The 144,179-nt window shown below is 39.0% G+C and overlaps 10 protein-coding genes across 19 annotated transcripts in view; 6 read left to right on the forward strand and 4 right to left on the reverse strand.

The window, feature by feature from the left end:
* The first annotated feature begins 2,307 nt into the window (after positions 1–2,307).
* Positions 2,308–29,828, forward strand: LOC122995196 (neuronal migration protein doublecortin-like). Its single transcript, XM_044370231.1, has 7 exons — positions 2,308–2,508; positions 6,376–6,801; positions 9,803–10,143; positions 19,527–19,629; positions 23,750–23,839; positions 26,657–26,754; positions 26,876–29,828. The coding sequence occupies exons 2-7, from the start codon at positions 6,438–6,440 to the stop codon at positions 26,930–26,932; spliced, it is 1,053 nt and encodes a 350-aa protein (XP_044226166.1). The 5' UTR covers positions 2,308–2,508; positions 6,376–6,437; the 3' UTR covers positions 26,933–29,828.
* A 3,021-nt stretch (positions 29,829–32,849) lies between these two features.
* Positions 32,850–45,790, forward strand: LOC122995045 (calpain-5-like). The gene is made up of 13 exons (XM_044369985.1): positions 32,850–33,119; positions 35,781–35,969; positions 36,357–36,488; positions 37,455–37,663; positions 38,086–38,278; positions 38,369–38,559; positions 39,193–39,270; positions 39,365–39,560; positions 39,657–39,779; positions 42,067–42,269; positions 43,197–43,318; positions 43,416–43,552; positions 44,170–45,790. The coding sequence occupies exons 2-13, from the start codon at positions 35,805–35,807 to the stop codon at positions 44,350–44,352; spliced, it is 1,932 nt and encodes a 643-aa protein (XP_044225920.1). The 5' UTR covers positions 32,850–33,119; positions 35,781–35,804; the 3' UTR covers positions 44,353–45,790.
* Positions 45,791–48,402: 2,612 nt separating this feature from the next.
* Positions 48,403–92,592, reverse strand: LOC122995046 (serine/threonine-protein kinase PAK 3). 4 transcript variants are annotated; one of them, XM_044369987.1, is made up of 18 exons: positions 92,522–92,592; positions 90,486–90,545; positions 90,268–90,358; positions 63,997–64,190; positions 63,768–63,868; positions 61,605–61,758; positions 61,422–61,459; positions 57,990–58,052; positions 56,478–56,633; positions 56,219–56,393; positions 55,269–55,332; positions 53,860–53,908; positions 53,612–53,724; positions 50,115–50,232; positions 49,800–49,899; positions 49,359–49,555; positions 49,145–49,282; positions 48,403–48,588 (listed from the first exon to the last, which is right to left on the reverse strand). In XM_044369987.1, exons 4-18 carry the CDS (start codon positions 64,166–64,168, stop codon positions 48,499–48,501), a joined length of 1,728 nt encoding a protein of 575 aa, XP_044225922.1. In that variant the 5' UTR covers positions 64,169–64,190; positions 90,268–90,358; positions 90,486–90,545; positions 92,522–92,592; the 3' UTR covers positions 48,403–48,498. The 4 variants fall into 4 exon arrangements, with proteins under 4 accessions (XP_044225922.1, XP_044225923.1, XP_044225921.1 ...); XM_044369988.1 differs by lacking the exon at positions 92,522–92,592 and adding an exon at positions 92,075–92,154; XM_044369986.1 differs by lacking the exons at positions 90,268–90,358; positions 90,486–90,545; positions 92,522–92,592 and adding an exon at positions 77,860–78,065.
* mepcea (methylphosphate capping enzyme a) lies at positions 91,838–101,491 on the forward strand. Of its 3 annotated transcripts, none has more exons than XM_044369982.1 (5): positions 91,838–92,427; positions 93,178–95,051; positions 97,643–97,861; positions 97,953–98,076; positions 98,173–101,491. In XM_044369982.1, the coding sequence occupies exons 2-5, from the start codon at positions 93,225–93,227 to the stop codon at positions 98,205–98,207; spliced, it is 2,205 nt and encodes a 734-aa protein (XP_044225917.1). In that variant the 5' UTR covers positions 91,838–92,427; positions 93,178–93,224; the 3' UTR covers positions 98,208–101,491. The 3 variants fall into 3 exon arrangements, with proteins under 3 accessions (XP_044225917.1, XP_044225916.1, XP_044225919.1); XM_044369981.1 differs by lacking the exon at positions 91,838–92,427 and adding an exon at positions 92,434–92,556; XM_044369984.1 differs by lacking the exon at positions 91,838–92,427 and adding an exon at positions 92,629–92,716.
* A 3,411-nt stretch (positions 101,492–104,902) lies between these two features.
* defbl2 (defensin, beta-like 2) lies at positions 104,903–105,908 on the reverse strand. Its single transcript, XM_044370858.1, is given in 4 exon segments — positions 104,903–105,299; positions 105,443–105,554; positions 105,798–105,876; positions 105,879–105,908. Coding segments are annotated over 4 exon segments (243 nt in total). The 3' UTR covers positions 104,903–105,277.
* A 2,832-nt stretch (positions 105,909–108,740) lies between these two features.
* spag7 (sperm associated antigen 7) lies at positions 108,741–113,120 on the forward strand. The gene is made up of 7 exons (XM_044371609.1): positions 108,741–108,878; positions 110,252–110,319; positions 110,438–110,526; positions 110,628–110,712; positions 110,830–110,919; positions 111,625–111,781; positions 111,883–113,120. Exons 1-7 carry the CDS (start codon positions 108,794–108,796, stop codon positions 111,996–111,998), a joined length of 690 nt encoding a protein of 229 aa, XP_044227544.1. The 5' UTR covers positions 108,741–108,793; the 3' UTR covers positions 111,999–113,120.
* Positions 113,121–113,636: 516 nt separating this feature from the next.
* Positions 113,637–119,726, forward strand: chrdl2 (chordin-like 2). The gene is made up of 11 exons (XM_044371739.1): positions 113,637–113,789; positions 114,236–114,348; positions 114,509–114,602; positions 114,702–114,847; positions 116,454–116,547; positions 116,942–117,003; positions 117,173–117,341; positions 117,464–117,652; positions 117,754–117,927; positions 118,433–118,525; positions 118,710–119,726. Exons 1-11 carry the CDS (start codon positions 113,723–113,725, stop codon positions 118,841–118,843), a joined length of 1,335 nt encoding a protein of 444 aa, XP_044227674.1. The 5' UTR covers positions 113,637–113,722; the 3' UTR covers positions 118,844–119,726.
* An 8,054-nt stretch (positions 119,727–127,780) lies between these two features.
* On the reverse strand, positions 127,781–135,002 carry xrra1 (X-ray radiation resistance associated 1). Of its 3 annotated transcripts, none has more exons than XM_044371018.1 (17): positions 134,744–135,002; positions 133,688–133,836; positions 133,530–133,601; positions 133,358–133,430; positions 133,147–133,244; positions 132,567–132,715; positions 131,498–131,602; positions 131,261–131,379; positions 131,086–131,138; positions 130,848–130,925; positions 129,631–129,724; positions 129,424–129,542; positions 128,926–129,099; positions 128,585–128,744; positions 128,357–128,472; positions 128,149–128,254; positions 127,781–128,060 (listed from the first exon to the last, which is right to left on the reverse strand). In XM_044371018.1, the coding sequence occupies exons 1-17, from the start codon at positions 135,000–135,002 to the stop codon at positions 127,843–127,845; spliced, it is 2,142 nt and encodes a 713-aa protein (XP_044226953.1). In that variant the 3' UTR covers positions 127,781–127,842. The 3 variants fall into 3 exon arrangements, with proteins under 3 accessions (XP_044226953.1, XP_044226952.1, XP_044226954.1); XM_044371017.1 differs by having other exon boundaries at positions 130,848–130,937; XM_044371019.1 differs by lacking the exon at positions 131,498–131,602 and having other exon boundaries at positions 130,848–130,937.
* Positions 135,003–135,259: 257 nt separating this feature from the next.
* Positions 135,260–138,323, forward strand: LOC122995686 (sialidase-3-like). Its single transcript, XM_044371020.1, has 4 exons — positions 135,260–135,351; positions 135,483–135,669; positions 135,839–136,091; positions 136,192–138,323. The coding sequence occupies exons 3-4, from the start codon at positions 135,867–135,869 to the stop codon at positions 137,194–137,196; spliced, it is 1,230 nt and encodes a 409-aa protein (XP_044226955.1). The 5' UTR covers positions 135,260–135,351; positions 135,483–135,669; positions 135,839–135,866; the 3' UTR covers positions 137,197–138,323.
* Positions 138,324–139,640: 1,317 nt separating this feature from the next.
* LOC122995041 (voltage-gated potassium channel subunit beta-3-like) overlaps positions 139,641–144,179 on the reverse strand; it is a 24,628-nt gene continuing 20,089 nt past the window's right edge. For all 3 annotated transcript variants that reach the window (XM_044369977.1, XM_044369976.1, XM_044369978.1), the window contains exons 13-14: positions 143,890–143,978; positions 139,641–143,716 (exon numbers count right to left, since the gene is read on the reverse strand). In XM_044369977.1, coding sequence (XP_044225912.1) covers positions 143,627–143,716; positions 143,890–143,978 — 179 coding nt within the window. In that variant the 3' untranslated portion in view covers positions 139,641–143,626. The remainder of the gene's footprint in view (positions 143,717–143,889; positions 143,979–144,179) is intronic.

Here is a 144,179-nt window from a genome sequence, read left to right on the forward strand (position 1 = left end):
ACTAATAAACCACCTCCTGCACTGACACTTTCTTCCCTCTCGCCTCTTTCAGACTTCAGGCAGTGGACAGCAGCTCACCGAGGGAGGTGTGGAGCAGCCAGTGATCAGAGTGAATTAGAGTTATGCGTGACATGCAAAGGAGAGGCTCCAGAATGTGACAACAGCTGAGTTTAAAAGTGAAGCTTTTCCGCCTGAGGGGAGAGGAATAGACGACAAAGGGAGCGCAGCCTGCTGTGAAAGGAGTCAACTCCTTTTGTTGGCTCTTTAAAAACAGAAACCTGTTATCCATTGGTCTTCTCATTTAAAGCAGCGGACTACTCAGTGATGTCTTTGGTGTCAAAGTAGAACAATTAATTAATGAACATGTTTGCCACAGCATAAATCATCTTTGCTGTCCTTAATCCCAAGCCTTATTAATATCCTCTTACCTCCGGCAGTTGAAATCCCATGTGAAATCATGTAGATAATGGATAGAAAAGAAACCCATGTGCTGTTGAGTTTTATAGTTTTGTCATGTTATTTTGATATTTAATTTGAGCAATCCATCAAGTTAAATTCCTTGCACAAACTTATACTGTGCTTGCCCAATAAATGTGATTTTAATTACCGTATAACCCTTATTGCCTCACTGGGAGCTCTATCAAATTAATCTGAATTCTCTTAATCAACAAGATCTTAATGGGCTGTAAGGAGAAAATAACCTGAGATTTAAGAGCCAAAATTCGCAGAAAAGACTACAAACAAATCAACTTTCAGGACGAGAAAACCTGTGCTTCCTAAACTATAATTTTGTGCAATGACAGAACAAAAAGAATAAATAAACACTCTTCCTACGGTATGGTTAGTAGTGGCCACTAGTATATTGCGTATAAATCAATTTTCTGTCAAGCTTGTTAATGTGCATGTACATTTAAATAAAATAGACCCAAAGATAGTTAGTTAGTTTGGTTGGAAAAACACACAGTTTCATATTTCATCTTCTTTGCCCTAAAGTCAGTGCTGTTAAAGCACCAAAGATGAACTTTATGGAACCTTATACATTTTTATTGTGGCCGAGGCCCAGAAGTCATTCCTTGTCAAGGAATTTCACTACAAAGCACTTCATTTGTTACAAGATGTTTGGCCTGATGTTACATTTGTGTTTGTCTTGACACATTTTAGCCTGCCTGGAAGTATCATGTGACACCTCTGAAGCCCTACATCTCACCTTTCCCTCATGTATTACACCACTGATGGAGCCTCCACTAGCCCTGACAGAGCTTTCAGTGAAATTGATACTTCACTACAACAACACACAGGCTTTTTATTAAAAGAGGTTATATAGCCATGAGGTTGAGAAAGATTTGCACACATCTTGTAATTTAATACAAACCAGTGTCCGGTGTAGGCTTTATAGTAATGAGGTGTCTTGGTTTCTTCAGTGTGACAGTTCCTCCTTGTGTACTATCTCTAAAATAAACCTGACAGCCTTATCCATATGGTGACATGTCACTTTGGTGTCTCTATCATGTAAACTGTCTCATAATTTCAAGCAAAATCAACCACAAACATTTGTTGTCTGTGCATCTTTGTTGTTGGCTGTCAATCCCCGCATCAGTCATTTTATTATTCCTCTTATCATGAAGTGCAAACCTGTAAAAAATACTTCTTGAAAAGTATAATTCAAGATAGAATACAGACAGGCTGTTTGAAAAACTGTTGCAGACTACAGTGCAGGTGTTGGGTCAACAGCAGAAGGAAGAAAGGGGGGCTGAATGTGTATCACACTTATGAACGTACATCTTGATCTTGAGCTATTGTTGACCTCCTACTGCCTACATATATATGGCTTTCAGGATTGAAACACTAAATGTAATGTTCCCTGACAATGAAATATATACTTTAACGAAACCAGAAGGGGATGTCAAACTCAAGCACTGAACTATTCAAGCTTTTATCTCATGTCAACAAAGAGCTCCACCAGACCGAAAGCATCAAACTGTGTGGTTTGTCTCAAAGGGACACACTTGTGATGAGTTTGCTTCAGCTGATTACACGGATACACAAAGACAGCCAGAGCATTGTTGGGTAAGAACATTAAATCAGGAGCAGAAATCAGGAATTCTTAGAGAAATTAAAGAAAAGGAAGTTCATTTCACCTCTTGACAAAACGTAGAAGTGACTCAAACCCACATATGAAATCTCTAGGATTCTCTTTATGCATGACTGTAAATAATAACCTCCTTTAATTAATGCAAGCTTTTTTCTATGCATGCACCTTTGGTGATAGACTGGGCTCCACCCCAGCACACATTTACCTTCAGTGTTTCTTCAGTGGGCGGGTCCAGTACTCGTTGGCTTTAGGACCCAGTGGCTCATCCAGCGAGGCAGGCAGCGGCTGGGCTCGCAGACTGACTGAGGCAGACAAAGGCGAGGGGAGAGACGGCGTGCCGCTATCCTGCAGCATCGACACACACACTCACACACTCCCCCACACAGACTCCCTTCACTCCGCAAGCAGCGACGCAGGTGAGTCCGCTACTGGATGGTATTATCCACAGACTTTACTGATTGAAAGAAAAATGAAATGGAGATGCTTTTGACTCGGAGTGCGCAGATTGAGATGTCATTATAGTTATCTGAGGGTGGAAGGAATGATTTTAGGTTTTCAAGACGTGCGTTTGAGCAGGTGGATTGTGAGTAGGTGTGCGCACACCCAACCCCCTTTTTTTTCTTTAAAAAAAAAAAAAAAGAGAGAGAGAAAAACTTGCCTTTTCAGCCGCAGCTCTGCCATGTGGCATCATGAGAATGAGAGTAGTAACATGAAACTTTTTTTTCTCTTTATCTTTGTGATGTGATTTTTAAAACTGTCGCTCTGTGTGGTGATGTTACCAAGACAGATATTGCATGTTGATCAGCTTTGATGAAGATGACTGGAGAGTCATCATTTGGTGCTGGTTAGTCAGGAGTGTGTAGTCACCGGGGTGTTGTGTGGGTGGCTCAGTCAGGAACACAGAACCAGCCAAAAATATCAATGATACCTCACAATGTTGCTGCAGTGCTGCTTAATCCTCAGGAGGGGATTTAATTAGGGGGAATGGATGCATTTTGCTCTAGTGGTGATTTTTTTTCAGCTATTGATAAAATTCTGCAGAGTATCAATTAACCATAAAGAGAGATAATCCTGATGAGAACCATGTCATGCCATGTAGTTTAATACTGAGAAGCTTTGATTGATATTCTAGCTGGAAGACGGACTTTCTGGACTTGTGCTGGAGATTGAGCCGGCTGCTCCTCCAAAAAACAGCAGCAGGAGCAGCAGCAGTGATGGTGATGTCACTCTGAAGGCAGGCACCCTGTTTGAGACAATGGACTGTCCTAGATATTGCTCCACTGGGGAAGGGTCACTGTTAGCTCTGCCCATTAGTGCAGCAGATGGGCTTGAAACCTGGCCTTTGTCAGCTGAGGAGCACCCATTCCACACATGTCCCACCCCTGCCTGTCATAAAACCCCAGTCAGCAGCACAGCCAGGGGTTAGCAGGGGATTGGAGGGCCCCGCCACATGTATGGGTGGCGGCAGCATGTTTCCTTCTATTCCGTTTTAATGGCCTCTGTATGTCATTGTGGTCATCTGTACAGTGCTGGATATTTGTATGTATTAGAGGGCAATAAACCACGGAGGGCAATGAAGAATTGTGTGCAAATGAGCTTTAATAGACATTGTTTCATTCATTGATTGGCATGCAAGGAATGAAAAGGCTGAAAGAGGCTCTGCAGAGGTTTGTGAGAGAAATTTTTGTGTGAAATAATGTTAAATGTTGGTTTTATGAAACACTAGGGGTGGGACTAGGTGATATGTTTGAAATCAGTATCACAATATAATAATAGTCGTCACAAAGACAAAAGTCTTTTCACATGGGAGGAGCAAGAACTGAGAAAACTCAGTTTTGGTTCAAGGATTTTGAAAAACAGCAACACAATGTCGATAAACGATAATATTGAAAAAAATTTCCCAGCTCTAAGTAGAAGCCTTCTCACAGACAGTTTGGTAGAACGCAATGAAACAATCGAAACAAAATGGTGCCACGTTCAAAAATAATTTCAGTGACAGAAGATGACAAACTGTGTTATCAGCTCTTGAACCTCATCTAGGAAGAAAGTGTGTGTTGTTAGTGAGTCACACAGAGCTGAGTTGTGTTCAAAGACCAGTCAAAAATGGTCAAGTCCAGTAAGCTTATCGTGACCTTTAGGAGAAACACGTGACATGCGTGTCATCTTACTTTGCCTGAATTTGTGTAGATCATTCTTGCTGAAGGTGTTTTAAAGAACACATGTGAATAAAGAGATTGTCAGTGGAGCGGGGCTTTAAACTGCGTAGAGATAACTTCCTCTTTTGTGTGGGTGGGAGTGGGCATTTTATGGGTGTGTGTCAGTGTTCAGTTTTAAAAGCTATGGTTCAGTGAGTTGTTGTGGCTACTGAGAAGTGAGTTGTGACCATCAGGTGGAACGTTAAGAGGAAGAGACCAGGCTTGAAATAGAAAAGCTGCTCTAGTCTTTGGACAGTCCGTCTCACAGTATAAGTGGTTTATTGTTTATTGGCTGAACAGATGCATCATTTGCATAATTTCTATGAAGCAGGAAGGACTGCATCTCCTGTAACATTTACATCTCCTGTATTTAGGGGGAAACAAGGGTTCACTTTCTATGGAAGCTTCAGATTCAGTCCTAATGTGGTGAAACTTGACGACAAAAACTTGGAAATGCAAAAACAAAGTTTACCATTCATGATCATACAGTGAGATACTCACACCCAGGCCCTTGGTCTTGATTGGATGACGATGAGTAACTATTACCATGTGCTTTTAGAAATATTACAATTTTAATTTTGTCCGCATCGCCCACCCCTAGTATAGGTTGTGCAGCTACCTGAATTCTTCAACACCTTTACAACATTTTGTGCCACATATGCTTCACTAAATGCATTTTCATCACAGTTGACAAAATGGCAGCATATTAACAGCCGGACACAATGAACGACAGCAATTTTGGGGTTAAATTGATTTCAGATGTCTAAAACAACAATCAACAAGTTGCTTTATGTTCCTTCAAAGGATAATTCTACAAATGTACCCTTAAACTGTATAAATTGGCCGTGTGCCAGTTACTGATTCATCTGGGCAACTGCTCACAGGTGTATGTGGGTTGAATGCAGGAGAAGAGACAGAGACATATAGTGTGTGCAACATGCACCGTGATGCAGTTTAGCCAAAGTAGATGAGATACTGGATTCTGTTCTTAATCTAAGCATGAAAATGCCACTTAATGCTACCAATTCATGAACTGGGCATTTTGTGCCACGGCAGTGTGTGCCCAGTGTGGGATCTAACACACCATTTTTAAAGAGTAATACATTATAGCCATACATTGTTTTATGATATTTGTTAATCATCACATCTTTACCCATGGGAAACCTAATTAATGTGTGCCAATCAGTCAGCCATCTTAATCTCATCCCTGTGTATAATCCTATTTTCATACCTGCCTAAATCTACATAATTAAAATCCCAGGTTGAATCAAAAATGATTATTTAAACATGACATTAAAATATTTATCTTATTTGACATCACAACACCTTGATAAACATTTGCCACTCCCCGGTTCCACAGGGTGTCAAATCTGCAGAAGGCCCACTGGATTGTTTGTATGAATGAATTTTAAGCTATTTTCATAAATAAATGATTGAGGCACCATGCAGTACTATTCATCACAATAGCTGCTCAAGGACTAACCTGTACTTTTGATCTGATAGTAGTAGAGATTTCAAAAGCTAAACCCGCATTTGTGCACACAAAATGTTCTTTGAAGTGGTCAGAACGTGTCACGTTTTGAGGAAAGATCATTAATCACTGCCTTAAAACAAGGACACATTTGGCTGGAGCCCAAAGACCAGTGCATTCAAAAGCAGTGCTTTAGTCTCACCACAAATGATTTGTGGTTTCGTTCATTCTCTACCTGTATGCAGATGAAACCATGAGCATTGTGGCAGATTAATAGAATTCACTTGAAGCCCAAAGGGTGTCTCGTCTGCTTTGAAAATGAAAGGAAAATTAATGTCTCTGTGTTTGTACTAAAAACTCATAGTGATTCATAGTAGTATAAGTTAGTACAAAATTCAGATTTAATTTTCTGCTGCAAAAAAGAGGGTATTGAGTTTAGCTTACCTTATATTGAAGTGAAGTGACAGCAAAAATGATCATAAAAAATTAATTTGGGTATTATAGTTGTTAATAAATGGTTACTTTACCAGGAGCTGATGCAGGTTTTTAATGGTTGTCTGGCTCATTGTTTTGCAATCAACCAACTTTGTGATACATTGTTTTTCCCCTTTGGCTAGACTCTCCGGAGCTGGTCACCACCGCCACACATCTGTCACAACCATCACAACTTTCAGTCATCATGGAGCTTGACTTTGGACATTTTGACGAGCGAGACAAGGCCTCCCGTACCCCGCGGGGCGGGCGCATGAATGGACTTCCCAGCCCTACCCACAGCGCCCACTGCAGCTTCTACCGCACGCGCACTCTGCAGGCCCTCACCAATGAGAAGAAAGCCAAAAAGGTGCGCTTCTACCGCAACGGAGACCGCTATTTCAAGGGCATCGTGTACGCTGTGGCCAACGATCGATTTCGCACCTTCGACGCTCTCCTGGCTGACCTCACACGCTCGCTCTCCGACCACATCAACTTGCCACAGGGTGTCCGCTTCATCTTCACTGTTGATGGCTTACGCAAGATCTCAACATTGGATGAGCTCGAGGAAGGTGAGCACATTTTAGAAGGATCTGCAAATCACTTAATATATCTGATTTCATGGAGGGCTGAACAATTCATCGAAATTTCATCACAATTGCAATATGGCCTACTGCAATTTTCAAATCGCAGCAGGCGCAATATTTCTAAAAGGTGAAATGTGTGTTAAAATATCATTTTAAATTAAATATTGTGCACCAAATCACACCATAATCATTTTAAAATGTTTTTCATTGAGAATGATGTAAAAATGATCATTCCCTCTAATATCGCAGATCATATCGCAGTTGCAGTATCAGTCAAAATAATCGCAATAAGATATTTTTTCAAATTGTTCAGCCCTAATTTCATGCATCTCTTTCATGAGATGTAAGATCTCTTACATCCTCAGTTTCTTTTTTCTCCTGTAGAGCTGCAGTAGTCAAATCAAACTGAGACGATATAGACAAAGATGATCTGCAGTTTCAAGTCAGTTTGTGTGCTGAGGAGATTTAGAAGCATAACATTTCCAGTTTTCAGAGATTAGAAGTTTTATCTGTCCAGCCTAGACTCCTGTAATCTCTTCATATGATGTATTCACATGTAATCTGAAGGGGCGGTTGAGTGACATGGTCCAGTCTTCTCTTGGCTATTAAGTTATTTCAAAATAAAACTGTTTCTTTTTTTGTCTGACTTTAATACAAAGTGTTATTTTCTCTACAATACAAAACAAATGTGAGGAAATGTACATGAAAATTTTTATAAAAACTCTGATCTGTTTTACATTTTCACCCCCTTTGCTTTGTTTGAACTAAACGGCCTCATTCGAAGAAAAAAACAAAACGTGTTGTTCTCTCCCTTCTTCATTGGTTTTAATGGGTCTCAGTTTTAGGGTGATTAACTTAGACTCTCAGAAATGTTCACACTGAGCTGTAAAGTCCTCTCTCTACAGCTCAGCATGGGATAAATGGTTCATTAACAGATGACATTTGCATCTAATTCTTCATCTCCGGTCACAATCTGGGTGTCAGTTTTGAGTTTTTATAAGTTTTTACTGCCAAACATCTCCATCAGCATCCATTGTAACAACGGATGGAAATCTTAATCAGCAGTTAAGGTATTTTACATCACAACATATTTAATACTCTTACTGCTCTGGAAGCTTATCAGTTTGTGCTTCTGTCTGATAAAACTAGATAGACAGCTTTATGAGCAGCTGCCATCGTGGCTGTTGGTGTCTAAATTTGGCATCCACAGACTCATCAGAACAAGAACTGATTTATATGCCCACAGATGAGTGTCATGAAAGTCACCAAAGATGATTTGGAATCTTTTTGGAAACTGAATGAAGGCTTTGCTAGACACCCGACAGGATGATCCATATATTAGCCTGCCTGAGGGAAGTCCTATTTCTGTTGAACCTTTGCCCAGATGCAGCAACATAAAGCTTTTATTGGAGAAGTAGGTGGGGATGTTAATGAGGATAAAATAAGACAGTTTTATAACTCAAGTTTTTTAAGGCAGACTCCCACAGAAGTGGGACGAGGTGGATAGGGTGAGCCTGGGGGAAAGCCAGAAGAACTGCATCTTAATTTGTTCAAAATGAGATGATCATCTCTGCTGCTTGAGCTGCTTAGGGAAGATAGTAATGCGTGTGTATGCATCTGTGTGTGTGTGTGTGTGTGTATGTGTGTGTGTGGTGGGTGCAGTAAAGAAGGGGCAGCACAGTAAGCACTGTGTGTGGGGGGCATTTCATTGTGCTTCCTCTTGTGGGATATAATTAATTGCTCAATCTCCTCTGCACTGTGTAATCCTGTTTTGTGCCTTTGTCTTTGCCGTAATTTCTCCACATTTGGCCTAATTGTTGCCTTCTGGATTCCCGTTTTGCCAAAATTTCTCTTTCTCTCCTTTTCTCTTCCTCTGCTGTCTTGTGTTTCTACTTTAGCTCCTCTCCCTGTTTGAGCAAGAACAGCACAATCTGCAGGAAAGACTGGAATTCGATTAATGGAGATGAAAATGGAAGATTATATAGAGAATTGGAGGATGGATGGGCCATTTTAGGAAAAGTAGATTTACTATATGGCTGTAGGATATTTAAACTGCTTAAAAGACTTTCAGACACCACCTGAATTTGTCCTTTATAACTGAAGTCCTATGATGTCCAACTAACAAGGCAGTCTGTCAGTCTTCATCTAGATTGATGGTTGTCATAATGCAAGTTTGACCAAGCCAAGGGACACGTGCTTTAAACTCAAAACACAAAGAATCTTTTAAGTGTGAAGATGTGTCTCTACTTTATTTTTATTACTGTCAGTCTGTGCTGTAAAGCAGGTATTGTTGGACTGATCTAGGTTGTGGTCTCATGGGAGATACATGATGTTAAAACTCCTCTTTTCAAAGACATGCAAGTGCAAGCGACATCATAATTCATAAATACACAATAACATGGTGTCTTTTCCACTATCTCCCATGTAATTCATTCATCCTGGAACTGCTCTCATATTCTGTACCCTAAAATAGTTCTTAACATTAGCATGGAGCTATTTGTTTCATCCACAAAAGGGATAGATTTAACCTACCAATATTTTTTCCCAATCATAAAAACAAACACATTTCCATTTATCCCAGTGGCATTTAACCAATGAGATATCCAATCCTGAGACTCCTGCTGTTACCGCAGTGCAATGGAGATGAATGGAATTTAGTTTGTGGTCCTCAAAGGATCAAAAATTACATTTGGAAAGACTCAATAGCAGCTTTCCAGAAACAACTTGGTTACTCAAAACCTGGCTGTTAACAGTTTTCATTCTGAAAACATCAGCAATAAAAACTGCAGTATGTGTTATATTCTTAAACAAAGTAAAACGATTTTTAGATGTGGCACTAACTAGATGTGAGATGAGATAGATGTGAAAGGCTTCAGTTCCTCTTGTTCAAATGTTTCTGAGTGGACGCCTCTGGGACTATTCAGGTGTCAAAGTTGAATAGCACAGTGTTACGACACACTAACCCAGTTCTTCTCTGTCGTCTCAGGGGAAAGCTATGTTTGTGCATCGGAGAACTTCTACAAGAAGGTCGACTACACAAAGAACGTCAACCCCAACTGGTCTGTGAATGTAAAGGCTTCAGCCAGCCAGAAGAACATGCAGTCCTTAGCTGCCAAGGCTGCCGGCGAGTCCAGGGAGACCAAGGACTTTATTCGACCCAAGCTTGTAACAGTGATGCGCAGTGGTGTGAAACCACGCAAGGCTGTGCGTGTCCTGCTCAATAAGAAAACGGCGCACTCCTTCGAGCAGGTGCTCACTGACATCACAGAGGCCATCAAACTTGAAAGTGGCGTGGTCAAAAGGATCTACACACTTGATGGCAAGCAGGTATGTCTCTCCTTCATCAACGCGCCCAGATCAGGTGAAAGACACAAGATCACATGTACTTCTGCAAACCTTCATTGGGTTTACAATATGCATATGAAAAACACTAACCTTCTAAAATTCAAATGTACTAAGCTGGTACTGTTTTGTTTTTCTTTTTTAGCATGCATCATGCAAAATTTGTTTAATATGGGATAAGGCTCTATGTTCTAGTTGTAACTGGAATAAAGATGGTACAGTACAGTATGTAAGTAAAGCTACACAATAGGAAAATTTGTGGTCAAGGTTGAGGACAGTCCGTCATTCATACATTCATCCACACCAGGCAGGTATCATCACGATCAAAGGACAGCAGGAAACAAAATTATTTGCTTGGAGATGCAAAAAAGACCAAACAGTCACATTGCATCTTCAGTGGTTTCATTTAATTGCATTCAAAATGGACACAGTAGATGGAGGACAAAATCTCATTGTCTGTTCCTACCCTCAGTCAACAATGACACTGCAGGTCCATGAGAACGAGCATCATGAGAACAACCTGTGTATACAATGACCTGCATTTTCTAAAGTCTTTTATGAGTTTCAATCTGAGGCAACATATTAATCTATCTTGTGGTTCAGATCATTAGCCTCCTGTCCGCCAGCCTTTGTTATGGAGTTACTTTTTAGGCCACTGGTATTTCTGACTCCATCTGTCATTGAAAAGCTCAAAAGTCCTGGGATGTTCAGTCTTCCACCCACTATGGTGGTGTACAAAGGGCCAAGCCCTGTATTGTTGTGTTTGATCATTTTGCCCCCTATTGTTATTGTATTTGGGTTGGTGCACAATACTACTTGAGTAAAACTGTGAGAATATTGTTGTAGAAAAACCTTTAACATACACAACAAAACCAATGTCAACCAGGACACTGAAGCTTGTAAACTACAATAGCAACTCGTAATCCTTGCACTTTGCTCAGTACAGCTCAGTATCTTTAATGTTACTTTCCTTGTGCACATGAAGATATTTTGTGGGACATAATCTGAGGCTGAGACACATCTGAGGTTGGGGGTAAAACATCAGACAGTCCCAGAGACAATCAATCTCTCGAAGACACTGGCACATCTGGATTCTTTGCTTGAGTTTCCAAATTGAGATAATGCTTTTGTCGCGTGTTGAGGTTGGAAAATACACACATGTCTTGTTTCATGTAACAGAAGCGACAGAATAAAGGGCAAAGTGTCCGGAGCAACCTTCACTATTCTCTGGTGTTCAGCTACAGGACCCTTTGGCTGTTGTAGCCAAACAGAATTCAGGGCACAGGGAATCCCATGAGGAGACCCTGCAGAGAAACATTTCCACTGGCTAGCGGTGGGCAGTGAAGACACATAAAACAGACACACCTGTATTACTGTATGTACACTTAAGTATGAGATTAAAGGTAATCCAGTGTCTCCTAAATAGAAAAAATCTAGATAGTAGGGCTAGAACTAACAATAATTTTTTCATTATTGGTCAATCTGCTGATTATTTTTTCCACTAATCCATTAATTAAGTCTATGAAATATTTAAAAAAAAAAAAAAAAAACAGAGCCCAAGATGTCCTCAATTAGATTAGTTTCTCTGACCAGCAGCCCAAACCCTAATGATATTCAATTTACAATGATATGACAAAGAAAAGCTGCTACGTCGGAATTGATTAATTGACAAATCATTTCAGGTTTCAAGACTCGAAAAGGTGGAAGGTAATCAAGTGATCCATATGAGGCACACACCATGCTTTAACTTTACAAACAAAAGTCACTCCTAAAAGTTAGACTATTGTTTTCTCCACACTCAGACTAAGCTTAAAAGGACATAATGTTTTATTCATGTTCATGGTTTTTTGGATTAGTCTGAAGGGACAACCACTGCCACCGTGCAGCGTCGTCCACCTGGAAGGCTGTGGAAAGGTCTGTGAGACAGACTGTCTACATTATCCTTATCAGAAGTGTATGCTACTTTATAAAGTGCTAAATAAAATGTGAGTGGTTTAATAAGGATAATTGGTTATGTATAGTAGTACAGTGTCATAATTGGGTCTTAAATATTTTTCCATACAATACATACATTAGGCAGTGACCTTTTGACTACAAGGACATATCTTTCGTTATGGTTATTTTTGCTTTTTGTCATCCAGAGAATTAGCATGGAATTAATGCAGTATTTCGTATCAGTCCCCTGCTCCAGATGCAGCCACGCCTCATCACACCTGTATTTCACCGCACAGATCAAATACCTGTGCTTTCCAGACTGTTGTTCCTCTAACAGAGGCAGCAAATGTGAAAGCATGTGTGGAGATGAACAAGGACATCTGTTCCTCGGTCCTTTCTTTGATATGGTTATATGTTTGCTAACCCTCATGTAGGAACCTTTTCCTGTATAATTCATTACAGATGGACTGGGGATCGTGTCCTGCTGAGCCCCTTTAGTTGTTGTACTTCTGTTTTTTTCCTCTGTATTAATAAAAGGCCCCAATCACAGCGACGGAGGAGGGGAGGTGCTCTGAAATGATAGATGGGGGAATTTGATTTTAATGCTCTCTCTCAAGGGTGCAGTCTGCCTGCCTCACTGTTTTTTCTACAGAAACACTTGTTAAGATGTTTGGATATCGTAATCACAGAATGGAATATGGCTGTTGCTATTTTATTTTCATGTATTTGGTTTCATAGTTGAGCTGTAGTTAGGTTTGGTTCCTCTTTTTTTGCCTCTTTTTATTGCCATGCCATGCATTTTTAATAATGTGTTTCAACAAAATTAATTTAACAGCCACCATATGGTGGCTATCCCAATCTGAGAATATTGATTGTATTGTTATCACTGTAGATATAGATTAATTATTTCATAATTAGTTTTACATCGATCTCTGCCAGGGACTCCCAGTTTCATTGCGATGCACAGAAATCTAAGAAATGCTGCACATATTATTGCAGTCTCTTTGTGTGCAGAGGCACACTGCAGCTGCTCTGTGGTGGAGGTGATATGGTAGAAGCAATATTGATGCAGTGCCCGCCCCTCCCTGACTCTGCGCCGATCCTCCTCTTCCCATTCCATTGCGATAGCTGCTAGGACCGGTTGCTAGGAGACCACATCCCAGGCACAAAGAGAGCCCAGCTGGTGTGGACTGGTCTGTCAGATACCACATCCTGTAGTGGGTGTGAGAGTTTACTATCGATGCAAGCCTTTGCTTTAAAAATCACAGGTCATGATTATTTTTTTTACCTGTATACATTCCATCATTGGGTGTGAACTGTAGCGTGGATATGTATAGTTTTAAAGGATGAGATTGTGACTGAGATAAAAGGTGATTCGGGTTGTGTTTTGTATCATTTTTGAAATGGCTATTTGATTTTTGTTGTTCCTCAGTGCAGTGCAGACTCTAAAGACAGCCTGCCCTCCTCTCTTCGTCAGTAATGGGAACAAAATCACTCCCATTTTCCCCTCAAATGCTGGTGCTTTTCACTTCAATCGGGAAGGGTGGGGCCAGTGGATTCAGGAGTCATTCATTTTACATTCTTAGAGCAAATTAGGATCATTTTATTTTGCTGATGGGGAGTTATTATTCCCCTGCCTGGAGAAAAAGGAAAAAGCACATTTCTTGAAGCCCTTACTGCTTCTTTTAAATCAGAGAGTGTTTATCTAATTGCTGGCAGCCATTTTGTATTCACTCCCTTTTTTGATAGACGTTTCTGCATAGAAAAATAGTTCTAATTTGCTTCTACAGTCGTTCATCACAATTGCACATTGGGAAGGTTTTTGTCTAATAGATGCCAAATTCAAATGTTATTTGTGAGACATGTTGAAGGTGCATTGTGTTACTGTGCAATTTGTCCTCATGAATTATCTCGACGAGTCCGCAGCACTGCAGAGTGCTGCGGACCCTTTGAGTGCCCATTACTGAGACCCCGGTTTGGAATTTAAGTCTTTTTTTTTTTTTTTTTTTTTGTTAAATTGATTTGTCAACAAAGAGCCGCAGAAGAAAAAGATGCTTCAGGGATGCTTCAGGCACAAGGTCACACTGTTATTGTCAGAGAACAAAAGATTCCAATTCGCTTTAAAACTTAATAACTCACAGTAAAAAATTATTCACTGAGTAGGAGATGGATACAGGCATGGGTTCAGGGCTTCTTAACGACTAAAATACATCGGGTAATAGGGAAGCCTGCTTTTCCTTGGTTATCACTGCTCTTGCAGTCTGCCTGCTCTTTGCCATGCTGCAGAAGCAGTTGTCATGGCAATAAGCTCTGCCGTGATGGATTCAGTTTGTGACAATGGCTGTAATACGCTGAGTGTGCTCTTTACATTGGGTCTTACCTGTCTGCTCTCTGTTCCTCAACCATCAACACAGCCACATTTCACTCTCTCGCGCCCCCCCACCCCCACCCCACACACAGACACATGCACACACACACACACACACACACATTGTGAAGCAGTGGCAAACAGACTGACAGAGGGGCGTGGTCCTTGTGATGAAGCATCTCAAGCAGGCATTGAAGCCCATGTGCATCTTCTTTGCCTGAATCCCCTCACAGCCCCCGTTCCTGCATGAACACCACATCAACAAGTGAGCATGACCCGGGGGGAAGAAGAGGAAGCACAATTTAATAATGCTAAGACCACATCAGTCAACCAAATGGAAAGCCTGCTTCCTTGGGGTTGGGGAGGGGTGGGGTTAAGACAACATCAGGCACCAGCTGGTCCCCATGACTGTGCAGATATTGCCGCCTAAATGACTCATCTGTGTTCCAAATGCATCCGGTGCACCTACAGTAACATACAGATGCTGTACCAGTGCACCAAGGTCACAGACAGGTCAAAGAGACAACTGGTAATGAAATCATTGTTAGAGATGAACAAATCTTGATTTGATTTACTGGATTCAACAGGAATTTTATTTGCTTACTGGGCTGTTATAAAACCAGACAACTTGACATGATTTTTAGTGTTTTTGAAGCTGTGATTGTTTTTTTTTTAATATTTTGCACTGCCTGTGAAGCACTCAACCATGGATAAAATAGATAAAATAGAGACTGTGTGTGTGTGTGTGTGTGTGTGTGTGTATTTTGGTGGAATATTCCACTCAGTGCAGAGGCGTTGATATTGATCAGGTCTGTGTGCCTACAGTGAAGGAAATGGTGTGGGAGTTTCCCCATGGGTTGCAAAGCAATGGCTACTGGCTCTTTTTCAGCCCTTTTTCAGCTTTTTTTATACTTTCGTTTTCTCTCACATAGTTCAGTAATGCTGAGACTATACAATGTTACATTTAATGAAAACTAATTTATGCACAATGAGATCGTTTTCTTTTTTTTTTTTTTAAACTACCATCCTATTTTACCTCGAGCTATAGTTAAATGCTCTGTCCTCAAGCACACATCTTCTCCAGAGTCATATCCTCTGCTAATATAATGAAAACACAAAATAGAAAATGCTGCAGTGTACACGCTTACAAACCTGCTGTTTTAATTATTTTTATTTTACAGACTACAGTTGTATTTCTAACTCTAACTCTCTGGTTAATATGGAAGCAGAAGGAAACCTTCCTAAACTGGTCTGAGATCACTCTGCCACAGTCATTCAGAGCAAAGACGATTAGTGTAATCAGTTATATTTGATTCTCCTGATCGTCCATTTGCTGACTCTTTAACGCCGGTGGTAAGCCTTTTACAGTTCGTCAGATAAGTACTGATTAGATGAGCCACCCAGATCATGACAGAGAGTCAAAATGGTATCATGCAATATTGAATAGCTTTACTTCTGCAGTGAGATCAATTAACATGGCTGTGTGGAGTCAGAGATGAGACAGATACTGGACCTCAGTCACTCATTCATCTCTGCTGTGACTGTGCTGCTGAAAAGATGAGCTGAAGTCAAGACAAGCAGCTGCCTGTCGAAGACAAAAGGATTTATGAGCTTTGTTTGGAGGAGATGGTTCCTGCTGCTTCACACAAAAACACCAAGAAACTGCTCTTTGTCCCTGAAATATAAAAAATTGTTTTGCAGAACAAATTGTTGAATAGGTTGGCAGTGGTTGGTCTGAACAGAATGTAGTTTAATTCACACCTGAAATGATTATTTTAACAATAATATATATGTAATCAGGCCATGTATTACACAAAATTTTTTGAGGCCAGCTGGCTTTGCTTAGCCCAGTTTATAATTGGTTGTATTTGGAGTTGTTCTATATTTTAAATAATTCTGCATCATACATAGCATTTAGTATGTTAATGTTCATACAGGTGATACTGTACTGTATGTTGTGGCTTATTTTACTTGTCTCTAATAGCTTTTCTTGTGGTTTGATGAATGAATTCTGAAACACCACATCTGAAGTCAGAAGTCCTCTGTTTTGCAGAACAGATATTGAAATGAAAAACTGATTATTGAGCACCACAGAGAGTGTATAGAGTATAGAGATTACAACAACTTGAGGCCCACCAGAGAAACAGAGCACTTAATTTCTTAACTCACAACTTGACTACCATCACCTAATGAACGTTTGTGGCCTGTGGACGACTGGTCAGCGTTGGGCTCAAGGAACTCTGAATAATTCAGTTGTTGTAGTTGGTGGATCCCTGCGTGGCTGCTGGTGGTGTTCGTGGTTTTCAGGGGGTCATGTGGTCCTGACAGCTGGTGAGGCAGAGATTAGGGATGGGCTTGGGGGGACAGAGGGTTGGGGGGGCACCTAGAGTCTGGAAGGAGCCAGTTTTAAGGAAAACCCCACCCATGCTCCTCCAATAAAAACACAAATGGACATCTATACACTAACCCTAACCCTTGAATTGCATGTGAAATATCTAAAGATGCAATATGACTATCAAAACAGTCCTGGGAGACTTCTGATAATCTTAAAGTTGAGCGGCATCATGTCGTGTCATATTGTCCTTCTCCTAGATACTGTTGCCAGGTGGGTCTGGTTGATGCAGTTGACTGACCTTTTCAAACTGAGAGAAGATGCTTCTTAACCTATATCCAATTGTTCCCACGCTGTTCTGCCCTTTCCTCACGGCAGCCATGTTTCAAAGGGACTCTTGACATTTTACATTTGATGTGATCGCATGCAAAGCCGAGTGTTTTCTACAACATTTCTATCAACTATAGACAGATGTCAGATGACAAATTTCACTAAGGTAACTATTAACCCATGATGGGCATCCCATTTATGAGAGAAAACAATGTTTGATGATGATGATGATGTTATTAATCAGAATGCACTTGCGCAACCAAAAAACATGTAAGCCAAATTTGGGTGATTGATGGAGTGTCTGCAGGACATTTGACACATACTGTATATGAATTATTAGTGGACTTGATGGAAAGAGGACTGGTCAAAGATCTGAACTGTAGCTGTACAGATAATGTGAATCTTAAGTGATCCCTGTTGGGAGTAGGATTACAAGGATTCAGTGTTTTTGCTATGAGGTCATAAGGAGGGAGGATGCTTTCTTACAAATGAGGATGAACCCAAGTTTTCTCATGCTGCTTTTTTACTGAGTCACCTTTCCTCTAAATGTTTCCGAGTTGTTGCATTACGAAAGTGTGTAGTTTTTGGATTTGTTTAGCAATTGAGTTCTTGGTTCGAGTGCAGTGCTATTGTAGTGTTTGTGTTTTACGTTTAAACCCATGCAAAGTCTTTATTTTAAGGTTTTTTAAATTGAATCCCCTTTTAGGTCAGTGAGTGGACAGATTGACTGTCAAGAAGACACTGGTCCTGCCTGTTAGGCAACCAGAGGCCTGCAGAGAGGACAGAATCTTTATTTTGAATGGAGAGATTAAGGTAGCAGTCTTTTGGATAAGCACTTTATCCCTTTAATCAGCTCTGTTCTTAAAGCTATTAAAACACTGACTACCCTTTATACCCTCCCATCCATTTCAGCCCATTTTCATCTCCTCTCCTCTACCTACTGCAAGGGTTTTGCCTTGGGGGGGAAACAGCTCTTCCTAATGCGTCCATCTTATGATTAACTGTCAGGTGCCCCTGTTGCCACGCAGCAGTTTAACCTAATGAAAGTAACATGTATCTAATCTCTTGATAATTATCACAATAAACACACTATATGGAGCCTGAAAAGTAGCCCTGGCTGGAAAAACCAATTAGATTTTGATCCCTGGAGTCAAACCACCATCTCTGTACCTCAGCGAGGATCTAGCAGGCCTGTATCCGGGGAATCTTGTAGGACACAGAGAGGCTACAGCTGTTGGATGCCACGCCAGCGAGTCACCACCGCACACATTTAGCTTGTCTAGCAGGGCTGAGAACCAACATGGCAGCTGCTGGGGTGCGGTGTTCCCAAATTATCTGCTGCTCATAGTTTGGATGTGTATCATAAAGGACGAAATGATGCATCTTGACTTTCCTGGCGAACGTCCCAACATAATCTGTCAGGCCATGGACATCTCAGAGAAACCACAAGAGAATCTTGAATCAGTGTTTTTAGTAAATTAGCTCTAAAGCCCCAAAAGAGAGTGCCAGTCTGTAGTTCACTTTATTCCTATGTTTTGATAAAATCATTCAATGAGAGAGAACAAATTTCAACAGGTGATGAAAGGCAAACTGGAGATGAGACTGTAATGCTTTGTAACAAATCTTATCTGTACCGGGGGGAAGAAACAATCAGGGGGAAACACAGCTTTTATCTTGAATGGTTTGAATAGGCCTGCCTGAGCTGGTTACAGGGTCTTTATAATGGAGAGCAGAGGAGAAGGTGTGGCCCAGAGACATCTGTCCACTAAGTAGGCCATATTGTGTCAACAGCTGCTATAGAGTGAAAAAGTCCCTGGGGATGGAAGTTGAATCATTTAAACATTACAGCAAAGGTGTAACATTATACTCTGTGTTTGGGCTTTTTTGTGCCTTTGTGTGCGTGTGTTTTGTTACATGCTCCTACTGTAGCTAAAGGCATGTTAACATGACAAGTAAAACACAAAGGCAGCTGACTAAATCCTTTGTAAAAATGCAGCCTCATGTGGGTGAATTTACTGAGAGATAGTTAGGTCCTCCTTGTCTGCCAACCAGAGTTCATCTGTTTTTTTGTTTTAATTTAATCAGAATTTAACGTTTTAATTTCTGTCATCAAATCTGTGGCCACATCAGCCACGGTGCTTCGTCCGCACTGCTATTAGCAACGCTTCATCATGCTGTATGGATGACATTTTTAAATTAGTGCTGAATCACCATTTCAAATTCACTTTATTCAACTATGACAACATGAGTATGATCTGACGAATTTGAACAGATACTACTCTCCTGGCAATTGCACAGTCTTAGTTTCTTTAACTCTCTGTGAGTGCAGTAAAGAGATTTTGTCTTTTACAGTTGATACCAGATCATTAGGAATCTAATTTATTCTGGCTTCTGGCTTCACAGGTTACTTGCCTTCAAGATTTCTTTGGTGATGACGATGTCTTCATTGCATGTGGACCAGAGAAATTCCGCTATGCCCAGGACGACTTCTCTCTGGATGAGAATGGTGAGTATGACACCGTTTATACAGTATATACAGGTCTAGGCCAGTTATTGTACTGTATATAGACATGAAATACAGTATAGTATTAAGTTAGACATGAACTGTGCATCACCGTTTGTGTGATGATATTGTAAAACCATGGTAAACATAGTATGAGCTTGATAATGAATCATGCTGCTGTATCAACCTAAAGACAATAAAAATGTGAAGCCATGAAAAGATTAATGAAACGTACAGCAGCAAATAACACCCACAAACCTGTTCACATACATTAAGACACACTTGACAGGGCATTTGCACTGTTAATGTCTACATCTTGATTTAAGGAAGTCCATTATTTCAAACAGTAGACTGTATTTTATGAAAAATGATGTGATGGAGTCGGTCTGCCCACACTTGGCTGTCAACAGGAGTAAACTGACACTTTTGTCTTTGTTTGAAGTTGATGTTATTGGGGATTTTTATGACAGCAGTTCTGTGTGGGAGGGCATCCAAGTTAGTTTGTTACATTTCCTATTTTATGAATTTGACACACACCTTTTATTTAGTCAATAAACATTCAAACTGTACAGTACAGCAAGAACAATTTATATAAGTTATGGTTCTATGTGTCACAAGATTTATTTGTGAAGTCACATCAATAATTCCTAACTCTCAATCCTTTCCTTTCTGTTCAGCAGCCATAACACAATGAGATAGACGTGATTTAGACATTTAGGTAAAAGATTTGAGAAAAATAATTAAGGATGGAAAATTTAGCAAAATCCTATCATAGATCTTTATACTCAATCTAAGATAACACATTTCTGGTATACTGCTCCTGGTGTCTAACATTGCATTTAAGCACCTAAAATAAATCACTTACTGTATGTATATAAAATGAAAATATCCACATAGAGTGAGCAATAAGTAGTTCCTGGGATGTTATTTAATTAAACAATGTCCCTTTAGAGACTCTTTTGACTTGTTCTTTTTCTGAAACAGATGTTATGTTAACAGATAGTATGAAGAGAAGAAAAATTATGTGTGAGAGGGAGGCCAACAAAGAGGCAGAGAGAGTAAGGGGGAGTCTGTTATCTGCAGTCAGCAGCAGGGATAGGAAAATGTGGAGAAGAAAAAGAGTCATTAATCTGTCTGGTGACAGGTTTAGGCCAGGTGATCTGCTGTTGCTGATACTGCTGAGAAGTCAAGGAGAGAAAATGTGAAACCAATCCTCTCACTGAGTCTCTCTGCTCCCCACAGACATGAAAACCCTATTTTTAACAACCTACTTCCACTGAATGTACCTCTACGAAAGATTCAACATCTTATAAATGACTTTTAACCTTACAGGACCAGTGTGTAGGATTTAGTGGCATCTAGCGGTGCAATCTGCAACCTCACCTTCTCCTTCCAAGCGGTTGGTGCTGGATTGGATGGGCAGGAGGGATGATTTATGAAACTCTTGCGAGATTTGTACCCTAACCTTAACCTAATCCTAACTGCACTCGCGAGAGTTCGTCCCTCCGGCTCATCCAGTGTAGCATTTACCTTGCAAGTGTGTAGGAGAATCTACGGTGGCCGTGTAACTCAAGAAAAACGTGAAAGGCCCTCTCTAGAGCCAGTGTTTGGTTTGTGCGTTCTTGGCTACTGTAGAAACATGGCGGTGCAACATGGCAGGCTAAAGAGGACCCGTTCTCTATGTAGATATAAAGGGTTCATTCTAAGGTAACGAAAACACAACAATTCTTACTTGCAGGTGATTATGCACTAATTAAAACATACTTATGAATATTATATTCCATTTCTGCCAACTCCGTTCTGCTAGATGCCACTAAATTCTACACACTGCACCTTTAACACAGCAACGATACAAGGCTGATTTGTCATTACACTCCCTTCATCCTTTCTTTTCCACTCAGTTCCTTTTTCATGTCTTGGTAGGATGGAGATTCCAGTTCCTTTATAATGATCTGGGTGCTTTCATTTCAGCACACTCCCCACATCGAACCAAAGCTAAATTGTTTCATTCAGTGTATAATAACCTTGGGGCAATGCTAAATAAAATGTCTTGAGCATCCAGACATTGCTGAGTTAGAGAGAGAGAGAGAGAGAGAGAGAGAGAGAGAGAGGGAGAGAGAGACAGACAGAGACACAGAGACAGAGAGAGAGAGAGAGAGATTTTGATTTTGATTTTTGGCTGATTTATGGTCAACTCTTGACAATTTGGATGGCAATTCTCCTCATAAAGATGAATGACAATAGTTACCTTTGATGTGACTTTAAGGAGTTAAGATTCTATATCTCCAAAAATGATGCACATGCCACAGAGTGTTTATGCTAGCTAGGCTTTTGTCTGGGTTGGAGATGAACTTTGAATGTATTTTTTTCCTCTTTTACTTCGACTCACATGGTTGCTGTTTTTAAGCTTGGTTTGGCAGAATTACCAAAATAGATTTAAATCTCTTGTGGATATTTTTCGCACTCCTTATGTTAAATACAAGACAAGGCAGATGGACTTGCAGACAGACAGGAGCACATGTGTACCTGCAGCTTTGTTTATGCAGCGACAACATCAGTTGAAACTGAGCAAGAACCTGTGTAGATAGACTCAGGGCTATTTTGAGGCTACTGAGTAGACGAGACAAGCTGCCAGTCTGAAGTATTGTCAAAGGCATGGTGGCACACCTTGCGAACAATAACGCTTGAATGTACGTCTGTATCCAGTAGTGTGTGAAGGTTAGGAGAGAGAAGACAGACATGGTAGGATCCCAGGAGACAGAGGGAGGACAGATAGTATAATTAGCATCAATAGTGGAAAAGAGGAGGTAGGGGGAGGAAATGACTAGAGGGAGAAAGAAAGAGAGAGCCTTACAGTGCAAACAGAGGGGAAAATGCAGAGGGAGGAGTAGCGATGTCTGGAGTCTGTCTACCCTGATTAATACAGTGACCCAGAATATACTACATACATTTCTATCTGATTTATACAAGCGCTCATCATTATGCATTTATAGGAATTCACAAGCAACTGATATGGCTCTTGAATCATAGCCAGTAAACCCTGGATAGCAGTCAAATTATGTACAAATAGGGCAGGGAATTCAAGATGCTTTTATACCGTTGCCAATGCACTACCTGAGTTTCCACACTACAAAACCACATACTAAAATGATGGATAGATTCAAGGATAATAAACATATTTTCCTTTCCACCCCTTTTTTAAATTTGAACAAAAGAAGCCAATATTCTTACATGCTAAATACAAGCGGCCATTCAAGGACTTTACCTAAATAAAGTATGATTTAAATCAGGAACTAAAATACTACAAGACTATGAATCTGACCAAACATTCAATACCATCTTTTGGTACTTGACACATTTGGTCAGTCACAATAATCATATAACATTAAAGTCTAGAGCCCTTCGGCTCTAACCAAGCTGCTAATTGTCTTCCCTCTGCAGATTTAATACATCCATGTTGATGTACTTCATTCAGCCTTTTTGTTTCCTTATTGTGCTTGTATCTGTATCTGCAGTATGTGGGGTAAACGCTTGCTTTCGTCATGAGGGTTGGATGAGAAGATTCATACCGCACTCATATCTCTGAATTGAAGCCACAAACAGCAGCTGGTTAGCTTAGCTCAGCTTAGCTTCCTGCTAGATAACCAACAAAGACACACCAGGAAATCACCGCACCTGGCCAAGAAATAGTCCTGCACATAACTCCCTGTAAAATCCCAAATTGTCATTTTTAAGATGGATTAAACAAATGAGACCTAACTTGTTAGATGAAGATCGATGCCACTCATGTGTCTGACTAACTCATGATAAGAAAGTGAATAAACTTGTTTCTCAAAAATTACTTTAATACTGAAGGATATAGAAGTTGTTACCAAGGCCTAATTGGTTGCTTAACTCTGTCAGTCTTGTACGTTAATTTTCTGTCACCAATCTAGTCAACATGCAAGCAACAGTTAATCCACGGTTCTAGATGAATTAAATTGTTTAGCTTTTTTACTTTCCAACATTTACAGGTTACATTCATTTTTACACTCATATTTGGACAACTAACTAACTAACCCTAACTCACTCTGTCAGTCTGGGTGAAAAGTGATGATGTCTTTTTGTGTGTTTCTCATTGCAGAATGCAGGGTGATGAAGGGACCCAAAGCTCAGCGCGGTTCAGCAAAGAGTCCTGGTCCAATCAGGCGCTGCAAGTCTCCTGCTGAATCGAGTGAGCCCATTATTATCTGTAACTCATCCTTAGCCATCCTAGGCCAATATAAGATATGACAGAAAAGTGATGTAGTGATTAGCTCCTGGAGTCTTGTAGGAAGACGCTAAACACCAGTGTCAGTGGTGCTGCTCCGTAGCAGACCTTGATCTTACTCTGAAGGGGGTCGAGAGAAAAAATTGATTTCTCTGTTAGGAGCAATACAAGATCAATAGATTACAAGATGGGTAAAAATACAAATGCATCGTCAAAAAAGAAAAAAAAAAAAGGGATGCTAAAAAGGGAAAGATTTTTCTCTTTTTTTTTTTTTAATTTTTTTTTAGCCTTTGTTCGTTGAGGGTGATCTGATGAGATTTAATACAATGTTGCCAATGCAGATTTTTAAAAAAAAAACATGAATAATACATGAAAAGTAAACACAGATAGTGTAAACAGCTCTCAGCTGTTTGTTTGACAATCAGGGATTTTAACATTTAATAATATCCAGGAGGCAGTAGACCATAATAGAGACAGTGGTGCCTGCTCATGCTTAAATCTTTTATGTTAACAACAGCTTTTAACTCTGGAGAACACTGCTGTACCTCCCTGTTTTGAATCATGCTACGCAGCATATCGAGAGTTTGCATAGTTACACCATTAGCTGGCTGAACAGTTGGCTCTATGAAACCTGATCGGGTGCAGGCATGAAAAAAAGCAGTTTCCGTTGACAGCTTTCACATAAACTACGAACACTCAGGAAGGTGTTACTTACTCATTTTGTAAAATGGTATTAATCCTCTCACTGGTTATTGCTATACACCATGATGACACACACACACGCACACACACACAGAGGTTTTGCTGCATATTCTTAAAGCCTGTTAAAGTATGAGCAAGTGACAGTGTCTCTCCACCGGAGAAAAGACGGAGCAGATGAGCATTTAAATCCCCTGTAGGGTAAATGCAGGGCTGACGCGCAGCACTGAGAGTGACTGAGAGTGAGACGCTCTGAGCCGGCAGTGTGGTAGCAGCAGGTAGTCGTCAGTTCATGTTTCATGCCACTTTACACGATAGGTGGTGGTGGTGGGGGGGGGGGTTGTGGTCTCCAGCTCTGCGGGTGTCTTCAGTCCTTCAGCGGTCTTGAATATTTTATTGATCACTGATTGGGGAGGGGGATGCCTGGCCTTTAAGACAGCAGATGGTTGGCCACCATGCTGGGGAGGCAGTAAAGTGTTGAGTGTTAACACTTCTGTCGTACCTGCGAGGTCAGCAGGTTGATGACAGGGTTGCAGCGGAGGGCTAGCCTATGTTAACAGGGATTACTACTCATAAATAATAATGAGAGTTTACTCATACTCATAAAGTATTTACCAAATTTCAGTTTTAACACCCGAACTGTACCTTGAGTACCAAAAGAAGAGGGAGTATCTTTTAGTATGTATGTAATGCTTTTTATGCCCAGTGCTGTGGGTCACTGTAAGGCTATTCTTGTAACGAACAACAGATTCACTGATCTGACAGAAACATCATTAGCTTAAAAAATCTGTACTTGATGTTTTGAAATTTGTATCTGAAACTATCTGAAGCACCTAAGTGTGAAATTATAATTGGACATGAGAATATATAAAATACTGTACATTTCCATCTGTCTCTGAATGCTTCTCTGGCTTCTGTTAACAGCTGGTATGAAAGCAACAATAGGTGTGCGTGCACCCCAGACTCGCGCTCCCCAGCATACTATAGCACTAACATTTATGGAAGAGCTAAATTACTGAATCAAAATCCAATGTAATTAAATGCTGCAGCCTCACATACATAGCAGCTGGCTTGTTCACCAGCACATTCTTCAGTCTCCGGCCTCTAAGGGGGGGGGGGGGGGGGGGGGAACAAAAAAAACACCTAGTGTCTTACAAGGGTGCACTGGGTTTATTGAGTTGAATGCTTTCAAAGTGTGTTTGCATGGCCTTGGGATGAACGCCCATAAATGGTTGGAGAACAGACACCACAATGAAACACAGTGCTTCAATTAAACATCAGCATGCTGGATTAGATTTTCCACAGAGGATGAATAAATCTTCCGTGTACATAAATGCAGAGAGAAAACCCTGACAGCACAGGCAACTTTTCTGATATGTAGAGAAAATGTTACTCCGCTCCTGCTGAAGCTGAATGTTTTGTCTTTAAATGAGACAGCTGCAGTCTCTGTTTAGTACATGTGTTAGTTTGTCATGTTTAGATGTGCAGACTTTAAGATTACAAGATAATAGGGTTTGTGATTTCAGTGCTTTTGGTATTTAGGTCTACATTTGGAAGACTGTGTATCTGACCGAGTGTTTTAAATGAAGCCAGTGGCATTAAGTTGGTGAACAATGAAGCTTTATCCATGTTGTGTTTTCAACACTCATTGGCTCAAATGTACACTGGCCATCTGGCTTATAGTCCTCAGAATTCTTTTCATCTCTTATAGACAAAAACTCTTTTAAACCACTTAACACACACAGCTACATCACATTGTGCCACTCTCAGATATAAACACAATGTTCCAGACTGAGGGAAGCCTAGCAACGTGGCAGGACGCAGAGTGAGTGAATAAAATGTCATCTAGCAGAGAGAGAAACAAACGGAGAGCTTGTCAGCCACCTAGACCTGGACCGACTGCGTCGCTCTGCACTGTAGCCAAGTGAGGCCATGGTTCAAGTTTGACTTTTCTCTCCAGAGCCAAGGAGAGCTACAGGCCCCCTTTTACACACTTTCTTTCTAATCCACACTACTCTGTTTACCTCTTTTTCTCCTATTTCCCTCCTCCTCCTTTATCCCTCCCTCTGTGGGCTCTCTCAGCCAACGGGACGGGCTCCAGCAGCCAGCTCTCCACCCCGATTTCCAAGCATTCCCCCACCTCCACCCCTACCAGTCCAGGCCTCAACAACAAGCAGAAGGTACCTGGACCTCACTCCCTGTCCTTACCTGTCATCATGTTGCCCTTTTGTCTCCAAATCCATCATTTTATGCTCTTAATTGTACATTTTTTAACACATTTTGCTCCCCCTGTGTTTGCAGGACCTCTACCTGCCCTTATCTCTGGATGACGATGATTCTCTCGGTGAATCGATGTAGACTCTCCTCCTGCAGCCTGCCTCCTTTTGGCCTGAAACACAGAAGTTTTTATACCTCTGCTGCTTTCCACCTTCACTCACAGTGCCACCTGTTGTCTAGGAGAACCACTCTTTGTCTCTTTGTAAGGCCTTAGCCACCACGGCTATGACACCATTTGCTGCTTGAGAATTGCACAAAACACAAACCTTTTTTTTTTTTTTTTAAATCAGTTTCCACCATGGGGGTAACAAACAGCTCACTATTGTTCAGACATGTTTCTCTGAGGGGGATTAGACACTGTTTCTCAAAAAGGGCACACAGTTCACTGACCAGCAGATTTCACGGTGTAAAAACAAACAAACGTTTAGTTAAAGGATTCACTCTTGATATTTCAGTCACAGAATTCCAAGCAGCAAATGGATATTTTTAGGGGTGTTAGCCAGAACTGACTCAACTTTTGTATCACTTGTATTCGTGATGTTTCTCCATGTCCTCCTGTCCTTCTGCCCTATGGTTAAAGGTGTTAAAGGTAAAGGTTCCTTGTCAGAGGACGTCTGCTAAGCCAGATGGAGTCTTTCTAACCCGCTGTAAATACTGTGTATAGCTATCATAACATCTCTGCCCAATGTCCATTGCTGTGCTTCCATAACGTCACATCCGTCTAACATTTGCTTAACATGATACAGGGTATGGTCAAAGTAAAAGAAAAACCAAAATGAAGTCCCACCACAGAGGGTGAGGATGTGTGGGATGCAGCTCCTGACTGAGGAGGATTATTGGCCAGAAGCCGTCTCTGGGCTGAGAATACATGTTCAACTGAATACATATATATTAAGAAATTATAAAACCATGTGTGAAATGACACTTTACAGCCACCATAATCATGGAGGCCTCAAAATCCTCAAAATGTTGGCAATAATTTGGCATTCTTGTCCAATCAGAGACGACCACACTATAAAAAAGCATCCCACACAGCCCTCAGGGAAATCTTTATATTGGTGTTTCCTCTATTTTGACCCTATACATAGACAGTAGGCTATACATGGTATATACCCTCTGTGTTTTAGATTTTCACAAACTGCAGTGCATGATATTGATGAATGGATATAAGACTTTGGGCATGTAAAAACCCGATTTTAAGGACCTAATGGTGCATAAGAACAACCAAAGTAAAAACAATTAGGCCAATCAGTATACAGTAGTGCTCTAGTGACCATGTTGAAATCGTTTCCTTTTAGGCCACTTTATCACTGGTGATATTTTATAGTTCAGTGAGTGAAATTCAAAGATAAATAAATAAAGGTCTCAAAGCCAAAGTATGTTTTCAGGCCAAGAATTATAGAAAAGGGGGAAAATATGTAACTTTATTAGTTGTAAAATTAAATACTCTGGAGGAAGCACATCCGGGAGATTTATGCATGTTAACTTTTAACGCATCAAAATAATGAATCATGCTCATCTGACGCAGTTACAGTTTCATCAGGTTGCTAAACAGTAGTGGGATTTCTCATATTTTGCATGGCTCAGCATAGTTCTCAGATACAGGGGAGATGAAAAGTTAACGGTTGTCTAAATCTATGTGTGGGTTTTAAATCTTTATAAAGTTTATTAATTTATATCAAGGGTACTTGTCTAGGGTTTTTTTTCCTAGTTTTAACTTGCTCACGAGCTATAAACATTAGTACTTTTTTCAAGCCTCTGTGTGCAGCTATCTATCGCCATATTTTTATTTTCTATTGTCACGACTTGCATCGTGTGTCTTATAAATCTACTGAAAAGAGTTTTCTCAGATTTTGCAGGGAATCAAGCCTGAGAATCTCTAAATTGGACGACACTGAAGCACAAAGCAGGGAGCTACTATTCACTACAGCAACAGACACTTTACTGTCTACTTGCCAGCATTACAATGCGTGACCACAATTAATCTCTCAATACACTGAAAAAATAAAAGTGATGCTGGTGTTACATCCTTTGAATTAACATCTATGCATTTGGATTAAAGAGTAGTTAAAAAAAAAAATCAGTTTTTCTTTTTTTCCTGTAGAGAATGGCCTTTCATACCCAGTAGCGTAATAAGAAATGAAACAGAGATTTTCCATGCAGTTATTCCATTGTGATGATGTGACAGTCTGAAAGTTGTATGTCTTAGGAGTGATCCGGTGCCCGCCCTCTGGATAAGTTTTGAATAGCTGTTTTCTTTAGCCACTTAATGCTCAAGACAAACCATCACCGTACTATCTGGTGCTGTGAACTACATCTTTCTCCTGCAGGGAGCGCTGTCACACCAGCACAACAGCTAATAATATCAGCTCATCCAAACAGCAGGGACACCTCACCGTATCCACCATTTTGTACAAAAGCCCCATTTGTTGTCATTTTTCTGAAACTATCAGTTCTATATAATCCTACATGCTAATAATGTTCTTGTTTCCTTGATTTTTCTACGGCTTACTTCAGCGCTGCAGCATAGAAAACATTAACAGAAAAATGTTGGTTGTCTTGTGTAAACCGGCTGCCACCATGTAAGATGGATGGTGTGAATTCATCACCTACAGTGGTGCCTTTTTTTTTAGATTACTGTCTTTTGATAAAAAAAAACTGAAATGGGACATCTAAGGCTTGTTCTTAACAGCTGTTTGTAACATTTTTAAACGTCTTGAATGAGGAGGGCTCCCAACACACTTTGTTTTGTAGAGTTACAGGACACTTTATTGTGGTGTAAATACGCTCCCTTCCTGTTCTCTTTCATATGTATGCCTTTCTGATAGAATGAATGACTTTTTTTTTCTTTTTTTTTTTCCTTGGAAATTTACAATGTCCTTTTTAGTGGTATTTTGCAATGTCACAGTGGCTTGTTTCAGTGCTTCATTCAATGTATTAACTGGTATCCTTTTGCAATTAAAACAGTTGTATTTCACCTCTCTGGTTTTGACTTTATTACAACAACAACCACTTAAAGATTGTTTCCTTTTCTGATCTACACACTGCAACCTCTCTTTGCTTATCACACACATTTTCTATTCACTAATCCACTAATCAATAGTATACTGAGAAAAAAGGCAGAAAGGAATACTGTGTGTATGCATATTGTATGTGTGCAACAGTAATGACCAATGCTCAATATGTGCTAGAAATCTATTAAGAGACGTATAAATAGATAAAAGATTTGTATGTGAGGTAAAAATAGTATTTTGTTCATGGTGGAGATGACTAAAAGACTCTTCATCACCATGGGAACAGGAAATCTGTCTCTCACATTATCAACAGTGGCCAAATGCGTGAAAATACTGAATCAGAATGCTAAATAGCAATTAGCAAGCTAGTTCAAATCATGACTTACAGTATATACAGTATTTATAAGCTGCATGTAGAGCCAAATACTTGTGTGGCCCACGTTTTAATAATTGATAAAATATTGTGTATTGATGCATACATGTGGTCCAGTTCCACATTTGTGTTCATTCCTCCCTCAGCTGCCTAATAATCCCTGCATGTATTTTGTCTAAAATCACATGTTCACATATGTAACATGTAACAGTACAGATGATAAGAGGGTCTCAGTTCAGAACAAAATCCATGTATTCATTAATGATGACCACCTATAACCATTTATTTAGTGATACTCTGCTTAACAGACAGATCTGAGCTCATTCCTGTTATTTTAACACTATTAGATATATTGAATAGGTAACATCTTTGCAGATTTCCTTCTTTGTGGAGCATAACTTCAAATTTTATTGTTGTGCTGAGCTGGAGAAAGCCCCCTCCTCCCTTTACTATAAAATGAAGCTGGATCTGACATGCTGAAGTTTGAATAAGACTTGAATACGCCGTAGCTCTGATCCTCTACTGCAGAGCTCAAACAGGGACATACAGATGCTGTTTTCAGCAACACACACACACAAAGACACTGGCTACTTTTATGAATGTCCTGCCATCTGCTGGCTATAATATGTGCATATGTGTAGTTAAAAAACATTTGAGCTGGTCTGAAAGTGACTTTTGTATTGGCAATCTGCCCCAAGCAGGCAATGGGGAAATGCTGTCATGAGTCACTATCTCATTCTTGAAAAGACTGTAAATATGTAACAACAGAATTATTTCATGTTTCACAACTATTGGCTGCAGCCTTAAAGGAATAGATATTACACTTTGACCCTCCCTGTTCAGGTCACATTCAAACAGCGTTCATTATATATCAGGAAAGTGTGTCTCTGGGGTGAGGTTTTTTTTTTTCTTTTTTTAAAAAGATGACAAGGGAATAATCTAATTATGATGTGTACCACGTGGGACAGATCTCTGCTAGTGCACAAGTAGAAACCTATTTTCTGTTGCTTTGTAACAACACAATGAAAAGTCTAAATCTCAGCTAATGGCCCCAAGAGACTGTAATGTTCCTCACAATACTGCACAGTAATTGTGCTTTTTGTGGAGCCTCAGCAGCAGTGGGATTGAAAATGTGAAGTTTGTCCTCAGGGTGGCACTAGAGGAAGGGAGAAGAGGTTGTTCAAATCTCTGTGGAAGCATAATTGTACTATGGAAATTGTATTATTAGTTTATGATAAAGTATGTGCATCAAAATCGAAAAGCTTCATCCTCTGGGGAACATGAATATGCTCAGTAAATATCATAAATCTGCCCGCAACATTTTGATGTATCTTGTGGGTAAATAGAGTTCAGCAAAAATATTAGGGTTCACTTTCAGGGGGTCGTGAATGTCCACGGCGTTTTTTTGTTGAAGTCTGGCCAATAGATACCAAACTATTTTGCTGTGGACTAAATTGTTGGCAGGACAGATAAATGACTGATTATTTTCAGGCGCTTCAGAGTCGGCCAATAAACTTTATCTGCTTTGTCGTAAAATATGAGGGAAAGAATTTACATTATATCACTCTGATCATTTAAATCTTTAAATCATTTTTGTTTGTGGAAATTCTGATTACCTCCACTTTTTTACTATTATTGGGGCATTTTTAATGCCTTCATTAGTCAGCTGACAGCAGAGATAACAGGAAACAAGGGGGGAGAAAGATGACGAATGACATTCAATTAAGTTCCCCAGCAGGACACTAAAAACATTGTAAATGTGGAAGATATCAGCTCGATTTCACTAAGTCAGACTGCTGAAGCTTCATATTGGCTTCAATAATTATACAACAATACATTTCTGCACAGAAGGTGGATTTTCACCCGTATGAGTCAGTATGAACAGGAGGAATGATCACAGCAAGAAAAACCTGTTTCAATGTACATATAGGCAACTGACTGTTGTTTTAAGACAGATTTGGAAAAATTGTGAACCATCTTCTTTTTAAGTAGTGTCATACACTTTTCCCCTCTCTGACACACCCTTTTCTTCTCCTTTTCTTTTCTCACATCACTGCGGATCCAAATGGTTTATTTTTAATTTAGAAACTTCCTCAGTTTCGTCTTCAGTCTGTCTACTTAGCTCCTGCATGGATTTACGTTATTACTGTTGGCTCCCTACAAACATTCTTCTCCAGCTGCCTCTTTTGCCCTCACTTTCAAAGCTGGGATTATCCAGACAAGATTTTTGTCTGATGGAGTCAAACTGCTTCTTGTGCTCCTTTTTAAGTTAAGCTCACAGAGTGCCTGCCAGTTTGTCTCATTACCACAGTTCACTTACAGTGTAAAGACAGCACGTGGCTTTTGGCATTTTTAGTGTTGTTTGTTAAACAGATGTTAAATATGATTGACCTCTGGCTAACTGGATTTTTTTTTTTGTTGGTGATGCAAAACAAAACACAGTAGCACAGTACATACAGTGAGACAAGAGATTACTCTACATTACATGGAAGACATTTTTGTCATTGTACCAAACATGACAAGTTTTTGCTTGTTTCACATATGAGTTGCTGGGTGGTGGGGGTGAAGGTATTTAGTTTCAGTCTCCCCTTCCCTCCCTTTGTTGTAATCACCATATCAGCCTTTGCATAACACCTCCTGCTGCAAAGTGGTGCTTGTCAGACCAGTTTTCCGGCAGTGTTTGTATGCAATCAATCGTTCCGACAAGTTAAAACTCAAGAAACTGGATTTGATCCTGTGAAAGGTGTAACAGATAGTTGTTCTATGGAAAGGACATTATGACACCAATGTAGGATTAATTTTTAACACATTTTACAGGAGTTTAACTTGACATTTTATGTGTTCAATCTCATCACAGCAAGGATAAGACAGCTCAACACAGGTGAGTGTTGTTGTGAAAGTTTTAAGTACTACAAGCTTAGGCTTTGTTTCTTGATGCTCATTCTTAGTTTGCTTCAGTATGGTTTCATCAGATTAACTATGTGTAATTTACTGTGTTTTACTTGATTATTTACCATTACTTAGACACTTTTTCATTAGACATCCTTAATTCCTTTCTTGCCTACCAAATGACACGTGCTGACTTGTTAATAACTCTACATGTAGGGTTTTACACATTTATTTCTATGGCTATTTAAGTTGTTACAAATGTTTTTTCTTAGGTAAACATTAATATGTGTGAAATGTTGCTGCGTCCTGATGAGATCTGTCGTCTTATAGGATCTGATGTGTTAGATTTCTTGCTGTGACACCACTGAAAACCACCAAAATGCTACCATGTACCGGCACGCACAATGGAAATGTCTGGAATGTGAACTGTTGTCACCTTTGCACATACATAGTATGCAGAGAGTTTAAATCTAATCCTTTAAAAGGGTGAAAACTTTGTACAGACCTGCGCTACACTTATAGTCCACTAAAGAAGAACAAATAATCAACCAAAAATAACTTGCCTGACCACATTAGCCAGGAACCCTCAAACAGATAACACCCACACACAAACATGAACACACACAGACTCAGAGTCTCTGTCTAACCGGAGTAACGTTATGATTCATTTTCTCAGAGTGGTGAAATGACACATTCTGGAGTGAAACAATAATAGGAGGTAATAAAATCCAGAAGAGAGTAAAACAAACACAGTCCGGGTGTGGCTCTAACAGTACACAAGCATAAATAGGCGTGTGTGGGAGAACTATACAGACAGGTACGACACCTGGAGACTTCCTTGTCGTGAGTAAGTGTCCTGTCGCTGTCTCAGAGGTATGGTGGGCTTTTTTTTGTTTCCTCTTATCTTTATTTCCCCTCTCTTCTCAAATCTCTAGTGACTTTTCAAATTTAATTCAATTAAGATGTTTAATTCCACCTGATGTTTTCCAGTTGTTCAGGTTCCAGACATTTCATTATTTTCTGTCGGCCCAATCTGGTTTATTTGCTGCCGTCTCTCTACAGTATAGATGTATCTATAAAACCAATTGTATATAATGTTTTGTTTTTCAGTTTTTTGACTTTTGGAGAAAGTCGTGTCTCTTGGGCTCCTTGTAAAGAACATATAGGGAAGAACAGGGTAACATGAGCCACTTTTTTACATTTGATGATTTTACTGAAAAATTTGAATTTGAATATCAAATAATAGTTACTATATATACCTCAGGTTGTTGTGTGCCCATGGAAATTAAAACAAGTTATCTAATTATTGTGGTTTAAGAACAATGAGCCATAAAAAAAAGATAGGGGTAAAATGAGCATGGGGATGGGGTAAATTGAGCACTCTATGGGAAAATAGTGCTACCATTAAATACTGATATAAAAATTACACAAAATCAACAAATTAATTATAAAATCAAAAATAATTTTGAACTTCATTAATGCCATCAATTTAACAAAGGCAAAAACGTGTACTTTTAAGTAAAACCATATGTTTGTGTCCTGTTGTTCAACATGTTACCTCAACACTTTCAGTAAAGATTAAACTGTGATCTTTGTGTTTTAGCTACAGAAAGAATGTGTGTGTAAATGTGCTTTTGTGTAAACAGACAGGTGACAAATTAAAGGAAAAACTGGTCCAGGTCTGAATGCTTGACCCCTACAGTGAGGGGATCTGGTGGCTCTGTTATGCTGTGGGGGGCATTTTGCTGGCATCGTTTAGGTCAACTTGTCCCCTTAGAGGGAAGAGTCACTGCTAATCAGTACAAAGAAGATGTATTGAAGATGGATTGAGTAATGTGAACTATTCTTTCTTAATTTGTGGTCACATGATTATTTTTGTTTATGGTTACCTAGATAAAGTTGGTGGCTCATTTTACCCACTGACTCTGTTTACCCTGTTCTCCCCTACTGTCAATTGAGAACTTGTTGCTTCCAGTAAATTTAATTTTGTGTGCTGTAACATGTTTTTCCTGGCAATCTTCAAACATCAGAATGATTCAGTGGGATTATACTGGCCCATATTGTGCAAATGCTTCCATTAAGGGTCAGTGTGAAGGGACAAAAAGGTCAAGAGCTAAAATATCATCATCCCCCTAGAGAGTACAGCTCTGTCGTTCATTACCTCTCCTGCCACACATGCAGCACTTCTCTTTGTGGTAAAATAATATTATTCCTACAGTGCTTGACAGTAGAATTTAAAGGACACGTGTGAATTCCTTTTGTCCATCAGACAATTGCAAAATGCAAAGCTGTTTTTAGCTTTGGTGGGAAAACCTTTAGAAATCTAGGGTATATAAATCATATAAACTTTCACCACAGCCCAATTTTCAGGAGGATGACTATGAAATGCCATAAATAATGTTTTATATCTTACCACAGAAACAGTGGCTCATCAGTAAACCCAGACTGTCCAGAGGGACTTGGGGCCACAGGCCATCCCACTGTTGATCTGGGAATGAAGTAGTGCAGAGATTTAAAAGATATATTTCAGCAGGCAGGCCTTTCCAAAAATGCACAGTGTCAGAGGTCTGGAGGAAGATCCGTCCCACACAAAGCACTATGACACACATCATTTAAAGTCACGAAACCTCTGCTGTTTGTCATCAATCTGCAGCTCTGAGGCTTCAGCATCTGGGCCATGTTCTCCTCTGCTCTCCCGTACAAAAACCAGCACTACGCTGATCTGAAGAGGGACTGTATCAAGGACAAGAAGCTGTTTGAGGATCCAGAGTTTCCAGCCACCAATGCATCGCTGTATTTTAGTAAACCACCGCCTGGTACTGTGCAGTGGAAACGACCAGGGGTGAGTGGCACTGGTGTTAGTGGTCCCACCGCTAGACTTTTCTCAGAATTTTTCAGACTTACTGTTCGAGATGCCATGTAGTTGTAGATTTTCTTTCTTTCTTTTTTTAATCATGGATGAAGAGTATTACAAAGAGGCTTTCTCTAAACTTATAGCAACAAATATACAACTCACCTTTTCTAATTTCAGAGTGCATATCAAAACTATATGCTAAAATATTAATATAGTGATAGATTACAGGGGTTATAGGGACAGTTAAACTGAAAATGCCACAGACACCAGTTAATTGATAACATAAAAGAAATTATATCTAGAAACTTGCAAAATTTTTAGAAAATTCTCCACAAGGTCAATCATGCATCCATCGCATGAACCTTTCTGTTGTAGGAGATCTCCAGCGAGCCCCATCTGTTTGTGGAGGGAATCAGCTCCCATGACCTGAACCAGGGGCTCGTGGGTAACTGCTGGTTTGTTGCTGCCTGCTCTTGTCTGGCTTTGAAGCCAAACCTCTGGAAGAAGGTGAGTAAATGTAGTCTTTTCACTCTGAATGTGTGAGCCGTGGGGCATAATTTCGGTAACCAAATGTTAAGGCTTCTGGAGGACTGATAAGCACGGTGCACAAGTAGCAAGTAGCACTGTGCACTAAATAAACAATGTGACCAGCTGACACAACAGTTCATATCGAGGCAGCACAGGAATTCAACTGAGAGCGTTTAACTCATGTTCACCTGCAAAACTCAACTTTCTTTGACCCAAAGTAAATATGCAGTACTTTTTTTTATTAGCTATTGTTCCATTGATTATGAATGTAAAATAATTAACATGACATCCAAAAACTTCAAAACAAAGTAAAACCTCAAAAACATTTTATATCAAGGACAGTTTAGAAAGGGAGACATTGTGATGGAGGAGGAACTGGAGAACCTGAGAATGGAGAATGAATTGTGAATTACAAAACATTAATTAAAGTCCTCCTGATTCATAAAGTACTGCAATAAGAACTCGAGAGACACTGCATGTTTGAGGCATGTCCTTTGAAATGAATGATTTCAGTGTTAAATTCCGTCAATACAAAGTGGTTGAAGCTAAAAAAGATATCTCCACGTACGTTGTCAACACGACATGTTTGTAAAAATGTGGAGAAAATGTGTTGCATCATTCCATCTAATATTATAGTTTAGTGAATTCAATATTATCAGCTTTTAATGGTATGCCCATTTGTTCTGATTCTACTTATTGTGTTTTTATACTTTATACTTTTTGTTTTCTTTTTAATATATTGTTTAAAAAGCGAGATTCAGGCTCTTCTACTTTGCTATAAATGCTGTATTATACTAAATACCTTGTTATATGCAGATTAGACATTTAAAAGGTTTTGATTATATGTCTTAACTGTGACCATTTATAGTCATGGAGGTGATGTGACTGCTAACAGCTTTTGTATGATTTTTTTTCATTGCATTGTGTGTATGTGTGTGTTTCCAGGTAATTACTGACTGGAAGGAGCAGGAGTGGGATCCCAAACACCCGGAAAACTATGCTGGAATTTTCCACTTCCAGTTCTGGATTTTTGGGAAGTGGGTGGACGTGGTGGTGGATGACCGGCTTCCTACAATCAATGGAGAACTCATCTACTGTCACTCAAAACACAACAACGAATTTTGGAGCGCTCTGCTGGAGAAGGCCTACGCCAAGTCAGTAAACTTGAAGATTAATTTTTTTTGTATTTTAATATAATTTATATTATTTTAACACATAACATATATAATTAATGATTAACATTATGTTAAAATATACTGTAAATTACAACAAAAACTGCTCATACTATTCCTACTACTAGTACTACTACTTATAGTACCAAAAGTTATGATATATTTGCAATAAATAATATAATAAACCAACTATTTCTGTTTTCTATAAATTGTACAAAGTATGTAACATTTTGAAAATAAGTGTTGTTTCATGTAATATTGTGTATTGTTGCAGAAATTAACAATATATTGGCAATGTGTTGTATCCATGACAAAATACAAACATGTCCTCTCGTGAGCTCTTGTTTAATATATCTACTTCCAACTTGTAACTAAACATGTGATTCCCCTGCAACTCCGCCAAGGCTCTCTGGCTGCTATGAGTCTCTGGAGGGGGGAAACACTGGAGATGCTGTGGTGGATTTCAGTGGAGCTGTGGCAGAGGCCATCAACTTGGAGGCAGAAGCTTTCTATAAGGACCAGAAAAGACAAGACCAGCTCTTTGAGGATCTACTAAAGGTCTACGACCGTGACGGAATCATAAGCAGCTCAATTAAGGTCTGTTCTGTGTCTGAATGTTTGCTTTTTTGTCTCTACATACTTCAGAGAAACTGGCCGTAGTGTTTATTTATTGATTTATGTCATCAGGCAGCGCCTCATGAAATTGAGCTCAAAATGGAAAACGGGCTTGTGAAAGGCCATGCATACTCAGTGACTGCAGTGAAGAAGGTGCGCTTGGGTCACGGTCTGCTGGCCTACTTCAAGAATGAAACCATCCCCCTGATTCGCATGAGGAATCCCTGGGGCAAGACTGAGTGGAAAGGAGCCTGGAGTGACAGGTGAGGAGGATATTTATTTCACTCATTTCTCCTTAGTGAAGTGGTACTCTGCCCAAATATTTTTATAGCCCTCCTTTTGATTTAAAATGTGGCTGTAAAAAGTTTGTAGTTTACTTCATTATGGAGAACAAAGGCTGCATTCAATTTGGATTCAGTGGAATCCAGCAATGACTAGTTTTTATGAAGACATTAAAGTAGGAAAAAATACCTAAAGCAACATCTCAGACCATTCCTGCAGCATAATCCACTTCCATCCACTCTCCATCTGTATGCTTAGTATGTTCCAAACAGTCATAACTCACAAAAACATGGATGTGACCAATGCAGGAACCTGTTAAACCATACTTTAGCTAAATTAGTAGTATTTGGAACATATGCAGCACATGGATGGACAGTAGAAGAAGATTTGAGATGTTTTGATATTTTTTCATGTCATGACATCTTATCACTAGTGGAATAACTTGTATTTGCTGTGAAACCTTTCTTTGTGAAGAAGCAAAACACAAACTTTCCTATAGTTACATTTCAAGGCCACAGCAGCTGAATGTTTAATACTCCACTTCACCTCTGCAACAGTTAATCTGTAACTAGAATTCATAATCACTTTACCCATTTTTGCTCGCTGCTCGTCAGCTCCGAGGAGTGGTCGAAGGTTGGTGACACAGAAAGGGGCAACCTTGGCATCACAGTGGAGGATGATGGAGAGTTCTGGTGAGTAATCAGTTAATGCAGCTACTCCAATCCTTCAGTGGAGTTTATGTTCTCCTTCAGAGTGTAATGATGCATTTTTGGTTTACATCCACAGGATGTCATTCACAGACTGGTGCAAGTTCTTTACAGATGCAGATGTTTGCCGTATCATCAATACTTCCCTGATAAGCATCCATAAGACATGGAATGAGGTTTTGCACTTTGGGAGCTGGACCAAACATGCGGAGCCACTGTTAAACCGCTGCGGTGGCTGTGCTAACCACAGGCAGACGTTCCTGCAGAACCCTCAGGTACTGACCATAAGCGGTGCGGACTCTCTCTTCACACCAACTGTGTTCATGCACATGTAAAAATGTAAATTCACTCCTTTTCAACTTCTTTTTCAGTACTTGTTTGATGTCACAAAGGAGGTCGATGAGGTCCTGATCTCCTTGCAGCAGAGAGACATGAAGATCCACAGGAGATTTGGTCAAGGAGAAAATTTAACTATTGGCTTCAGTGTCTTCAAGGTAACATTCAGTTGAACCCTTGCACCATACTGTATTGATGTAATGAAGAATAAAACGATTAATTTATTATTGTGTGTTGCATGACAGACAACAAAAGATTTATATTCCAGGGAGACATAACAGTAGAAGATTTAAATGTTTGTAAAAGGTCAGGTTGAATCTGACGAGAGAAGAGTTTACTAAAGAGGAAATGGTGTTCGTCTGGGACGTGAATGCTGGTCAAAGGTTAGTTTATTTTATGGGAAAACAGGGTCATTTCATCACATTCTGGCTTTCATTTTGGTCAAAGAATTTGGCTTCATTTGACTTCTCTGCTCATTTGTTTAGCAAACAGTGAACAGTTGTCGAGTGTTTTCAATGACAAGCAGACATTACTTGATAGATTTATCAGAACCAAAACAGACCATTTGAACGAGAGTCTAAATTATACATGATTAAACATGGAGAATGTACATACTTTAGCTGATTGTTTCAAGCTGAAATACAAAACTTGGTGACTATTTTTACAGGAACTCTCAGTAAGGTGCACGTTATTCAGCGGCATGTGTTCCTCTGTAGTTATGTAGGAATAAATGGAAAGATTTCAGATTTATAATCATTTTTGCACAAATATATTTAACAAGCATGCATTATGGGCAATATTGGTGGTTGCTGTGAATTGAAAAAGACATTTACTGAGTTACAACACTGTATGTATGAGAAACTATAACCTCACAAAAAATCTGATATATAGAGCTGTATGATAGAGGCATAAAGCTGTAACATTTATGAAAACATCGTACCAACTGAGGAATGTGTTTCACAAGAGGTTTTAACTGATTATAGAATTACAAAGTCAGTGCAGTCCTCTTTTGAAGCAGCTGTAAAACATGCCAAACTAGATTTTATCTTACATGCTGGGATTAGGTTGTCACATTCAAATGAGGCGTTGCAACCACATGCTGCAAAACTGACATCACATTTCCCATAATGTGATTTACTCAGTCAGAGATCTGGCTAAGTTCACATGCACACACACACACATACACATATCAGATCATGGTCACTTTTGGGGACATTACATTGACTTTCATTAATTTCCTGGAGACATAACCTAACCTTAACCAACACCACTACTTGCTCTAACCTTAACCACTGACCCAAAAATCAGCTTTTTCCCAATTTAGAACATGGCTTTTGTCCCCACTTGGACAAGCCATCCTTAATTGGTCCTAAGTCTGAAATTTGTCCCCAAAAGTAGCCTATGACAGACCACACACACACATACACACACACACACACACACACACACACACACACACACACACACACACACACACACTCATTATTCACTCTTATCATGCTGACAGAAGTGCTGCCAAAGCGGCAGGTTCTGGACAGCAACAAATGCTGTTGCCACAAGGAGCACGTGGTTTAAAAAAAGCTGCTGTGTGCACATGGCCTGTTGAACTGCTACAGTATGAGCCTGTAACATTAACCTGCATTTAACCCTTGTCATCTATAGTCATCAGGCAAGTAATGTTTCCTCCTCTTTCATTTGATGGCTTGCAGACACCATGATTGTCTGTTTTTTATGTCACCAGCCACTATATTTTACTTTTTTCCTGTTTGAGAAGTGTGTCTGCAGTAAAATGACTTTTAGCCATAAATTGCCAATTATGAGCTTTTCAATCAAAATACAAAGAATTAATTATATGTGTCGTATTTGTGGAGCTTGAGGATTATGATTGTTCTGTTAACCTATAACTGGTTAATAACTGAAGCTGGAAGCAGTATAACCCTGGAGAATGTCCAACAGGAGGTTTTTTCACTTAACTGACACACCACTTATCTTACCAGTGAAATAATATTATTCTGTACTTACGATAACACTGCACCACTGTAATGAAATACACACTTACTATATATAACATTTTAGTTTTATTCCCGATTCTGCCACCAGGAGGCAGAAGTATCATGTGTTAAGTAGCAAATTGTGAATTATTTATCCTCTAAATACTGTTTTAATTACCATTTGCATCTGTGCTGTATTACACAAGTGAAAATTGTGCTTTCTTGCACCAGTTACACCAGTGAATAGACTTGCCTTGGAAAAGTTAAACATAAATTTGAGGAGTGCTTATTCAAGGCATCAGTTGGCTTATAAAGGTCAAAAAAGTAACCTTTGAGTTATATCATGAGCAGTAGTAACATACACAAAACTAAACTCTACACTTGATGTGTAAAGTCAGTGATTCAGTCATTGTGCTCTAATAAATGACACTCAAATGTTTTTTTTCTTTTCCAGGTGGAGCTGAACAGGAAGTATCGGATGCATGATATCCTGACCCAGAAGTGTGTGGTGACGTCCACCTACATCAACGCCCGCACAGTGTTTGTGAGATCCATGCTGTCGCAGGGCCGCTACATCATCATCCCCACCACCTTCAAGCCTGAGGCACTGGGGGATTACATGATCCGAGTTTTCACTGATGTGGACTCGGGCTGCAGGTACAACTGTGATGGAGGTGTGATGTCACCCCAGTGAGTTGAGGCAGTATATAAGTCAAGTCAAGTCAAGTCAATTTGATTTGACAGCCCAATATCACAAATTATGAATTTGCCTCAGGGGGGCTTTATAGTCTGTACAGCAATACATCATCCTCTGTCCTTAGACCCTCAATTCAAGAGGATCTAAGGACAACTCACTACTCCCCCAAACTCCCCAAAAAACCCCTTTAACAGGGAAAAAAAATGAAGAAATCTCAGGAAGAGCAACAGAGGAGGGATCCTTTTCCCAGGACGGACAGATGTGCAATAGATGTTGTATGTACAGAATATAACGCAAATTGGAGAGGACAGCATTGAACAGGACAGCAAAATTATAATGGATTTATAATACAATATGTATAACAGCAACATGGCTTTGTTTTCATTTTGGCAGATGGAGATGAAATGTTGTATATCTTATAATTATCAGGTCTAAAGAGACACTTTCAAGAGAAGTGGGAACACAGCTAGACTGTTCTTTTTAGAGACTGACAGATGGATGATATCCAAGAAAAGCACACAAATTAGTGTTTTGGAGAATGAAGACTAATATAAAATTTCACTTACTCATGGTCTGTTCATATTAAATCATTTATAAAGTAACAACCCTCTGCTTTTCCTGGCAAAACATTGTGTTTTGCTAGATTTTGTTTTGTCTCTGACATTCTTGTTGGCAGACCTAAACAAATCATGTCTGCTCATATTCAGGTCATTCAAGCTGGCTAGTCAAACCAGACTGATGTGTCTGTGAAGTCTAGAAATTACATAATTTCCTCAGTCTTCTATTCTGCTGATCTAGATCTAGACCTATAGGTACCCTGAATGTAGACTTTCTAGATCTAGATCACCTACAGTATGAGCTCCTTTAACTCTCCTTTACTCTCACAGGGAGTTGACAGAGGATAAGCCAAAGGTGAAGTGCTGGAGTTCACTCCTTGGATATCCGCAAGCTGTGACTCATATCTACGTCCATGGAGCTGAAGGCCTGCAGAACCAGGACAGTACAGGAGGTCAGAGGACTAGACTTTACCCAAAACCTACTAATCACTGTGAAAAGTCTTTATTCCACCAGTTTTCTGAGACGGATCTTTACTTTTTCTCATGCAGGCGCAGACCCCTATGTCATCATATCCTGCGAGGGCCGGTCAGTACAATCCACCGTCAAGAAAGACACATTGCAACCAGAGTTTGCAACCAGCGGTGTTTTCTACAGGAGGAAGCCCAGAAAGCCAATAACTGTGGAGGTAAGATGGCATCTCTTTGTTCCTGATGACTGTAGTTCATCTCAGTGAATGGAAAACCTTTCAGACTCAGAGAAACAGTCTTGTTTTAAGCTCAAAGATCATTGAATTTATCTGGAAAATAAAAAAAATCATAACATTCAGAAATATACTGTATTACTATCATTAAAAGTAACCAGTTAAGCTGCCCCTTATATGGTTGCTATTGAACCAAATTATACACTGCAAAGTAAATAAACCACTCCTTCAGTAAAACTAGTGTTATAATCTAAATGGTAGTAGTTTAAATTATCTGGCAATTCATTCAGAAAAATCACAAAATTAAATATAGACTAATAATACAACATATTCTGTTGAAAAATGAGGAACTGTTCGTTCACAGTTTCTTTTACAGTCTGATTTCTTATACAGTTTTTAAATCTTTTTCATTTAAAAGAAAAAATCCAGTCACTATAACTTGAAAAAATGAACAGACTGATTCCATGAAGTGGAAAAGTTCAGATATATATATAACTTGTCAACCTGTAAAAGCCCTACAAATATACTGTGGTCATTTTGTAATATGTGACAGTAACATTCCTACATGTCTCACTTTTCAAACATGTCCTTGCTGATCTCAGGTGTGGAACAGTAACCCAGTGAAGGATGAGTTCATGGGCCAAGTAGTGTTGTCCGGGTCGGTGAAGGACATCGCTGAACCTCAGAAGCTTCAGCTGAGGAAACAAGGTCGACAGATGGCTGACGAGATGCCCGGTAGCATCAGTCTGAGGATCGTCACTTCCAGTCAGCTGACCAACATTTGACCTCGTCAGTGTCCTGAGAGAGAGCTGAATCGTTTTCAGCACTGAACTATGTGGTCTTGTGAAAGTACTCGACACGTACCATCATCAAAGCACCAAACCAGTAGTGGCTCCAGCTGTTTTCTACCATTGTACTGTCCATATTTGTATGCAATTACACTGAGTATGTTGACGACTCATTTGCAAAGTTGAGAGATGAACAGGGCACTATATTGGACAGACTGAATGTCAGTTCTTGTTAGTTATTTTTTATTCAAATGTTTCATATTTCAAATGATCTTTATTACTTTTTAAATCATTTTTTTGTAATTTAAACAGTATTTTTGTAGTGACGTTTTACAAGCTGCTTGTAAAGATATTCCTTTTTTTTTGCTGTTACACTATATATACTGTGAGTGTTATGGCAGTAATTTGTCATTCAAGTCTTACTATACATTCTTTATAACTATGGCCTATATATGCAGAAAACCGTACTTTATGAATGACACATAATTCATGTATTGTGTATACACCTCCTCCTTTCCTTTCCTCAACTGGTTCACACCGTCATTTTTTATTCTCACGATCATCAAGTAAAATGCAAAACCCTGAAAGGCAAAAAGAATTAAAAGAAATTCAACCCAAGAATCACGGTAGCACTACAAGCATTGCCACAACTCTGGTTTTCTTCCTCTTTTTATTTCAGTCCAGTTCCCAAACTGCAATATTTTGTTTTTTTTTACACTCAAGACACAGCCATGCACAATTCAAAGTTCAAAAGGTCTATTGCTTCAACCACAATTAAAAATAGTTTATCCAAAACCTCATTTCCCCGTCACTCATTTGTCCTTTTTCAAAGATGGGGAAAGGCCTGCTGAGGTATGCCAGATGGATCAGCAGTTTTACAAAGCTAGACAATAATAAGAGTAATAATAATAATAATGATAATAATTTAAAAAGTAACATTTTTTGTCTTTGTTCCATTCTCTTGATACACATTAATAGAGGAATTTTCACACCACGTGTACAGGTTTACACATTCAGAAGATAGGAATGTACAGGAGCAACCACAGAAAAGGAGCACGTCAGCGGTGTCTCTTGTCCCGAAATTCACCTTTGTGCTCATAGTTCAGACCTGTACATGGGGGCAGAGGCCCAAATGTCCGAGGGCCGGTGAATTTTTGCACGAAGCTTCCTGACAGGCCACCTACACCTACCGCACACATACATACATACATGTACTAACACTCAGCAGTGGTACTCAGGACAGACTGTGTGGGCCCGCACACAGAGTGCTGCATTCATCGGCTCTCTGTCCAGATGAAGGAGTGTCCGATAAAGCCCAAACAGGAGAGTTGGATCCAGGAGTGCAGAGACAGCGGTGTGTGTTTGTTTTTCTCTTTTTCAATTTCCAGGGTGCAAAACATTTATTGATACATACCATAGAGCAACCTGAATATTGTCATTTTAAGTTACATAATTCTGAAAAAAGGAGGGGGTTTCCCATCATATTTACATACATACATACATATCCTAACAATCTTAACCTATTTGAAGATGAGATACAGTGTATAGTGTGTTTTACATGCATGAAATCTGTTGCATCCTCCTGTCTAACATCACTCCTTCATCTTCTGTACATCCGCTGTACAATGGAGGTACAATATGACTAAGCAGCTACCCTGCACCTCAAAGTCAAGGTAGACAACATGAGTGAGGCATCTTCTAGCGCAGACTGAGGTAGCCCCCTAACAAACACAAACATACACACTCTCCCACGCACACACACGCATACACACACACACACACAGGGATGCTACGTGGGAAATGCCTGACGAAGCTACCAAATATCGACACAAAGTAGTTTATAGATAACTTCTGTACAGGAATGAGTTTAAACGCTAACCAGGTATGGAAGGAATGTTAGCGAACAATGTGAACCTCTACTACAGTTTCTGTTTTCAGTGCTCATTAGGACAAGGTACAATCATATAAAATGGCACTCGCTACGTTGTTCAGGGATTAGTTAGTGGATAACACTCCCTCTGTAATCTGCCACACGTTCCCAAAACTCCCTATGAAACATACAGATCATATGAAAAAAAATTCACATAAGACACAATTAAAAGACAAAAGGACACTGAAGCATGAATGAGCAGCATCTTAAATACAGAAAAGGAGAAGAGGGGGAGGGGGCAGGAGGAGGACAGTTGGTGGTAGAGCCTCATTTGACATGAATGTTGTTGTATATTCAATATTTCTACCTGGAAAGGAAGGGCAGGATTTGTTGGTATTGAATCCAAAAATGTGTAGTCACAGTCATGTAATGTATTCTGCTGCAATATGAGATAAGGCCAAAATATTTACTTGTCCCCATACTTCTGAAAAAGTAGAGGAATATTTTATTGTATTGTATCTTTGCATGTTGCGGGCATCTTGATATTTCCTGCTTAAGGTTTAAGGACACATGGATGCTTGGGGCATTGGACTTCCAACTCTCTGTAGGTAAATAATTACATGACCTTCTGTTTGCTGGTGTCAAAGCTCATTGACACAAGCTCATTTGAAAATCTGAAATGTTTAGATTCAGGATTACATGCAGTCAACCTTGTTCCAGCAGCCTAAAAATGACCCTAAAAAGCGAAACATACAGTGCCAGTCAAAAGTTTGGACACTTTCTCATTCAAGTGAATCCAAACCTTTGACTGGCATTGTATATACCGTATATTTAATTGAAAACATTTACATTCCTATGGAATTATCAATAAAAAAAGTTAAGTATCTGATTTAATTGGTTTCTTTCCTTATATTTCATACTTCTTTGTCAGATGTAATAAAAAAGGGGCTTGACATTAATAATAGAGAGTTGTTGAATTTTTCACAAAATTCTGTTACAATAAAAAAGAAAGAAAATCCAAACATATGTATGGATAATGCAATTTGAGATGCTTGTACACAATGATTGGCATAGTTTATGTGTACATGCATTTTAAAATGATTGGACTAATTTGCAAATAAATGCTTGCATTGGTAATGGAACTGACTGTGTATGTGCACTATTTTCATCTAATAATTTCTCTCACATGTAAAATGGAGTGTTTAGTACCAAATGTTGATATAAAATGTTAATATGAGATTTAAATGCGTAACACATTGTCTACATACCGCAAAAATGACAAAAAGCATTTATAATATATATATTTTAAATTAAATATTTGCAGGTTTGATCTGCAATTGAAACAAATTCTAGACTTGGATGCTGTATTACAGTTCTGCTAAATTAACTGCAGTAACCTTCATGGCATGAGACTGAAAACCTGAAAGAAGTTGGCTCAGATGAAATACGAGAAGGATATCTCTTCACTGAAATGAAGTGGATGAATGACGGATGTTTAAAGCTGGCTTAGGTCATGTGAAATTATTCCTTTTTCCCCGGTAGCTGCACCTTTACACACATTCACACCTTCATACATTCACACCTTCATACGTTCACACGCACACACACACAAAAGGATGCCACCTTGAGATGTGACAATCTGCAGAGGAGTAGCATTGTTTCTCCACAGAGCCATGGTCATGCAGGCAAGTTTGGGTCCTAGAGTCCCAGAGTCACTCTCTCACATCAGCTGGTCACTGCAGGTGCAGGTGTGGCCTGATCGTGCTCCACGGAAGGACGAGAGGAAAGAAAACCAAGCCTAAAGCCGGGCAGGGAAGGAATCACGGGCTCGTTAGTTTTGTCCGTTTTTCTTCTTCATTCCTTAAGTTCCTAGTTTGCACACTTTCTTTTCAATTTTTTCACCCTATTTTTTTGGTTTGGGAGCGATTGCCCCCCCAAACAAGACATATGACACAAAGAGATGTGCACAGTTCGCACACACACGCCCACACACTCACACACACTTGTGATGGACTGCTCTACATGTACAGAGTGCTGCAGAAGTAAACGAGGAGGCAAGGTCTTTTTAGCAGCATGGGCTGAGAGGCTGCAAGGCCAGATGTCCGTCCTACATATGAGGCCTGGGGGTCTTTTGTCCTTGTGCTGTCACTGCAAGTCACATAACCCCCCAACTTGTGCTGTCACTGTCACGTCACCCACCTCCCCATACACCCAAGCCCCTGCCACCATGAACACACACACATCACAGGCAGGGCTCCAGTCTTGGGTACACCCTAGCGACTGCTGTTTTTTATGGCTTCCTTCGCAGCTACAATCAGAGGCGTCAGGCTGGATAGAGGCTTCGCCAGCTTGAGGAAGGAATGCTGCGGAGGACAAAAAGGATAAAAAAAATAGCAGATATGGAGCCAAAGAGAGTTGCAGGTTTAGAATAATAAAAAGTTCTAATTTAGTGATGATGTGCTGACATCTGCAGGACATGAAGAGAGCGCAAGACAAAATCTTGATAAGCATCCAATAACTAGCTAGGTTAAGGTTATTCAACAGTGTTGGTGCATAAATATTAACAAAAAATGCATTTAAAGTAAGATTAGGATTAGTGTTATTATTAAATTCAATTTTATGGACATTTGCCTTCTACAAGATAGTCCTGAAAAGATCCTAAAGAAGGCCACAGAATTGCACAGATGCAATATTGCATCAGAGCTATGAGTGTGTTTTCCCTCCTTCCTTTGATATCTACCTGCAAGCCAGCACTGCACCAAAGTAAGTGTCCATTTCCCTCACTTCTACAAAGCCAAGTTGATGCAACATCACCCTCATGGTTGAAACATATTTCTACATGTGGATGTACAAGATATTAAAAGTTGCAAAGTGTGTATATGAATGTTATGTTTATGGAGGACTGACAATCAGTATTACCTGAAGCAGCTCCTTGGCAGAGCCTCTGCGGTCCACATCCATCTCCAGACAGCGGTTGAGGAAGTCTCTGAACACAGATGACAGTCTCTCTGGGTTTTGCAGCTCTGGGGTCCCGTTGGTAGCTATCAAGTACAGCGCCTGGAAAGATGGAGACATGGTCAAACAGACTGTCAAATGAGGGCGACCTGTGTTGTGGTTGCACCTTGTGTCTTACCCTGAGTGGATTCTCATTCAGGTAGGGCGGTTCTCCCTCCACCATTTCTATCGCCATGATTCCCAGAGACCAGATATCCACTTTTGGGCCATAAGCCTTCCGAGTCACCACCTCTGGTGCCATCCAGTAGGGCGTTCCCACCATCGTGCTGCGCTTGTTCTGCTCTGGAGTGATTTGGGCACAGAAGCCAAAGTCGGCTGCAGAGGGAGACGGAGGGAGAGAGGTGCAGTGGTGTGTTATATATCTTGTTTGCACTTTGCTTCATCACATAAAACATACATTTTTACTTTTCATTTACCCATATTTAATTCAAGTGATCTTTCATTTAACACACTACCATGTCTCTCTTTCATTTAAAATACCACCATGACTCTCAACCTGACTCTTTTTACTTTAACTGTATCAAACTAAAGTCAAAGGCAAATTTTATGTTAGACTTACTGAGCTTGACAGATCCGTCCATACCCAAGAGGATGTTGTCACTTTTTATATCTCTATGGATCACCTGGTTGGAGTGTAGGAAGTCCAGAGCTTGAAGACACTGAAGATAAAGGAAAAAAAAGCTTAAAAATAGATCTAATCGACACCCACACGTACAAAGGGAAGCCTGTGCTAAACAAATTTAGACAGTTGTTTCCTCTTGGCTCAGTGAAGTGTTCAAATGTGTTTGCATTTGCCCACCTGAATATAAGGGTCACCTCGACACAGCCACAGAAGGAGTGGTGGTATTGCTGATGTCTAAACTTGGCTTCTTACCTCTCTGCAGACTGCAGCAATCTGGCCCTCATCCATGCAGGTCTCAGTCACTACATCTGTCAGCGAGCCACCGGCCAAATACTCCATCACCACCCATAGTTCATCTCCTACCAAGTAACTAAAAAAAAAAAAAAAAATTTATATATATAGTCAGTCAGTTATGACACATAGTAGGTGCTTGAGCATGTTACTGCCAGAAAAATAGCAGGAAGACCGCTGAAATGAAATCAGAGCTGAGGGGAATAGATGCTAAACATTTGATGGGCACAGAATTTCTCATTCGTTTGATTTTGTTCATTTTATGAAAGTGAAGAATTGTTGTGTAGTTAAAATCTTCTCCTTGTTTACAACAGCAGGTGGCAGTAATGCACCTTATAAAAAATGCTGACCACAATTCAAAAGGAAAATGAAGAAGAAGGAGATGAAGAAAGGATAAAAGAGAGACGTGAGGATGGAGGAAGTGAAATCATCAAACGGGATGTCCTCGCTCACTCCAGCGTCATTTTGAGGAGACGACAACTATTCATGACGCACAGCATCAACTGTCAAATATGTAGAAGTCAGCTATCAACATGTAGAAATTATTAAGTAACAGTTTAAACTCTAAAGTTTGATTACAGATCTATAGCAGCATCTGTCTGTAACAGAATAAGACACAAATAAACAATTTAAATCTGTTAATTACTGAAAGAACAGAACCGACGTGAAGGACCAATAAAAACAGCTGTAGTCTGCAGAATATGTTTACATAAAATATTGTGATGACTCTAAAAACTGGGCTGATCATAGTCTGATCCTGATCTACAGAAATATGCCCCTGTTTGGAATCAGCTTCAGGTGCAGGGGGCTACAGGCTAGTGAGGATTCCCCTTGCCCATTCTGACTCTGTATCCAAGGCACAGGTGGTGCTGCCTCAGTCAGTGGCGTCTAAAGTTTTAGAACAGCTGCAAAGTGTTTCTACTGGAGGCCATTTTGGGGATGCAAAACCTGCAGGGAAAGGTTAAATACCATTTCTATTGGCCAGGGTGTTTTAGAGATGTGAAGGTATGGGTCAAAGAATGTGTAGATTGTGCTTCCCGTAAGACCCAGGGGAGACAGCCATGTGCACCTTTGCAGCCATCAACTGCATTTAGGGCTATTGGACGGGTGGCACTTGACATTCTTGGCCCTCTCCTGGAGACCCCGGGAAAGAACAAGTATATTCTGGTTGTTGGTGACTACTTTTCAAAGTGGACAGAGGCTTTTCCACTGCCCAATCAGCAAGCACACACTTTTGCTGAAGTTCTGATTAAGGAATGAGTGTGTCGATTTGGGGCGCCACGCAGTATCCACTCCAACCAGGGTCACAACTTTGGGTCAACTCTGTTTAAAGAATTATGTAGGCTTCTGCATATTCATAAATCTCGGACATCCCCTTAGCACCCAATCAGATGAGCTAATTGAGCATGTCAGTCGTACCCTTTTGTCTATGCTTTTGTCTCTTACTGTGGAAGATAATCGGTTGCACTGGGACACGCTTTTGCCTTATGTCATGTTCTGATCAACACCGCAGCAGTGTTCATGCTAGCACCTCCTTCACCCTGTATAGGGGTATTGTTTGGGCAAGAAATTGTCTTGAGATTATGTTGAAGGTAGAAAACCAGGAGTCATTTGCCTCTGTGGACAATTATATGTCTAGGCTGAGGGACACATTGTCTACTGTGATAGAGGCAGTCAAGAGGCACCAGGCCAGGGCCTCAGAACAACAGAAAATGTCCTATGATTTTAGGGCTAATTTCCCATATTGTTCTGAGGGAGAACTAGTTTGGATTCAGAATAAGGCCAGGAAGCGTGGGGTGTGTCCAAAACTGCAGAGGCGTTATAAAGGTCCCTTTAGAATGATGGACAGGGTGACAGATGTGCTTTATAGGCTAGTGCCAGTGGAAGGAGGCCAAGAGAGTGTTGTTCACTTTAACCAACTTAAACCCTTCACTTCTTCTTTGGCAGTGTCATCAAATCCAAGCGTCGGCATCCAGAGGAAGTGAACAGGTGAATCATTCAACTAAATCCAGCCGATGTCAGCGCACTAGGGTCCAGTTTGGTGCCAGTTGGGTCTACCACCATCATCCCAGCCAGGATGCCCCTGCAGAAGTGAGGACACCACCAGCAAGTCGGACTGACTGGAATCCTGCCTCGGAGGATGCCAGAGGAACACAGAGGGCCCAGTCAGGAGACCCATCAGCCTCTAAATCAGAATTTGGGTTGGAGCGTCTTGCTGCTGCGGCTCGGCAATCTTTTGGGAGGGAGGGTGTCGTTTGCAATTATCTAGGACTGCTGGCGATGAAGACAGATAGAGTGGGGGGTTAGCTGTTCCTGTGTTAGAAGGGAAGGTCTGCTGCCTCCTGTAGAAAGTCAGGGCCAGGACTGTAGAAGAGTGCACCTCAACTTTTCATGAAGTCGCTTATATTTTTATCTATTTGTTGATTTAATAAAGATTGCTCCTTTGTAATACACACCACTGCATTTGTGATTATTCAAAGGCTCTGACACTAAAAGCAGTGTTTTCTGCTAAATAAGGACAAAACCCACATTCATTACAATATTGCTTATTTAGTTTGTCTGACATCCTTTTCAGGCTCAGGATGATATTATAGGAGACATGCAGCTTTGCGCCGTCATATTTTCCTGAATGAGCTGAGATGTACTTGAAGTGAAAAAGAAGAAAGGAGAATCCTTTTAGCTTATGAAGAAAAAAATAAGTTACAAGAGTGTTTTTTGTTAATGATTCATGATCCAGTCATTTTTATTTTTATGAATAAATATGAAAAGCTGCTTTTAATGCTGTCATTCCTGTTCCACAGGTAGTTTTCCTGATCTGTTGTATTATAACAACAGCCTAATTGTTTACTGTCCCATCGGATCAGCTGACCAATCAATAAACATATTCGATCAAAGGGGTGTTACTGTCCGGTAAAAAACTTCTGCAGAGGATACACCTCTGGCTCCTTGCTCTAATCTCCTCCAGGAGCCTCCTCTCTCCTCTCCTCTGAGGTACATTTAAGGGATTGGAAGAGCCTCGATGATGGTGTAGGGAGATGGGTTTCCGGGTCACAGCCAGAGGACGCGAGGATGCAGAAATTAGCCAAATGAAAAACACCCAATGAAACTGAAAAGGAAAACCTTTAACCATCTTTAAAACAAACCTTTAACCATCTTGGAAAAACAAAACAAAAATGCAAAAAAAAACCCATATACACCACAATAGCTATTCTAACTATGGCATATAACTATACCTGTTAAGTTCTAGAAACAACATTGGGAATGTGTTTTTATATGGATTTCAAATGTATTACATTTCTATAACCCTAAATCTAAGGGTCTCATATGTAGATCTGTGCAGAGGCAAAATAACGATTCGTCAATTCATTGATTTCTTTTAACAAAAATAACAGTAACTAGGTCTTGACCTCAGAATTGATGGCAGCAAATATTATATCCATGTTTTTGTGAAAACTGACCTGTCCAGGTAGTTTACTATATTTGAGTTTTTGTTTTCCCTCATCACCAAGATCTCGTTGATGATCAGCTCTTTCTTGGGCTGCTGCTGCAGGTTCATCTGCTTAATGGCCACCTGAGGAAACAGACAAGTAATTTATGGTTCAGAATAAGAGTGAGCCATGGTGACTATTAAGGAAAAGGAAATTATAAGTATAAGGAAGTGTAAAGTATATGAGTGTTGTATAATCAGCATTAAAATCTGACTTACCTCTTGGCCAGTTGCTATGTCGATGGCAGTATACACAGTGCCAGACGCTCTGTTGAAACACAAGATCAAAATCAGATCAATGATACACCAAGTGCTTTAAAATGTTCTGGCTAAAATCAGACAAAGTCACAGTTCAACAGCTCTGTTTTAACCAAAATTATCATATGATCACTATTTTGTCCATACAGCATAAGGTAGATCTGAAAAAGCTTTGAGTAGTTTCAAGAAACTTATAGCATATATTTGAAATTATGTTCATCATCATTTTGTGCCACAAGAACAGTGCTACTTGTTTCTCAGACAGTCAGACAAGGACATAGAGTATTATCCATTTCTATATTAATCTGCTTATGGAAGTTCTGGAAGTTAAATTTGCTAAATGATGACAATCATCAATAACTCAGCATTAGATGTACTGGTTAACAATCACATATTATAACTTGATTTATTTTTTACGAAGAAAACCTAACTCTGCTGAGATATTAGGATATGGTGACATTGAGTGGATGAGTTAGTGTGTTTGAATGGCACAAAGTGGTCTGTGGGCCAATTAGTTTATACCTGTGATTAAAATATCTTTTTATTTAGGTAAAATCAAGTTGTAATGATATCATAAAATATTAAATTACAATATTACCACATTGCAGTTTACACTTGATGCCAGAGGCTTCAGGAGTTGTAGCTCTTTTACACATTAACACCTACAAATGACGACTGTATGTGCTCATTTTACCACAGAACCTTGACTGATAATGATTAACCTTGGCAATGATGAGCACAAATACTGAATCCACAAGATATTTATGGTTTCTAAAGGAATGGTATGCAGCTATTCTGTCCTTATTTGGAGGTTATCTCATGATACTAAAAACCTTTAGATTCGCTTCTAGTCTTCCTCCTTTCTCTCTTTCTCTTGCTGTCAGCTACACCTGTGTACTGTCAGAGGCTATGAATAATGAACCACAGTTCCTGGTACTAATAAGTTCAAGATAACCCTGCAGAGAGTAAATAGACTGTTATCTACTGTTAAATATAGGAGCTTCCTGATCAAATATGGAAATAGTGAGCATGTCAGAGGCGATAACAACCACACAGTTTTTTATCTGTTCAGATGTGTAGTGAACTTGGGAGAGCGACAGAAAAGCAGCGGCCTTACAAAACAAAAAGACAAGCAGGGAGGGAGAGAGAGAGAGAGATGAGCTAATCTGGCCCTTGGCCATTTCAGGATACAGTTCTCATTTCCTTTCGACTTATTTTTCTCCCAGTCCTTCAGCCTAACCCTGCCTCTGCTTCCGTCTCACTAAAGTGGTCACTACAGCTCCATCTCTCCTGGCGAGACTGACTGCTCCTGAAATTGCTCTATTTCAATAACTGTGACGACTGAGTTCATGATCATGGGATAGACTTACCCTTGTCCTATTTTCTCGAAGCGTGTGTACTTCTTTTTGGGATCCCCCACGCTCACAATACTCCCTGAGTCAGAGAGAAAACAGATATATAACTATTGAGTGTACGTGGGCACAAACAGTTATGATGGCAACCTGAAGACATCACTATAAAGCTTTTTCTAGACAGTTTTCTTCTATTCTAGAGATGACCTGCCTCATAGTACAGGCAGCTCTGCTTCACATTCCTTGCTGGTAATTTGGGCTGAAGTTCTGTGTCAACGTTATACTGCAGGGAATGGAGCAGCTCAGGAGAAGCCACAATCAATAAATGATGTACTGTACGTCTTTGTCCAAATTTGATCACATTAGTGCTCTCTGTTCTTTTGGATCATTCTTCTTAATACACAATATGGGTGCGCTAACGTGGAAAAAAGCCACTGCAAACAAAATATTGCAGTGGCTGTCATCTGAACTACCACACACACACACACACACACACACACACACACACCGACAAATTTACAAAGACACACATCAGGGCATTAGCTGCCACTCATGTCCTCAGCACTGCTTTTTAGAATGTGAGGAGTTCATATTATCCAATTTCATATACATTACATTTTTAGGCTGATTCTGATCACTTTTAGACTCAGAATCTTTCAATTTGATTCAATTATTAAAATAAATTTAATATATGTGGCTTATCTGTGTGGAGTGTAAGTGTGGAGAAGGCTTTGAAACTGCATTTGGACAATCATTGGAGATAAAAAATTCAGTTTTACAGTTAAATAAATAAATAAAATGTAAAAAAAAAAAATCTATTTCGGAGGATTTTATGCACTGTTTTGGTGGCTAGTCAAACATTTCTTAGGGGGATGGAGTTGCACTGAATTTGTACCCATGACATCAATATTCAAAAACTCTGGCTGCAGCCAATAAACATAAAAACATGCTGCTTTATGGACACATACTGAGTCTCTCCAGAATCTCCTCATCTGTCATTTTGGACTTCTTCCTCTGGCGGTCAGTGTGGCGATACATTGTGTTGGATGTGTTCTCCGGCTGAACCTGTGACTCCGGCGGAGTCACCACCTCTTTCACAGGAGTGGGAGGCTTTGGTGGCTCCATGACCGAGCGCGTGTAGATCTGCAAGAGGATAGCAGTCAAAGATATGCAGATGGGATTGCAACCGCAGCAGAATGAGTTCTTTAATGTTGCCGTAAAACTTACAGATTTGGTGTGCTCGGGCCGAGGCGCAATGACCGGGGGCAGTTCATCGTCATCATCCTCCTCTTCCTCCTCCTCCTCCTCTTCCTCTTCCTCCTCATCCTCCTCCTCTGACACAGGCGGAGCGATTGGGGGCTCTGACGATGATGTTTTGGCACCCTGGAGGGTAGATATGAAAATAAGTGTGGATGCATGTGACATGTAGCAGCATGGAATGGAAAGAGTGGGTGCAGATCCTCATATTTTTCCACAAATTTAACTCAAATATTATTTTCAGCCTGCAAACCTCAAATTAGCCATGTACAGAATTTGAGTTCTGTCCAGTTAGTGCTCTAGAGATAGTGAATACATTTTTTAATCCACTATCACCATATAACAGATACAGATTACTGGAGAGTAAAAATGCACCACATCATTAAACACGTGATTCCAAAAGTTGTTACAAAAATAAGCACAAATGTTTGACGTCAACAAAATACAGTTAATCTGTAGTGATATTGTGCAAAAAAAGGGTTAAATTGTCAGGAGCAGTTCTGTCAATAGCAGAGGAAAGCATTATGTCAAGTGAGAGCTAAAGAGACAAGTGTTAAAAGAAAGAGTGAGGTGCCATTCAGTGCAGTTCATCTAAGGGATTCTGAGGTGAGGGGTCGGGTCAGGTGTGCCATGAACCACTGATGAGAATGAATTTTTAAGTGGGAACAAACTGTTCTATATTTAACTGTGCTATAGGATAAAACATGCTGCAACATTGCAGTAATGTGCAATATGGTGATGAACTGTAGACATCCCCTCGATATGCAAGATGCCTTTTAACAAGTGTGATTAATATGCCGCAGACATATTTGTTATGTCTAATGCTCGGCCTTTATTTCCCCCCATCCAAAAATTCTGCTTGCCTTGGATCATCTTCCTCTTATGGAATGGAAACATTTTGTCCATTTCCAGTCTGGTCATGCATAAATGAAGCAGTGCAGCATAGCTCTAGTTATTAAAGGGAAAAGGTCTGGCTGAAGAAAGTCCCAGTCCTTCATTCAGACATACTGGGCCTGCTGACCTGCTCCAAGATGGGCCTGGCAAAGACTGCAGTGCAGAAATGAGTGTCTGGCTATCTGTAAGCAAAGCCATGTGTTTCTGTTTTACAGAGCCATGCGGTAATGTCTACAATGGTGATGAAGTTACAGGCACATTATTGGAAATGTGGATCAAATTGTAAGGAATATGAGCTCATACATGCAGTTTGACAGTCATCACAACCCTCTGTGGCATGCGCCCCTGTCCTGCCATTTCAGAGACGGTCTATTCCTTGTGGAAGATAATAAATACATCTGTAACATCAAATCAGACCCCCCGTGAAAATTCGATACAGAGAGTGATGATGCCTCTTAAAATCAGATATTTGTATGCATTTTGCATTAGCCAGTTGGCATATTCAAAAATTAGGAGATCAAATAGTTGAATTTAGCTTGAAAGCCAATGCAGAGATACATTATGTGGAAAGTAATATGGAGGAGTTACCTTGTCAAATAATGCGCTGCAGGTTCTAAGGCTGACAGGAGGCCCAGATGACAGCAGTCGGTTCTGAATGTGAAGGTTGAAAATGGGAGGATTTACTCAAAACAAACCCACACAATGTTTAAGAGTAAGTGGACTTTAGGGGGAAGGGGGGAGGGCAGGGGTACGCTACTGAGGGATGGACATGAGGTCCGTAAATTGTCCCCTGAACATACAGCATGAAGACAGGACATGATAGAGACTAATCATGCCACATGAGGACTGTCCCTGACTTCTCCTCTGTCATCAGATTTCATGTGATAAAAAGTTATTTTAATCAGCTTCCGCTTGGACAATAACTTCCACCTCTGTCTGACACACAAGCACCCGTCACATACAGACAGATGTGTTAAAATTTAGGATTAGCTATCTTTTCCACTGTACTTGTTTGTTTTGCTTTATAGGACTTGACATCCTTATTGAAACCAATAAAAATATATCTCTACAACACACTGTTGTGATATTTAAGTTGACAACTAGAGAGATGAACAGTCATGATATTTATTACTGCAAATGGCCACATGACGTAAGTTTGGTTTCAGTGCTTTTACACTGATGTCACTTAACAACCATTACATCATCATACAGCAAGTAGGGCTTTTATGATGTGCTGCATATAATCTTAATTTATTTTTGCTTTATGTATTTTAGTGTTATTTTGGATACTTGCTACTAATGATCATAATGGATTCATGTTACATTATACTATAAATCTTTGTAATGAGTTACAGCTCATAATAAACGTTACATTGAGTTGTAGCTTACACATCAATCAAGCCAATTGCAATGAAGTGTAAATGTGGGGATGCAACAAACAAACAAATATGACTAACAACTAACAATTTTAGAGCCATGGGGCTTTTAGACCTGACTGAACTAACACAATTTGAATTAAAACCTCATACAGAGCTTCTACTGTATATAAACATCAATGATAATCCCAAGATTATTAAATTTATATATACATACTATATATTTCATATAATTATTCCACTGTTTCCCTGTTTACTAATAAGCATGACAGGATGTATTGTGTGAGCACAGCAGACCTGTATGAAATAAACATCTAGCATCTTCAAATCCACCACAATTAATTATGAACCTCCAGGTTAAAGCAGAATAGTAAAACACCTTGGCATCCATGCACCGACCATGATGGATCCTATAAAGCTGAACTGTAACGTCAACAACACACAAGAGATGAAATGTCAAGCACTACTGATAATCAAATAAGCTGCTAATGCTGTGATTGTAGCTATGATCAGTGGCCGAGTGGGTTGAGTCCTGTGGTCTAACTCAGGAATTCCCAGGACCTCCTAGATGGTGGAACTAATATAAAATGAGATATTATTTATCTTGTGTCTTATCTAGTGACTAAACAGGGGAAACTCCTCACATGTTACACCAGGATGGAAAAACTAACCAAATTATTGATCACTTAAAGCAGAAGGACCAAAAGAGGCAACATAGCTGATCCTGAGACACTGCCATTGTCTTTTAAAATGAGGTTTTACCAACATCTAAAACATAGAAAAAATGTAATATTCCTGATAAAAAGTAATCTATTGAAGATTTTTTTCAACAGTTTCATCTTCATTCAGTTTATATAAAAGCAATCTGGAAAGTGGTTGTTTCCTGCCAACAAATCTCATGGAAATCTATAATCTGGACATTAAGCAAAGGAAGAAAAGTTTATAATTTCTTACCAAGAATTTACAATTCACTTGTGACTTTTTTGTTCTGAATTCAGATGCAACACAGTGTCTGTAGCGCTAATACCCACAGTTATAAATGCACACTGAGCTAAGGTCAAGGTACAAAGTTGGGTAATTGCTCGACCTAAAATGGATCCTTAAAAAGGTTAATTAATGACCAGAGATCTCACAATATGGCCAGTGGATAGTCATCTTTTTCACCTCACTTATGGGAAAATGGCTTAAAAGGGTTCTATTTCTTAATCCTTGATGACAAGGCAAGATGGCAGCAGGATCAACATGAACAGTAGCAGGTGACAAAGCATAGAAGAGGAAATAAGCTGCTTAGGAAAAAAAAACACACCGATTCTCAGATATTAACCTGCATTGCAGGGCAGTCAAAGTTGGTGTTCAAAATAATCTAACAGAGAGTCAGGAAGTTCATGGTGTGTTACTGTCTCTCAGAAATGAGACAGTTTTCTTCTATAGACCAATTTTTTGGCAACTCCCCTGCAGTTCTGCTTTCCTTAGACAGTGCGCCCCAATCTGTGGCACTGTAGCTAATAGCTGAGTCACCTCTGCAGGCTGTGGACAACTGTGACAGTCCAAGTGAGATGCTCTCAAATACCCTCACTGAGCACGCACAACCTCTTAGCCTCACTGCCACACCCACTTGCCCTTCACTGGCAAAGGGCTCTTTCAAGCAACAAGCCCTGCATGAAGGGATCCCAGTGTAGTTTGCCTGGGGGGAGTGAATCCCACTGAACAGACTTGAGACTCCACTTCTTCACCCGGCTGAGCTTGTACAGGCCAAGGCATTCAAAGCATAGATTACTATGGTCAAAGCCAGGAATGAGGTCAGCACAGCGGGAGCCCTTCTAGATGCAGTTGAGCCTCCAGTGAAGCTCCTCTATGGGTATTTCAAAATCTGATTAAGTAGATTGGAAAAATAAACAATGAGCAGCAGTAGCTCTCACAGCAGTCACAGTTTCTGTGCAAACTGATTGGCGTGTATGAAAAAAATCAGGGCATTATTATGCCACATAGTGAGGGCAGTGAGTTTCTAGAGGGAAACACACATATTTTACCCATTAGAGGGAAAAGTCTGTGTGAAACGAGCGTGCCTGAAAGTAACAGTCTATCCCAGAAAGTCCCAGACAGAGCAAATGAGAGTAAAGTGAGAAAGATTTACTGCAGTGTAGTCAGAGAGGCGTAATTGCTATCAGGATCAAGATGATGAAAAACGCCACATAATGTTGCAACTTACCTGTTCAGTTATTACACAGCTATATAAATCATGAAGAAATATATTTCACTCCATATTTTACTTGAAGTTGAGAGATTTTCCCCAGCAGTGAATTATGACAGTGATAGTGCACGGCTAAGGACCAGAGATGGGTTTGATTTGCAATTGTAGTTTTTTACGATAATTAGTCTGGGGAGGTCAAGATGTGCAGTGCAGCAATAAAATTCTTAATAGAACAGACAGAGGTGCCACCTCCAACAAAAAGGTGCATGTTTAATTAACAGCATCATAATTAAGTTGAGCATTAAATTGTAGTTAACAGTTAGTTATGAACCGATATTTATTTTGTAAGATCATCATTTTATAATGTTTTCTTAAGTATCAAATATTCTTAATAATAATGTTAAGAAATTAACCAACACTAACCAAAGTAAGTGTAAATACAAAATAACTCACCAGAGTGTTTGCTGCTATGTACCCATGTGCCGACTTGTCTGAAAAAGGAAGAAACATTCTTATAGAGACGGCATACTGGAACGTTTTTGTACACATACGGACAAGAAAATTAACATGAAATGTATTTTGCTTATTATATTTGTCATTTTAGTTTCATTTTATCAGTATTTTGGTGCTGCTTACCTCCCGAGGTGAAGCTCATGTATTTCTGGTTGTTGACGGTCTCTTTGGAGTCGTAGAACTTTAAAACATCCAACACAGCCTGTGGGTTCTTCTTCTGCTCCAGCTTAGTGATGTTTGAGGTCTGTAGGAGCCGCGCCCACTGCTCTGGAATACCCTGCACAGATAGACAGAGGTCAAATGTTAAAAGCTCTGAAGTGAAATGTAAGATTTCAGCTACAATATTCAACTTTTTGCCAGGAGGTAAAAGAGTCAGTTGTCAACAGTCACAGCAATCACAGCAGGAAACTTTTGAAAAATGTGTGTTTCTGTTGTAACACAGGTTTTTTTTATGTGAAACACATTGCTTGCTCTAATCATATAGAAATGAAGTCTAACTTCCAGAGATTTGGTGTGTGGTGAGATCTAAACTTGTACGACAGGTTATTAGGATGTTTTCATGAACTTGCAAATCTTGTCAGTTTTTAGAACCAGAAAATCAGGCTGGAGCCGAGGTTACATATGAGCTTTAGAGGTGCCTTCAGAGAGAGCAGGCTAGCTGTTTTCCACTGTGTCCATTCTTTATACTAAGCCTAGTTAATCAGCCACTTGTTGTAGCTTTATATTCAACACACAGATACGGATAGTATTGATTGTCTCGTCTTACTCTCGGGAAGTAAGCAAATGAGTGTATTTATCTGATTTCACTCTTATTAACTCTTATTTTAAGGCAAGACCACATTTTGTAAGGCTATGTGTTACATGTTTTAATGCCTGTTGAAGGACATTGAGTCTTTTATGGGGACTAAATGTCCTTCAACAATGGATTTCATTCAAAACTTTGTAAACTTGTGCATATTTTTACAATTAAAGCAATACTCAGAACTGTTGAAAAATAGTCTACTGTTCTGTAGCAGAAGCAGTGGTTTCAGGGCCACAGAATAAGATGATATTTGGAGGGGGATGAAGAAGCAAGTCAACAGTAACATACTGTTTCCTTTCAGAAAGCCAAGAAAGAGGTTAAATCAAAGTGGTTTACAACTGTATTAATGTGGCTCTATGTGTCACACAGGCACACAGCTTGTCAAACAAACAAGGAACTGTTTGTTACTGACCAAATGGATTGAGTATTGTGTAATTAAATAGACTAAATTACATATTCCCGAATGTAAAAAGCTTTCCATCTAGCTGTTCTGCAGATTAATAAACCAAAGGAAGGTGATGAAGAATGCAGAAGGATCTTTTAATTGAAAAGATTATTTCTCTCAGACCTAAACTAAGATGAGTAGACTAGAAAACCATTTCTGGTTCATGTTTTACCTTGTTATTATGGTTCCTATATTATGTTATTATGGTCAATTTCATTTACAGCATAACATTCACACTATGTAAATATCTGTTAATATGTTTTCATTGTTTATTAGATGATGTCAAATCACAGAGGATCTCCTTAAGGGTAGCTTACCATATTCATTATTTAAGGAAAACAATATCATGAGCACAACTTAATACAATAAGTTCAACCGCAAAACAAAATTACCACAGAGTGGAAAAACATCTCTGTGAAAACAGGCTTTACAAAAACTGAACATTAGATGCTTTAAAAGCTTTGGTTTGGGGCTAACGCTTTGAACCACACTGTTCACTAACTGCATATTTCAAGATGTGTGCATATCAAACATATAAGTCTATAGTTTTTCTTCCTCATATACTATGTCTTCTTAGAATTCCTGCTGGTTTGGATTTGATAAAGTACAAAATCAAGAAATTTTAGGCCTTTTCTATATAAACGACTGACAAAAAGACTGAATCATATTCAGGGTAAAGACAGAAAATAAAAGAAAGAAATAGTGTTTCATGGTATTGTAACTCTCAGCTTGAGACTTGAGCAAGAATAAAACATCTACTGCAAACTGAAACTGCAGATAAAATGTAATTTACTGAGAAACACTCAAGGATTCCTGTGCAGGTTTCACTTGATATGGGAGATAGAGTGATTGTCATTCAAGTCACTCGTATTACCAACTTTATGTGGAGGAAAATATATTATTAGTTGACTCTATCACCTCAGGGAATTGTGATTTTAGAAAAGCGTGTCTGGGACTTTGCTTTCAGATGGGAGGGGAATTTTAGCAACACATCAGTCCTTGTTTATATGCCTGATTGTTCAGTGAAAGAGATACTCACTGTGAATTCTCCTGTTACAGCATCAAAGCCAACATGAATGGTGTGTTCAAAGTCTGAGGGTAGGGATATCTCAGGACGTTCCTTCTCCTTCTTCTTGTTTGCTACAGGAGTCAAACAAAGAATGATTACAGGCTGATTTCTGATGTTTTCATACACAGTAAACTAGTAAATTACAAGCGAGTCAATGCGGGGTTCAGCATAAAGGCGGCATGTGGAGAGGGATACTCACTCTTGTCTCCCCCGGGGAAGATGGAGCGCAGGCGGACCTTCTTGTTTTTCTCTTCTGGAGCCATTGGAAGCGGTTTAGAGGCGTGATTCAGTGATGAAGAGTCTCGGGAACTACTGTTCATTCTCAAGGGAGGGGCTGGTGGTTTCTCTTCAATATCAACACTATCAGACATCTTTAGTAGCACTCACAATGTCCTGGGAGAGAGAAAGAAAGTGATGGAAGAGTTCAGTGTGGGTATGGATCAGTAGAGACTGAGGCAGGTGCGAAAGGTTACAAAATCCTTCTTGAGGCATCAATCATAATGACCTTTAATTTTGATTTGTACTTAGTTAGCCCACTATTACAGCAGTCACAAGAGTTTTTACTTGTGTGTGTGATTACACACATACACAGAATACTGCTAAAGGTGGGCTCTAATCAGGCCAGTGATGTACCGAATAGGGGTGTCGCGATATACCGGTATTGACGATAACCGTGATATTTAAATAATAAAATATTGATATCATGTTAATAATACATGTATGATAATATTGTGTAAATAATCTAGAGCCTCTTAAATCATATCTGTTTCTTTACGTTCTCTGTTTTCTGTTTCATACACACACACACACACATTGTGGATCTTTTGCTTATCACTTCATCTGGTTGCCTTTTCACTATCCATTAAGTGTAATTCTTCTTTATGTGCGCTTTTGTAGAGTTATGGTTACAGACTCTCTCTCCACCTCCCTACATTCGTATTTTCAGTATAATTAATTTGCCAGAAAAGACACGAAACACACAATAAGCAAAGTTAAAGATGATTTGACTGATAGTGTTGTTTTTAAAAAAAAGTTTTATAGATATTGCGATAATGTTGTTATCATGAATTCTTTTGGCCACAATAATCATGTAATGAAAATCTGATATTGTGACAGCCCTGGTACAGATGCAGAGGACGAGGTGGATTTCTTTTCTCTGTGGATGGTTACTGAAGCAGCAGAACTGGGGTAATGTGAATGTGACAAAGCCAGATCAAGACTCAATAGCTGCATATCAGATCTAACGGGAGACTCTTAGTTACAGTTTCAAAGTATTCTGAGCTTTGGCCTATTTCATTGTAACACAAGGAGTCCTGTTCCAGCAGCACTGGCTGCAGATCTGGAAACTTCTGATGAAATAGATCTTTGCAGTCATACATTACTGACACTTTCCATAGCAGATATTATTTAGATTTAGAATAATACGAAACTCCTGAAACTGTTGTTGTGATGTGAAAAAAAGAATATTAATGAAGTGTGTTTCCAGGGTATTTCTCCTTATTGAAATAGGCTAAATGTTGTATTTGGTACCGAGATGGAGTCTGATGTTCAGTGGGTCTGTTCAGCTGTGAAAGAGGAGTTGACTCTAAAAGAAGCTGGCAAGAGGAAACGTTCCCATCACTTATCCCCTCATCTTCCATCTACTCATCCCACTACCATGTTAGACTCCTTCACTGCCTCACCCTGAGGCCAAGCCCATCATGTGATGTGCAGCACAACCGTCCCAGAAAGCAGGCCATCAATGCCACCCCCTTAGTGGAGACCTACATTAGCAAACAAAGACCACTCCTCAGCTCTTACACAGTGTGCACTGCCTCTGACAAATCACACATGTGCCTTCACAGTGGCCTTTTACAATTTTACATAACCATCTCCTGCACAAGACAAGATCTGGTTGGTTACACCCTTTTCTTTTCTTTTCTTTTCTTTTCTTTGTTAACTTCCCGAAAGAACTGGTTTTGAGTGTAGGAATTAGATTAGCAGAAAGATGTAACATGATAAGAAGCCATGATTTAATCAGATATTTCTACAGCAACAGCATTATTACACAAGACCTCGGTGCTTTCCCTTTAGCTGCCTCAAATCTTAGAAATGATATTTGTCTTCACGTGAGACACATTTTTCACTAATGTGTCATTTCCTCATTAACTTGTTTGAACAGGACAACAGGGCCCAATACTTAACAATCTCTCAGATTGTGTTTACTGTCTTTATAACTCTGCAGTGACTCTTGTGTCTGTCTAATAAAAACAAACAAACAAACAAAAAAAACGATTAGCCAACCCAATCAGTAAACAATGCTATTATTAACTGATGAGCCCCAAAAAAGGTTAAAACAATTTAACTTAAATTCCTTCTTTTCTAACTGGGGAACTACAGGTTTATGTACACATTTAACTTGATTGAGTCTGAACAGTGTCTCATCTAGTTTAACAGTTTTTCCTTCCCTTGGATGACATTACCAATATACATTAATGTGTAATTAGGTTGATTCTAATGTTTTATTCATAAAAAACCAGACTACAAAACATTTGAGAATCCTTATTATGTGAAAAAGTCTTGAAGATCAAACGTTGGTCTAAGATAAAAGACTACCAAAATAATCTTGATGTTTTCTAATGAGTCGGACAGTGTTTTCTGTTCCTCTCTGCTGGTGATGTGATGAGAATAAAAATAATTTTGTTTCACTTTGCAAAATGATAATAATATTGGAGCTGTAAGCAGTACTGTGTGTTTATTTTTATCTTGGTCACAATGTCATGGATACAAGTGTAAGAGTGGCAACCACAAAGGAGTCTGGGACATGCAAGATAAAAACTAAAAAATACTTCAGCTCATTTTCAGATTGAGATTTCATCATTTGCATGCATGAGAAAGTACCGTATTTCCCTTTCCCAAGACAGATTTATGAAAAAGGTCACTCATTCTTGACAGATTGGTTAACTATAGTAATAATAGTTACATGTTGATCTAGCTTAGCTGGACAGCACAAACTATTTCTGTACAACCAGACAGCTACAGAGAAATTTTGATCATGATCTAAATGTATTAGTACATTTCTAACAACTTCTAGCAACAACTGAGAGCTGGTTATTTCCAGGATCTTATGAGATATACTGGTGGTGGCGGTGACTCTGCTGGCAGTTTCTAGCATGCTGGGTTCGTTCTAGATGGGAGTCCAGACAACAGCAGCAAACAGGTTCTCTTAGGTTGGAGGTGAGGCATGTCACCAACAGCAAAACCCTGCGAAACTTGGCTGTTTGCAAAGGAATGTCACAATGTTGACATGCTAAAGCAGCAGGGAGTTTCTGACAACATGGCTATCATAACACCTGGGAGGAAAAAAACATCAGGAAGTTGTCACGGCAATGAGAACGACATGGTGGGATGTCATAAAAGCCTTATGTGCCACTTGACACTATGAGCCAGAATTAAATTAAAGGGTCATTGTGACTATTTGGTCTGTATATGGCTAAATAGTGTACCAACAGGAAATACTGCATGTTGAACTGACCTTTAAAAGAAGATCTGAGCTTTCAATTTTCACCACATTTACAAAGAATGGCTTCAATAATACTTTTGAGGTTTTACTTAAAATGCAAGTTGTGGATTTCATATGGAACCATTCAACCTTTGCCACAAAGTCAAACTAGCATAAATATAGTTTAAAAACAATATGAACTTCTTTAACAAAAGAAAAAAAGAGTTTTTCATTACTAATGCAGCTGTGACTGATGCTTCTGTTAATCCATTAACATAATCTTGTGAACCCATCTTAACAGCTATGTCATACAGATTTTACAGTCATGCACAGAGAACATGTGGACATGACAACAGTAACAGGGATCTGATCAATCAGGTCACTATCTGGTCAACAAAACAGAGGAAAAAAAATCAATGGTTGCAACACCAAATAATAACGAGATGACATGAAGTTCTGAATCCTTCAAACATAAAAATTATACTTGGTTTGTCGTGGGTGAATGTCTGTACTCCTTATCTTTTTTGATATTCATGTTCTTTTTGGGAGCATGCAACACAAAACACACTTACATAAAACAGTGACGGTACAGCGCATGCTCATAAATGATCATTTAAGTAAACAACTGCCACTGGCGAGCAGAGTGAATAATATAATGGTCTGTGGTCATATCTGTGTCAAACAGCAGACTGTGAGCACAGCAAGAATCTCTGCAACCAGGTGAAGGATACATTAGGAAACCGAGGGAACCTAAATGACTCCAGTCCTCTCTGCTGTGTGGCTATCTGGCTAATCACCGACTGCTGGCTCCTCCGGCTCTGCTGAGCAGTCAGACAGCTAAAGATGGCAGATTCATAGAGGCCCAGACATTACTGCTTCTTCATTCACATAAAACACTGACCTATTTACTGTGCAGACTGACAGGCAGGCAAGCAGTCAGTGAGCGCACTGTCCCTCAAACAAGCAGCTCCTATTGCTGAAACACATAGGCTAGTCTCTCCACGTTATAAATCAACTCTACGCAAGTCTTTTGCCTGATACTGAAGATAATCTTCTATGAAGCTGAAATATTTCACCAGACAAGTAGAAAAAAAGCATCATTAAGAGACCAAGTTCTGTCATTCAGTTAAAATGTAAAACAGCAAAAACTGCAGATGTGTAACGGCTGTTTATGTTGAGTTATTTTTAATAAATGATTCAGTTACTTAATCTGTTATTGTGTGGACCTCCCTTCTTTGTTATGCTAATTTGTCAAAATTACACTCAAACCTCCCTTTGCTCTGCTTGCTTTGGTAGGATGTGACGTTTTGACAGCGATATAGAAATGTACAAGTGTCTAAAAAAAACCACACAGACACACCAGCTCAACTCAGACATTACTGGGGATGTTTTCACATTTCTCTTCCATAAAATATTAATCTATCCATGAAGAGCAGGCATTTTCTCTGCTCTTTCAAACATTAATGCTGAATTTGAATGGCTAACACAGGAAAAGGCTCTAATCTTGAGCCCATGGTGGCCCAGTAATGGCCCCCGCAGTGGGGGGAGGGCTCCATAAGCCCGGCTCTTCATGCCACTGATTAGGACACGCTCTCTGTTTGACTTGGCTTTAGCTTTGGCTGCGCTTCTTTGAAGGATGCTGATTACTTGGATGGGATGGACAGCTAGAGGACATTCAAAGGATAAGGAGGAAGAGGGGATTCTCCAGTGTTGCAGTTACTATTGTTATTTCCTTTATCTTAGCGGTGTCCATACTGTACCTGTACTGGCCACTGTAAAGTCAACTGATTGTTTTTTAAAGAGTGAGTCATAAAAGTTAGTCGATTGTTTTTTAAACAGTGAGCCAGAAAAGTGAGCCTATTCCTTTGTTAGTAAGAGCAAAAAATAGAGGAAAACAATTCATCACAAACTGGATTGAAAAGTGTTTTGTGTTTATCACTGTTTCACAAAAGATAAATTCATCCCCAGACTTCTCAGACCAACACAAGGACAAAATTTGAAAAACACAAAAAAGCACAGACACTTCACCCAGACATTAAAGTGCTGCAAACCGACAGCACACAGATGTCAACATGTTACTGCACAAATGCTCCGCTCTCACATGGCTGGCCTCCCAAGGTCAGAATATAAAACACTCAGTCACAATGTAGATGCCATGCAATGCCATCGCTCCCTTTAATTTCAAACGGAGGTTGGGGGAGGAGTTTGGCGTCTCAAGTTCAGTTCTGTTAAAAAAGGACTCCATTTGAAGGGGACACGAGTTTATGGTCACAAGATCAAAGGCTTGTGTGGTCAAACATGCCAAAGCCTCTTCAAGGAAATCATCTAATCTAATTAAAGATTTATTTTAATACAAATGTTAAAATGACTGCAGAGCAACACATTTGTATTTTTGATGCAAGATTACTGCAAACACTGTCAATATTTCCAGATGACTTCGACAAATGTATTCTTAACAGAGCTGTGAAGTTATATAGTATGACATATAACATATGCCCAAGCAAAAATAAATATGTTGAACATGTGGTTTCCAAAAACATCAATGACAGCAGTCTAACAATTAATTAATGACTGTGACCTTGTTCCTGCACCATAAACAACTATTTCTGATATGAGTTTTTGTTTGATGAGGCTCCACCTATTTGGTTTGGTCTGCAGTAACTCTACTTTGCATACAGCTGCTAACGTTTGGTTCATGAAAGGGACAAGTCACAGTAACACTGTCAGTTTGCTTATAACAGGTGGCAGGTGAGACAGGGATGTGTAACTGTAATTAACTCGAGAACATAGCATAGACTAAATGTTGTCGAGTTCACTGTAAGTACAGAAGTTCCTGTTTTATATCACGCATTAAAATACTGATGCTACTGATTTTCTGTCACAGTATTATAAGTCCAAGAAAATGTTATTCATTTGAACAATGTAACTACAGCATAAGAATTATTATTATGACTATTTTATGGTATTTTAATGATGTCTGAACAAGAGCTTCATGATGTTTACATGACACATTCATAAATATTAAGGTCATGTGTTCATCATTGTCATTGTGTGTTCATTGTGTCACAATAGTGGAACAGTATTACACAAAAAGTTTCTTCCAAATTCTATTTTTAGGAGTTTTCTATTTTTACATGCCTCGGGGAGAGCCATGAAAATGTTGAACATTAGCATCTTTTAATCGTGTTGGTATAAAAGGCTTATGGAGCTGATACGCCAACTGGAGTATGATTACACATTATCAAAGGCAAGTGTAAATGGATGCAATAGCTGCTCTTCCACTTTAAATGTCTATTCACGCTGACCCATTACATCCCTTAGAGATCTGAAAAACTGTCCATTCACATATATTTTCCCATAAAGATTTATTTACTTTTTGACAAAGACAGAACCTAGCAAGAAGCAACACTGAGCATTTATGATGTTTTACGATCCAATCCCACACACAGCACAGCTCATAAACATCTCTAATCAGTAACCAGTATTATTAGCCACCAGCCAGATGTTTGTGTCTGATCTCATTTCTCTTGATCATGGCTTTTTTTTCTTGATTGTCTATAAAACCCAGTGTCATAGTAGCCCATACATACTGATGACTTTTTTTTTTTACTTGATATTCTTATTGTACAGTATATTACTGCACTATTCCATGCAAATGACACAAAGACTTACACAGTAATGAAACTAGGTCAAAAACAGTTACAAAACGTAATTGTTCTGTAGTGGATATAAAGATGAAAGATACATTTTCTCCGTAGAGTTAGAAAAAAATATATATCTCAGGTTGAACAGTGTGAGATGAGTTGTTGTTTTTCCAGCAATCCATGTTTAGATTACACATTTGTTTCTGATTCAACCCTCATTTAATTTAAATTATTTGACAGAATTCACCTTTTTCTTTGGCTGTTAGAATTTGACATTGATCCCCTACTTGGCAACAAAGTATTATGATAAAAACCTGCTTTATTTCTTCATTTGCTCACAGTATTTACTCTCTTTGAAGGATTCAGTGGTCTTACCACAATATGTTTGACTCACTTACGATTAACTAATCCCTCTGCTCAAAGGTTGTGGGATAAAGTTCCTCATAATCAAAACAAAGCTGGAAAAAAGAAGGGTTAGTCTACACTCCAGACATTTATTCACCACAGTCTATCCACCATGACTTTCATTTTACCAGGCATCATCCTTTCCCAAACTCCCCTGCTGGGGAGGCTTGAGAGCTCATACTGTCATTTAATATTTAGTTCTGGTGAAACCGCCCCAGTGTTGCTCTCTCATATCCACACGTGTCTGCACAGACAGACACGCACACACTTTGGCCTTGTCTTAAACTTGTCACTTTAGTTCTCCCATTTTTAATAGATTTATGTATCGACTTCTCACAATAATGGTTTGGTACGTGTTTCTGAGGACATTTAATCAACTGTGTGCACATTTTTTTTGACAATGACACGTCAACAGCAAAAGTAAACAACGTTACATTAAAAGCATGGAATAAAACTATTGAACAGCCAGCTGACAGATCTGCTGTGCAGACTGTTCTGACGGTTTGAGCTGCATGCTCTCTCTGGGTGAGCTACCAGTGGAATAAAAGTACTTTAATGTGAAGCCGCTTATTCTGTCAGGTGCGAAAGAAATTTCAAATGTCTATCAAAAATGGACAACCAGCAGTATAAATGAGCTTAAAATATGGCAGCTCATTCTGTCGAGTGGACAAAAGCTATAGAAAACTTAAAATTAGCTGCCTTTTTTTAAGCTCCTTAACATGACTGGTTGTCTGTTTTGTGAAATTATTCAGCTCCTGACAGAAAGGCCTAATTTTATTTAAAGCACATTTTTATGACTAGTAGTTTATTCTGATGGGCATTTCCTACCTGACAGAGCCAATTTATGATAGTAATAGTACATTATGATAGCTTTTCTATTCTCCCTGACAAGAACAAGCTACTGCACATCGCTTGACAGAGTAAGCTGCATTTTTAAGCACATATACACCTTGAAAAAGTATTTTGAAGCAAATTTGTATTCAAGTTTTCAATTTTCAGAAATCCTAAGTACCATTTGGCAAGAACACAGGACCAAAATGAAGACACAAGGTGGATGCAAAACTTTATGTTTGCTGTTAGTAGGCAAACCAGTGGTTTGCACCACCAACCCAATGATTTGAATACCTTTTTTTGACATGTTACCTATATTTGATAGTTGGTTGTTAACACTTACCGGAAACACAGAGGTAGAATCAAACAAAACACACTGCCAACAAAACCTTGAACATTTACATACACACAATTTTGACTTTCCAAATAACCTTCACAGTTTTTCCCCATGTTGGTGGCTGCAATGCATGATTACAAGAATTAAATGAACACACAGTATGTAACAAGCCATATAATATGGCAATTTTCAAGATGCCAAACGAGAGATTCTGATTGTTTCCCTGTGGGCGATTCAACTGTACTTCACACTGACAGATTCTCGGCCAAGCCTCTTCTGTTACCTTACCATGAGCTTGAAAAAGCACAGGGATATAACATCAATCAGACAGGCCTAGTAAGTTTGGTTTCACAAAACAAACCAAGTACGACTAACAGGCTACTTTACTCTTTTACCAACTCACACTCCTGAACCACACTATATTTTGGCTGCTTACTTCTAATGAGTTGCTTTGTTTTTGTGCCCACAATGATGCAGGCACCAAGTACAGGTAAGGCTGCTGATCTTGTACTGTCCACTTCAAGGTACCAAAGTGTTTTTTTTACATTAGTGTGGCATCGGTGGGCATGTTAGAGTGCCAGTTGGAGGCAGAGAGGGGAGTGGATTCCCTCCTGCCATGCCAGCTGGTGCACCTGCTCTAATGAGTTGAAAGGGTTAAAACAGAGCATGGGGGGAGTGAAAGCAGCATGTAGATATGCACATACTGGCATTTCCTATAGTATTTTTTCAGCAATGTAGTTTTCATGTATGTAAGGTCAGTAAATATACTGTTTTGAGATTATGTGACATGTAGAATCCTTCATATATGGGGAAAAAATAATGTGTGTCCAATGTGTCAATATACAAAACCTTACTCAAAGCCACTTTGATGGCTCTGTGGCCTGTTCTACAATCATACTACATATAATATAATCTGCTGCTGTCTCATTATTACAACTGACCATGCATTCAAATTTGATCATCTCTCCCCTGCTATACATAAACAGCTGCATCATGATTTTGCATAGAAAAACACTACCATGGCATCAATATTTGAGTCAACAAGTGTATTAACAGAGGCAGTGTTTTGTCACACTAAGTAGTTGCGCCTCCATGCAGCTGAAACAAGCGTGTGACAACACTGCTCTGGATAATCTTCCCTTTCACCTGGATTTACAAAACTCGAACCATGTGGTCATGACCAAAGCTTTTCCAGATTTCTCAATTTTTCTAAATTTAGCAGTAAAACTTTGCCTGGGGTTTTTCCAATTCAGCTTAGTTTTTTTTACTGTAGCTGGAACACACAGCATGTGAAGTTCTCACTTTAGGAAATACAGCGCAAATTCACCAAAAGAGGACTAAAATGTGAGTTTGTAATAATCAGAGCAACTCTCCCCATAGAAGAACAGACAATCCCCTTTTGAACTGCATTTGAGATCATCTGAAGTCTTTTCATTCTCGCTCTCTCTCTTCCCACTTGACGGCCCCCCAACTTTTTAGATTCTACATCCTGTTCAACTTCAGATTCAAGTTCAGACGCCCCTCTGTAACTCTCTGCAAACTCTTGACCCAGTGAAACTTGGTAATCTCTTAAACCCTCTGAAACCTCTTCTTCCTCTGCAACATTTCCTCCTTTTATTCTCTGCAGTCTCTATCCATCTGGATTGTCTTCATCCATTGCATCATCTTACTGTAAAGACTTTAGCACCTCTTACTTTCGGGAATCTCTAGCCCTCCTGAGGCAACCCCTCTGACTGTCTTGCAGTCAAATTTGCAATTTGTGTTTGATACATTAGAAAGAGTGCAAGTCAAACAAGGACTCTCTCTGAGGTTTGCAGACACAGATAAGTGTACAGAAAGATATAAACACACACATAGACGAAGTAGCAACAGACATCAAGTAGGGAGATTATGGAGGCAGCTGTGTCAATGTGTCAGTGTGTGAGTGTTTCCTCTCTCTCTCTCTGTCTGTCTCTCTCCATCCATCTCTCTCACTTACTCCCCCTCCCCTTTCTGAGACAAAATGGCCAGATGGCTTCCAATCCTACATGCTAATCCACAACACACAGACTGTAGCTCTGACACACCTACCACAAGACGACTGCTCTGCTCTAGACAGCAGCTTTGCCCTCAAACACACACACACACACACAGACACACAAACACACATACACGCACACACACAGAAACACCCAAGTTTGCGCAGCTATCCTTGTTAGGACATTGCATTGACTTCCATTCATTGTGGACAGCCTAACCCAAACCCTAATTCTAACCAATTCATGCCTAACCTCAATTCACACACTACCCCTAACCCTAACCCTAACCCCTAACCCTAACCCTAACCAGGACCTCATAAATGATGTTTTGCCTCTTTAGGACTGGGCTTTGGTCCCCATGTGGACTACTGGTCCTGACAAGGTCAGTGTTTATACCAGAAAAGGTCCCAATGAGGTAACTAAAACATGCTCACCCCGCACGAGACCACTGCGCATTTCTAAACTGTTGACAAGAGACCTTAACGGTAACTGTACTGAACAACAAGCTGTCTGGCAGCATAACTCACACAGACTAAGTCCTCAACAGATGGAGGCCTACTTGTATGTGTTGTGTGTCCTACTATCATATTTCAGGCAGCACAGTTAGCAGGCTACAGGCCAAGATGAGGTTCTGTGTCTACTGCTTTTGTTTGCCGAGGTGAGGTAAGAGAGGCTGTGTGTGTTGGGTTACACCGGCCAGTGGAAAACATGGGGAAACCCAGAACTGCACACTAACACACATGGTAAGAAACAGTCCAACATACTGGAAAATAAATGTCTCACATTGTTTTGTCATACAAATGAAGTGCTGCTTTTATTATGCGTCGTCTATGACCATTTTAAATAAATGTACATATCAATTTATGCTTATATGTGGTAACAGATTAGATATACACATTTTGGTTGTACAAGTCAATTGAACAAAGGAAAACCAAACACCTACTACCGAAATTATCCACAAAGCTGAGAGATAAGAAGGTCCAGTGAGTCTCTTCAATAATACCGTTTCTAATATTGCAAAGAATCCCTTCCTGACAAATCATGCTAGAGTAAAATCATTCATTATTAAAGCAAAATGTCACATGTCTTAGGTGAAGCAGGAAAAGAAGTACCCTCATTTATTATAACACTTACTTTCAAAATAATACTGTAAAAGATCTAAATGTGGATTTTATATCCCTTTACAGTGATGATTTACTAAATTATTGTCTTCCCCTCTCGTCAATCTGTCCAGGTTGTTCTATCTGATGCAGGTTGTTCACTATAATATATGAGTAATAAAAATAAAAGTGATGGTAGTTTTGGTTATGCTGGTCGATCACAAGAGTCAGCCATGAAAGTGTTTGTCAAGCCACAATAAGCTCACCTGCACGATTCATGTTTACACTATAAACAGTGTGCTGGAAGGTGCACTTTTAGTAAAAGAGAATGTACATCTACAGTATATGAGACCAGTCACATTACCTACTGCCTTTTGATTGGCGTGTGTTCTTTCTTTGCACTTATAAAATTTTCATGAGGTGCATGTAACCTACACAGAGACAACAGCCTACACAGGCTGAATATCTTCAACTGATGGTAAGCAGCCCTACACAGACCCATATAGACAAACATAATACAATATTGTCCATTTGTCTGTAACAGATCTGTGTAGATAAAGGTGTGATGAATATATAATGCTTGTGGTATGGGGAGCGAAGAGTCTAATAACCCAGAGTGGAGAATTATCCAGCAGTAGTTTTACAGATCAGTTGAACAGCAGGATGTAGAAACATCAAATGCCTCTACTCTAAATGTACAGTATATCGCAGCATCTCTGTCATTTGATTGTGACACTGCATAAGATCACAAGGTTGGGAGTCCTTTCTACCAAGAGCTGTGTGATGAGTATTGTGTTGTACCATCACAAACTATTTAATTCAGTGACAACATTTCCAGTGAGTTTCAGGTAGAATCAAGCTTTAATCAACAAAATATGTTCACTGGTGTTGGTGGTTTGGCACAGTTTATGCTTAATCCACTAAATATTTCCATTCAAAAATGTAGCAAAAGACATAGACATCCTTAGATGAAAAAAAAGAAAGGAGTACATTCATGGTGTTGGATGTCTGGACAGATAGATTAGTGGTGAATGGAGGAGCATGTACCCTATCTATATCAATAGAACAGGCCAATGTTCGCAGGGAGTAGCACCTTCTGTATCCCATCCCCCAATTCCTTCTACAATCATCTCTCCCTCCCTCGATCACAGAGCTGACTCCCTAACATCCCTCTTTCACGCGACAGCCAGACAACAGGTCTCCCATCAGGCCCTGCTTCTCACAAACCTGGAGGATGACTGCGCTTCCTGGGAGAGGAAATCTCTCGCTCGCACTACGTTGGCTCTGTCACCACAATCTAAATGAGCAGAGGTGACGAGGAGACACGCATTCGGCTCCTACTGTAGCCAATCCTTCCATCCTCCTCCACTGATGGCTGTGGAAGAATCTGAGGCAGAATAGCTCAGCTTTCACAGGACCGGGCCCCCACCCCCACTCCGGTCCCCAATGAAGTCAGGTGACCAGATGTTGTATATCTCCCTGTCACTACAGCCGCCATGAAACTGCTATACACATCCATGTTAAAGCCGGGAGACAGCGGCACATCTCTACGCTGTATGTCTGTGGTCGTTGAAAGACAAGAATGGAATTTAAAGCCATTTCTTCATAAAACCCTCCCTTAAAAGGCCATAAGTAAGGCAGTGCAGAGATAACAAAAGAGCATCCAGCAGCATATTAACCATCCATCAACCCCCCGCCCCCCCCCATCCATAGCATATACAGCTCAGATCCATCCGTCAGCCTCGGGACTACAGACCCAAAATAGCATTGGTCCTTTTTATGTTCCAGTGTTGCCACTGCAGCTGCTGCATTTCTCCAGAACTAACACACACACACACACACATACGCACACACACACATACACACACACACACAAAAACACACACATAAGGCCCGTACAAATGCCACCATTGATTCTAACACCTCCCCATCAATAAAGATGCTATTTGGGAGACACAAGGGAGTGCATAAAGACATGATGGGATGCAGAGGGGGTGTATATGATCATACTAAACATGTCCACACCATCTGATGCAGGCATCCATTTCCACCTCGCTCTCACGCTCAGACTGCTGATAAAACAGCTGCCTCCTTAGCAGGGCAGAATACAGAGTGGAAGAAGAGAAAAAAAGGCTACAAAGCACCCCTACATACACAGCCTCCCCCTCCTCCTCCTCCTCTCCTCTCCTCCCTCCTCTGCCTTCCCCCCTCCACATCCCCTATTGCATACACAGAGAGGGAATTACCTGAAATATGTCTTCACATTCTCTTGCTCAGTGTTTCGCCTTTGGGCCTGGAGCTCTGGTAGATTCATCGTCAACCGTACGGTCCTAATGACAGTTTAAAGGCAGGATTGCCATTCTCTTGTCGGACCAGTTCCTGACCCTAAAAGCAAGCTTGTTCGGCAGGCTGGATGCTTCACTGGCTGTTCACTGTTCCCTAGCCCATGATGTCATCCACCCTGCTTTGCCCATTGGCTGAGAGGCTGAATATTAATGCAGGCAGCAGGTCTGGGGGAGGAGGCAGCCAACGGACAGACAGAGTTGGTTTTCTGTTTGACAGACCAAACCTGCTGGGTGAGAAGCCCAGGAGGAAGGGATCTTATATCCAACAGAAATTCTTTTCTTTTGCAAACTTGTAAGGCTGCGGTTTGTGTGCTAACCTCTTAATGTCACACAGAAGCTGGTAAAACTTGACACAACAATTGTAAATTTAACAAAATGTATACATTTGAAATGACATAGCCTCTATGCTTTGTTACAGTTACAGTTATAGTTTCAAAATGTGTAGACCACATGAAAGCATACACTTTATAGGCAAGTATTCATAGTAAAAGTATAGTATAACATAATAATTTGCTATATCTAGCTATTTCCCCATCCATTATTATTATTATTGATAATTCTGACTACAAGAAGTAGTACACAACTAATCACAAGCTGAAATGAGATCCCTGGATTTTACTCAAATTTATCACAAACACCACCCAAACTTTCACATTTATCTATGGTACATGGAATAGTCCACTTTTATTTTGTGTAGAAAGGTGGATGCTTTGTTTAAAAATGATCTTATTCTCCAAAATAAATAGATACAATAAGCATCTGCCAATTCTGGTTATAAGTGTAAAGTTTTCTTTTTTGCCCGTAACTGGTGAAATATTGATTTCAAAGAAGATTCCTTATTGCTATAAGATAATCTATTACATATTGCAATGTTATGTGCACCATTGAACATTTTTGGCAAAACCATTGAAGTGATGCTGTTCAATTACAGACAATAAATAGATAATTGTGCTGCATTTTTACCCAAATACCTTCAAGATTTGTCTGCTGATGCCAAGTGGTGTAAGTTAACTGTCTGACAGAATATCTAATTGACAGATTTGTATGGACTCTCCAGCTTTCATAACAGGAGTTTTTCTGTAGCTGTTCTGCCAAACAGCTACAGATTTCTTTTTTCAGAGTACAAAAATGACTCCGGGTTTGTACGCAAGCGGAGACGACAACCAAAATATTCACTGCGTTTGCCCTAATTTGCCTATGATGTCATCTTTTTCCTCTATCTCACCTGCGATTGGCTGACTGGCACAGCATCTGCTCAGTCTCATGGCTAGTGCTTCTAGCCCAAGGTGGAGGCCTATCTGAGGCTCTGTGAATCATGGCTGGTTGTCCTGACAACCCCTGTAATGTCGATTCCTCGTCGGAGAGTAATATGGCTGTTCAGTGACAGTGTTCACTCAAATGGAGAACCTGACGATTACTGGAAGACAATGCCCCTCGAAATCATTTACATCCTTGTGATTTCTTAAATACATTTTCTGAGCCACTAAGCAAATAAAATAAAATACATTTTGATAAAAGTGGGAGATTTGCATTTTTTTTAGGTAACAAATGTGTGAGATGGTTCTTACTTTCCTAAGTCTTGGGGATTTTAAATATATTAAAAATCTGGAATATTCTAATGCACATCTTTCTCAAGAGTTTTCCTCAGTTTTGCAGGAAGGCAAATGTTTCAATAGACAGACCCGACTAAGCTCTGCCAGCATGGATAAGAAAGAGAAATGCAAATGTGAATTTAGTTCAGCAGGGCCATGCAAACATTTTAAAGTGGTGACAAGGGTTTGCTCTGACTCCTGACAGCAGACACTAAGGATCACTGTACATTTACACTGAGGCAATGAGGCACACTTAACACAGCAAAGTGTCAAAATACCTCTGGATCTGAGACAATACAACTGGCATGACAAAGCCTATATAACATGACAAAAAAACCAATATTTGGATAATACTGGCCTCTTACATGTTAGCATTTTAGGACATCACTATTGTTTTCTGGTCATTATTTGTTATGTTTTTCTCAGTTCAATCCTCTCATGAGTTTCAGACAACTGTAACCACTAAGTCATTAATTTTCCATACTAACGACTTTCTGGACATGTGACCGTAGTAGTGACTGTAATAGTCAGGGTCACAGAGGAGCCGCCCCGGCAAATATTTGCTTGATGGAGAGGAAATACCCCAGAAAGGTCAGCTCTCCATCACATGTCTGACACATAGACAAAAAAACACAATCTCAAACATAAAGCAATTTCAGAGTCACCATTAACCAAACCCACTGGTCTTTGTGTTCAAGAGAAACACGGGCAGACACAGAGAGAGATTAACTCACCCCTGTGAAGTGACAGTACTAACCACAACAGGAACCAGGACGGATCAATTCATGTCTTTTGTATTCTCAAATATTATTCAAAGGTTTTTGTTCCTTGGACCAAAGCAACCACCATGCTTTGTGCTTTTGACCCATGCGTTTATGCCATCCACTAAAGAGAGAATGTCATGGTATAATGAGTTTTCTTCCACAGCTGTTACTTCACTAACTGTAACCCATTTATTGCTGTCTTGCAGACTTTATGTCAGTCTCATTCAGCCAATCAACAGGGTCGGCCCTAATACTTATGGGGCCTTCAGCAGAATCTGGAGACACCACCCAACAAAGAAATAACACACACACACACACACACTCATAAAACCACTTCCTTATGTGGCTGCATTGACGTAGGCTCAAAATGATGCTTCTTTAACCTTTCTTTTAGCCTTCATTTTGTAGATTCAAGTAGATTTAACAGGTGAAATGAACAAAGGATTATACATTTCAGCTGGATTAACATGCTTTGTCTGCTCCGTGAGAAGAGCAAGCGCTTTATACTCTAAAAGAATCAAACTGGGATGGCAACAATGATTAAAAAGGTCACAGACTCTCTACCACAGCCAGTATGCGTCCTTTCACAACCATGTGTGCCGTTGCCGTGTCCTTTTGAAATACACTGAATATTTACCTGCTCCTTCAGCACCACAGACAGTAAATATCTTTAATTTACTCTCAGCATGCCCCTCTGCTTTCATCTTGCATCTAAAACTGTTGCAGTTCCAGTAGCTGTATATTGACATTAACTTGATGCATGCACTGATGTAATATCTTCTCCGTTCCCCATTTTGCACTGGATCTGCTGAATATGTGCTACTGTTAACCTATAAACTTAGCTAGGAATACTCAAGGCAGATCATTTCCTAAAGCTTGGTGGTGAAAGCTCAGATGAGGAGCTGACAGGACAACCTGCAGCTGCAGTAAGGGGGAGCATGATTTACTAGTATCCATAGGCCGCTGTCAGTGATCAGGTTTATATAATGAATCCTATAAATATCCTCAGAGGCAGAGCACATCTCTGCGGTGACATTTTGTAATAAGCCCTGTCTGGAATTTACTAGTGTTGTGGGCAGAGTCAGGAAAATTGCTTTCAATATATACAACCTACATGACCATATAATCTATTCACCTATTCAACCTATTCTGACTAATAATCTAATCAGTAATATAATCAGGCAGGCTCCTAAAACAGTATTGTAATCTTGTTATGTACATCTGAGTTTACAGTTTGTTCTTGCATTTAACTTGAAGCATATGTTCCACCCTTGTCACTTCTGTTTATTATACCACATGTCAGATTATTGCAACAAATTAAAAACCACAGTATTTCAAATCTATCGTCCTTAATGAGAATTATGTAAAGGAAAAGTAAGAGAATTACTAATCTAGTCAATTACAATTATTAGGGGCTTTTCAGATGGATGGCAATGTCAGTCTGTTGGTCAGTTGGTCAGTCCATCACTTTGGTTGAGACTGAAATATCTCGACAACCGTTGGATGGATTGTAATGATATTTTTTACAAACATTTATTGTCCCTAGAGGATGAACCCAACTGACTTTTGGTGATCCCTTGACTTTTCCTCTAGCACCACCAGCAGCTCAGGTTGACTTTTTTTTTTTGTGAAATGTCTCAATAACTATGGATTGCCTATGAATGGATCAAATGACTTATCCAGTGAAAAATCTCCACATGCGCTGACTGGATTGGCACAAAATTTAGATATTCATGGTTCCTGGATGATTCACAGTGTGAATGGTGATTGAAATGTCTCAGCAACTATTTGATAGATTGCCATGACATTTGGTATTTGACATTTATGTCCCACTCATGATGAATTTTAACAACTTTTGTGATTCCTTTGCTTTCCATCTAGACCCATTACCAGTTTAAACCTGCAGTGCAGAACTTTTACACATAAATGAACATCCGTTACATTCAAGCCCTTGCCAAACGAGTTCACACAATTCTGATCAAGCCTATCACCGCCAGATAAATTTCTCTGTATTTCACAGTATATGGAGTTTTTAAATCTCATGTCGGGGTGCCATTTCCACGCTGGCCATTTGGCTGGTAATCATACGGCGCTTCTAGACTTTCCAAATGTTAAAGGAGCGAATAGATCAAATTCTGATAGTGAAACAAGTCATTTCATGGAGGTGGTGTGACACTCAAAACAATTTATCCACCGTTTTACAGCCACAACAGTAGGTCATGGCCAGTGGTGTACTGGCTATCAGGCATACTGTTTTGGTACAAATCCCGGTGGGCCGGTGGACCATCATTCGGGGTGCGCATGAGAGCGTGCTGCATGCCTGTGTCAGGCAATCAAAGCCAAGCGCCCCCCTTTACTCTCACTGCCAGAGGGTAGAGACAAAAGTCCCGCACTCCAGCTTGAATTTGTCCAATACTTTGGTTTGAGCAAATACAAAACTATTAACATGCCCATCGGCCTCAGCTGTACTTTGCGTTTAGTGTTAAATAGGAGATTTTAGCATGCTAACATGCAAACTAAGATTATGAACATGGCAAACATTATTCCTGCTAAACAACAGCATGTTAACATTATCACTGTGAACATGTTAGGATGCTGACGCTATGCTATGGTGATCCATTTAACTCAAAGCACCACTATGGCAGCCACACAAAACTGCTAGCATAGCTGTATATTTTTAGTCTTGTTTGCATCTATTTTGTATATTTGCATCTATTTGTATATTTGTATGTGTGCTGCAGTGTTCCTCAACAGGTTTTCTGTTGAGGAGATGGTGGAGCTTTGCAATCCAGTTCAATCTATTTGATTTATTAGAGAATCCCATTGATTTACCACTTCTGCAGGGCGAGCAATAAATCCCTTCAACAGAAATGTCATACGATTTTTGTTTGGAACAAGATTGTTTGCCATATAGCTGGTGAATTTCATCACTGCTAATGTGTAGCAGAACTTCCTAATGATCCTTCTTCATTAGTCCAAGAGGAATGTAACATTCTGCAAAATGGAAGGAAGAAATTTGAGATGATACGTTCTTTGGTCTAGAATCAAATAATCGCAGCACCGTCCAATCACTACTGTATAAACCATATCAAATTATGGTTTAGATTATCATATTATGGTAGAGCTCACTGTGCCTTGGGAGCAGAGGTAGAGGGAAGCTTGAGAGAGACATGCAAGGCTCGCAGGAAATGATGATATATGAGAAGAGATTAAGTATGTAGGTGAATCCCACTGAACTAAACTTCACCACTATTGGCATCAATAAAATCTCTGATCTCACAAATACACACTTTAATAACAACTAAGCAGTTTTCTTTTAGTTAATACTGACATGAATTAGTGCAATTAAGGAAGGCACAGTGTCATGATAAGTCTGTTTTCCAAAACGTCCAAGTCGCAAGTGCTCCTGCTTCTTTGACTAAATGTTAGATTAAAAGAAACAACTTGTTCAACCCTTTTAAACAGAGGTTGCAATTATATTTAATTGCTGTTTTGATTGATAAATTATTAGGACAATATATTGCATAAATGCTCCACCAACAGTAGTATTTGTGTAAGGGCTCTGATGTCAGTGGGTAAAACAGAAGGGTCAGGGCTGGTGTGGACAGTGTATTAAATGCTCCTCATTTTCCTACATCAGATTAACTTCTGTAAACCCTTCACTGGTAAGTTGGCATGTAAAAGATAATGGATCACGCTCAGCCACGCAACAGCTACATTCACAAACAGGAAAACTACTTTTTGTGTGTGCTGGCATGGCAGAAATTACCCCCAAAGGAATTTAATTGAGGTTAGTAGGCCTTTATCCTGCTGATTATGGGTAACCTATTGACAGGTTACCAACGGTTTTACAAGAGCTCATTAAGTCTATTCCCCATTTTTCAGAGTGTACATAATGTGTGACAGTAATGTACTGTAAACACTGACAGCTGAGCACAGTAATTACAGATTACAGCGTGTTTTAATGTTGTGCACTTAACACCTTGGCTGTTTTGCCAAGATTTTAAATGTAGGCTATGTTACATGTTTCAACCTGCTTATTCAAAGAGGATGCTAAGGCTAAGAGGGAGCATTTCATCTGACTATGTTTGGATTATGAATGCTAGTCTGTGCCATGAAGCACAACTCCTTTATCCCTACACTGTTATACATGGTTACCCCCAACGGGGTGGTGTGTGCATGCATGTGGAGGGGGGTCTTATTGACATTTTGCAGTTACATAGTCTGCTCTATCTGATGGCTGTGAGGCTGGTATGATGTGTTTAATGTGAACTGAGTTGTTTCCCAGTATATCTAATACATGATGGCCTGTGATGCAAAACCTAGAAGATGAAGTATCCCAGAAAAATATATCTATCCACAGTAGTTAGTAAGTATGGTGATTATAACAATTATAGTTCATATCTGCTCCTTTTTTTTTGTTGCCAACTTCTAAACTGATGTCCAACCTCATCCTGCTGTTGGACATTTGGCTAGATTTTCGACCATTACACTGGAACTTTTGCCATTTAACACACAGTACTATAACCTCTGGATTGTAACACAGTCTGGTAAATCCGTTCTTAAGAGGGATTTGGGGATTTTTATTATGACATTTGTATGACAGTGGAATCTACAATATACAAATCCATCTTACACTTAAATTATCTTAGATTTTAAATTACTTCAGACTGTTTGGTGTTAGCAATACACATTTAAAACAGAAACTATGTCAGCCATTGGCAGTACTACCTATTCTATTCTGATAAATATTAATGTTTTAATTCATTTTAAATGGTTTAGCGTGTAACAGTCAATGCGGTTAGCTAGATTTTGTGACTAAAAAGTAAATCAAACATAAAATGACCTGCCTAAAGGCCACTGTGCCATCTTATGAATTGCTTATTGGTCTTAAATTATGTAGAGCTGTTTATCCAGTTGAAAGATGTCAGACAAGCCAGTAAGCATACAGTAAAGGCTTATGACTGATTGTCTAGAATCATTCAACGTAACAACCTGTTAGTAAAGACTAACAACACAGGTTTTTCATTCAGTGTAATAGTGTGAACTCACATAATTTCAAACACTCGGCAAGGACATCAGCTCTGATGCTGCCGAGAAGATGCTCGCTCAGAGACGCACCTTTGAATGTAAAACAGGGGTGAGGAGGCAAATGAGTAGCCTCTAGGGATTAGAGAGAGGGGTTTAATGTGCACGCTTATAAAGGTCAGTTATTATTCAGTTGTTATACAAGTATTATCAAAAGGCTGCCAGTGGTCAGCAGCAAAGGCAGCATTAACACAAAATGTAGGGCACAAAAATATTTTATTTTTAGTGCAATGTCACAAAAAAATCCAGTATTTTCTTATCTTGATTATGCTAAATTAGGTTACCCTGTAGTTTTCTTTACATCTATTAACCTTATCACCATGTCAATATGCAACAGTGTTGCTTGCACACATTTCGCACACTGCCTTCCCTTATAGATATTCACAATGTATCCATATTCACTGCACCTTTGCTGACATTTCTGAGTTGGATATACCCCGCTGCCCTCTTTAACTCTGCTCACTTGCCTGTCCTCAATCAAAGCCTTGTGTCAATATTAATCAGTGCATGGCGGCCTCACACAGGATCACCTATCAGCTCTGTGAGGCCAACACAACACAAAAGTCCTATCCATGACAACAGTGGTCTGAACAAGCCCCTCCCACTGACAGCTGGCTTATTGTGTGCTGTGCCTCTGAAGCGGCCTTGTTTCCCTTTGCTTGGACAGTTCAATAACTAATCTCAATGCAGCCAGCAGCATGTAGCTTTGAAAATGAGGAGGGCAAACCCGATGGAGAGTCATAATCTGTTGTCGGTGTTGTGTCGGGTAACTGGTGGGTTACCTTGTCAGGTCACATGAGGACTCATAAATGGGTAAGAAATTGTGCACACACCTTTGTTGCTCAATTACAGATAAATAAATAAAAAACAAAAAAGCATATAGTCAAATACAGAGTTAAAGCAGACTGATATTTCATATTTGGTTAGCAGCTAGTATCTTTTTCCCTTGAGTGCCCATGTCCACAAGACAAATTTTCATGAATTTTTAATGAGGAGGCATTTTCACCCAAGAATGTCCTTGTGGGCTACTGTGACGTCTAATCAGAACACCTTTCTCTTCAGTTATTAAAATTCAAAAAATGTTGTGTTTTATTTAACCAACAGCATGCTCTCTACAGGTCTTAGGGAGCATATTTGTAACCTGATTTATCTAATTTAACGTTGATTTTATCAATACCTTGTTTTTTTTTCGGTTTCTGCAGAATAACTTGGTTTGTAATCAAATTAATTCCATCAAAAGGTTATCGTGGCACATTTGTAATTATTCCTCCCAAGATTGTAAATGACATTTTGATCCATCATTTTATCATCACCCACAATATTAATACTGAGAAAGGGCAGTTATACTTTGGTCTCCATCCTTCAGTTCATTCGTCCATCACATCTCAGACACTCAGTTTTGACTGAGCTCAGTGGGAAAGATGCATGTCGCCAAAAATGTGCTAATTAGCTCAAGGAGGGCACTGCACTCACCCTAGGTTCAGTGTATGAAGGATGTAGATTCTGAAAATTTCTTAGTGGATAATGAGTATAAACAGAACTTATTGTCTTATTACTGTTTTTTAATTTTCATAAGCTTTATGCATTTTATGTTTGTGATGTGCAGTTAAATTCAAGTAAAAAGTGATGATAAAACAGGGACAGTAGTACATTCTTATTTGAATACATTATATTTGAATCATTACTGTCTAAAGGCTATTCATGTGTTTGTCCACCTGTCCACCACACATTATTACTATATTTTTTTTTTTTTACAAAACTTGAATTATGCATCCTTACTTTCAGAGCACAACAGATCAGTTCAAAGATAATCTGAAGTATGATATCGCTGATAAACTCATGAAAAATACACTTGAAAGAACATGTCGACCTGTTGTATCATCCCTCAGCCAACGGTTACTTAGAATGACATCACACATAAAATCTGAACAGGACTCCCAGCAGAACAAAAATCGCCCTGATGTTGCTGCACACAGGGCACGCGAGCAGCCCCCTCCCTCTGTCACATGTAGGCTAATGAACAGCAGGCTCGTGCTCTTGATGCAGGAGCCTTTTGGGCCACAAGAACCATGTGTACTCACCACTTTCTGCTTGGACACACACAAACAATGGGGCACGTCTGGAGTGCTTGGGGCCCAAACCCTGAGGAAGGGCAGATGGTGCCCGGGATCGAGGACCGCACCCCCATTAACATGAGAAAAGAGAGGGACAGAGGCGGGGGAACAGGTACCCTCGCTCCTATTTTCTTCCTCTATAGAGATTAGAGAGGGGGTGACTCATTTACCCAACAGAGTCTGTGGCGCTGATTTGAAACCCAATTAGGAGCACGCTGTCAGCTCAAAGGCAGAGAATATCAAGTGTGAGGATCCCATTTGAAAAAAAGTGCTATCTACAGTTGCATAAAAAATGCACAGTTTTTCTTATCCATATTTAAGAGTTCACGTTCATCACTTATTTAAGAAACTTCATTTTGCATGTGCCATATTAGCTTCAAAGACTAACTGACTCGAAACTCTTTTTAGTACATTATAGGTGAAAACTAAATATTTGAAACATGTATTTCTTATGTATGTTTCTTATGTGTGTGGCTGCAGTTCATCCAGTGTTTAGAGATGTCAGCAGTATTAAGTAAGAGGTCATATGATGGCTCTTTTTTATTTAATTATATTCCTAAGCTTAAATGCCAGCAGGTGGCTAAATCAGTAAAATGTTATGATGTTAAATCTGCATAATCTCACATTTAAGTAAATATACACACTGGGTTTTCATGGTGTTGTTTTTTTTAATAGAAATCTGCAGCTGGCCAGGATTTTTTGTCAGCAAAAGATGGAGTTAAAGCTGCTAGAGTATTTATTATTATATACATTATTGTTTGGGAATAAATATGATTGCTGTTAAAATAGCAAGAATATCAAGCAGAAGCTACAAAATAACTTTGGATTTTCCAGAATGTTTCTAGTAAAGCTATTTTCAAATTTCATTAAATGTCTCTGAGCTAACACTGATAATTTGGGGAAAGCCAGAGCACCAAAAAATACTCCTTTATCTCTTCTATTCAGAAATAAATCAACTTATTGGGCCATCTGAACTGCATTTCAAGTTCAAATTTGCAGCAATACAACGATGAAATCATTATTACCACTATAATACATTACACATAGGAAGAGGTTGGGGGGATGTTTCTTTTTTGTACAACAAACTGTTTTACAGCTCACATTCTGTCTCCCTCTAGTGGTGATTTGAAGGACAGCTAAACTCTCCAGTAAATCCAGACTCCCTCCTGGTCCTGAGCACCTTCAACATTATATCTTTACATAATTACTGTGTGGCTGTGACAGCACTAGTCACTGACTGAGGAACATTGAGTAAAACTTCAAAACTTCAAACAGAAAATCTCAAAAAAAATCTTTTTATACAAAATATATATTTTTTTTACACATTTTGCAAGTGCAAAACTGTGACAGGCATGGCACTAACAGGTCATTTTGAATCTAAGCTTTTGTGTTTTAGCTAAATTGTTCAAGCTGTATGCAGCATGCTCAGGACAGCAGGGATTTTACACACCTGCTAAGGATGGAATGCTGTATGGACACAAGAACAAGGATTAGGCTAATGTCCCTCCATGATCTCTTTCCTTGTGCTAAGCTCCACTTTGAGAAATACAGGAAACACTGCTGTACATGCTACTGCTTTGGAAAACTAGGTAAAAGCCATGCAATTTTATATTTTGAATTGGAGTGTGTGGGTCACATGTTTGCAGAAATGGAAGGACTTTAGAAGACATTCAAACTTTTCAGATGTGTTCTTTGTGAATCAAATGCTCTAAACCTTTAGTATATTCAAAATCTTCATTCAAAATATTTTCTGCAAATCAGTATATTCTACTTTGAACTGTATCCATTTAAGAAGCAAACATTGTATTATAACAAAACTAAACTAGTTCATCAAAATGAAATGTTGCACACTCTTGTCCATCGTACTATGCTTTACTCCCTAAATGTTTTTGGCTTTGTTGCATTCATCATGATACCCTGATGTCATACTTTAACTAGTTATTCCCTCATCAGAATTGTTTTCACCATGATGAAGCAGAAAAAAAAAGCTGAAAATGTTCCGAGGTGCAAAGCACGGCAGCGTTGTGCAATGTGTTTAAATTTTAACCTGTATTGAAGCTGACACTGGTCTGCGCCCGGCTGTGTGTGCATTCTGACGTAACTAAATTGCAACTATAAATCTTCACACCACAGGGATTATTTGCAGACCTTCAACAGTTCTCTTCCTTGTAAAACTTTATCTGACACTAAACTACACTGACTGAAAAAATGGTGAACAAAGTCACATGAATATTTGATGCATCTCTATAGACATTGATTATCTGAAATACTTTGAGTATACTGATATCTTAACTTGATAGAACTGAGCTTGATATAAAGCTGATTGTTAGCATGAAACTAATTAAACAAAGCATGTCCTCTTCATGCAGTATAATGGGAAATGTCATAGGAACTTGCCTCCAAGTTCCCCTCCAAGTAGTTTGCATGGACTCCAGAAACAGTGATGCTTATCAATGCTACTCTTTTGTGATCTTATTCTGTTTTACTATACGATCATAAACAGCATTTATGGTATTTTACAAGGCAGCAGCAGATGACAGGTGAGTCAAAGTGCAGTAAAACCAAGGCTCTGATTCATAGATACTTTATCTGGTTTCAGCAGCACTGACCATGTGTCTTTACCAAACCCTGTCAGCCAAGATACCACCTGTCACCTCTGCAAAATATCCCTTTGGTTCACATCCAGAGAGCCACTTTCAGGCTTACTCTAGACACTGGTAAGGGAGGCAATGATGGGTTGGAGAAGCTTACCTTGAAAATTGTGACCTTGGAGTTGACTGCGATGGTGTCATCAAAACCAAAGCACCAACAACTGGTCTGTGGATTGTAGCCATGGCTGTGGCTGTGGTGAACAAAATAACCAAGATGTCTGAGTTTAAAACTGACATAGCAGTTTCCAAGACTTTCAAATTCAGAGCACCAACAGTTAGGTTTGTTATATTCTAGCAATGTTTTGTTAACAACCTTACCATGAGCTTGAAGTTGAGTTCACATTTTACACCCTCATATTACATAAATCTCTCCTCCACCTGTGCAGAGAGAAGACAAACAAAAGACACATTTTGGGATTAAGTCTCCTTAATGTCAAAACTGCAAGAGGCTGCTATCATTTCATTGTGTTATGGCTGCTAGAAATGCACTCTAAAATATAAAAGTCTAGTGCTTAGTTCAATTTCTGCACATTGCATTTATTAATAAAGACAAGAGATGACAATTGTTGTGGAATAGGAACTTTCATGTTTGTTAAATAATTGAAGTACTGAAATATTTTCAAATCGGTATATATGATGAAAAAGCCTTCTTTTTAAAGGTGTGAGAAGGAGCTGCAGACAAGGAGGTCTTACAATATAGTATATAAGAATATTCAGGAGAAATTTTCCCTGATAATAATGGTAATGTGTTACAGTGAAAACTTACTTTTTTGTGTGTTTAAACTTGTGTTAATGAAATGTTGGAAATATATTAACCACTTTATATAGCCTACTTACTATAACATTAGAATTAGAATGTGATGTCAACTTTGGTTGAAATGATTATTCGATTAATCGATGGATATACAATTAATTGACATAATCAATCAATCATCAGTTTTGAAAACTGATGAATCGGATAGGTAATTTATCTAGTAATAAATAATCATTATTCTGTCAGTTATTTTCTTGATTGATCAATTTTTTGTCTTTAAAATGTTGATAACAGTTTCCCAAAGCCCAAGATGCAACCAACCAACAGTCCGAAACTCAAAGATATTAGGATTACTATACTTGTATGCTAGTATTCACATTTAAGAAGCTGGAAACAGAGAATTTTAGCATTTTTTCTTTAAAAAAATTACTCAAAATGCTTTATCATTTTAAAAATAGTTGGTGATTAATTACCTGCCCATGGCTAACCAAACTTGGAGATCTGTAACATTGTAAGTTTGGACTGTTGTACAGACAAAACAGATTATTTGACATTCCTATGTGCTCTGAGAATGATGGCCATTTTTCACTCCTCTCTGACATTTAAAAACTGAACTACAGATTCATCAAAAAGGAAACTCTTCTTCTACTTTATTGACATAAAATAATCAGTTACAATTTCCTCGTCCAACAAAATGATCGTATACAGAATACCAAAACATTCATCTTACAATTTGCAGAAGAAGAATAAAAAACAAAACAAAACAAACAAAAACAAACTCTGAGCTAGGGGGAGTTACAGTTCATATGAAGATTTTAAGCAAAAAAAAAAAACAGGCATTCATAGTTTTTACAACCTTTGGAATAGAGGAATCAATGAATCAATGTACTGTTTGACCTCCTTTGAGAAAACCAAGAAGTTTGGCTTTTTACTTGTTTATATCTGCTCTTATGAAGATGGTATTTAGCCAATAAAATGAAAGGATTTATAATTTATAGGTAGTAATTCAGTTTAGAGTTATCTTCTGGTATTCCAAACATGTTTGTACATGTTTCCAAAACAACATAAATGTTCATCAACAATAAACACTTCCAGCCCTGAAATGAACCAGCTGAGGATCAGAGGCTCATTATAAAGACGGAGCGCTCCTCACCGCTCTGCCCACTCCAGTCAGAGATCTCCGCCCCAGTCATCTTGGGCTACAGCTCGGAGCCCGGATGCGCCGCCATGCCGACTCTATCAGCAAATGGAATAATTTATTCACCAACCTGCCTGACGCTGGGTGACTAGGAGTTGACTGAAGAAGTCGTCAGGGCTAGTTTGGAGGGCAGAGGAGCCTATATAGCGGGCGGACTAGCACGGAAGCTGTGTTTACGTGTGTGTTTGTGCTCCTTGCCACCGTTGTATTGATGCACGGACACTTGTGTGCTAGCCACGCTAACGTTAGCTCGAGTCGGGAGAGTGCTGGGTAGTGACAGTCCGGCCGGAGGCGGGGAGAGCTGGGAGGTGAGACTGTTATTTTGATGGTGACTACACTGTTGACTGTACGCTAATAGGTGGCCATCTGGTAGATAGTATCACTGTGATAAATGAGACTCACGGTTCACAGGGGGGTTCAGGCAGCAGCATATCGAGGTGGGTACTTGAACGTTAACGCTTTTTTTTTTTTTTGGCCGGAGTGACGCTGAACGTGTACTCGACGTTTCAGTCTTCTGGCCCGCGAGACACAAGCTAGGAGCTAGCTTGCTAACTAACTAGATAACTGTCCCAACACGGGGACCCACAAACTTTTCAGGTCAGTAACCCCCCTGCATAGGCACGCCTCAGTTGTCAGATCCTCAATTTGACAATGGTTTAGTCCCAGGGACCCTGCAAGTACAAGGGAGACTTTTGTTATTACTGTAAGAGTATGCCAGGATAAGAAAGTAAATGGTTACCTTGTACATCCTCTTTTGCAAATGTGAAGTGATTGCATGAAGTGAAATTAAACTGACCTTTATTTTTTGAGGTGCAGGTCCCTGGACTTAAGTTTAAGAACCCCAGAGTTGTACTGAAGTAGTGTTTGCCAACATAGACAGGCTGGTATGAGTGACTATACTTGGCAATTTAGAGTGTGTGTGTGATTGCAGCAATATAGGGAGCCTCATTGAAAGTAACATGGTTCAACATACTTGAAATTATTTATACTATTCAAGAGGTAATGTCTCTCTCTTTTTCTTTTATTTTTACATTTAACATGTTTTGTGTGACTTTCAGATCCAGAAAAATTTCCATGTCTGCATCAGCTCCAGAAACCAACCAAGATGTCTGTTGACGAAGATAAAGTAAAAACCGGTAGTCCGCAGGCCAGCTCACCTTCATCTCTGCAGCTCTCTGAATGTACTGGAAGTTACAGTAATATATCTGTAATGATGGAGGGTACCGCAGCCACCCCTGACTTAGCAGCTGCTTGTCCTGTCCCGGGCACTACAGCCTCACCAAAACACACCAGCACCACTGACACTCTCACCCAGTCAGAGAATGCTGGACAGAGTGCCAGAGCGAATGAGAATAACATCAACCGCAGAAACAGCTTTCATCATTCCAAACAACAGCAGCAAACGAAAGTAACAAAGCGCCGCAACACATCCAATTCTAGTTTCAAGCATCCAACATTTGGCAAGAGGAGACGAAGGGCCAACTCCGAGAGTGACTCCGTCCTGCCCACCAACTTCCTCTTGGGTGGGAACATTTTTGACCCACTGAATCTCAACAGTCTGCTGGATGAGGAGGTCAACAAGGCTCTGAATGCAGAGACGCCCAAATCCTCCCCGCTGCCAGCAAAAAGTCGAGACCCCGTGGAGATCCTCATCCCCAGAGACATCACAGATCCACTGAACCTGAACAGTGGGATAGCAGACAGCAGCTTTCTGGTGTCCCCCTACAAGAGCGGTGGGAGGAAGAGACACCGCAACAGACACCACGGAGGAGGAGGAGGAGGAGGAGGAGGAGGTGGTGGTGGCGGGATTTCAACCACACAGATCAACCTCTCAGAATCAGGAAAAAGTGAGGTTAAAACTGGCGCCTCCACGCCAATTCCAGGTATGTTTGCATCATGCTCTGCACTAGATGTCTCCAAAGAGTCAGACAGTTTCTCCAGTATCACAGGGGATTCCCATGAACACTCAGCTGACAACTCAGCCAGCTGCAAGGAGGAGATGACATCTGCGTCTATGGACGATTCAGTTCTCTCCACATCAGGGGGACCAAACCAGCACACAAGCAGACGCAAGCGAAGGCGCAACTCTGGCAAAATGGAGACTCCAGTGACTCATTCCACCCCCATAGGGAAGTCAGCATCTGGAGAGAAGTGTTGTGGTACTACAGGGGCACCAAGGAATTCTCAGTCCTTCCACACACCAAGGAGTGGGCCCAAATCTGGGTCAGGAGGTCGTCAGCACCAGCAGACCTACAACCAGGCGAAGGACCAACAGAAGAAGAAGTTCCAGTATGGGAACTATAACAAGTATTATGGCTACCGCAACCCAGGAGCAAGTGAAGACCCACGGGTACGTGTGCTTCGTCCAGAATGGTTTGAAGGTAAAGACGTGCTGGATTTGGGTTGCAACTCAGGCCACCTAACGCTCTATATTGCCAAAATGCTAAGACCTGCACGCATATTGGGTCTGGACATTGACAGTGGTCTGGTACATGCAGCCCGTAAGAACATCAGACATTATCTCTCAGAGCTGCAGACCCAAGAGGCCAGACGTGCAACGCAGGAGAAAAAGAGCACTGAACAGGACGAGGAGAGGAACGGAAAAGCGAGTCACACAGGCAGTGAAAAGAAGCACAATGAAGCCGAGAGCAGGGATGAAAATGGGAAACCAGTGAAAGGAGAAAGTGGCCCTGCAGAGGCTGTAAATGACAATGACTCCTGTCACACAGATGAGGCAGGGACCCAGAGGCTGGACAGCAAAACAGAGGAAATGGCGCAGGAAGATGGTGATTCACCCCCTGCTGACCACTCTGTGAGCTGCTCTTTTCCTGTGTCCCTGCGGATCTCAAGGGGGCCCATCGCTGCACCTCCACTAACAGAAACATCCAGCACGCGGCCCGGGGAGTTCCCCTCAAATGTGTCCTTTGTCAAGGTAAGACAGCATTCTCTGTGTGAGAATTTGGTGGAGAGAGTATGAGATTGCCATGTAATTGCATCCCGGAAACCTAGATGAAGGTCAGGACATATTTATTATTTCACAATAGGCACTGCCAGTTTATTTATGTTCATTAAGACTACGGCAAAAGCATGATGTAAAGAAACCCTTATCCACTGTCAAACATTTTAAAACACACCCAAAAAGATGAAGGGAAATGCTGCGTGTTCTCTCTTTAGGACTCTTTAGGACTGATTGACTTCACAGGAGGACTTGATATAATTTAGTGCATCCACTTCCTCTCCCTGGAACATGATGATGAATAATGATGTTCTGCTTCTAAACTGGGTATAGCACTGTCACCTCACAGCCGGTGTCATTATCCCCTGTAGGGTGCACCATGCATGCAGCTTATCTGTATATACATAATGTATTTACTTTGTGCTGAAAAATGGCTAGTAGCTTTGAGCTGCATGCAAAGCTAAAATTGTAAGTATAAATTGACATTAAAATTGAGTTTGTATTGATTTATTAGGTTGTTATAGATCTCAAATTTTTCTCAGTAAGCTTTAGTTGTAGTTGTACACTTCCAAAGGTGGATGGATCAAACAGGAGGATCTTTTAGGCATTTTTTTTTTTAAGTTTGATGATTGGATGCATTGTTGAAAAGTTTCAACAACTTTAGGAATTTTGAGATCCATTAGGAAATCTATGGAAACCTTGACAAATTCATACTATACCTTTTTTTTTTTTTTTTTTTAAATATATATTTTAATTAAATTCTTGTTTTCTAGTCTTACAAAAGATACTCCATTAGTAAAAACCACCGGGGTTTTTCCCCTCCTACAGGTTATTAAATAATCTATAAAGCAATCATGTTTGCCAGAATCTTGTTGCATCCTGTAATGAGGAAGCTTCTGCACCAATTTCATTTTCTGTTCAGGTTATCGTCAATGACTCAAACTGTGAATATGGAGGGAATAATTACCACTTGTTTGCCCACACTTACGTTTTTGTGTGTGTTGTGCACCTCGGTGTGGGTTTCTCCAACCCAAGGTTCACTATTCTCTGAAGCTGCCAGTGGTGGTTTGAACTGAAAGATGGAAGCAACAAAGAGGAACCAGTTTGTCCTTACCATCAGATTGATGCTGTGACGTGGAAGCATTTCAAATGGCATCGGCCTGTAACGTTCCATCCTTGGTTGAGACTTTGACAAATATTCTGACAGCTTTTCTTTTTTAATATAAACTTTTCTGATCAAGGGTTTTTTATTCTAGTTTCTATTGAAGTTTCTTCACTCCACTGACCTTGTGCCTGACAGGCTTTGTGTAGGCAGCTACATGAATTGTTTAGATGCATAAATCGTAGTGTTTCTCAACAAAATCGATAATGGCCTCCTCCCCTGCTATGAGCATTAAAGGTAATGGCTGCGCAGCACAGAGCTTATCCTGTAAATCAATGAAAAGCCTCAAGACGAGTGCCTGAGCCCCCTCAGCCTTCACAATGCGAGATGGATTTTATAGAGAAATGTCAGGTTGTCTAGTGTTTGTTTAACATTCTTTTCCTGGCATCACGTTAGAATGTGGAAAGTTGTAGGGACGCATATTTGATTCAATATAGAGAGTGGTTTCAACTCCTTATTGCTAAGTTTATAATAATAAATATAACATATACAATGACCAAAAATAGCTGCATTGATTTTTCTACTGTTGCATTCATTCCCTCTTTGTTAGGGCTGCAAGTATTAATAATTTTTTAATCTATAAAATGTCAGAAAATAAATGGCCATCGCTAGTTCCCAAAGAGCAGATTACAGCCTCAATGTCTGAACAACAAGGATTCATTTACAGAGGTCCAAAAAAGAGAAAATCTCCTCATTTTAAAGGTTTGGTATTTTAACTTGTTAAATGACTTGAAATAGATGATTTAATAAAATGTTTTTTTCTTTTGGGCAATCTACTAATTGATTATCAATGACTCTTTTTGCACTTTAACACTTAAGCATTCATATTAATCTTGCAACATTTGTGAGTCAAATGGTTTCACACAGCAGCAGTAAAATTTGGCGGGTATTTCTCCTCAACATGTTTGTGGATGTTGCATAGTCTTGCTACCGGCATGTATCAGAGGATCATTTGTTTAATTTTTATAAGAGAAGGAGTCAGAGTCACTCAAAATGTTCTTAGTTTTTCAAAAATATGTAATTATAGGATGCGTTTTTAAATCTTACTGGGAGCCTTTCGGTGTGGTGGACGTTTATGCATCCTCTGTCCAGCACCTGAAAAGAATCCCTCCCTTAACTGTTTTAAAACTGTTTGGTTTCCCCTCCTGACTTGAAACCTGCCTGATGTGAAAGTGAAACTATGAACTCTAGATCAGTGGGCCACTCTGCTACCCAGCAGACCCCAAACCACATTTAAGACATTTACATGAACACCATTCAGATGAGATTCTTGGATTCTCAACTTTAGACATCCCTCCTAATGTGTTTATGTTTCAGAAAAAAAGGTCTTAACTTTATTACAGCCATAGCCCAGAGTGTGTTGTGTTAATGCCATGTTTCTAACTGCACTTCGTCTCTCCATTAGGCCAATTATGTACTGGAGAACGATAATCTTCTTGTGACTCAGCGGCCAGAGTACGACGTGATCTTGTGCCTGAGCGTTACCAAATGGGTTCACCTGAACTGGGGGGACAGTGGCCTCAAACGTCTCTTCAAGAGAGTCTATAGACATCTCCGTCCTGGAGGCATGTTCATCCTGGAGCCACAGCCCTGGGAGTCCTATGTGAGGAGGAAGAAGCTGACTGTAAGAAACTCAGATGACAGGGCTGTTGTGATACAAACCATGACTTTTTTTGAACTCTTAAGAAATATTTGTTTTCTCTCTCACTTGACAGGATAATATTAGCAGGAATTATCACAGCATCTGTCTCAAACCTGACCAGTTTTCATCGTACCTTACAAATGAGGTGGGCTTCACCAGTTTTGAGCACCTTGGGGCCCCCAAGTGTTCAATAAGAGGTAATTCATTCATTTGTCATAACAAATTCATGCTTTACATGTTATTCACCGTTTTATCTTGATGCCATATTCAACATTTATTTTCCATCATGACAGGTTTTCAGAGGCCAATCTACTTATTTCACAAATGACCGCTTCTGCCTTGAAGATCATTGAATGTGAGTAGCTTAAACCGCCACCATACATACAAACCAGCCAGCTGCCCCGGACTGTAAGGAGTCATCTGAATCCTGAACAGTTACTCCAGCTTTTCAGATGCTGAAGATGAAATTCGTAAAGGAGAATGGGACCAAAAGTGGGATTAATTTTGTAAAGATGAGCTCGGTCAAGAAGAGGCACCTATCAGAATCCTTTGTGACTACAAGTAATTGGAAAAAGTATGGAGTGAACTCAGATAGGACTTGGTGTATAACCTGGAGCCAAACATCATAGTTTGGCCAGACTGTGGAAGAGGTGCTCAGCTGATCATTTCCTCGGACTGTCCTAGTGCTAATGACACCCCAGTTTGATGCACGGCCATAACGTGTTTGAATATCTCTGTCCATATATCTTTACTTTTATAACTGTGTTCTGTGCCACCATATCACCATACATCATACATATTAGGGTCGGTTGATTGGGCAGAATTTTCCAGTGGGCCACCACATCTGCGGAACTGCAGTACACCACTGGATCACAAACAGATCATATACAGACATGATGTGTCTTGATAAGCCACACTGGAGTGCATGTGGTTTTATTCTATGCTGTGGAGATAACCTGCGCCGTAAATATTGCGGGTTACTAATGGAAGAATTTGTCCCCTTGGAGGTTAAATATCTGCAGCCACGAATCCTGTAAAGGCAGATATATAAATGCACATATTTTGGGGGATTTTTAAATTGGCCAAATAAAGTCCACTAGCCTTAAATTCATTGTCTGACTAATAGCTGAGGTTTTTGCCCCATCTCCCAACCCTAATATATAGTTTGTTTTGTCATAATTTTGCAAAATAGGCCTTAAAGCTGAATGAACTTGAACCTGTTACAGAGCTCCCAACATGTATAACACTTTGAAATGAATATGAAAAGTTCCTAAATTACACAAACCTATGATCCTATGAAGTGAAAAGTGACTAAATATAAGTGATAAAGACACTGATCCATGATGACAAATGTGGACTCAAAACAACAAACATCCAGCGAAATACTGAATGTTAACCCTCTTAAGTGCACAGCTGAGATGTTTTCAAGGTGTTGTCTTTTTTTGGTGACAGCCAGATCTTTAGAGATGCAGTTATCAAATATTGGATTATATTATTATAATATGCAGAGCAGGCTCACTACCATCTGGAAGAGAACTTAGTACATCAACTCAAACCTGAACCTCGAGTCCAAGTTGAAAAATCAGATGTCTAAATTTTCAAGAAAACAATTTTGGCTGTTTTGAGTGTTTCTAGAAATCTTTAGTAAATGTGTGTAATTTCCTTGATAGTTTGAACAGTTTAGGAAGCAACAAATCACTTCATGAGTTCTTTAAGCCCTTTTTGATGCTCCATGCTAATGGTAGGGGGCACATTTGAGCTATGTTGACAACCAACTGTTGGCACAGCTCAAGATAATTCAGCACAGAGACCATGAGGACTATTTTGCAAGTTAAATCTTTAGCATGCAGTGATCTTTTTCTTTTTTTTTAATGACAGTTAAGCCATAGCTCTACCTTTTATACCGTATGCTGTTTACGATGTCCTCTTTGAGGTTGTGACGGAGAATATAATTGAGTGTAAAATTGAAGTGGCAAAGGACCTATTACTATATTATTACTATTACAGAGTTGCTACAGCCTCTTTAACATGGTATCTGACATATGCATCAGTACTGGACAGGCATTAATTCAAACAGCATCACAATCATTTTAAGGACTTTTCTAGCACATGACTCAACTTTAGTAATAGATTATTCCTAAAAGGACTGAAATATAACCATATGACTTTTTACCAAATTTAGATATTACCATGCTGTTTGTATTGAAGCACTGCCAAAATATTTTATGGGTCTTTTGCTCTTGAATTTGACAAATATGCCATCGTCATCTTTGTCTTTTACCCACTGAGGACACAAACAGTTATGAGTTACAGGTAGTCATTCTTTTGTGATTGTATCTTTATTGGTGTGCACTGAGCTCTGCTCATCTACAACCCTTCATCCTAAGTGGCTGGTACAGGAAATCTTCCTTTTTTAGGTAACAGTCTTTGGCATACTAGGATAGGAGATGATGGAAAAGATGGATGATGTATGTTTCTATTTTTAATAACTGATCTATGTAAATAAGTTTGCAAATTTTGTTTTACTGTTGTCGATATTAAGTTCATAACTGCTTTTGTCATTTTCCAGTTGTTGTTTTTTTTTTTTTTTGTCTTGTTTTCAGATGTTTGCTGCCAATTTGTGAGTCACAGGAGTTTTTGTCCTAAAATGGATTGCTAATCCAGCTCTGTAACAACAAATGAATATGTACATTGCAATGTTCTGATGTGTTTGCTTTGTTCTCTCCTGGCAGGCACATGGATTGTTAGATTAGCTCTTTATTTTTTTTATAAACAGTTTGAAAGGAGTGTTGGTGTCAATGCACTGTCATTTGACTTGTTTGGACGTGCTTTAGACATTTTCAAATTCTTCAAAATAGAAAAAAAAAAAAACTTTTTCCATCAAACTTTTTATAACAAGTCGTGGAACACTGATTAACCCATAAAATGAAGCTTCAGGTTACATTTCGAATTGAAAGTGAATTGGCCTCAACCTCAGTTAGCCCATCAGACAGATGGCACCAAATCACACCTTTCTCCTAAGCTAAGACAATCGGATTCTCAGGCTTAGATCAGCCCACTGCTGTAATTCCAAGGGCATTTTGCTTTTTGCATTATTAAGTAAAGTTTTCCTTCTTGCTGGTCGCATAATGAGCATTTTATTTGAGAAGCAAAATTGTTTAAACTAATGTGTGCTGTAGTGTTTTGCCACCAATGTTAAAGAAGACAGATTTTAACCTAAGGCCTGACTTGTACGTCCAGGTATCCAAGCTAAAGCATGTTTTTGCTGGAGATGTGAATTTACATGTTGTTATATATGGTGTTGTATAAGATCTTTGTACTCTCCTTGAGGTTTTGCACAAAGTTGTGCACAGTCGATATTGTGATTTTTTTTTTTTTTTTTTTTTTGATTTTTTTTTTTTTGATTTTTATGAAATCGAAATACACAAAAGTTAGTGTGTAAAAGTTATAATGACCGCATTTCAGTATGGTTTAATACCAGTTACCATTGCTATTTCATAACTTATGATGCTCAGATCTCATATTCAGGTTAAAATAGAGAACAAAACACTTTTGTGCAATATTTGCCCTTTAAATTGTAATTCTGCTCTTTTAGCCAGCAAAAAAAACAAACTGCTATCTCATTGGAATCAATATTCAAGTGTAGGATAGTCTGAAATTCAGGAAAGTGTTTTGAATGTTAAAGCTTTGCGTCCATGGTTTCATGTTGCAAAGAAAACAGCAAGTAAATATGAGTAGATACATTGCAGCTAAAGCACTGCAAAGCAGTGAATGCATTTATAAAATTTTATTCATTTTTATGTATTTATATTTACTTATTTTGTATTTCTACTTGAAGACCAGTCCTGTTCCAAGAAGAGGTTCAGTGATAACAGTATTTGGTTAGCTGAGAGAAAGAGCTGTGCTGGGTTTGACTAAAATCACAGGTAATTTTTAAATTTTTTTAAAGCAGAATTAGTGCAGTTTTTAATGGTAACTATTCTACTACTATACTGTACAATATATTCGAAACCTGTGGCTACAACCTTACTGTAAGATTTGAGCAGCATCAGCAATGAAATTTTGATTAAATATTTGTCAGAGACACACCCTGACAAAAATGGTCGTACTTACCTTTGCGCACCCGCCTCTCATTAGTGTGAACTTTTCTAACATTACATCAAATTGTTCTATAACTGTAGTGCAATGTCTTAAACTGGATGTCTTATACAAAAATGTGAATCTTTTTGTAGCACGATAAATGCATAAACTCAAGGAGCGTATACATTTTAACAGCGCTATAATTCACCTCTCCATGTTGAATTTGCACTGATATGACTTGAGGGAATTAAACTAGTTTAGTACATTTTTGCAGTTAAAGTTGATGTTTTACATGTAACAAACTAGAAATCAGTTTTCTGGAAAAACTGTTGGAATAAAATACCCCCTCTGTCAGGGAAGCTTTTAATTTTTATGCCTCTGAACAACAAAATATATCTGAATGTTTCTCTGTGTTTAACATTTTAATTGATTAAAAGTGGTTCCAGATACAGTGGTTCAGTATTTGCTTATGCAGCACCTTGTAAGTTTATTTAACTGATATGTATTTTGGGGGGAGGGGTGGTAGGTGCAGACATAACATTATGGACTATGCTTCAAGAGTAAACATGAGCTCTATTAAATATCAAATACTGGTAGTAAACCAATTATAAAGCTCTATTATGCAATTGGTTAAGTTGTGATATTAATCATGCCTGTGTTTTCACATTTTTCTACCTTTCACATGTCCTGTATTTGATACTGTAGCTGCTCTGACAGGCAACAAGTAGTGTTTGTATTTGTCACAGCATCTGTAAAGATGTTAGTAACTTAGCCTGAATGCTGTAATTATTTTCATAGATTTAGGAATTTTCAGTGACAGAAGTAGTAGATGTCATTTTAAGGATTTTAATGAGGTAACTGAACAAATTGTTATTCAAAAGCAAAGCAGGAGGATTGAGGGGATCTTTAAAATGTATTAATTTGCAATGAGTGTCTGCACACAATCTTTATTTGCTTACATAAGTATTTTATATACATGTTTTCAGACCCTTTGCTGTTATACCCTGAATTGACCTAAAAGGCATCAGATCTCTCTTCAAATTGACTGTCCACCAAAATCGATTCAGTGGACATGATTTATAAATGTATGACAGATTCCAGAGATGCATCTCAGAGCATAAACCAAACCATGAAGTCGAAACAATCTCAGACAATGAATGAACAGACTAGCGGAACAGTTTTTAAACTGATTTCCTTATACAGTGAAGTGACAAAAGGCCCTGCATTCCCATTCAGTTGAACTTCCATAAAGGATAACCGTCTCTACAATTCTCCATCAATCAGGCCTTTATGGTTGTAAAAGTAAAAGGCTTATAACTCTCTGCCTAGAGCTTCAGTAATGGCACTTAATGAACCCTGAGAATGAGGAAACTAAGGGAAAGATATTATCTGGTTTGGTTAAACGAAAATTGAAGTCTGTCTTGAATGTGAAGCACTGCTTCAAATGAAAGCCAGGTATTATTCCTGACATGGATAGCACCGTCCAAATGGTGAAGCCTAGTGGTGGCAGCATCATGAGAGATGCTCCTCAACTGGAAAGTCTGGTTGACTGGTCAAGACCCAGGGAATGAGTGGCTCGGTCTTGGTCCAGACTTTTTTTTTTTCCCTAGGTGAGGAATTGGAAGTTGTCGAAGGAGTTTTTTGGTCAGGCTGTTTACACACTGCCATCTAGTGAGGTGCATGGAAGCCATTTTATTATGTTCACTTACTGTAAATAACATGGGCCTCATAGAGATAAATATTCATTTTTTCCAAAAATATATTCAAGTTTACTTAACAGCATTGTTAAAGTTTTGGCTCTTCAGCTGTTATTACCTCTGTGATTGAATTATTTCTAATCAAAGTCAGCATTATATTTTTACATTAAGTCTTTCAAGCATTCCTAACCAGGCCATAAAGTATATTACTTAGCCTCTTACTGTGTCTGAAATGTTAGAGAATTATTTTTATTTATTGTGTTAAATAGTTCTTCAACTTATAAAAAGAACCTGTAGCATCTTCAAACCCTGATGTCTCTGCAGTGGTGCAGGTGTATGCTGTTACACTATTATACTGTTTTAAGCTGTTGCTGTCAGCTTTGTGAAGACAGACAGCCTCATGTAAACAGGTTTGTGGGGGTCTACCCCTTTGTAGTTCGGTCACGCTGCTCTGCCTGAATAGTACAAAGATTCAACCCAGATGACAATGCGGGGCACAATACAGCGGCTCGTGTTTACAAATAGCATCCATGCTGTTAACACCTACTGGCCCGGGCCAGCCATCAACCATCTTCAGATCCTCACTCTAATAACTCTGATACAACAGTCACTAACCAAATAGATGACAAACTATTAGAATCATTTGTTTGGTTTATTACCAGATGTGTGTTTTTATTTATATGAATTTATTATGATAGACATTTTGTTGTCCACTAATGGTGTCACCTCAAACTGAGGTGAGTGAATTTGTTTTCAGCTGACAGTCATGTTGCCTCCTAAAAACCAAGCCAGAGTTCACTAGCAAAGACATTTGACCTTGCTATCACAGATAGGCAGACCAAATGACAATGAATTTGCTTTGCAATCGTGACTGGTGGATTGTGACGTCTGTCTGTTCCAGACAATGTTGTCCAGACAGACAGAATGGTGTGATAACATAAACACAGACAAGAGACATAACACTTCATTCACAAAAGCTCTATTCCATCACAGCTATCTGGGTCAGTCACTTGGCCGTTATTGTCTCCAGTCTGATGGAACTCTGACTGCTTTCCATGCTGTTATTTCTCTAAGTTCAAGCCAAGTAGATGAAGGCCTGCGCATGGAAGTCTTGTCTGTATTTTCTATGTTTTTTCATGTTAGGTTAAAGCATTACTTTGCATTATATTTGAGACAATATAATTAAAGCTTATAGTGATGAATAGTCTAACTAAAAACAGCAACAAACCAAACATCAATACTTTTATTTCCATGCTTTTATTGGTAATACTGCATTCACAAAGTACAACTGACTGTTCACAAAGGCTTAATTATGAATCTTTATTAAATGTGAGATACAGGATCAGTCATACAAAGTTTCAGGCAACAGAGTGAGCAACATGATTAGCTGCACACCTAATAGCTGTAAATGAGCTGAGTCTAACTAGATGAAGTCCACTGCAAAAGTGCTCATTGTCAGACTCCACTGCATGTTACAAGTCCAAGAAGGGTTGATTGAGAACAAAGCTCTCAAATTGGTTTATCCAGAAGAATGCAGCCTCAGGATCCCAGCTCCCTGCACTGAAGACGTCAGCCCTCGTGCTGTAACATCTTGCAGGCATCAGCAGATGTTTGGCAGGTGCTAAGACCGCACTGCACAGCACCTGAAAATGAGCACAGTTCAGTACAAGCAATAATTTCTCTCGACTTTCTTTTTTCTCCTGAAGCACACATTGCATTGAGTTGTTTTAAAGCTACCAATATTACAGTTATGCATAGTTCTACTTTATGATCTTTACAGGCTTACCTGTATCTTCGAGGGCAACCATGATGACCAACAATGTACTCCTGAGCATGGCAGATGCGTCTGCAGAGTCCTCTATACCCGCATGTCCAGTACTGCGTTTCTGGATCATTGCCTGTAGATAATTATAAAAGAATCACAAATATGTTCCCATATCCTCACTTAATTTTGACTTAATTTGACCTTTCACAAACTGTAATTACAATAAATACAATTCAAATTACAAATTAGTTTTTCTTCTCCCCAGAGCCACACAAACACACCAAGTATGAGCACAGTGTCGTTTGAGCATCTGCCATATCATGATTTGCTTGATTTCATCTCACACAGTAAGAAAATGGGTGGATCCATTGCTTACCCTCCCCGACTGCAAACATCAGGAGAAGCGCAAGGAGAACCAAGCTCAGTCCCTTCATGTCTGGGTACCAATAAGCTTTCAGACACTGCTGTTGACAGGCTGATGCTGCATTTATACAGCATTTCAACCACGGGGGAGGAGTCCGTCGTGCTCTGTGCAAATCACAATAACAAAGTATCGCTGAATGATGGGAGTCTGAGGGCTGAAGGTCAGGACTATCAGCTTACTCAGCTTAGTAAACAGCTGTAGCTTCTTGAGAATTTGAGATTGCTTTTAGGTGTTTTACAAAGAACCATTCAGTCATTTTCTTTCATTTTTGTACAAAAAAGGGACTGTATTATTCAACAGGCCCCTCTGATTTAAAGATAAATACTCTGTACTGTTGACCAACACAAAAATCTAAATGAGAAAGGGACAGTACTGTAATATTGTACTTACATACGCCCCTATGGCTGGACAGAGGGGTAATAATGGACCACAAGGGACTCGCTGAAAAGAACAAGCTCTCTAAAAGTTTAAAATTACAGGTGTAGTACTAACTAATCTGTTTGTTTTAGACACAGTACAATTCTGCCTGCCCTGCTGTGTTTTCAGGGCTGCCCTCTGTTCGTCCACTGCTCTGCCCACATCTGAATATGGCAGTAGTTCATGTGTTATTGCTGATGCTGTGAAACTACAATCAAACTGCACAAAACACGCTGCTCCAGTGACGCAGGGGGAATTGTTAACAAAACAATAACAAAACAAGGCATGGACACGCAGACATGTACTTGTATAGCATGCCCCCTAGTGATTATGTAAAGATGTTTGTTTGCTTGTTTATTCTGTTTCTCTCTCTCTCTCTCTCTCTTACACACACACACACACCTGCAGATCAAACTGCCTTAGAGGAACAATCCGTTAGCCAATCTGTGATTAATCATTCCACCGAATGTTTTTCCAACCCTCCCTTTTTACCATCATTGGTCTGGATAAAATCAGAGAATAACTAAGGATAAAGCCCGAGGGAGTTAACACAATGCCAAATTTAAAAAGCTAAATATCTCTTTCGAGCAGCAACATGTGTCTCCTACAAATTTATGACTGGTGGAATATTGTTAGTTTTCTTTTTAGAAATTGTAAAAATGTCATCGGTATGGATAAGGAGAAAACATTTTTTTTCTTGATGATAATTATTTCATAGTTTTATGCTAAACGTACACTAATCTGCAATAATGCAGGAAACAGTTTCCATTATCTGAGACCCCAAATTTTAAATTCCTTTATATAAACACTTCTTTGCTTACAGAAAGTGATGAATGACAATTTACAGTAAAGTGTTTCCTTAAGAGCTGCAAGCAATTACTCTGTCCCAGGAGCTCACCAAAATAAATAAATGCGGGTAAAATCTTTAGCCTCTCTTGTTCCCATGGTACTCTTTAATACAATAAACTTGTCAGGGTGATAAACATGACTGTGGTTTGCATATGGAGTCACATTACATGATTTGTGAGCATGGATTTTTTTCAAATATTACACAGGCCCTCTGAGATTTGTACTGTGAAGAATTGAAAGTCTAATATGTCTCTCCACTGTCAACACTGAAAGGCCTGTGTTAAAGCAATAACTTTCATTTGAAATTTGTCAGGGAAGTGTTTTTTTTTGTTTGTTTGTTTGTTTGTTTGTTTTTTACAGTTTATATATTTTAGTAAAGCAGAAAACATGGATTGTAGGTGGGAAGTTGCACCTTTTATCTGTTGATTTATTCCAGATTATGGCCAAATGCAAGAAACATTTTTTTAGATTTGACATTAATCTCAGAGGTCTGAATATTTTTTTCCCTGATTACTATACTTCAGAATGGACTTGAAAAGCTAAATTATAGCCTATACAATAACTAAATATACTAACTCAAATATTGAAGATAAATAGCAAAAATAAAAATAAAATAGAGACTTGATATATAACCATAACTATAATATGTTATTTGTTGAAATGACTTCCTAACCAAAAAAAAAAAAAAAAAAAGAATGGTGTGATAACATAAACACAGACAAGAGACATAACACTTCATTCACAAAAGCTCTACTCCATCACAGCTATCTGGGTCAGTCACTTGGCCGTTATTGTCTCCAGTCTGATGGAACTCTGACTGCTTTCCATGCTGTTATTTCTCTAAGTTCAAGCCAAGTGGATGAAGGCCTGCACATAGAAGTCTTGTCTGCATTTTCTATGTTTTTTCATGTTAGGTTAAAGCATTACTTTGCATTATATTTGAGACAATATAATTAAAGCTTATAGTGATGAATAGTCTAACTAAAAACAGCAACAAACCAAACATCAATACTTTTATTTCCATGCTTTTATTGGCAATACTGCATTCACAAAGTACAACTGACTGTTCACAAAGGCTTAATTATGAATCTTTATTAAATGTGAGATACAGGATCAGTCATACAAAGTTTCAGGCAACATAGTGAGCAACATGATTAGCTGCTTTTTTTTTTTTTTTTTTTTTTTTTTTTACAGTTTATATATTTTAGTAAAGCAGAAAACATGGATTGTAGGTGGGAAGTTGCACCTTTTATCTGTTGATTTATTCCAGATTATGGCCAAATGCAAGAAACATTTTTTTAGATTTGACATTAATCTCAGAGGTCTGAATATTTTTTTCTCTGATTAATATACTTCAGAATGTACTTGAAACTTGCTAAATTATAGCCTATACAATAACTAAATATACTAACTCAAATATAGAAGATAAATAGCAAAAATAAAAATAAAATAGAGACTTGATATATAACCATAACTATAATATGTTATTTGTTGAAATGACTTACTAACCAAAAAAAAAAAAAGATATAATACCACTTTCGTGTACAGAGGGTGGCAGTATATATTTTACACGCCGTTTTTTTCACACAAGAGAAGAAGACTCTAGTAGTCATTTGCGCATGCGTTGCTCGCACAGCGGCAGCTAACAACAACAACAGTCCTCTCTGCTCTATCATTTCAAGATGGCGGACCTGCTAGGTTCAATCTTAAACTCGATGGAGAAGCCTCCGACAGTCGGCGACCAAGAAAGCCGACGAAAGGCTCGAGGTACATAAAGTATTGACCCTAATAACGACTCATTTTGTAGTTTGAAACTGTCGAAATGGATATGATATTAGAATGAGACATATTAAAATATTAAAAGGACAGGCGAATAGGGGGCATTTCTGGTGCTTCTATTATAACATGATGCTGCTGTTACAGTCACACAACCCTGCTGAAATCACTAGTAAACACCCAGCATTGGTGTATTTGCTGCAGCCCGTTGAAAGAAGTCTTCTCTGAGTATTCACACTGCTCTGCCTTTATATATACATTTGTTGTAAGCCCTTAAGATTTCCATTCTTCACCAGCGTGGGCTTCCTTTTCCCTCATTGAACTCAAACCATTATCTTGGCTATTTGCTCAGGCTGAGGGCATTTCATTGCGTTACAGTAGATATAAGCCAATTAAAGAGTACCATAAAAGTCAATTATGTTAATAAAATGAGTGCATAGTTCCTAGCCGTGTTCATTTGAAGCGATAACTACTATTGATAGATGCTAAGCACCAATTGCATTCATGAGGTATTGAAAGTTTTCTTTGAGACTTTCACAGTTACAAACAGCAGCCACTTTTCTGAGGCTCTATTTATATCTAATAAAAACAGTCGGGCAGCAATTGTTTCACGATTAATTGTTTAGGCTATGAAATAGTGAAAAAATGGCATTTATAATTTCTTTTCTAATTACTTTAATTTGTCTGACTAATAGTCCATAATGTTCAGCTATTCTATTAACAGTTATATGAAAAGGAAAAATAGTAAATCGTCACATTTGAGAAGTTGGAACCATCAAATATGAATATGAAATTGATTGAATAATTATCAAAATAGTTGCTCATTATTTTTTTGTTGATCTAATCGTTGTAGCCCATAACTACCATATGGCTCCCCAAAAACATAGGAAACTGGGTGTACTTAAACTATATTATTTTCTGTTTAAAGATCTAAAGTTATACTTTTCAGTTGCTACTCTGAAATTTTCAAAATTGTTAAGACTTTGGTGATGCTGACTAGAGTATTGCTACAAATAAACAACTTCATCCACTTTTCAGCTGTTGTGAAGAAATAACCACAAGACGGCTTTGATAAAAAAAAAAGTGACCGCATCCATTTCATTAACTGTTATGAGTATTCCTAGTAATAAAACATCAGAGGCTGTTTGCTCTTGGACACATGCTACAAATAATAGCCCAGAATGATCTGGAAATGTGGTTTGGGGATTACTGGAAGTCTGTCTCTTGATGAGCTTCATTTTTTCTTTGGTATTTAAAAATACACGTCGATCAGTTGTAGCTGTAAGACTACATGATATGTGTTTACAATGGAAACTTGAAATACTATGCAACATTAACAAACTTTAACTTCTGTCTTTTTTAAGAACAAGCAGCAAGACTCAAGAAGATGGAGGAAGATGAGAAAAGAAAGAAAGCAGAGTTCAGGAAAAAGGTGAGAGAACAAGTGTCATATCTGCCACGAACTGACTTAAGTTCTGGCACTTCCTTCACTAGTATCGGTGTAAATCACATGCAAAATTACACTGTGGCTTCCTTCATCATTTGTTTAGATGGAGAAAGAGGTGTCGGATTTCATCCAAGACAGTTCACAGCAGAAGAGAAAATATAACCCTATGGGGAAGATCGAAAGGAGTATATTGTAAGTCATCATTACTATATCAAAGAATTTATGCAAGAAACACAAGATATCTGTGTCACATGCTCATAAATATTTACGTTTCATTTCTTCCCATCATACAGGCATGATGTTGCAGAAGTGGCTGGTCTGACTTCTTTTTCTTTTGGGGAGGATGAGGAGAGCCGTTACGTCATGCTTTTCAAGAAGGTTTGAATACTTAATTTTTAATGCAACATTAGATATAAAAATACAGTCGCTTTGATTTAACTTATGAGCAAATCATTGTGGGGCAATGTGACTATTTTCCACCTTGTGCTGTTGCAGGAGTTTGCTCCATCAGATGAGGAACTGGAAGCCTATCGCAAAGGAGAGGAGTGGGATCCCCAGCTGGCAGAACAACGGCGCAGACTAAAAGTAAGACTTGGATGCTCTTTTGTAGCTCAACTGAGATGTGTTTAGTTGGCAGCATTGTGTAATAATACTGTCTGAAAATGAAATCGGATATAGCCAGAGTACTTTTAATTGCTGGGTCTGTTTTGTTGTGTATTTTTCATGTTCCTATCACAAAGTAGCTGGACGTAGACAAAGGAACATTGCTAGATATTTCAGGTGCAACTACACTGAAGTTAGATCACAGCAGAAACATTTTAGCCATCTTAAAAAAAATCAATAACAGTTAAAAATAGATTTTGATGTCTCACTGAAAGGGAAAGCAGTTCCCTGCGGAGCTTTCATCCACTCTACACCCATATAGGGAGAAAAATGATAATTTCTTTGGACAAGTGCCTTGACTTAGATTACTTTGACCAGAAAAGGTCTTAACTGGTAAATCATTATTGTGTTGCTCTTTCCATGTAGTTTATATGTGTAATTTACACTTGACTGCTTACAAGTCACAGTACCTTCTCAGGAGGGACGTTTAAAAATACTTGAATTTATTTACCGGAGTTGAAGCAGGTTGAGAAGAAACAGGTGTATCTAAACATAATTTAACATTTTGTATCGCCAAGTAACTCCTAGAATGCTTTTCACATAGCAGCTTAATTGTATCTAACAGTATAAGAGTATAAGGTGTGGCTTTTTAAAAATCTCTGACTTTTTCTGTTCTCATCACTCTAGGAACAGGCTGCGTTGGAAGAAGCAGCATCCAGTCAGACAAAGAAGTCAGAAGCATGTCCCAACTCCAATTATAGAGACAAGTACAGTCACCTGATTGGCACCTCAGCTGCAAAAGATGCAGCACATACACTAGAGGCCAACAGTGCTTACGGCTGTGGTGAGTATACAGTGATGTTGCTCTGCCCCTCACAACATTCACATCACTGCTCTCCTTGTCCCCGTTTATTTACCATTGATGTTGGTAATTTTCTCTCCCAGTTCCGGTGGCCAACAAGAGAGACACCCGCTCCATAGAAGAAGCCATGAATGAAATCAGAGCGAAGAAACGGCAGAAGCGAGAGGACGACACGGGAGCACAGGGCAGCAGTTCTTGAGTCTGCCACTGTCTGTCTACTACTGTGTGTGTGTGAGTGTGTGTGCGGGGGGGGTGTGTGTGTGTGTGTGAGGGCGCCTTACTGTGTCTGCGTGCACAGTCGTATTCATCCTATAATGCAATATTCTGTACTTCAGACATTTAAAAGTATAACTTATATGACAGGCGCCGAATCTAGTACGTATGTCACTCTCTGATCTAGACTGTACTGAAATCATAAAATCTTGTTAATGAGGATGCTCAGGTGTGTCTAATCCAGGAGGTGGATTACTATATATGTTTGTTTAACATTTGCCCGTGACGTTCTGTCGATTATCAAGCTTCTCACACATGATTGGACCATATATAGTGTGAGAAACTTGTTTTGATAAAACAGTGTGTCGAGGTGTTACTTAAAAACACCCAATATCTTCATACATATATTTTTAGAGATTTTTTTTGGGGGGGGGGGGGGGGGTAGAGATTTTTTTGGGCAGTGATGGATGCAGATGTGCATTCACAGTTCTAAGTGACATTTTTATCATTAAGAATATTGACAATTTTGAGCTTTAACCAGGCCGCATGAAGTTTTGATAGCAATGTTTTAGGGGCAAGGCATGACAGAAAAGTCCCACCGACAGTGTTCCTAATAGCCAGAGCAGCTTTAAAAGGGAAACAGGAATGCCGTCTATTGACCATCTTTTGATGTGGTGTAATGAGTTGTTTTTTTCCTGCTAGTCTCAGCCTGTTTCGAAACTTTGTCAAAGTCAGGATAATGCCGTTTCTTCCACCTCAGGGAGAACGGCTTTTTAGAATCGTTTGAATTTTAAGAATCTGTGATTAAGTCAGAGATTTCTTGTTCTTTGTTTCTGTACATCTGCACTGACTGTGAATTAATCTGTTACTCCGAGATAATGTTTTGTCAACAAGCCACATGATGGCTCACAATAGGCATCATAGGAGGGGAGGGGGGGGGGGGGGCGGAAGTACCAGACTCCATGTCGGGAAATGGATCACTAAGTTTTATTCCAAGTCTTTTGTTTGTCATGTTTTCAAGCAAGGGTTTCTTGGCATCTTGATGTCTTTTTTTTAACATGGTTGCACTGTTTTATCCCCAATGTGTATTAATAAATGGAGAACAGTATTAAGTGTTTGTTTGTTGTCTTTATTTTCTGCATAGCTCCCATTTTACATTTTAGCTCAGCATAAGCAAAAAAGAAAGTTAAAGATGTACAACAGGCAAAAAACATGAGCTAAGAAGAATCACTTTCAATATACTTTAATCCAATACAATAAAAACATGACAAAATACAGCTTTTAAAATGACCTTAGGGTTGAATCAGCATTATTCAGCAATAACTTCACTATTGCTTGATATAACAGGATAACAGCATAATAAAATCCCTGTTTATCTACATACTTTACATACAGTACATCAACCATAGATGTTTGTGTTCTTACATATGTGAAACTGAGCTTATCTCACGAGGAAACCATTAAACTTTGTTGGGGGTAATGAGTGTTTATTATTTAGTCAGTCCATTTCATCCCTCTAGTTTTAAGATAACATGAAACATGACGTTTCATTTCCTGTAGGAGGCGCCATCGATTAACAGAGAAAAAAAGTTGGATTTTTTTTTTTTTTTTTTTTTTTTTTTATCCTTGTTTCACACTGTCCTGCAGTTTCTGTCCTGCAGAAACATATTTATTGCGCGTTGAGGACTCAGTCACGCACATGTAAAAAAAATGAAGTCCACGTTTTTGTTCTTTTTCATCATTTGGTTTGCAGATGCAGAGCTAAAACCCCGGAAAGGTAAGACAGAGACCCTGCTGATGCTTATTCTGTCCTGATCAGACGTGTGGGGCTTGAAATAAGGAAAAGCATGAGAATGTTTAAACAGATAAGGAAAGTTTTCTCGGGACATAGCAAAAAAATGGACTTAAGATTAACATCTTTTATAGCTCTTAACATAACTTAAGTGTTTTGTAGTGAAGCATATTTGCTTCATAGTGTCACAAAAGCCACCAGAAGTTAAATCATGACTTCTTACTTGTCTTTATATGGGCTGGAGTGGGATCAGTAGCATTTGCTGTTTCCCTTGTTTTCCTTTAGTCTGCATTTCATGGAGCTGACTGTCGCTTAGACAAGTTTCTCTAACATTACTTCTCATATTATAAAAGTCTGTTTTTTTGCCGTGCAGTTTATCTGCGCCATATGCGTTTCTCAATAGCTCATCCTTCCCATTTTTTGACACCCAGGGTCCGGGGTGGTGTGTACTTTCAAAGACAAGACTTACAGCCCGGGAGACAGCTGGCATCCCTATCTGGAGCCTTTCGGATTTATGTTCTGCATGCGCTGTGTCTGCACAGAGGTACATTTATAACAAACTGGATCACACCAGAAAAATAAATGCATTTAAAGGAACATTGCACTTAAAAATTGCCCCATAGTGCTTGCAGAACACTTGCTGACTTTGTGGTTGGGATTTAAAGGTTAGCTTGTAAACTTCTAACTATTGCTCTCTCTCTTAGACAGGCCATGTGAAATGTAACACAATCAAGTGTCCCTCTCTGCCGTGTGAGAACCCAGTAGCTGAGCCTCAGCAGTGTTGCCCGAGATGCACAGGTAGACTGTCCTCTCAACACCTCATCAGCTCTGTCTGAGAGAACAATTCCTGTCAGTGACTTTAAAGCTTCTTTTCCTGTTATGTTGTGCCCTCCTCAGATGAGCCCAAGGTCCCCGCAGGGCTGAGAGCTTCTGTGAAATCCTGCAGATATAATGGAAGTATTTATCAGCCGGGGGAGACCTTCACTAAGCATGACCTCTTCCCATCCAAGCAAAGCAATCAGTGTGCTATGTGCACATGTTCTGTAAGTTGCATCTAATTTGCTGCTTCTTCTGTTTATTTGATTTGGTGAAATAATATCAAAGCCTGGTTTATAATTCTCTTATAACAACTTAAGTTGTCAGCCAATATGTATTGAAATGATGTCTGTTTATATAACTCTTTTTAGAATAATGTTACCATGTGATTTATAGATGATACAAATAAAAATAAAAAACAAATAAATGGAAAATAAGGAAGCAGAATTTAACAGAAAAATGCAGCAGAGTTTGAAGATGTATCTCAATCTTGAAATACTTGATACTGAATATTTATGAAATTCTCATAATCCTCTTTTTCCACTTAAATGTGTTTAAGCACTACCAGCACAGATTAAATGGAGTATAAAAATCCATGGAAATTCAGCATGTACTGTAATAACTAGATGTACATGATACTTTACTGTACACAATACAATTATTTAGGACATTAAAGCTCTCAAGCACCATCTAAAGGACCCTCCTTCAAAAAATCTATGAGATACTGTGGCCTAATTTCTTATTTTTTGTGCACTGGAAGGTTTTCTTAATATTTTTTTTTTTAATAAATTTTGTGTATGTATTGCAATTTTGAGATGCCATTGCTAGTAACTAATGTAATGTTACTGCATATTGTGAAAAGTATCTCTGCCCAATAACTTAACTCTTGCTATGCAGTGAAATTGGAGCTATATCGTTAATGTATTTTATCACTGGTGGTCTTTGCTGTGTCTGTCGGCTTGGCTTGGTTGCGATGGACACTTGAGAATGGATGAAAGCTTTAATTTAGAAAACAAAAAGCAGATATCGGAGAAGAAAGTGGAAATGAGAGCTACAATTTGGATTTGTCTTTTAAAGATGTGAGAAGTAAATTTCATGAGCTGTTGAGTGGTGTTCGTACACAGATCTTTCTACGCCTCTGATTAGACAACTAACAACACTAAACTTGACTAAATGATTCCTTCCTGCCGCAAGTGGTTGAAATGGTCACAAATCATGTTTCTCCCGCTACATTTCTTCCAAGGATCCCTTGGTAACTTCCTCAACCTGCCCTTGTGTCTTTGGGACTGTTATTCTGTTAAGGCTTTGATATTTAATGTAACATGCTCATAGCTTTGCTTTTTCTGTGACTTCCTTTATATCACAGAAAATAGCAGGATTATGATCATCATATATTGCACTTTTGAAAATGGATTACTTGTCTGATGTTTTTCAAGACATGTCTTATGATGTCTGGGGCTGCTCTGGTTCAGGTACTAGAGAGGGTCATTTGTTATTCATGCGATTGGTGGTTTGAGTGTCCTTGAGCGAAACGCTGAACCCCAAATTGCTTCTCATAAGCAGGACAGCACCGTGCCAGCAGCTCACTCGCCACCGGGAAAGAAAATGTAAATCACTTTTTATAAAAGCCTAATGAATATTATGTCTCATTATGTTTTTGTGGATTGATTTCAAGAGTGTTAGGTCTCAGTAGACTCTATGAATATTATTATCTGTTATTCCACGTGATATAAATGTGAATTCACATAAATTACGTACAGATTTTGAGAGGCCATCTCCGTGCTCTCAAGATCACTTTTTAAAAAAATGTCCCTCTTGCTTTTTTATTCTCAGAATGGAGACATCTTCTGCGCTCTGAAAACATGCCAACCAATCACCTGCTCCTCACCAGTTTCAGTTGCAGATACCTGCTGTTTGGTGTGTAAAGGTAGTCAAACGTCCTCAACCTGGAATGATGATTTTTAGGAACTGAACATGCATATTCACTCTTAGCATAACGCTGATTAATGATAATTATTTTCTGATTTTGTTATATGAATTACCCATAAAATATCTTTTTTTAATAAATTTGGTTCCCCTGTAATGAAAAATCATACAGTATCTATATATGTATATATTTTAACACATATTAAAAACATATTTTCAAATATTCTTAGTGTTTAATTACAATGTGCTTGTAATTTTGTAAAAATCAAATCATTATGACATAATTCGACTAAAAGTCAATACATGATAATATTGAATTAAAACCCAACTCTAACATAAATGCCATGTTTTCCATGTTAATGGCCTCATACTTGGTTTTGGTCTTTTTCTTTTAGATAATAGCACCAGTGGCTCCTCATCAACTGAGGATGGAAACCTACAACTTAACAGAGGCGTTGTATGTTCTTACATATGTTGGATGTTACTTTCATTTGAAATTGTTGCATGTATTTTTATTTTTTTTTAATGAATTTGACAGTATCAAGGTAGTTTGTTCTTATTAAGTATATTTAATTGCTGAACAGATGAAAGATAATTGTCTTTTATTATATCTGTGTTTAAAAAAGAGGCATTCAGTCGACCAGTGTTCTGGAGAGCAGAGCAGGGCGCAGCCTGACCATGCCACCCCATCCAGGGTCAGGACTTCTCTCAGAGGCCTGAGTCTCAGTAAACTTAACCTCAAAGGGGCTTCAGAGACCACTGTTAAGATTTTGTTGCAGAGGAAACACCAAAGAGGTGAGACGTTGTCAAAGCAGAAAGATCCTTTATAGGTATTTGATTTTATGGACATGTTCCTCACAACTTTACGATCGTTTCCATATGCAGCACAACACTCAGATGTTTTCCATTTCTCTCAGCGTGTTTATACAATGGCAAGACGTACTCTCATGGAGACATATGGCACCCAGTTTTGGGGAAGGTCCTGGAATGCATCCTTTGCACTTGTACTGATGGCCTCCAGGACTGCAAACGCATCACGTGTCCTAGCCAGTACCCATGCCAACATCCTATGAAATCGACGGGAAAGTGCTGCAAGACTTGTCCAGGTAGTCAAAGTCTTATCATATAATGACTGTTTACACTGTAAAAATGATCTGGACTGGCTTTAAACAGCATCCACACAACTTTATCTGTTTCTTCTCTCTAGAAAGTAAAGCTGAGAATAACCAGACCCAGTGTTATCTTGGATACAAAAATAACCTCTTGGTGTATAAAGTAGAATCATCTTTGAAAGTCGACTCACCCAACACAGTTCGGATCATTGCTGTTGAAAGACAAAGTACTGCTGAGATCGAAGTACAAGTATGGAAGACTGTAGAAGGTACTGTGAATGTTATAATAATTATTTATTAATTAATTATTATTATTATTTGACATTTTGAGAAAAATGTTTATTCCCTTTCTTAGAATTATATGAGAAGATTGATACCAGTCCCTTAAATATGCAGCTACAGCTGGCAGTTGCTTAGCGTAGCTTAGCATAAAGACTGGAAACAGCTGGCCAAGAATTACTAGTCTAGCATATAATCCCACATAAAACGATAACTTCTACACTTCAATTTTTGTACAGATTAAACTAATGAAAAATAATGTGTTATTTAGTGATCTTAAGAGGTACTGGTAGGTAGATTCTGTCATTTTTGTTACGTCGCTGTTTCCCCCTGTTTCTAGTCTTTATGCTAAGCTAAACTAAGCTAAATCTTCTCATCTAGCTCTCAGCAAGAGAAAAAATATTCGTATTTCCCCAAATTGTCTAACAACTCCTTTAAAACCAACATATTGCTGCACCAGTGTATGACTCTAATCAGAGTTATTCATTTATGCAGGTGTTTTACAACTAATGGAAATCGGTGACGTTCAAAGGAAAGATATTATGGATCATCCAGAGAATTACACATTACTTACAACACTTGATGAAGGTTTGTTCTCTGAGTGTTTGTGAAGAATTATTTCAGGATGCATTTTTTTATTTTTAGACTCTAGAAATATGCAGTAAGTTTCATTTGTTGAAATCCTCCGTACTTTTTTTTAATATGATTATTTAGACTTTGGTGACAGATTAATTTCACCTTGATGTTAATTCAAGTTCGGCTCATTTTACAGAGACGTGGAGAAGATTTAAAGAAGAGGGAGAAAATCTGAATAAAGCTCCTCAGGCCACAATTTGTGAAGAAGGAATCCGGGAGATGATGACTTTCCTAAATCCCAAGCAGACTGAAGGCCTGTGTTCACCCTAGTAGTCACTCTTTATACCAGTATTCCCAATAACCATACATTGTTGACATACATACTTTATTCATACATTTTGCACTTGGATGTCCTGCGTCATTCCTGTAATACAAGAGGAATTTCTCATTTATAACATTGTTGTTTCTTGATTTATGCATTGTTTTCCATCATGTTTTGATTATCACATATTTTTTATTTGTAAATTATTAGGTTGCAAAACACATAACCTGGCCGATAGTTCCGCCTCCTCCTGTCCTGAACATTATTCGATCTGGTGGATTTTATGTACGAGCTCTAAACAAAATGCAACACAAGGTAAAGGTGAATGTGAAGTGAAGAGATGAGAGCTCAGAGCTGGAGACATCCTCAGTATCCTGTTATAAATCTGGAGGTTTAGACTTTGTTGACACAGTGACGTTAATATGTGCTTCTGTTGAATAACTGAGGGCATTTTGGGATCAGTATTTCTTAAATGAATCCTTTGCTTTAACTATATGAGAATCACTTGTATTTTAGAATATGTTGGGCAAGGGGCCACGTTCTGTTCAGAATGTAAAGGTTTTTTTTTTTTAATAAGTATATTATATGATCATCAACGTATTTATTGTAAATACAAAGTGAGGTTTTGTCACCTAATTTAAAGTGTATTGGTTCTTGTATGATTTCTGTGTATATACGTACATTTGACTGTCTGAATGTTTTTTTGTTTTGCATGAAGTAGCAACAGGCTGTAGCTGTTTTATACATCCACAGGATCATATTCTAATGACATTTTACAATTTTAAAATATTTGTATTTTAATGTGGTCATAGCTGATGTAGCTGAGTGCACTCTGTACCTCTGCTCACAATTTTAACCCATAAACTTTTCACTGTGTTTGACACCACTAAACATTTTTGTCTGATTTGTTTAAAGTTGTGACTCAAGTTAAGCTGTAATGAAAAAGTCAACCGTAGTAACAGTTGGGAATATGTGATTGGGACAGGCGTAAGATGTGGACAGGTTTGTGGTTCATAGTTGTTTTTGAAGGCATTGTTTGAAAACAATTTGCTGATTCATCTATGGTCTGCATGCCGGCCACAGCAGAGCGAGCCTAACACCGTCGCCTGAAGGCTTCTATTAAATACGACTCCGGAAGGCCGGATAAACTGTGTTCCCGCTCGAAATGAAATGTTATCAGAGGCTTGGAAATCAAAAGCAGAAGTTGAAACTCCCTTCACCCTCCCAACATTTCCCTAAAAATCGCCTGTTATTAGTTATTGTACCTTGATGAGACTCTGTTGCGTCTGTATCACACCTGTGCAATCATTCTTCTTTTTCCTCAAACTTAAAGGGGCAATATGTGGGATTTTTCTGCCTGATAGCACCTCGTTATTCTGCTTTTTTGTTAACGCTCCGCTCTGATGAACTTATTCAGGATGGAGGGTAGAAGCCAATAATAGCAGTTTTATTGTTCCATAATTGTTTATTGCAAAAAACACTGAAAGTTTCTTTCTGTTTGTTGCCATAAAGCAATCTCCCTTTGAACTGGAAAGCACTTACAAGTTTTCTTAAAAATGTGCGCAAAAAGTTGCACACATTGTAAATTGTCTAGTGGTTAAATGATTAATACCATACAATGTAAAGTATTTTTATATATACATGTATTATTATTATTATTATTATTATTATTATTATTGTGTTTTATTGTGTTTTTTAAAGCCAGTGGGAAAATCAATCTTAATGTCCAACAAGAATTTCCCCAAAAGTAGCATTTGAGATGATTTTCTTATTTAATTTATAGTTTTGTTTACTTTCATTCTTTAAATACTCTACAAAAAACTTTGGGTGCTCTTTTTCACCATGAAATATCATGTCAACAGCGCGATTAAATTGACATAAATTTGGAATTCAAAACCAAAATTACAGACACATAGTACTATAGCCTGCCAATAAAATGCATTAACTGCAAAAATGAGCTACCAGTGAGAACAGAATGCATTTATTATGGCTGTATTTTTTCCTGCATCTGTGTTTTTGCTACTATGTAAATTCAAACCCTACAAATCACTACCCTCTATCTCTACTTCATTGTTTTGAGTTTTTGTAGGGTTGTGCTGTTAGATCTAATTGTAGGCCAAGAAACTGAAAGGCATCTGTATTTCCAAAACACAGAACAAAGGAACAACATAATACTTAATTACATAGGAACCACCAAAACAAATCCAAACTTTAAAGTAAGACTACTAAAGACAGTATCGCCTGCTCATGGAAATAATGAGCTCCCTAGTCCCCGTGTACGTGAGTATGATGATCTGTGAGAGCAGCAGCAGTCTTTTTGCTCGCAAGCACTGTGTGCAGTCTGTCCGCAGGCCTGTTTGATCAACAGGTGTCAAATTATCACTGCGGTTCCCATGACTCTGTCAGTGTGCAACTACAGATTTGCTAGACTGAGTGGGCCCTTCAGAATAATATTGCTTCCCTTCTCTGTGAACTCCCGACGTGCTCGCTCTGTCCCCTCCCCTTCCACAATGACTCATTGTGTTCCTTTCACACATTGTGCCAGACAGCTCTGTCTGTCTCTCACTAAAGGCATGAAACAATATTTTCAAACAGGCGCACTTCCCTTGTATGCCTTCATTACTCGCACAAAAAGGCCGTCATATTTTTGTGTAAGCTGTTGGACCTGACAGTTTACAAGAGTCTCTCCCTTAGTTGTCCAAAGAGGCTGTTCTAGTCAGAAGGGTGAGAAAGGGGCGTTCTACTTTAGAGCTGCCAACTTAAATTAGTAATTAACGTTTTCACGTTGTCATTTTCCCATGCTGGTTTAAAAGTTTTATTTTCAGTGCAGTGCATCGCTTGGTTTTTATAAATGCAAAGAAATCGTGCAAACTGGGTAGTTTTAAACGTGCAGTATCTGGTGCTGCATGTTCAGATATGTTTGTCATATCATATGTGTCATTTTCGTTGGAAATCCCATCAGCACATATTTTGTGGATGATCGTCTCATGGGCCAATTCAGCTATGCATGCTTAGTCTTGGCTCTGGCAATTGTAACAGCTGGGGGCAGTCAGTAGGTATAAATCATGCAGTCGGTCGGCTCTCTGTGTATGTGTACTCCACCCTGCTGCCCATGTAGCCCAGATTCAGTGAGAAGTGAAGAAAATGTGAGACTCGGGGTCACGACTCGGCCCAGGATTGGAGGCACTACCATTATTATGATATTAACAAATCTCTTAGCAAAACCCTCTGGCTTTTGTTTGATATGTCACTTCCTTTGTGGGGCAGTCAGAGAACATCAATTCATGCATGTCACAGAAAAAGACGAGGACTTCTTGTAGCTTTGCAATTATCATGCAGTCTTGCGAAAAAGGAAAGCAGTTGAGTTGGATTTATTTTCAAAGATCAAATGAAACCTTTCCTCTTCAGCTGCAGCAAGTATAGTTCCTTGCAGATGCGCACAGTGTTTGTGAGGAACTGAAGCATTGCAAACCAATCAGGCAGTCTTTTGATTCAAAGGGAGCCAAACTGTGTTAAGTTAATTAAGTCTGATAGATGTGTTTGCTTTCATAGCTGATTAAGGTGCTCAGCAGAACCCCTGAGTTTATACTTCATCAAAATACTTCCGAAATCTATCAAGGGCTCTGTTTTTTACACCCTTACCCTCTCATTAATTAAGTTGGCCCTGATCATTTTAGCTGATGATTGGAGTCTAGCCAAGAAACCACGGACAATACCGGGATACATGTCATGAACACTTTGGTCTTCGTCCTCTTATCCTGAGCAGCTCAGCTTAAAGGTCAAAATTTTAAACACATGCTTGTAATGACTGTAAACGATTAAAGGCAGACCACAGTAAGATCTTTTGTTTCAAAGAATAAAGCAAACAACAACAACTTTACGGTTATGATCTGTAATTCATAATGGCCTCTATTCAGATGTCAGCCAGAAGCCTTCCCAGGATTACATGATAAGTGTGTTACAGTTCAATCGTCCATCAAAAGAAATAATGAATAGGTCCAGTCTGCAGTGAACTCATTTGGCACTTGAGTAATGAGGAGTGTTGATGAGGTATTCAGGCCTATTTGGTCTGAGCCAAATCTGGTGTCTGAGTCTCCACAGGGTTACTCTCAAAGCTTAACTGTTGGCCCTCAATTTGAGAATCAAACAAATCTTACCCAAACATTTCTCAGGCTTGATTGCCGTGATGACTGCTCCAGATGTGAAACTGTGCTGCGATCAAATATACAGAAAGAAACACATATAGATATATAAACAAAGATCAGTCTTGCCTAAGACACAGACCGTCGATGCCTTTCTACGCCATGTCTTTTGTTATTTTTGCTGTTGGACAGAGTATCCCGCTCTCCTGCCAGATTCTGTTATATCACCAAGAGCAAGGATAAAAATGTGTTTTCAGTTAATAACTCACCTCATCAGTTTTTCATGGTAAGAACAAAAGCGGTTACAGAGGAAAAGCATAACTGAATCTTTTTGTCTGTTTGTTTATTCAGTGTTGATGTTAATGTGAGCTTGAGTCCAATAAAAGACAGTTTCTTTTAGTGTCACTGTACAACAAAAAGTAAAACTAATGTTATTACAATGAAACGTCTGGAATGACTTTCCATATTTATAGGGAATAAATTACAGACATATGTGGATTGTGTAATTGTCCTCAGTCTTGAAGCATTTTGTCACATTAGTAGGCCATTTTCACTTCTTTAGCATGCATGCCTCCATGAGGTCAGCAAGTGTAAATCACCAATATTAGTGGGTCAGATTACACTTTTAGCAGACATTCCAAGAAAACTGCCACTGATAGATCAGATAAAAGATACAAATTAACTTGGAGGCAAATCAAAGTAACATAAAAAAAGAAAATCTTAAAGGGGAACTCGGCAGAATTTACACATCAAGTTCAGTTTACTTGTCATGAAGATTACGCACTAACTGTGAAAACAGTTTTCTGTGGCTCTGGCGGCAACTTTCCAAAGTTTGAAAAATATAATCTTGCTAATGTCATAGTGATGTCATCAGGATTATTTTGGTTTGGGTTTACAAATTTATAACAGAGAGCCTGTTTTACAAACTGGGGGGGGGGGGGGGGGGTGGAGTTTGAAATTTACCAGACAGTGATGGTGGCAAAGACACTATCAAGGTGCATTATGGGAAAGGTAGAATGCAGTTATTTTGCAGCTTGAACCTCATCGACTAAAAATCTCGGCCTCTGCTGCTTTGACTTTGACTATTGTTTTTTTTAATCTGCCTCTTGTGAGTCACTCAACTTTATGGAAGTGTAATACACGATTGCTGTAGTACACCTTTAATATATTAAACCAAACTGATGCTCTGTTTGATGGTATTTCATGAGTGTTTTACTACAATGATACTACTACTCAGAGACATCATGCACCATTCAAAATATCAAAATATTTGAGATCAGACAGCTTTGGAAATTGTTGAATTCTATTTTCAATATAAGAGTTTTAATTAGCCTTAATAATATAAACAAAAGTGGCTTTTCTGTATGATTTTATTTGTATTTAACTCTCCTTGGTACACACAGTCCTTGTTCCTTCTGGCTAGAAAGCATTATGTAGTATCAGCAACAGTATGACTTGAATGAATTTGTAATATACTTAAAGCTTCAGAATTTCTCTATTTTAAAGTGACTTTACCACTCATTAGTGGTTTATCTATAACCCAGAAATTATTAAACTTTTTAATCATTAAGCTTGTTGTCCTTTGCTATTGTTTATAGCTCAATTATTGCTTTTGTCAAAACACATTTGCAGCACTAAAATGTGTCCTAAAAAACAGGGCATGGACATAAGAGTGTAAGTGGAAACAGTAGCTACATGTTTGTGAGTTTTTATTACTTACTGTTATGTGGAACAATCAACAGTGCTGCTCGCTAACCAGCTAACATTACCCCTGAGTTTAAAGCCTTTTCGCTAACATTTTATTGTTCAATATTGCAGTTATAGTTCTAGATAGTCACTGACAAGGGGGCGGTTTGATCATAAACATAGCAACCAAAGCAGATAATTGCTGGTAACAGTTTGGCTTGCTGTGAACATTAACATATGCATAGTGAAACTGCCCCAGCCACTACTACTATGATAAACTGACTTACTTGGGTAAAAAATGCCTGGAGTAGGTGGAAGCAGGTCTAGTGGTAGTATTAAAGTTTATACATAAAGCAACAACATTTTCACACAGTGTAAAGTGGGTAAATTGTGCTAAAATATGAATAACCAGGCCAATAATCAATCATTTTCTCCAGACTTGTGCTTGCTGGTCATGTTCAGTGGCAGCCTCGCAGCTGCCTACCATTGTTCTGTTGAAATTTCATGTCTTGACAGATTCAAGCATCAGCAAGTTTGATGAGTGCGTGATGATCGATTGATCGGACTCAGAAAGGTATTTACCCTTCTGACTTTTCTCCTGATGCCATGAGCCAATTCTCTTTGGATAGTAGAGAACAGTAATGATGTATGTGTGCAACCATGATGTATTTGATGCTTACCCTTGGTTGATTGTTGTTACATATTAGTGCATACAAAATAATCTGGAAAGTAAAAATTTGGAAGGGAGGGGCAACGCAGGTTTATGTTAAGAGGGGATAAACACAAGCAAACAAAGAAAGAATCTGTGTATCACAACAGAGTTGATGTTATTCTCAAGCATTTTGTGAACATGCACATGTATGTAGGAAAAGATTGTTTCTGAGTGTACCTAAGAGGTTTGAGAGGCTGTGGTGAGGTCAGTAACTGCCTGGCATACAACAGCCGCTATTGTGACTGATCATTTACCAAAAACTGTGGAAAAATAACACGTATAACAACCTCTTGCACAATAGTACATGTCCGTTTTGTTCCGACATCAAAGAATTCCAACATAAAAACACTGCGCTTTTGCAACATAGATGCTTGACACAGTAATCATTATCACTTCAAAATTACTTGCAACTTTCTTTTTTTTTGCAACAACTTTCTGGTCAGGCAAAATAAATTCATGCCAGGACTCACTGGCTGAAGAACAAACCCCATCTTGTTACTGACTGCAACAACAAATCCTCATAAGACTTTTACTTGAGTTATACTGGAGGCTGGAGAGTGCAATAAAAGTGCTGTGGACAAAATAAAACTTAAGAGATTCTGGTCTCCACGTCCAGGTTTGCTTTATTACAAGCCTGGCCAGTTGTTAAAAATTCGCTTGTTAGTGTAAAAGTTATAAATAAATAATTTTATATTGGATTTGAATGTCACTCTGGGATTTTTCAGTGGAATTGCATCTTACCAATCTATATATCATAAATCAAGACATGGATCCACAACAATTTTTGAAAAAGATTAAAAAATGTAGAATTTTTAAAATTCTGTACATAATACTGTAATGCATATTATTTACCATAAATACACACAGAAGCTGGGAAATATTCACACATGGTCTCAATGAATGTAATAATGTGGAATCCCATGAAATACCCTCAGAATTATGATTTATTCCACCTGGGCTGAATGTGCATTCCACATCTGCAAGCTGCTCTGAAATAATTGAAATCATATGACGACCGTGACAGAAACGGGGAATGAACGACGAAAACAAAACATGACATTTTTAAAAAAGCTTCCATTGTAAGACAGTAGGAAGGTCACATATGATAATTTATGGTGCAATAAGACATAATCATTACTTTCCATCACCTACAATTTTGCAGTATAAAAGCTCTCTTGCCATACAAAAGGCCACCTCCGCAGCTTTTATCCACCACTATTCAGTGGATAAAAGGTCCACCTGGTTAAAAATTAAATAAATAAATTATATATATATATATATATATATATATATATATATATATATGCCGTGTCAACTGGCTCAAGGATGTGCAATATTTTCAAAAAACTGCAGGCTCTAGTAGTGACTTCATCACTGCTTTAAATTAACACTCATGGCAAGAATGCTGCTGCTTTAAGCTGACTCTCCTATTTGTTGGCGTATTTAGGTCAAATATATTTCAAAGTTTTCCAAAGATCTAAGGCAAAGTTCCCATTTAAAGAGTAATTGCCCCAAAATATGAACAAACAAAACTTACAGGTGATCTCCTCAGAAGGGCAGAGTAGAGGCCTCCCAGATGAACACAGGAACTCATATCCTCTGTATTAATTATTGCAGCCAGTTGTCTTGTATTGAAATTAAACACATGCTTGGATGTTCTGCAGTTTGCTTACAGAAACAGGTTTGACCAGAGGAAACACTGAAAGATAAAATAAATGATTCCTTTTGGATGTACAAGATTCAAATGTACAGAAACAGTTTATCCTGACAGCTGAACTCTGTTGGCAAACAGTTTATGCATACTGTGCATCCTGGATTGAATCTGCTCATAGCAGTGGTGGTTGCAGCTGCTCGAAACACTTTGTGCTTCTCACAGCATTAATCACATGGAAACACTGACATGTCAGTGGATGCCACAGTTGCAAACGAGGCTGGAACAGCAACTGGGCAAAGTGGGCCTGGACCATCAGGGGGCCCGAAGACTCCAAATTCATCAGTTGGCAGTTTGATAAATTGAACATTTGTTTGTAATACTTTATGTACAAGTAAAGAACAATAGTTTTGAGGCCCTATTGCAAAGGGGCCTCAATCTACCCTTTATCATTTCACTTTATTTGTGCTTGTATGACACATATTCCTAAATGAGTTTGTGATTAGATTATCATAAACAAACGATTAATTACCAACTAATACATACACAGTGCACACAAAGAAGCAGAAATAGGGGGTCAATAGGGGACCACAGCTCATTTTTTGTGGTTTTGGGCCCCCTGGCGGATTAATCCAGCCCTCATCACACTGACAGCTTCGTCTAACTTACAAATAAAGTTTCTCCTTACAGGCAGTTTCATGTTGACCATGAGGAATCAATCTGTGCTGTTCAGTAAAATAAACAATATGCATGATTCACCAACCAGAACTTTTTATTTCTGACATACTGTAGGTTTGGTTTTCTACTGGATACTACTCAGACTAGCTGTACGCCATCGTCAACACTTTCATTTGAATTCTGCACAGGTCGAGGTTCAGCTCTGCTTTGCTCGGTGTTTCTATCAGACTCGATGCTGGCTGCTTGTTCCATTGTTTTCTTGTGGACCATCTTGTACTTTGTCTTCATATCCCTCAGCAGCAGTAGAGCCTCCTTATGTTCTTGCTTGTTAACACGTGCGCCGTGTATGGCACCACCTGTACAGAAAACAAAGTGTAGGATATGAAAGGTAAGGTCATGAAAAGTAAAGTTTGCTGACATTTATTGTATCTGAAATGTGCACACTTAAGGAAGCTTCTCTTATCGTCGTGCTCTCTTTGATTTCCTTGATCATTTCATTGACTCTTTCAGTCGGCTGCTTTATTGGTTTCCAAGGTGGCAGCTTCTTCACCTGTGTATAGAATATTTTAAAGTCAAAACATTAAGGCGACAAAAGTCTTTTTTTAGTTATGAGTGTGAATACAAAGGATTTTTGTGCTGCAAAATATCGAACCCTTTTCTCTTTCTCTTTGTACGGTGTCTGGATGCTATCAAGTTTTGGTTTTGAGTCTCTGTAAACATTAAGATTCTTCAGTGTGTGTTCCAGCATTCGAACAGCTGTCTGAATTCCTGTTGAAGGGGAAAGAACATGAATATTCCCCTTCACTATGGGGCCGAACATTTTAGAGCTCTAAGAAAATCTACAGAAATAAATAGCTGCAGGTGAAACTACAGTCCTCACCAACGGGCTCCACCACATCAGGATCTGGTTTTGCATCCATCAACATTTCGTAGCATGTGGATTTTTCAAAAATAGCATCATCCTTGTTTCTCTTCTCGTTCTCTGCAGTTTCTTTCTCATCCAATTGAAGATCAAACTCATGGTCAGGAATGTCTGTTGCCTGACAATGAAACAACAGTAAAAATTATTCAAAAACACTGAGACAAAGAACGTGCCTAGGCACTAATCCACCATGTATTTTTGAGAGGCATTTATAAAGCCAAAGGTTACAGAATTTATATTTCTTAACCAAGAAGAGCCTTGAATCCTTGAAATGTGAAAATCGGAAAAACTGACCATACCTGAGTTACAAAGAAGTGCTCTGCATTTTCTCTGAGGGTTTTGTCTTCATTATTCTTGCCTTCAGATGCTGGTGTTGTCTTGAGAGTCACCTCACACTCCTCAACCTGAGTTTTAGGACAAGGTTTATTCATCAACAATGGCTTCTTTGACACTTTTTGGATCCTTTTCTCCACCTATAACACCAAAATGTAAAAAAAAAGAAAAAAAAAGAAAAAAAAGATGAACTTGTTAATTTATCATGATAATCATTGATTTTTGTCATCATAAAAACTATGTAAATCCATTTTGTTTACTCAAATGTTTAACTTCCACGTGTTACATTGAAGAATCCCATGTTCCTCTAACACTACAACTCGTTTTAAAGTTCATTTTTTGTAGTAGTAGTGTAGTCAAGCAAGGTTTTATATAAGGGATTCTGAATGAGAGCAGCCACTGTATATTTTGGTGAAATCTGGAGGTTAAATTATCAACACTGAACAATGCAGAACACATCAAACCTTCCATTTTAGATGAGTAGAAACCTTCAGTGGGAGCTTTACAACTTCTGATGTCTTTTTACGCTTTATTGTTATCCCCAGTCTCTCTTGGAGGTAATGCGTTAGTAAGGGAGGGTCTCCTGTACGGAAACAAAAAACATAGAGGAGATTCAAGCCTTAGATGTAATCTTTAAAAAAATTTATGAGGAGAGAAGAGAGGAGGATTACCGCTTCTCTTTGTGGTCAGAGGGTTGCGCTGAATATCAATTTCTTGAAGCATCGGGAGAAGAACCACAGCCAACAGCGCTTCTTCCTCAGCAATCTGATGACAAGACATTGATGATACATATTAGTTCATTTATCAAAAGCGATCACGGCTTATTTATTTTTTAATTGAAGGAGAGTAATTATATGTACATTATGTAGGTGCAAAGCTATCAGAAAACGGCATCAATGAAAAGAGGTAACACCTGCACACTACAAGCCACAAAAGTTTAATAACGTCTTGACAACGTCTCAATCCTACTTGGATTCTCATCAGGTCAAAATGTTTAAAAAATGGAAACCACACCCATATTTATACATGCACACTAATAGACTGACAAGCTCTATGATGACCCAGGGTGATAAACAATTAACAATTCAATAAAGTACATAGAATAAAGCAGTAATACAAAAACCATACTTCAAAATATCAAACATGCATCTTATATATATACATTATACCAGACTCATCATCATATATCAGAATCTACATCACCTACATTAAAAAATATATTGTATGAAGTTAGAGGGAAGAGAGAAGAAACCTTATATTCTTGTACAGAAATTGGGTCAACACCCTTCTGTAAAAAGTTAACAAGATCAAATAACAATAAAGAAACAACACACCTGTTGAACTTATAAAATTTAACATTTTTTTCATTTTTTCAAACGTGTGTGTCAGGGTCTAGAAATATACAATATATATGTATGTGTATATACATATATATATATATATATATATATATATATATATATGATCTCATACTCTTGATTCAGACCTCTAGGTGTGAGAGTCTGGAGAGTGAAAATATAAAAACCTTCTCTTTGTACCACCGGGTTATACTGGTCCTGGGTTCAGATGCAGCTCCTGTACTCTGCTATCCTGTTTTTTAGTGCTCTTTGTGTTTTTCCTACATGTGTTAAACCACATGGGCATTTTATAAGATAGATTACATTTCTTGTGGAACAAGATATAGTGCCATTAACTTTCATTGTTTTTTTCCTGTTATTGGGTGGGTGTATGTGGTACATTTAAATGTAAAATTGCACTGGGTGGATGAATCACACCAATAATTTCCTGGTGGAGAATCAAGGAAAGTTGTATTTTTAGTAGGGATGAGATCAAATTATTTATATACATATATATGTATATATTTATTTATATATAATAGCCAACACACCTTGTTGTCAGCTAAATTGAGGAACTGAAGCTCTGGCAGAGGCAAACTGGATCCTTTGCAGTACTCTTCAAAGTGTTCCTTGTGAGAGATCTAAGGTGAGTGACGTAGGACGAGTTTAAGAACTTTATTCATCCCCAGCAGGGTAATTAAAAAGTATGTGCAGCAGAGCATATATAATATAGATTATAGAAACACAGTAATGGAACATCTAAAAAAACCCTCCTGTCCACCTAATTACCTGTGAGACTCTCTTGAAATTCTCATCATGGTAAGGGTTTGGTTCAGGGTGGGCTGGATTGATGGGAAGAAAAAGACTGACTCAATATTCTTCTGAGGGTGTTGAGGGAACTCTGACATGCAGGTCCATTGTTAAGCTATGCAGAAATTACATCAAACACATGACGAGCATTTACCAAGTCCCTCTTCTTCAGTTTGCTCTTCAATAGAAGTCTGCACAGGGTTTGAACAGCCCGTCAAGTGTAAATATGGTACTTCAGAGATGCGGTTCCCCTGCAGGTTTAAGTGTTTCAACCTGTAATTGACAATTAAGAATTCTTAATGAGTGTTTTCACAGAGTTTGTTGTGCATTGTAATATACAGATCTGACTTAAGTTTAAAATACTATATAAAAACTTTAACCATGTTATGACCTCTTAAGGTTTGCAAGACTGTTGAAGACCCCAGAAGACAACTTGTTATCATCAAGCATCAGGACCTCAAGAGCTTTAAAGTGTGTGTCTTCTTCTTTAGCTGGCCTATACAAAAAAAACATTATAAAAATCCATACATACACCAGTGAACACTGAATGCATGCAAAATGCAATCAAATTCATAAAGTTACAGTAACACCATTTTCTGCTAAACTCCTCAGCTGCAGAGCAGGTGTACTGAACGTCATAACATTTACTTCACCAGATGCATGAGTGTGAATTTGGAACATTTGTGCACCCTCTTTTGGTCAGTTTGAAAACTTTAAAATGCATCTTCAGTTTTTGGCCGTTAACTTGTTATGAAATCATAACCAACGTTCTGATTAAGTATACTGATAAGCATGATTGATACATGAGCACTTAGCCTGCCAAATGATGACTGACACACATGGTTTGACAGATGACTATGAAACTTGATATTTTTATCAATGTTTGGATCATTGTTGGTTAGAAATCTTTGGAAATGTTACTCTTCATTCATACTTACATACATTTTGCTGTGGGAAATATGTAACGAAACAGGTTAGTTGTCTTCAATTCTTGCTCAGCTTCTCCGTGAATCATAATATTTTTTTTTTTATATGGAAAGAAGGCTTTTGGCCGCTGTCTCTCTCACTGGCTAAACAGCCATTACACAAAGCAGAGTCAGTGCTTGACACAACTGACCCGTGTGTGAAGTTGGGATAGAAAAGCAGAATCAGGCTCAATAGTTCAATCAATTATCTACTTGTCATTTTTTTTCCAGAACAAATGAGCAAATACTTTTAAAAGATAAGTGGATTAATTTAGTTGATTTTAGCATCAATTTACATTAAAGTAGATGGACAAAAGGCTGAAACTATTAGCACAGAAGAGCAAATTTATGCACTTTAACGCTGAGCATGTGAGTTGACCGGATAAGTTGTGTGATCACAAGTGAAGCATTTTTTCATTAGTATTAACACTATGAATAAAATGAAAACTCTGCACTTAGACACTCATACACTGCTGCTTCATGGAAAATACTAACAGCTGAGTGGGGTCATGGTTTGAGGAACCAAGATTAGGTGGAAGATGGTGAAGCTGATTTCCAGTCAGATGGAGAATTTTTAGATGCGGAAGCCAACCGATGGAAACAATATCATCAGCTGACAACCTGTTGTAGGACAAATCCAGAACCTATGAGGATTCAAATGATTTATTTAGATACACATAAACACATTGAGAAGACAAAATAGAAAAGGAAGAAGAATTATAAGCACCCATTAGCAGTGTCTAAGCATGATATATTGCAATTTTGCAAAAAATAATTAATTTCTAATTTTACCCTCCTCACTCGTCATCCACTTCAAACATCAAACAGTTACAAATATAAAAAAATCTGCTTTTTAAGTCATGATGTAGGCATCAGTAGTGAGACACAGTTGAAACTGGTGGTACATGGTGTCTTTGTCACCAGTTAAAATCAATAAGTTCTTCCATTATGAAAGAACTGCAGGTATAAAAGGAGATGACAAAGGAACAGAGGGAGCAGATGGAAGACTAGACAAGTCAAATAAAATTGTGTATTATTTCTGTAATGTTAAATATGTCAAAGTCAGTTATCTTACCTCAAGATGAGGGAAGTCAGCAGCATCAAAAGTCATGTTGCAGAGCCCATTTAAAGACAGATTGAGTTCTCTTAAAGACACAAAACTGCTGAAAGACCCTGAAGAGAAAAACAGTGGACATTTCTGGAACTTTTGATGCACAAAATCTTACTCAAGGTAAATGTGATATAAATAAATGTAAAGTAAGTGTGAAGATATTAAGAATAATCACCTAAGGAGAGGGAGTTAACAGATGCATCGATGTGAGCGACATTGTCAAACAGTTTGAGGTCCTCTGGCTTCACCTGGGCACAGTCAGGAAAAAAAGTCAGAAGAAAAGTTGTGATCTTTCTACCTAGAGACTACAAAATAATTTTGACTAAAATGTTAAATATGATTCTTACAAGGTTCAGTTTCTGCTCACTGATGTCAACTGAGCACAGCTCGGATGGCTTATCAACACAATGTAATTGAAGCTACAAAAGAAAGTTTAAAATTGTAATTGCTTTGCTATCTTTTGTCAAATAGGCAGTTATCATATAAGTAGATTTCAGTGGCTTACCAGGAAGGGTCCATCTAATGTATTACCATGAGGATTATCAACCACCCTGCTGCTCTCACATTTTTTATAATTCACGTTTATTCTTCTGTGCAGATTCCTGTATTTCTGCTCCTCTGCCTTTCTGTAAGCCACAAGCCAATGACCAGCACCTAGGAAGGAGAGTCAGAGTGAATAAAATCACGTCAGCAGGTATTGATTGAAGGTTTAAAATGTATACAATCAGGATCACTAAAAATCCAACCATCTGCCATCAGATAAATCAGAAAATAAATGTACGTACTGTTGACAAATGTGTCCGTACTGTATGTCCCACATCAAGGAGATATTTACTGAGAATACAAATCCTTCATTATTTTTCCAAGAGTGCATGAGACAAATAGACTCTTTGGCTCATTTTCACTCAATACTTCTCTGGTTATAAAGACAAATGTGATTACAGTACATTGTAAAACTGTGTCCTGTTTCCTTATAATGTTTAGTCGACCTACAAAAGTCCCTCAGTGTGACTAGATGTCTGTAAAACCGGTGCAACATCAGTCTCTGAAGTGCTGTGTTTGAAAATTTGATCCATCCACTCATGTTGTTGAATATTAAAATGACCGTGCTGCCTGTTTGTAATGTTATCCCGTTTCATAGATTAATACTCTCATAATTTATTCATTTCTTCCTGCCTGCATACATATGATATTTATTCAGCTGCATGGAAACATACAGACAAAAAGGCTATTTATCACACAAAGTTTATAGGCACATAACATGTAAAGCATTTTTATTATTAGCCTAAACTTTGTCTCCTCAAACACACCCCTCCTCCCAGTAGATTAACCATACCACCTTAACATGCTAAATGTGCAGCCATCTAAAGTGGCATCAAACGTTTGCCAAAATATTATGATATAAAATAATATTTATTTTTATATGAACTATTTTATTAGCCCTTTTCAATAATGTCCTGTATGGTTTGTTAGTGTCTTTGTCTCTGATCATTTCGAGTATGTTGGCTAGTTATTGTCTTGCATTCAAATTAAACTTTTTTAAGAATTGAACTTTACTCACCTTCTTTTCTTCCACGGAGAAATGTCTGGGCTGGGAAACATTTGGTGGGATTTCTCTGTCCATCATCAAATTTATGAGATGCAGCCATTGATGCAGCTATCATCCTGTTTGCATGTGTAATCCGTTTACATCGGGAGAAAAAAAAGCTTTTTACGCAAGTGTTATTTACACTTATCACGAACGGAGCGGGAAAAACTACTCTCCACAATATATTTGATCTTGAGTTACACTGTGGTGCTCTGTCGCCTAGCAACAGCATGAAAGACGAGAGCGCTACCTCCCGTCCAGCAGGGGGCGGTACGGGTTAGCTTTACTAGCTTATAGACGAAGACGGTTAAAGATTCAATTCAATGATAAGATAATAACCCGCCTAGCCCGCATAAATTATTTGAAAACACTAAACATCTATTGTTATGGAGGTGCATCAGTTTTTTTCCGCAAATATAAACATGAAATTATTCAACAAGACGAACTTACGTACAATTCGTGTTCGTTTAAACCGTTTAGCTAGCTGGCGTCTAATCAGAAGTAACCACATTGCGCATGCGTGACACTGGATGCTGGAATCACTGCAGAGGATTGTTTTCGATGGCTTCTATCTTCTAACGGTTAGTAGCCACCTTGTTTGTTATTTAGATATGGTGCTAGCACAATAAAATGAGAAAATACATGAACAAACTGAATATTTTGGAGCTCTATCTGATGTAGCGAGTTAAAAAACGAATTCTGGTTTGTTCAGGACGCGACTAAGCGAACACGGAAGTGAGTGTGAGACGCCTCTCTCTTCGGTGCCGTCTTCTTTTCCAATGAACCCGTAGCACCAGTGTCGTGAATATCAGAGGTCCCTGGTTTGGCGTGAAATTAGACGGTAAAATGCCGTTCACGCAGAGATCAAGGGTGACAGATGTGAAGAGTGACCAGTGAAGGTAAGGGCTTTGTTATGCACGCACAATTTGCATCGCATGCTGTTTGTAACATTGCAGTCATATGAGGAGCTGTTGGAGTGTGAACTCTTCCTGTGACTCTGTGCTTGTTGTTGTAACCTCTACTAAAAAAAATCAAAACAAGCTAAGACTTGTTATACATCTGGAACAGATTCTGTTCACAGGAACTCTGATCCATCATGGGAAACTCACCATCAAAGAATGTCACTGGAGAGGAACCGGTCAAAACAACTTTATTTGAAAAGGAGCCAAATGGGATAACATACAGAATTCCTGCTCTTATTTATTTGAGGCACAGTCACACCTTCCTCGCCTTTGCAGAGAAGAGATCCTCGCCCTCTGACTGTGATGCAAAAATTCTTGTTATGAGAAGAGGGACGTTGAGAGATGACGGATCTGTTCAGGTTATTATTCACACCCAGTAACCAGTAGATTGCTTTAATAGTGACATTATCCATGCTCATGTTTTTAACTGTGTTGTCGTTTGTCATGTTTTTTTTCCAGTGGTCGTTCAGTCAGGAGCTTTTAACAGCATGTTTACCAGACCACCGCACCATGAATCCTTGCCCTGTCTATGAAAAACACAGCAAGACATTATTTTTATTTTTCATCTGCATCAGGGGAAACACCTCAGAGCAGAAGCAGATCTCCACAGGCAAGAACAAGGCACGTCTCTGCTGTGTTAGCAGCAGCGATGACGGCCAGAACTGGAGTCAAGTGAAAGACTTAACAGAGAGCGTGATCGGTGAAACTATCCACAAGTGGGCCACTTTCGCTGTGGGTCCGGGCCACGGTGTCCAGCTGGAAAATGGAAGATTGATCATCCCAGCCTATGCCTATTACGTCCCTTACAGATGCTGTTCCTTCCCTATTCCTTGTACAGTCTACCCGCGGGCTCTGTCAGTATTTAGTGAGGACTTTGGCCAGACGTGGCATATCGGTAAGATGCTTCGAAAAAAGTCATGTGAATGTGAGATGGCGGAGATCATAGATCACGAGGGCAGGAGTCACCTTTACTGCAATGCTCGTAACACTGGACGCCACAGATGCGAGGCCCTGAGTGAAAACAGCGGCGTCTACTTCGACAAGCCCCACCTGGCTCCAGAGCTCGTGGAACAACGTCATGGCTGTCAGGGCAGCGTCATCGGCTTCCCTGCTCCTGAATTTGTCCCAAATGATGACGCTGAAAGCAAAGCATGCGGCACGTCTCTCTTGTCTCCAGACACGCAAACCTGGCTCCTCTTCATGCACCCAACTAATAAGTCTAAGAGAAGAGACATGGGTGTGTATTTGAACCGCTCCCCTCTGCACTCATCAGGATGGGACAAGCCCAGGATCATCCACAGCGGACCCAGCGGCTACTCTGACCTGGCTTACAACGGGGACAAGGATCAGTTTTCGTGCCTGATGGAGTGCGGGAAAGAAAGTGAACACGAGCAGATTGCGTTCATGTCGTTTACCCTTAATGATGTCATGCAGGCGGGCAAGAAAGACAAGAAGCTGCACTGATTTGTGGTTGTTTTACTTCTGTATTTAAAGCTCTCTAACATTCTCCTGCAAACTAAAAATCCAAGCAAAAGCCACTAAATATGCTGTGCAGTAACATCTGTCTGTGTTTACTGTAGTACATTCTGGAGATGATGATGATGCATGCATTAGTCGTGTGTTTTGTTGTCTCCTTGTTTATATGATTAAAAAAAAAGTAAATCAAGTCTTAATAGTATTAATATGCAACCAGCTGTATAAGGAAGGCAACTTTTCAATCGGATTTGTGGATGATTTGAAGCATGCCATGCCGGACTGTCATTTTTAAAACAGGCTTCGTGTGTTGCATGTCTGACAAGTATTTCCTGAGCAGTGGAGAGAGTTTGCCTACCTCTTTTTATTTTCATATGACGACCATAGTAAAAGTGGAGCGTAGAGTTCCCTCCATGCTCAGTCTTTCCTTTACATTTAGTATACTCTGACTCACATATGCCTTCTACTCAACTGTTTAAACTTCAGCTGTGCCACACAGCCTGTCAGGGCACGACCTTCTCTGTGGTCTCAGATTCAGCCAAAGCCGGCAACAAAACTGGACAGAAAAGATAAACATTTGCTTTTTACTTGCCACATTCAGCTAATCAATGAAGAGACCGACCAAACTGTACCGGATATGAGTTTTTTTTAAGACAGTTGATGGATTAATAGAGAGAATTACTGTACTTTCTCCAAGCTAATTCTGTCAAAAGCTCTCGGGCTACTTTGTACTGTACACTGATTTTTATTACATTCGTTTTCAAAAGCAATATTTCACTTGGTTACATTATTTTTGCATTTTCCAGCACAGTTACTATGATTTTTGTGAGCTGTGAAGTGCAGTATTATGATCAGGTATGATTGGCTGGCTCATGGTTATCAACTGAAAGCATGCAACAGCAGAAGAAGTACTATTTATTAAGCTACTAGGAAGTTGTGCACACAAAACCTTGTACTGAGTGATTTTAACATCCCTCTTTGCCTAATGTTATGAGGCATGATGCCTCCAGGTGGTTTCGACACTAGTTTCATTGTGTTTTTGTTGACTGTTGTGGAAAGTGACAAAACCTGCATGAAACATGTGTTTTAGTAGAAAATAAAAGTAACCTGTGATCACGCGGCTCGTGTTTCATTTCATTTTGTAGACTTTTTCTTTCTGATTACAGCTGACTGCAGGGATGAATTTAAGAAGACAAGTGAAATAATAATCATCTGTCAAACGGGGATAAAGGACTAGATAAGGCTTGGGTGTAGTTTTAAAAGCTGCTATGAAAAACACATCATCAGCTGCGGGGAGTGTTTCAGTCCCTCGGCAGCCTAAGAGGCTTAGGGCTGCAGCATGTTAAAATGATGTGAAGGACTTTTGTTGCAAAGTGATCTGTGGGGAGCTGAATGTGATTCAGCAGATGTGCAGCCAGCAGGGATGAATTAAGGACAAGGAAGAGCATTTCAGTTGCGGATGGAATGTGGATATTCAGTCTTTGTAAATTTTTCCACATGATACTGTTGAGGGAGTGATCGTCTTTGTTAAATTGCAATTAAATGAAAACTAGCTGTGTCCTGGCATGACTTAGATGCCATCTGTGAGTATCTAGACGAATAGAAATATAACAATAAAACAAATAGTCTCAAAGTACAACCCAGTGGATGTTACTGATAAAAAATACACCTAGCAAGCAGCCAATGCAATAATGCTGCACTCTCGGTTAAAGCTCAAATGATAATGCAGACATTATTCTAAATTTTGTACTTTATATAAATGCCATGAAAAGACCAAAACCAACAATATATTAGTCTATCTGACTTTCCTACATCTACTGAGGACATAAATCTTTAAAAATGTCACAAATACATAGTTTTTTAAATATTTTTTTAAGCAAAGTAATTTCCTAAGACAGCTGATCACTGTGCTTATTAGCAAACGTTACTCAAACAGGAGTAAATAGTACATTTATTGAGGACTATTTTCAGCTGCGGATTAATACACATTTGGTGCTGTAGTGAGTAATTACCGTAGCAGGATTTTGTATGTGGGACTGACTCAATAAAAAACAGTGCCCATGTTCTTTGTAAGGAAGGAACATGTTATGTTAGTGGCCATATGCTGTAGTTTCTGAACAATAGTGATGGTTTCTGGCACAGAGGAATAAGTTATATCAGGATTTGGCTACATAGGCAATACTTGTTAGTAGAATCAATTCATTGTTGGTTTGGGTCTTTTAATTGGATTTATTTTACAATAAGAATAATATAGAGCATCACTAGCCTTATCTTAGCCTTGAAGTCCACTTAAAATGAAGATGTGAAGAAACACTACAAGAAAGAAAAAATCCACAAGATAAAATCATGAGGTGACACCTTCTTTGGAAACAGATGAATTTAAAATGAATCGGTCTATAAGAACTAACTGAGCAAATAATGAAGCACTGAAGACATTTCTGACCTACACATTTTAATTGTGTCCTGTGTCCTACAGCAGCAGCTACAGGATATTTGGGACTTCAGTGTTCAGCCTGATCATGAAAAGAATCACAAAAGTAACAACTGAGAAAAGTACTGAGTGTACATTATTAGATGTGAAGGCTTGTAAATCTCAAATGTGCTTATGTACCGACTCTCTCTTGCCGTCTGTTTTTCGTCACCTTGCTCAACCTGCAGCTTCACAGAGAGGATGAATCATGTGGTGAATCACCTGTTTTTTTTCTCTCTCTCTCTCTACACTGTTTGTGGTGAGACATCAACATTACTTCGGCGCATATGATCATCTTTATCAGAGGGTTGCTTACTGTAACACACACATATGTTGCGTCTATCACTCTGATGACATTCTGGGAGTCTGCAAACAGACAGTGTTGGCATGACAGATGTTTGTGCTAAGGATGTGTAATGTCCCAGCTGGCACGGCTCTTTTAGCGGCACAGACAGTGCTGGACACACGACATTGTTCTTGTTCCATCCATTTAAACGACCCTGAGGTCCACAGGTGAAAAGATGGCAGATATGTGGGAGGATATCAGGATAATAGAAGTTCTTTTTAAAAAATTGTAAGCACCAAAAATATTGTATGGTATACCTATTTTTGAATTCAAAAAAAGGTTTCTTTCACCCACCTTGTTATGCATAAAGCACCCATATTGTTAAAATGATCAGATGTCCTGTGTGTGCACATAGTTAATAATTTAGAAGAGCCAATTCTCAAACCTTAATCACCTAATGGCATTAAAGATATTTACTAGGTTTGAGCCTTTGTTGCACATATAACAAGAGAACCTGACAGACCTAAGATGTTTGTTACAAATGTCACAATTACCAACATATAAGAAAACTAAAAGTTTGATCATTGCAAGGATGAAAAACACTCAGGAATAAAAGGAACAGCTTATTCTGCATGAACACAGACCGTTCTGAGCGTGAGATTTTCTTCTTCATCTCTGAAAAAAAATGTCTGTTATTGCAGCAGTGACACAAAGACAGAGATTAGAGCCTCACTTGGTGCAGAAAATGAGCAACCAAACCTCATGAGGTTTAAAGGTTTTAATTTAAATGTATCTGCAGAAGAAGAATGGTTGATGTGCTTTGGAGGTATGTATTATAGCGTGGGTGTTATCTACCGGTAGACACCAGTAGATAACACCCACGCTATAATACATACATACATGTTTGTTGGCTTATGGCTCAGTTATGAACACTGACTACTTGTAAAAGCATGTCTGCCAAGCAGTGTCGGTTTTTCAGGGACTGTTGAACCACAATGAAATGAAATCTCTGTAAGTCAAGGAGCAAGTGCTGCTTGTTTTACTTTGTATCTGCATAAAAATGCTGACTGAAAAGAGAGTTTTTGCGCACATAAAGCTACTTCTTAATAAGCAATTTTAGTGAGTGTGTCCATCATGTGGTCAGTGAAGCGTCCAAAAAGAATATGATATCCTGGGAGCACATGATATGTGAGAATGGAAACAGAGATTATAATGCTAGAAACCATATATAGCCCACATCAGAATAGTTTTTGGGATAAGCTGTTTATATACTGCTCATAAATTAATATCCCTGTACATATACACAAATAAATAATTTATTCCAAACGTGAACATGGAGGGTTAACTTACGTTGCCCTGAAGAACCAACTGCCAATGCAGTATTGTTTAAATACACCTCAATACAACATTATGATTAGCCTATTCCAGCTACTTTGTCCAGGTTATGAGTAGTAAAAACAAAATTTTATCCGACAGATTAGCACATTTTGACTTTGCAATTGATCAGTTACCAGGATGTCGTATATGCATGAAGTTTCTGTGGACAACCTTTTGCCTGAATCTCAATGTAAATGTTTGCATGACAGCTTTGCAGATTTTTTTTTTTTTTTTTTTACGAAACACAAAAAGAAACTACCTTTAAAACACGTTCTGTGCTTTTCCTTTAGGTAACATAGATTGAGCAACAGACATGTTACATTCAGTATGAGTTGTCTCTTCCCTCTTTTGGTTTCTCTTTGTTGCAAGACAGTAAAATATAAGTTATGCAGGCAAAGTTACATTTTCATGGTTTGATTGACGTAGTTTCTATGTACACTGGAAGCTACACTCAGTCGGACTGTACAGAGTCACAGAGGGGAGCAGAGTTTCAGCTGCTCCTTCAGGAATTCTTTCTTGAATCATAAACGTAACCTTTATCTCGTTATCTCACTGCCAGACAGATAAGCCTATTTACAATGTAACTGTGCCAACTAAAACAGCTTCTTTTATCAAAACACTCTCCGCCCTGGAGAGTAGCGGTATTTTCATGGGAAATCACAAAAGGAACAAATCCCCCTCACATTACAAAGAATTGAAATCAATACAAAACTAAAGGGGAAAAAGACATGAAATGCACAGTATAAAATGAGTTGTGCATGTGTGCAAGAATCAAGGGAACAAGAGAGAGAGAGAGAGAGAACTCCCAGAGAAATGAGCAGGGAAGCTATATTTTTATGCTTCCACAAAAACAAAAAAAACAAGTTACATCTGCTAAATCTTACCCCAAGTGACCTGTGGCAAGAGTTATATCACATTTGCTCAACTCAAACTTATCATTTATGTCTTATCATTGGAAAACTACTAGTTCACCACAGTGTGTCCAAATCATTGTGTCAGACGCTCAGTGACCTTTCCATATAGTCCAGCTGTCTCAAACCTCTGATTTAAGAACAACGATGCTCTTCACAAGAATGAGCATTGTTGAAAGTGATGTCAACATCTTTTGATACAGTTGAGGACGATACAAAGATTATACGTCAGATGGACACACAGCCATGTCTGCAGACTGAGTCATTAAAGCAAGAGTGCCCGCCAGCACGGACCTTGGACCAAACTGCCAGACCATTTAGAGTAAAAAAAAATGGCTTACAAGGGCACTGCAAATCTACATAAGCCATAAAAGCCATGCCACATTTACACCCTGTTAGGGCTTTTCTCTCTTAAAGGGACATGCGCACAGTTTTACAAACAGAGGAGGCAAAAAGACTGCTGAGAAAGCAGCAGGGTTGGGAAATTTACCTTCAAAGTTTTACTCACTATCCATTCCTGGTTGCCAATTTGAGATAGCAGCTGACACAAAAAGTACTCAAAGACAATCTTTCAGCTATTTTTGCTACTTATGATCCATTCATTGGAATTTGGAATTTGTGCCAAAAAATTCTGAATGTGTATAATTGTGTTAAGCATGTGATCTGAGCTTTTTTTGAAAGTAAGATTGGATTAAGTTTTTTTTTTTTTTTTTTTTTTTTCTACAGTCAGATCACGACTCTACAAGTAATCCATTGTTCCCAACCCTGTAAAGCAGTGAGCGTGGCAGACCAGTCACATGCACACTATGGGAAATGTTAGGCTAGACACTAACCTTTGGCTCTCTGGCTGCTGGGTACTAAACATCATACAGAATAACAGGCAGCTGCAAGGGGAGGAGACTCAGATGTCCAATGAATGTACTGTTCACACAGTAAAGTTGCATTTGACCACAGAGGTGTTTTTTTTCTTTCTTCTTCCACTTTAGGACATTTGATTAACAAGAGTCAAATCTGCTTTGACAACAGTTAAATATTTTTCAGCCTTTCTTGGTCTCTGTGGATGGTCGAGACCTGTCACTCTGACCTTTGACCTCCCCCTCTGTAGAAATAATTAGTCTGTGAACAATCGGCAGTGAGCATTATATGACCTGTTTTTGTTTTCTTTTTTTAACAATTGAGAGATTTTCTTTTCTTTTTTTTTCATACATGATATAATGTACTGCGCAAAATGGATATGCGCACATACTGGAAGCATAATGTTGCTGAGGACATGCAAGTTGTTGAGTATACAGCAGAGCAAAAAGCGATGTTTCCCGATGTCGTTGTCTTCTTCATCTCTCTTCTTGAAACATCATCTGTCACTCAGATTTTGCATTTTCAAGCGCGTGATTCTTTCTTCGAGTGTGGCTTATTTCCCAGCAGGGCATCAATCTCAGTGATGGTTTGAGGGTTCATTTGGGATAAAATCTGCAAAGAAGAAGGAAGGACAGCAAACAGTTTAAAATGTTATCTGTTGGTCTCTCTCAGTTTAGCCACTCTGTATCACACACAAAGAAGCATATCGATTAGTTTGAACAACTGTGGCTCAGTGTGTCAGTCAAAATGATGTATATGGGGGGAAAAAAAGGAAACATATCTACCCGGAGGGCACCCAGGTTCTCAAGTAGCTGGTCTGTATTAGAAACACCCAGAAGTACTGAGCTGACTCCCTCACTGCGCAGGCACCAGGCTATAAAATAAAGAGAGAGAGAGAAAACCCATAAAAATCAGGTAAAAGTGTGTGATTTCAGTGATAACCAAAGGGAAGTGGCCAAATTGGATTTTTTTTTTAGGTTTTTGCAGGAATCAGATGAAATGCTGCTCGCTGCTTTGAATTCAAGTCTAATAGCAAAATTAAACACATACATACTAAAAATATTTGAGCAGGATC

Source organism: Thunnus albacares, chromosome 13 (genome assembly GCF_914725855.1).
Source record: "Thunnus albacares chromosome 13, fThuAlb1.1, whole genome shotgun sequence".
Lineage (NCBI taxonomy): Eukaryota > Metazoa > Chordata > Actinopteri > Scombriformes > Scombridae > Thunnus > Thunnus albacares.

Coding starts and splice junctions, on each gene's coding strand:
- LOC122995196 (XM_044370231.1), top strand. CDS start 6,438: ATGGAGCTTGACTTTGGACATTTTGACGAGCGAGACAAGGCCTCCCGT. Junction 23,840..26,656: donor CAAGTCTCCTGCTGAATCGA/GTGAGCCCATTA, acceptor GGGCTCTCTCAG/CCAACGGGACGGGCTCCAGC. Junction 26,755..26,875: donor GCCTCAACAACAAGCAGAAG/GTACCTGGACCT, acceptor CTGTGTTTGCAG/GACCTCTACCTGCCCTTATC.
- LOC122995045 (XM_044369985.1), top strand. CDS start 35,805: ATGTTCTCCTCTGCTCTCCCGTACAAAAACCAGCACTACGCTGATCTG. Junction 39,271..39,364: donor GAGGATGATGGAGAGTTCTG/GTGAGTAATCAG, acceptor TTACATCCACAG/GATGTCATTCACAGACTGGT. Junction 42,270..43,196: donor GATGTGGACTCGGGCTGCAG/GTACAACTGTGA, acceptor TTACTCTCACAG/GGAGTTGACAGAGGATAAGC.
- LOC122995046 (XM_044369987.1), bottom strand. CDS start 64,168: ATGTCTGATAGTGTTGATATTGAAGAGAAACCACCAGCCCCTCCCTTG. Junction 50,233..53,611: donor ATAGTAAACTACCTGGACAG/GTCAGTTTTCAC, acceptor TTTTTTTTTTAG/TTACTTGGTAGGAGATGAAC. Junction 49,556..49,799: donor GGACGGATCTGTCAAGCTCA/GTAAGTCTAACA, acceptor CTCCCTCTGCAG/CCGACTTTGGCTTCTGTGCC.
- mepcea (XM_044369981.1), top strand. CDS start 92,511: ATGAGACTCACGGTTCACAGGGGGGTTCAGGCAGCAGCATATCGAG. Junction 92,557..93,177: donor TCAGGCAGCAGCATATCGAG/GTGGGTACTTGA, acceptor TGTGACTTTCAG/ATCCAGAAAAATTTCCATGT. Junction 95,052..97,642: donor CAAATGTGTCCTTTGTCAAG/GTAAGACAGCAT, acceptor TCTCTCCATTAG/GCCAATTATGTACTGGAGAA.
- spag7 (XM_044371609.1), top strand. CDS start 108,794: ATGGCGGACCTGCTAGGTTCAATCTTAAACTCGATGGAGAAGCCTCCG. Junction 108,879..110,251: donor AAGCCGACGAAAGGCTCGAG/GTACATAAAGTA, acceptor GTCTTTTTTAAG/AACAAGCAGCAAGACTCAAG. Junction 111,782..111,882: donor CAACAGTGCTTACGGCTGTG/GTGAGTATACAG, acceptor TTTCTCTCCCAG/TTCCGGTGGCCAACAAGAGA.
- chrdl2 (XM_044371739.1), top strand. CDS start 113,723: ATGAAGTCCACGTTTTTGTTCTTTTTCATCATTTGGTTTGCAGATGCA. Junction 117,004..117,172: donor TACAACTTAACAGAGGCGTT/GTATGTTCTTAC, acceptor TGTTTAAAAAAG/AGGCATTCAGTCGACCAGTG. Junction 118,526..118,709: donor ACTTACAACACTTGATGAAG/GTTTGTTCTCTG, acceptor CTCATTTTACAG/AGACGTGGAGAAGATTTAAA.
- xrra1 (XM_044371017.1), bottom strand. CDS start 135,002: ATGCTGTTGCTAGGCGACAGAGCACCACAGTGTAACTCAAGATCAAAT. Junction 131,380..131,497: donor AGTCTTGCAAACCTTAAGAG/GTCATAACATGG, acceptor TGTCAATTACAG/GTTGAAACACTTAAACCTGC. Junction 129,543..129,630: donor TCTGACCACAAAGAGAAGCG/GTAATCCTCCTC, acceptor GTTTCCGTACAG/GAGACCCTCCCTTACTAACG.
- LOC122995686 (XM_044371020.1), top strand. CDS start 135,867: ATGGGAAACTCACCATCAAAGAATGTCACTGGAGAGGAACCGGTCAAA. Junction 136,092..136,191: donor GAGATGACGGATCTGTTCAG/GTTATTATTCAC, acceptor TTTTTTTTCCAG/TGGTCGTTCAGTCAGGAGCT.